The 103,304-nt window shown below is 46.4% G+C and overlaps 3 protein-coding genes and 3 pseudogenes across 9 annotated transcripts; 3 read left to right on the top strand and 3 right to left on the bottom strand.

Annotated features, from left to right (window-relative positions):
- Positions 1-17,653: 17,653 nt before the first annotated feature.
- On the bottom strand, positions 17,654-24,924 carry LOC311594500 (uncharacterized protein). Of its 2 annotated transcripts, none has more exons than XM_084776254.1 (2): positions 18,957-24,924; positions 17,654-18,732 (listed from the first exon to the last, which is right to left on the bottom strand). In XM_084776254.1, exon 1 carries the CDS (start codon positions 24,649-24,651, stop codon positions 23,476-23,478), a length of 1,176 nt encoding a protein of 391 aa, XP_084632380.1. In that variant the 5' UTR covers positions 24,652-24,924; the 3' UTR covers positions 17,654-18,732; positions 18,957-23,475. The 2 variants fall into 2 exon arrangements, with proteins under 2 accessions (XP_084632380.1, XP_084632379.1); XM_084776253.1 differs by having other exon boundaries at positions 17,654-22,544; positions 22,769-24,924.
- Positions 24,925-38,651: 13,727 nt separating this feature from the next.
- Positions 38,652-60,157, bottom strand: RPF2 (ribosome production factor 2 homolog). The gene is made up of 10 exons (XM_084776088.1): positions 60,033-60,157; positions 58,520-58,652; positions 56,967-57,004; positions 56,023-56,062; positions 52,355-52,436; positions 51,967-52,043; positions 50,936-51,035; positions 45,187-45,289; positions 39,836-39,980; positions 38,652-39,067 (listed from the first exon to the last, which is right to left on the bottom strand). Exons 1-10 carry the CDS (start codon positions 60,053-60,055, stop codon positions 38,888-38,890), a joined length of 921 nt encoding a protein of 306 aa, XP_084632214.1. The 5' UTR covers positions 60,056-60,157; the 3' UTR covers positions 38,652-38,887.
- On the top strand, positions 43,952-45,168 carry LOC311594432 (small ribosomal subunit protein eS27-like; annotated as a pseudogene). Its single transcript has one exon. The product of its transcript is annotated as a small ribosomal subunit protein eS27-like (transcript).
- On the top strand, positions 49,569-50,311 carry LOC311594431 (large ribosomal subunit protein eL34-like; annotated as a pseudogene). The gene has a single exon. The product of its transcript is annotated as a large ribosomal subunit protein eL34-like (transcript).
- A 3,551-nt stretch (positions 60,158-63,708) lies between the features above and the next one.
- On the bottom strand, positions 63,709-78,211 carry GTF3C6 (general transcription factor IIIC subunit 6). Of its 3 annotated transcripts, XM_084775118.1 has the most exons (7): positions 78,183-78,211; positions 71,992-72,284; positions 71,635-71,715; positions 69,313-69,376; positions 69,178-69,222; positions 67,808-67,921; positions 63,709-65,155 (listed from the first exon to the last, which is right to left on the bottom strand). In XM_084775118.1, the coding sequence occupies exons 2-7, from the start codon at positions 72,223-72,225 to the stop codon at positions 64,857-64,859; spliced, it is 837 nt and encodes a 278-aa protein (XP_084631244.1). In that variant the 5' UTR covers positions 72,226-72,284; positions 78,183-78,211; the 3' UTR covers positions 63,709-64,856. The 3 variants fall into 3 exon arrangements, with proteins under 3 accessions (XP_084631244.1, XP_084631245.1, XP_084631246.1); XM_084775119.1 differs by lacking the exon at positions 78,183-78,211 and having other exon boundaries at positions 72,030-72,303; XM_084775120.1 differs by lacking the exon at positions 78,183-78,211 and having other exon boundaries at positions 72,033-72,279.
- A 17,026-nt stretch (positions 78,212-95,237) lies between these two features.
- On the top strand, positions 95,238-95,756 carry LOC311593820 (eukaryotic translation initiation factor 1-like; annotated as a pseudogene). Its single transcript has one exon. The product of its transcript is annotated as a eukaryotic translation initiation factor 1-like (transcript).
- The last annotated feature ends 7,548 nt before the right edge of the window (positions 95,757-103,304 follow it).

Raw genomic sequence — 103,304 nt, 5'->3', positions numbered from 1 at the left:
CACACACACACACACACACGCCCGTGCACGTGCCACAGCGCACATGTAGGTGTAGAAAATGCCAGTTCTACTGTGTGGATTCCAGGGATTGAATTTGGCTCATCAATTTGGGTGGCAAGCGCCTTTACCTGCTGAGCCTCGCTCTGGTCCTGTGCCTTCTGTTTGAGACAGGGTCTCCCTAAATTACCCAGCCTGGCTCTTGAGCCCATTTTATAGCCCAGGCATCCTTCAGACTTGTAATTTCACTTTCCCCACATAGCTGGGATTACAAACCTGCACTACCAGGTCCAGTTCATAAATCATCTATCTTGGGTTTTGTTTGGTTTTGGTGTTGGTTTTTTGAGAGCATAACTTATTAGAGCAGGATACAACATGTAAATGATTTTTTTTTAAATCAAAATGCAAAAAAACATGATGAAAAGTCTAAGGGGACACACCTCTGTAGTCCCAGTAACTCTGTAGGCTGAGGCAGAATTGCCCGAGCCCAGAAGCCCCAAGATCAGTTTGAACAATTTAGCAAGATTTCATTTAAAAAAGAAAAACAAAAAAGAAAAAAGAAAGAAAGAAAGAAAGAAACACCACATCCTGGTCCCTGACCTCTAGTTCTCAATCATAGAACTTTGTTTTTTAGTCTGCTGGCCATTAGGTGTTTGTCCAGAGACCATCAGTGTGTCTGAAAAATGTGCATTTACAAGGACACAGTCTTGGTTGTGCACACCTTTAATCCCGTACTCCAGAGGCAGAAGCAGGTCTGTGAGCTGGAGGTCAGCCTGGTCCATATAGCATTGTCCATGTCAGCCATAGTGAGACCCTGCCTGAAAAACAAAAACAAATTACCCCACACACAAATAACTGTTCTTTTTCTTCCCCTATTGGTAGCAAATAATACCACTGTCTGCATCTTGGTTGAGTTTTGTTTATTTTGTTTGTTTGTTTGGTTGGTTGGTTGGTTGGTTGGTTTGGTTTTTTGTTTTTTGAGACAAGGTTTCTCTGTGTGGCCCTGGCTGTCCTGGACTCGATTTGTAGGCCAGGCTGGCCTCGAACTCACAGATTCACCTGCCTCTGCCTCCCTGAGTTCTGGGACTACAAGTGTGCAGTCACCACACCCGGCTTTTTCTTAGGTTTTTAATACAGTCCGAACAAGACGGGTTTGGTTTGTTTGGTGGTTTGTTTGTTTGTTTCAGCTCCATCACTGACAAACAAGGAGGAAGATCCTGCATCGTCTTCTCCTTCCCCTTCCTTTGTGATGACCAGGGTACAAAGGTACCTGCTGCAGAGAACCGTGAACTTTCTTTTACCCCTGTTCTTGATGATCTTGGCAGATGCAGCATCCTTTCCCCTGGCTGTAAGCAGAAAATCCTTGATTTCTTCGGTTTTTCCAACCATCACGGTCCCCAAAGCAGAGAATAGAAAAGAAGCCATAGCTGGATTTTTGTTTTGTTTTGTTTGTTGGTTGGTTTTTCAGGACAGAGTTTCTCTGTGTAGCTTTGACTGTTCTAGACTCACTTTGTAGACCAGGTTGTCCTCAAACTCACAGAGATCTGCCTGTCTCTGCCTCCCAAGAGCTGGGATTAAAGGCATGCGCCACCACGCCCAGCTGTTTTGTATTCTTTTTTCACATACCTGTGTATTAGAACCTATTTCAGACTGCCAAGTTAATGCTGCCGGTTACTTGTTATTTATTATCTACTAATCAGTGCATTGTTAATGAGGGGTGCGCATTGCAAGGCCTCCGTACAGGGGGCAGCTTTATGGAACTGGTTCTCCCTTACACCTTCCCAGGAGTGCCAGGACGTGACCTCAGGTTTGCGCAGCAATCACCTGCAAGCACCGATGCATCTGGCCAACCCTTATTTTATCATTTTATTTTCTCTTTGCGGTGTGAGGAGAATTGTATTGGAGGAAAAGGAGTTACGTCATGTGAGTGAAGCCAACATAGAGATCAGCTACACGGGAGGAAGGGAAGCCTTGAAGTAAGGAAGGAAGCCTAAAGCGAAAAAACAAAACAACCCCACGCACTTAGACTCTCCAGGCATCTTGAAGGAAAGACAAAAACAGAAGGAAAAAGGACATAGTTTGGAATCAGGTAAATGAACCCAGCCCAGCCTCTGGGTGGTGAGAAGGGAGATTCATTCATTCATTCATTCATTCATTCAGACAGGGTCTCACTGTATAGCCTGGATGGTCTGGAATGACGGGCTCTCTACACGCAATACAAACATGACTCAGGCAGATCTTGCCCCATGTCACACGCTCCCCTTAACATTTCCTCTCCTTGTAAACCTTAGATTACATTCCTACTGACAGCCACCAAGGTCTATTCCCGTATTTAGGCACTTCTTACGCCTAACTCATTCCTGAGGCAGATCATTGAGTTCCAACTATCAAAACCCCACAGTCCCTGTGCTGGCTGGTTGGGTGTCAACTTGACGTGAGCAAGAGTTCAGAGAGGAAGGAGCCTCAGTTGAGGAAATACCCCCATGAGATGCACCTGTAAGTCGTTTTCTCAATCAGTAATCAATGAGGGAGGGCCCAGCTAATTGTGAGTGATGCCATCCTGGGCTGGTGGTCCTGGGTTCTATAAGAAAGCAGAGGCCATGCCGGGCAGTGGTGGCGCACGCCTTTAATCCCAACACTCAGGAGGCAGAGGCAGGTGGATTGCTGTGAGTTCGAGGCCAGCCTGGTCTACAAAGTGAGTCTAGGACAGCCAAGGCTACACAGAGAAACACTGTCTCAAACAAAAAAACAAAAAACAAAAAACAAACAAGCAAAAAACAAAGAAAGAAAGCTGAGCTAGGCATGGTGGTGCACACCTGTAATCCCAGCACTCAGGAGGCAGAGGCAGAGGCAGAGGCAGAGGCAGAGGCAGGCGAACCACTATGTTCAAGGCCAGCCTGGTCTACAAAGTGAGTCCAGGATGGCCAGGGTTATCACACCGTCTTGAAAAACATATATATATGAAAAAAAGAGAAAGAAAGAAAGAAAGAGGGAGAAAGCAGGCTGAGCAAGACAGTAAGCAGCACTCCTCCATGGCCTCTGCAACAGCTCCTGCCTCCTGCTTCTGGCCCTGTTTGAGTGCCTGTCCTGACTTTTGGTGATGAACAGCCATGTGGATGTAAGCCGACTAAGCCCTTTCCTTCCAACTTGTTTTTTTGTTTTGTTTTGTTTTGTTTTGTTTTGTTTTGTCTTGGTGTTTTGTTACAGCAATAGAAACCCTAGGGCAGTCCAGCAGTCAAAAGTCACTATTCGGCTAGACTGACTCATCCTATAGCACAGGCACCTTTATAGAACTCACCATGTTTGTAGGTCACAATACACTCAAACTCTCAGAGATCTACCTGCCTCTACCTCCCAAGTGCAGGCACTGAAAGTACACACCACCATGCCTGCCTTACTTTTATTTTTAAGCGAACAGGTAATCAAGGTCTATTTTAGCAAGCAAAGGACTTCTGGCAAGTTTCCTCAGATATGCCACAAAGGCAGAAAGCAAGTGCACCTTGGGGAACATGGAGGTCAGCCGAAACCAGGCAGTAGGGACCCTATTTCTTTATAAGTAAAGCTGTTTTCTTAGCAGGCAACAAATAAAATAATGGCTCTCTCACAAGACACTAGACGCTCCCATGAACAGCAGTGACTGTAGGCAAGAGGCTTGTCCACCAGAGCTGTGTGAGAGGTGGGGATGCCAATGGTGAGAACTCCACTCCCACTATAGGGCGGGGTACTCCACTTTTACCAGACCGAAATGGGAAGCAAGGCTGTTTACTATCTCGTTACTGTCTGGGACGATCCACTCACTCAGAAAACCCACCTAGTCCTGAAGTCTCTCCGGCACTTCTTTTTTTGTTTTTGTTTTTTTGTTTTGTTTTGTTTTTGTTTTTTTTTCGAGACAGGGTCTCTCTGTGTTAGCCTTGGCTGTCCTGGACTCACTTTGTAGACCAGGCTGGCCTCAAACTCACAGAGATCCACCTGCCTCTGTCTCTCGAGTGCTGGGATTAAAAGCGTGTACCACCACGCCTGACTATAATAAAATATTTTTTAAAGAATCTTGGAAAAAAAGTTATGAAGAGAAACGTGAATGGCCTCAAGCAATTGAAGCAAAATGGTCCCATTTGTCTAAAATACTGAGATGCTCCCCAGCTCCAAAGGTCCCACTTGAACCCCAAATTATGGGAAGTACAGGTTTTGTGCGTATAGCATGAGAAGGGCCGAAGAGCCACATTTTTTGGTTTTGGGTGTTAAAATCTCTGTAGTTCCTTGCATGCCAGACACCATGACCGTGAAGATAAACGGGCCTGGAATTCCTGGGTCAGAGGTTTGACAAGGCACTTGCATGAAAAACAACTACTCCAAAAGTTATATGTGGCTGGAGAGATGGCTCAGTGAGTAAAACATTTGTCACCAAGTCTGAAAACCCGAGTTGCATCCCCAGGTGGAAAGGAAGGATTCCTCACAAGTTCTCTTCCGACTGTGCTGCGGCACACAGGCCCTACTAATACCCGCCTGCCCCACCCCCCCAAAAAAGATGATAAATATCACTGGACAGTGAAGAGTGAGTGCTTCGGAGTGGGGGTGTGGCTTGGTTGTAGAGCACTTGCCTGGCGCGTGAGAAGCCTCAGGTTAAATCTTAAACACAGAAGGAAGAAAAAAAAAGGGCTCAGGGGAGCCGGGAATAGTGGCTCACGCCTTTAATCCCAGCACTTGGGAGGCAGAGGCAAGTAGATCTCTGTGAGTTCGAGGCCAGCCTGGTCTACAAAGTAAGTCTAGGACAGCCAAGACTACACAGAGAGACCCTGTCCTAAAAAAGGGGAGGAGGGGGAATTGGGCTGGAGAGCTGCCTTAGAGGTTAAGAGCACTGACTGTTCTTCCAGAGGTCTTGAGTTCAATTCCAAGCAACCACATGGTGGCTCACAATCATCTATAATGTGAACTGATGCCCTCTTCTGGCCTGCAGGTGTACATGCAGGCAGAGCACTGTATGTGTAATAATAAATCTAAAAAAAATTTTTTAAGGAAAAAAATTAAGTGCCAGCAGAATGACTTATTTCATGGTTTTTATGTGCTTCAGACAAGTTACTTAATGTGGGTGAAGTTCTAGGTTTGATCTTGGGGGTGGGGGCGGGGGGGGGGGGGTGGGGGGATTCTACCAGAACTCAGGAGGCTCAGTCAGGACAGAGAGCTCGAGGCCAGTTTGAGCCTTAAAGGAATAAAGGGGGTGAGGGGTAGGGGATGACTGTAGGATGACCTATCAAGTCAATAATGCAAGAAACTTTATTATCATGATTTTTTTTTTTTAATTTTTGTTGCCTAAGCTGGTCTTGAACTACTTCAGCCTCCCAAGTTCTTGGGACCGGAGAGGTGTGCCACCACTTATGTCTTTTTGTGTTGTGTTTTGTTTTGTTTTGTTTTGTTTTTTCCAGCCAGGGTTTTTCTGTGTAGTCTTTTGTTTTGTTTTGTTTTGTTTTGTTTTGTTTTTGTTTTTTGTTTTTTGTTTTTTCTGTGTAGTCTTGACTGTCCTGGACTCACTTTGTAGACCAGGCTGGCCTCGAACTCACAGAGACCCGCCTGCCTCTGCCTCCTGAGTGCTGGCATCAAAGGCATGTGCCACCACCACCCAGCTTTACCATTTATGTCTTGAAAACAACTTAATATATTGCAGATGTAGCAAGTTTGGTTGATTGGTTGGTTGGTTGGTTGGATTGGTTTGTTGAGGTACCAAAGATCATACACAGAGCCTCACGGATTCTCGGCAAGCGATCTACCACTATGCCCACTCCTGAATCTCCTTTAAAATGGAGTGCTGTTGGGCCAGGGGAGATGGCTCAGCAATTAAGAGAGGCTCTCGATTGGGATCCCTGCCCAACCCTGTGCTCACGTGATGGTGATAGTCTTCTGTTAACTCCTGTTCGGGGAATCTGATGCCCTCTCCTGGCTGCCACAGGCACCAGGCATGTACGCAATGCGCAGACATACATGCAGGCAAAACACTCATACACATAAAAATAATAAAATGAGAACCAGCCAGGCGGTGGTGGCGCACGCCTTTAATCCTAGCACTCGGGAGGCAGAAGCAGGCAGATCTCTGTGAGTTCCAGGCCAGCCTGGTCTACAAAGTGAGTCCAGGACAGCCAGGGCTCTGTTACACGAAAAAACCCTTTCTCGAAAAACTTACTAATTAATAACAATGATAGTAACAATACTTTAAGTTTTTAATTGAAATTCTATAGGGTGAAAAATATTAAAGTGAGCAGTATGCATTTTAAATACATTTTGAAGCTTTGTTCTGTTATGTGTAACCCACACATGTTCCGGTCATGCTGCAAAGCAGATTATATCACCACAGATTGCAGACACGACATTGAAAATAGACTGGCATCACACGAACGACTGGCCAGTACTAGTTTTAACAAGCAGGGGAAGTCCCTCACAAGGGAGCTAGCACAGAGTGCTCCAAAGTGTTTAGTGACGATGTGTTGCAGACATGAAAGAAGGTCCATTAGGCCAGATGACCCCAACCTCTTGGAAAGCTGACTCTCAAGTTCAAGGCCAGCACATGTAAAGCAACGACATCTCTGCCTAAAGAGAGGAAGATAAGACAGAGTGAGATTTGAGGTAATGGCAGGTGGCGGGTTCGGGCCCCTGTTCCTGTTATATTAAAGACAAGCAGCTCAGTGGCTGAATAAGTGCAGGGAACACACACATAGATAGTAAACCTTTTTTTGTTTTGTTTTGTTTTTATTTTTTTGAGACAGGGTTTCTCTGTGTAGCTTTGGCTGTCCTGGACTCACTTTGTAAACCAGGCTGGCCTCGAATTCACAGAGATCCACCTGCCTCTGCCTTCCGAGTGCTGGAATTAAAGGCATGCACCACCAGGCCTGGCTTAGATAGTAAATCTTTAAAAAAAAATTTTTTTTTAAAGGCTGGGTGTGGTGGTGCATGCCTTTAATCCCAACACTCGAGGTGGGCAGGCAGAGGCAGGCGGATCGATGTGAATTTGTGTTGGGGACAGTAGGCCATATGGCTAATGTTCAGCCATCTTGTCAGAGCCTGCACCTTTAGGTTTCTATTTCTCCAGCATTCTGTCATTTACCAGAAACCAGCTGACCCTGTTGTGGTTCGGCAGTTAGACTAAAAGTACAATTAAGATGGAGCCACTCTGTTGTGGTTTATCAGTTAGACTAGATAAAGATAGAGCAAACTATTCAGTGTGGCAGAACATTATGACCTGCTTGGAATTCCCCGTATCTTGAGATAGCCTGCAGCTGGGTTGCCATAGCAATATGCTTCTCTGTCTCTTGCCTTATAAAAACTGCTGCTTGAAAAATAAAGTTTGAGAGTTTGATCGATATTCAGACTTGCTCTCCTTCTTTGTGTCTTGTGTTCTGTCCGTCATACAGATGAATCTCCTCCCGAGCTTTAGTCAAACCCCCACTGGTCGGGGTCAAATTTGAGGCCAGCCTGGTCTACAAAGCGAATCCAGGACAGCCAAGGCTACACAGAGAAACCTTGTCTTGAAAAACAAAACAAAACAAAACAAAAACAAAAACAAAAAGTATTACAGAGGGAAAAGTTACACCATATGCCACAAAGGTTCATTAAAAGGTTACCAAGGGCTGGAGAGATGGCTCAGAGGTTAAGAGCACTGACTGCTCTTCCAGAGGTCCTTAGTTCAATTCCCAGAAACCACATGGTGGCTACCACCATCTGTATTGTGTTGTGATGCCCTCTTCTGGCCTGCAGGTGTACATGCAGGCAGAGCACTGTATACATAATAAATAAATAAAGTTTTTTAAAAAGGTTACCAAATAGAAATGGAGTCTGGTCCAACTCACTAGTATCCATCCATGAGGAAGGAGCCTGTCACAGTCCCCACAGGGGAGGAGGTGCCTTCAGCCTTACCTAAAGTGGGCAGATCCAGCTCCTTGTCTGAAAAACCTGCGTGCGTCAGATCGCTGGTGCATGCAATGTTGCTCTTGCACAACAGCAGGGAGGCTGGTTTAAAAACAAATATGGGTATAACAAGGAAACTTTGGAAGGTATTTATAGGGAGCCTGGAGAGAGGGCTCTGCAGTTAAGATCACTGATTGCTCTACCAGAGGACTTGGGTTCGATTCCCAGCACCCTCTGTCTGAAAGGGTCTCCTTTGTCCATCCCACGGATGGCAGTACTCAAGAGCCTGGTAACATGTGGGCCCTGTGGCAGTTCTGGTTTTAGGGTTTTGTTTTTGTTTTTGTTTTTGTTTTTTTAAGGATTATTCATATTGATTTCTATAGTGGTTGCACCAATGTATATTACCAGCTGTGTCTAAGTATTATTATTTTTCTACACATGTAAATTGGTGAGGTTATATATATACTCACCAACACTTATTATCCTTTGTTTTCTTTTCCTTTTGAAAAGAAAAGAGATTTTTTAATTGTGTGTCTGTGTGGCTATCTGTGTTCAGATGTGTGCATGTGAGTGCAGGTGCCCACAGAGACCAGACCCACTGGATCCTTGGAGCTGGAATTCCAGGTGGTTGTGAGGCACCTCCTGTGTGTGCTGGGATTAAATTCAGGTCCTTTGAAGAGCAGTAAATGCTGTAAACTACCGAGCCAGCTCTCTGGCTCTTTGTTTTCTTAATGATAACCAGTCTGACTAGGGTGACATGGAATCTCAAAGTAGTTTTCATTTGCATTTACTTGACAGACACTTTTTAAAAATATTCATTGGCCCTCTGCATTTCTTCTTTTGAGAATTATCCTTAGCCCGTTTATTGATTGAGTGAGTTGGTTTGTTTTTTTTGTTTTGTTTTGTTTTTTTCTTTTGGTTTTGTTTTTTTTGTTTGGGTTTTGTTTTGGTTTGTTTTGTTTTGGTTTGGTTTGGTTTGGTTTGGTTTGGTTTTGGTTTTTCAAGACAGGGTCTCTCTGTGTAGCCTTGGCTGTCCTGGAGTCACTTTGTAGACCAGGTTGGTCTTGAACTCACAGCGATCCGCCTGCCTCTGCTTCCGAGTGCTGGGATTAAAGGTGTGCGCCACCACGCCCAGCTACTGTCTCTTCACTGTGCTGATCATTCCTCTTTCTTTTTAAAGCTAAAAGCAGGCTTTTAGCTTTAGTAATCCCATTTGACAATTCTTGGGATAATTCCCCACTTGAGTCTTTCTCTAAGTCTTTGCCTATGACGAAGTCTCAGGTTGCTTCACCTGTTTTCTTCTGTCGTCTTACATTCAGGTGTTTGATCAAGCGAATCGACCTTCCTGCAGGGCAAGCCCAACAGATCTGGTCTCATTCTCCTAGTGCCATTTTCCCAGATTCATTTTATTGTGGCTGGTTTTAACGTCAGGCTAGCCACAAATTAGAATCACTTGAGAAGGGCGCCTCACTAGGAGAACTTCCCTAATTGCTTTGATGGATGCGGGGAGGCACACCCTGATCTGTGGGAAGCACCTCGTGGGAACGGCACTGATAAAAAGAGCTTGTCAGAAGGAAGACCTTGGAGCCCTGAGCTTGCCTGGCTTTTTCTTTTGTTACCAAATTGATTTGCCCCGTTGCTGTGGCTGTGGCTGCAGCTGTGCTTGCAGCTGCTGCATTTTCTCCCTGCTATCAGAACCAGCATTTCCAGGTTTTTATCACAGACTTGGGACCAATAGCTCTCAAGGAACCTTCCGAGGTTCCAGCACCAGCTTGGGACTCCTGGGGTGCCCTGCCTTGTGAACTCAGCAACTACCTGCTGTCACCCCTCCATGAGAGAGAGCAATTGTGGGACTACTCCAACTGCTCCCAGATTCCTCAGGTCTTGGATGTGAGTCTGTTCTTGTTACTAATTTAAAGATGATTTAATAAATTCTTGCACACACGTGTGCACACACTCACCCCCTTTGGTTCTGCTTCTCGAGAAAAACGTGACTAATACATATTGGTTGAACTTGCTGTTTTATCTTCCCCTCCTGGTTGACATAAATGCTTCCTGCTGTTCTTGCCAAGCTACATCTAAACCCTTCTTCTAGGACCTTCTCCCTTGGGTGAGCTCTCCCTCTACCAGACAGGGTCTCTCTGTGTAGCTCTGACTGTCCTGGACTCGCTTTGTAAATCAGGCTGGCCTTGAACTCACAGAGATCCACTTGCCTCTGCCTCTCTAAGTGAGATGACAGGCTGTTACCGGACTTTTTAAAAGTATAGCCTCATAGTATCTGCAAATAGGAATTGTTTAAAACCGTATATTTTGGACCATAAGGTGCACCTGACCATAAGACGCACCCAGTTTTTAGAGCAGTAAAACAAGAAAAACAGTTAAAAAAAAAAAAAAAGCTGGGCGCACGCCTATAATCTCAGCACTCGGGAGGCAGAGGCAGATGGATCGCTGTGAGTTCAAGGCCAGCCTGGTCTACAAAGCCGGTCCAGGACAGCCAAGGTTACACAGAGAAACCCTGTCTCAAAAAACCAAAGTGTGTCTTATGGTCTGAAAAATACAGTACTTCTTCCTATTTTTGTCCTGATTTCTCCTGACGTAAAGCCCTAGCTAAGAAGTTTACCATTGTTTCTTTGATTTCTATTTGATGGCTGAGCTATAATGTGTCTTGAGAAGCTCTTTTCTTTTTTTTTTTAAGATTTATTTATTTATTATGCAGGTGTATACAGCACCCTGCCTGCAGGCCAGAAGAGACGGTTGTGAGACACCATGTGGTTGCTGGGAATTGAACTCATGACCTTCGGAAGAGCAGTCAGTGCTCTTAACCTCGGAGCCATCTCCCTAGCCCCAAGAAGCTCTTTTCTGATCACATCTATTCGAGGTTCCAAATGTCTCTTGCATTTTGATATCCATATCCCCTTCTTAGATTTGGGAGATTTTCTGCTATAATTTTGCTGAGTAATTCTGTATGCCTTAACTTAATCTCAGTTCTCATCTCAGAATTCTTAGTTGCTGTGGTCATATTTTTTTTCCTTATTGCTGTTTACATATAATAGCTCCCCAATTTTTGTCCTCTATTCCTGATATCTTTTCTTCTGTTTACACAAGTCTATTGATGATGAGTTTGTTTGTATTTTTTATATTTGGTTTATTGATTTTATTCATTTCCAACATTTCTATGTTCTTTTTCAGAAGTAATTTCCTTTTTGTTCTTTTGTTTTGTTTTGTGGGTTTTTTATTTTTTTGAGACAGGGTTTCTCTTGTTTAGCCTGGGCTGTTCTGGACTCGCCTTGTAAATCAGGCTGGCCTCAAACCCAAAGCAATCCACCTGCCTCTGCCTCCCAAGTGCTGGGATTAAAGGTATGCGGCACCTCATCTGGCTCAGAAATCATTTCCTTAATAAAATAAAAAGCTATGGATGGGGGTAAGACTAGAACAAGAGGCTCAAACGGGGGAAGAAAAGAGAAGGGTAGAAAAGTGAATATGAGGAGGGACAGCTAAAACTAAGAGCCGTTTGAGGGGTCATTGGGAAGCCTAGTACAGGAGATGCTTCTTAAAATATATACATATGTGAAAGTGATCTAAGTGGAATTGCCAAAAACCCATGGTAACAGAGCCCCAGCTGGGCATCCCTCATGACCAAATGAAGATTCCAGTTCCAGAAATGAATTACATCTAATCGAGCTATTAGCCAAAGAGGCTCCAAGGAAATCCCCCAAGCCTCAGGCTATTGCTAAAGCCTGGGTTTGCTCTCAACGAGCTCACGGTAAGGCCCTATTGTTGAAGGCAACGCCTACACAACTCATTGAGCATGAAGACGCTGAGCTGGCGTCTACCTAGAGCCTAGTGTTCATGGTTCTAGAAGGTACTTTGTACAGTACCAAAGCAGAAAGGTAAACGCCAGCTCAGCTACAAGCCCTTTGATCTACAATGGTGGCCTGCCTGCAAGATGCACTGCTGCTATAGTGGCACAAAGCTTGAGGGAATAACCAATTCACTCTCTGATTGGATTTAAGGCTCATTCCAAGAGATGGAACCCATGCTTGGATGGCCAGGAGCCTGAAACTAGGTAGGCCAGAAACCTGGGGCAAAACCAAATACTGCTGCCCTGCTAAAGGGATGGAGCAATAAATGACGCCTAATGGCATTCTGCTATAGTCCTAGGTCAGTGAGTTGCTCATCCATCGTCAGAGAAGTTTCCTCCTAGGTGGATGGGAATAAATACAGAAACCCACATCTGAATATGCAAAAAAAAAAAAAAAAAATGAGAGATCTTGGAACACTTGGCCCTAAACAGAATGTTTCTATCAAATCCCTCCCCTCAGAGTTCATGGAATCCTGGGAAAAGGAAACAGAAAGGCTGTAAGAGGGGACGGAGGACACCAAGGAAACAAGGCCTTCTAAACACAGAATGACCGATGGGCTCCCGGCATACTCAGAGCCTGCGCAGGTCCAAGCCAGATGCGGATCCAGCAAGAATGGAAGCGGACAGAAGGCCCCATCTCCAACCCAAATGCTGTCTTGATTGATACCCACTCACAGGTGAAACAGTACTTGACTCCAACAGAGACTCACTGGGTCTGCAAAGCACTCCTCAGGGTAGGCGCCATGCCCGGCAGCAGCTGGCCAGCACAGAAAGAACACAAGGGCATTGTTGAAGGTACTTTGTCTCAAAACACATTGTCTGGGTTTTTGGTTTTGGTTTTGGGTTTTTTTTGGTGGGGGGGTTGGGAGGACCAACGAGAGGGGTGGTTTCAAGATAGGGTTTCTCTGGGTAACCCTGGCTGCCCTCCTGGCCTTGAACTCAAGAATCTGCCTGCCTCTGCCTCCTCAGTGCTGGGATTAAAAGTGTGCACCACCATGAACAACTGAGCTGGGTTGTTTTTTTTTAACCTTACAGGTCTTTTGCATATATGTTATGGTTTCCAGTTTTGTGTTTTTATGGAATTTCTGTGTGTGCAAACATGTGTCTCTGCACCGATATGCTTTGCTTGTGACTTTTCTTTGGCTCTTTTTCCTCTGTTTGTTTTTCCTTATTCTGGCTTGTTTTCATTTTATATTTTATTATTATTTTTGGATGCTTATTTGTATTCTAATGAAATTGAGAGAGAGAAAAAAAGGGTGTGTATTTGAGTGGGTAGGAAAATAGGGAGGATCTGGGAGGAGTTGAAGGAGGAGAAAACTGTAATCAGAATCTACTATATGAAAATTTCACTCCCGAATTTATTTGTTTTTTGTTTTTCTTTTTTTTTTTTTTTTTTTTTTTTTTTGGTTTTTCGAGACAGGGTTTCTCTGTGTAGCCTTGGCTGTCCTAGACTCACTTTGTAGTCCAGGCTGGCCTCGAACTCACAGCGATCCACCTGCCTCTGCCTCCCGAGTGCTGGGCCACCGCGCCCGGCCACTCCCGATTTTAAAGAGTTCTTCACTTCCTTGTTTGTGGCTAGCGTTACCGTCTCGTCAGCAAGAACGACGCTGCACACACAAACAGGATCCTTCTGCAGTAAAGCTTTACTGCCTCTTGAGAGGAAGAGCATAAGCTTACAACACGAAAAACGGAGACAGAGAGAGCAAACAGCAGAAACCCCTCCCTTACATAGGAAACTGTCCTCCGCTTAGGACGTGTCAGTCCCTGATTGGCTGTTGCTCATCGGGCGAGATGATGCCACGGGAGAGGCAGAGCACACCGAGTGGAAAATCCCTTCGCACATGCGCAGATTAGTTGTTTGTCAGCATGGGACACAGGGTGTCAGCGCCATCTTGTAATGGCGAATGTGGGCGCGGCTTCCCACATCTCCCCCTTTTCTTTTTATTAAGAAGCAATAAGACACCCAATAGGGAGAGTGGAGACAGAGGTCAAATCCCCAAACAAAATATCAGGCCTGCATACACAACTCTCCCCTAAGCTCTTCACCCGGAGAGGTCATAGCCTGGCCCTGTGCCGTTTTTTCTGGGGGAAGGACACTGGGACACGCAACCTTCATGCAAGATGACATGCCTCCCTAGAATTAGCTCATATATGCCGCAGAGCCATTCTACTGCAATGCTTCGCTATGCAACTCTCCAGGGCTGCTGAAGCTTACTCACTCTACCTCGTGCAATGAGATGAGACTCTGAGGGTGCAAGAGCTGAGCAGCCAGCGACTTATTGCTTAAGCATGGTTAACCATATATCAGGGGAGGTCCCAGACTCTAAAGCAGCAAGTGCTTGGGTGATAACCACCTTGTCTCCTTTTGTTTGAGCCCTGAGTCTACAGACTAACCATAGGGTCAACACTAATCCACAGCAGATTACAGCTCCAAACAATCCAACCCCAACCCATTCTTTAAAGGAGAAGGCTGAGGATATCCACGACGAGAATCCCTCAGCAAGTGACAGATCCAGCCGTGTGGAATTGACTTGAATGATAGCAGTCCGCAATTTTCTTAAGGTCTGTTCAAACTCCGCTGTCCAATTCTGTAAAATAAACTGAGAGAGACTCTTTGACAGATTAGCTGCTTTAGTGAAATTTTTATATTGAACCGAGGTAACACATAATCCAGGGAATTTCTGTTCACAGCCCAGTTGGGCCAGTTAAAACCACTTGTTGGCGTCGGACCGTCCAGCGGAAATAAGACGCCAACAACCAGACTTCTCCAGATCTTTACTTAGGATTTAGCTCAGTGGGAATGGCCCCGAAGAAGGGAAAGGCCAAGCTTAAGTACAACTCAAGGGCCAATCAGCTCATGCCAGGTGTCACCTCCTCATAGGTCAGCATCAGAGCAGGACTGCTCGTCATCAGATCACCAGTTACCCTTGCACAGCCTTTTGCCACATAAGGACTTGTTTATCTTAGAGAGCGCTCGCCGTCGGGATGGCGGAAGGCGGAAGCCTGCGCCTTGTTAAGGCATGGCACATCACAGCTCTCCACAGTCCCCCCTGTTTTATTTTGTAAGAACAGGACGAAACGGGTGAGAGTAGAGGTCTGATCTCCAGAGGGCACTGATGTATGACCGCCCATAACCCATGTTATTCACTTTGATCATGTGCGGAACCCGCCCTGAAGTTTGGCCACTGATGTACAACAGAACTCAGCTAGGGGCTCGGCCCCAGCCTAGCTCTGGACCTGACCGACACCTTTTTCTGGAGGTGGGATTTTGGGTGTCAGCCCACATGCAATCAGATGTGCTCTCCAGGAAGCCATTAACTGCAAACAATGTACCTCCTGTGCAGTGCTTTGCCTTGCACCCCGAACGTGACGAGGATCAGGACTTAAAGGCCGACAGCCAAGCCTGAGGGGACTGTCCAGCCTCAATAGCATAGAAGGCTTGTGCAATTAGGGCATGGTCTCTGTTTCGGGATATGACCAAGCGCCGAAGGAACACAAGGCAGAGGAAGCTGATAATCAGAAGGGCCATAGCTAAAGCCCCGATACTTGCCCACTCCTTAAGATGATGCATAGCTTGTTGAATCCAGGAGGCAAGGCCTTCAGCGGTGGATACATCCACGCATGTAACAATGGCGGCAGTGCGCAGATCTCTTCAAACTCTGCGGACCAGTTCCCCTGGAGATAAGCTGAAAGACTCTTAGACAAATTAGCAGCACGTGTAAAATTGTTATATGGCACAGATGTAATGCATAACCCTGACATTTCCATTCGCATCTGAGCCGAATCACCTGTTAGAAGTTTCAAAAAGGTCAGATGTATTCCAGCTGAGAGTAGCATTACCAAATGCTCCTCCATTAATCATGGCCATTGGTGTTGGCATCCTCAAACACTGGGAAGGTGGCACGAGCCTGCTTCCAAACCTCTGGGCACAGAGAATGATAGTTCCCCTGTGGTGCTGATAAAGGTGAAGTGTCCGCATAAGGCGGCGGTGCCAGTTCCGAGGCACGCCAAGATGGCGGATTATCTCGTTCGGGCGTGGCCTCTTCCGCCTTCTTCCTCCTCCTACCCTCCTCGTGCTGTTTCTGCACGAGCGACTCCATTTTTAGCATGAGTCTCTCAAGTCTTTAGTTTTCAGCAGCCCTTTCTGAGTCGCCCTGATCAGACATGACGAAGAGTTTCCCACTTTTAAAGGGTCTCTGACCGTCGCCCGCTTTACCGCGGACTGAAAAACTTGTCTCAACAACCTGAGAACCCTCCCCCGCTCTACCGCGGACTGAAAAACTTGTCTAATTGTAGTTTGTGAAATCCGAGCATAAGGTCCCCAATGGTAATTTACCTGATTTGCAGTAAATTGACCTTGACCTGTTAGCAAATCAAAGGTCCAATCCCTCTGTTCAGGGGTAAGTGCAAGGGCATTGGCCCGAGCCTGTGTTTGAGCGGCCTCGAACCACAGGGCTCTCCATTCCATATATTGGCCCATATCTGGAAGTGCGGCCTTGGCCACCATCTGCCAATCAGAAGGAGTTAGGGCACTAGCGCCAATTCTTTCTAACATTACCAGGGTGAAATTTGCATTAACCCCATATTTGTGAACAGATTCAGCCAAGTCCTTTATTAGATTGAACTCCACTGGAGCATGGACTCGACCCCCGTTCTCTGTTTCAAACACAGAAAAAAAATTATGTAATTTTTTACTAATCTTTTCCGGCCAGAAGGAAAATCCAGACTGCAGTTCGTAGGGTGGAGGAGCAGTGGGTGCCACCCTGCGAGATGAATTGAGGGAGGGTTTTTTATTACCCTCTCGTTCGTCTAGGTGGTATCTCTCTTCCTCATACCTGACTGCCTCTTCCTCTAATTCGGCTTCTTCCTCCGAATCAGGAGTCTCATTGTCAGAGGTATTAAAGCTTGTAGAGCTATCAATATTCAATGCCTCAAGAGCCTTTAAAGGATAAAACCTTTGCGATATTTTTCTCGGCGGTGAACTAGGTCCTGAGGGGGGTTGCACTCCTTTTACAGGAGGGTCCTGAGCTTTTTTCTTTTTACGGGCATTCTTCTTCCCACCCGCTTTTTTCTTTTTACGGGCATTCTTCTTCCCGCCCGCTTTTTCCTTTTTATGGGCATTCTTCTTCCCGCCCGCACCCAGCCTCTCACTACGTTCGGTTTCTGACATGCTATCCTGAACTTCTAGGGTGACCTGTCCTTCATCTACTGCCCTCTTAACAATTACGGCAGCAAATATTACAGCTAGAATCAGCCCAAGAATTTCAGAAATATGCATACCTCTCCGAACTTACCAACCCTGCAGTTCTGAATCCTCCCTGTAGTCAGGGGCTCTCTGAAGGTGCTGACGATGGTGTAGTCTTCCCGGGCTTCGGCACCATATGTGGCTAGCGTTACCGTCTCGTCAGCAAGAACGACGCTGCACACACAAACAGGATCCTTCTGCAGTAAAGCTTTACTGCCTCTTGAGAGGAAGAGCATAAGCTTACAACACGAAAAACGGAGACAGAGAGAGCAAACAGCAGAAACCCCTCCCTTACATAGGAAACTGTCCTCCGCTTAGGACGTGTCAGTCCCTGATTGGCTGTTGCTCATCGGGCGAGATGATGCCACGGGAGAGGCAGAGCACACCGAGTGGAAAATCCCTTCGCACATGCGCAGATTAGTTGTTTGTCAGCATGGGACACAGGGTGTCAGCGCCATCTTGTAATGGCGAATGTGGGCGCGGCTTCCCACATCTCCCCCTTTTCTTTTTATTAAGAAGCAATAAGACACCCAATAGGGAGAGTGGAGACAGAGGTCAAATCCCCAAACAAAATATCAGGCCTGCATACACAACTCTCCCCTAAGCTCTTCACCCGGAGAGGTCATAGCCTGGCCCTGTGCCGTTTTTTCTGGGGGAAGGACACTGGGACACGCAACCTTCATGCAAGATGACATGCCTCCCTAGAATTAGCTCATATATGCCGCAGAGCCATTCTACTGCAATGCTTCGCTATGCAACTCTCCAGGGCTGCTGAAGCTTACTCACTCTACCTCGTGCAATGAGATGAGACTCTGAGGGTGCAAGAGCTGAGCAGCCAGCGACTTATTGCTTAAGCATGGTTAACCATATATCAGGGGAGGTCCCAGACTCTAAAGCAGCAAGTGCTTGGGTGATAACCACCTTGTCTCCTTTTGTTTGAGCCCTGAGTCTACAGACTAACCATAGGGTCAACACTAATCCACAGCAGATTACAGCTCCAAACAATCCAACCCCAACCCATTCTTTAAAGGAGAAGGCTGAGGATATCCACGACGAGAATCCCTCAGCAAGTGACAGATCCAGCCGTGTGGAATTGACTTGAATGATAGCAGTCCGCAATTTTCTTAAGGTCTGTTCAAACTCCGCTGTCCAATTCTGTAAAATAAACTGAGAGAGACTCTTTGACAGATTAGCTGCTTTAGTGAAATTTTTATATTGAACCGAGGTAACACATAATCCAGGGAATTTCTGTTCACAGCCCAGTTGGGCCAGTTAAAACCACTTGTTGGCGTCGGACCGTCCAGCGGAAATAAGACGCCAACAACCAGACTTCTCCAGATCTTTACTTAGGATTTAGCTCAGTGGGAATGGCCCCGAAGAAGGGAAAGGCCAAGCTTAAGTACAACTCAAGGGCCAATCAGCTCATGCCAGGTGTCACCTCCTCATAGGTCAGCATCAGAGCAGGACTGCTCGTCATCAGATCACCAGTTACCCTTGCACAGCCTTTTGCCACATAAGGACTTGTTTATCTTAGAGAGCGCTCGCCGTCGGGATGGCGGAAGGCGGAAGCCTGCGCCTTGTTAAGGCATGGCACATCACAGCTCTCCACAGTCCCCCCTGTTTTATTTTGTAAGAACAGGACGAAACGGGTGAGAGTAGAGGTCTGATCTCCAGAGGGCACTGATGTATGACCGCCCATAACCCATGTTATTCACTTTGATCATGTGCGGAACCCGCCCTGAAGTTTGGCCACTGATGTACAACAGAACTCAGCTAGGGGCTCGGCCCCAGCCTAGCTCTGGACCTGACCGACACCTTTTTCTGGAGGTGGGATTTTGGGTGTCAGCCCACATGCAATCAGATGTGCTCTCCAGGAAGCCATTAACTGCAAACAATGTACCTCCTGTGCAGTGCTTTGCCTTGCACCCCGAACGTGACGAGGATCAGGACTTAAAGGCCGACAGCCAAGCCTGAGGGGACTGTCCAGCCTCAATAGCATAGAAGGCTTGTGCAATTAGGGCATGGTCTCTGTTTCGGGATATGACCAAGCGCCGAAGGAACACAAGGCAGAGGAAGCTGATAATCAGAAGGGCCATAGCTAAAGCCCCGATACTTGCCCACTCCTTAAGATGATGCATAGCTTGTTGAATCCAGGAGGCAAGGCCTTCAGCGGTGGATACATCCACGCATGTAACAATGGCGGCAGTGCGCAGATCTCTTCAAACTCTGCGGACCAGTTCCCCTGGAGATAAGCTGAAAGACTCTTAGACAAATTAGCAGCACGTGTAAAATTGTTATATGGCACAGATGTAATGCATAACCCTGACATTTCCATTCGCATCTGAGCCGAATCACCTGTTAGAAGTTTCAAAAAGGTCAGATGTATTCCAGCTGAGAGTAGCATTACCAAATGCTCCTCCATTAATCATGGCCATTGGTGTTGGCATCCTCAAACACTGGGAAGGTGGCACGAGCCTGCTTCCAAACCTCTGGGCACAGAGAATGATAGTTCCCCTGTGGTGCTGATAAAGGTGAAGTGTCCGCATAAGGCGGCGGTGCCAGTTCCGAGGCACGCCAAGATGGCGGATTATCTCGTTCGGGCGTGGCCTCTTCCGCCTTCTTCCTCCTCCTACCCTCCTCGTGCTGTTTCTGCACGAGCGACTCCATTTTTAGCATGAGTCTCTCAAGTCTTTAGTTTTCAGCAGCCCTTTCTGAGTCGCCCTGATCAGACATGACGAAGAGTTTCCCACTTTTAAAGGGTCTCTGACCGTCGCCCGCTTTACCGCGGACTGAAAAACTTGTCTCAACAACCTGAGAACCCTCCCCCGCTCTACCGCGGACTGAAAAACTTGTCTAATTGTAGTTTGTGAAATCCGAGCATAAGGTCCCCAATGGTAATTTACCTGATTTGCAGTAAATTGACCTTGACCTGTTAGCAAATCAAAGGTCCAATCCCTCTGTTCAGGGGTAAGTGCAAGGGCATTGGCCCGAGCCTGTGTTTGAGCGGCCTCGAACCACAGGGCTCTCCATTCCATATATTGGCCCATATCTGGAAGTGCGGCCTTGGCCACCATCTGCCAATCAGAAGGAGTTAGGGCACTAGCGCCAATTCTTTCTAACATTACCAGGGTGAAATTTGCATTAACCCCATATTTGTGAACAGATTCAGCCAAGTCCTTTATTAGATTGAACTCCACTGGAGCATGGACTCGACCCCCGTTCTCTGTTTCAAACACAGAAAAAAAATTATGTAATTTTTTACTAATCTTTTCCGGCCAGAAGGAAAATCCAGACTGCAGTTCGTAGGGTGGAGGAGCAGTGGGTGCCACCCTGCGAGATGAATTGAGGGAGGGTTTTTTATTACCCTCTCGTTCGTCTAGGTGGTATCTCTCTTCCTCATACCTGACTGCCTCTTCCTCTAATTCGGCTTCTTCCTCCGAATCAGGAGTCTCATTGTCAGAGGTATTAAAGCTTGTAGAGCTATCAATATTCAATGCCTCAAGAGCCTTTAAAGGATAAAACCTTTGCGATATTTTTCTCGGCGGTGAACTAGGTCCTGAGGGGGGTTGCACTCCTTTTACAGGAGGGTCCTGAGCTTTTTTCTTTTTACGGGCATTCTTCTTCCCACCCGCTTTTTTCTTTTTACGGGCATTCTTCTTCCCGCCCGCTTTTTCCTTTTTACGGGCATTCTTCTTCCCGCCCGCACCCAGCCTCTCACTACGTTCGGTTTCTGACATGCTATCCTGAACTTCTAGGGTGACCTGTCCTTCATCTACTGCCCTCTTAACAATTACGGCAGCAAATATTACAGCTAGAATCAGCCCAAGAATTTCAGAAATATGCATACCTCTCCGAACTTACCAACCCTGCAGTTCTGAATCCTCCCTGTAGTCAGGGGCTCTCTGAAGGTGCTGACGATGGTGTAGTCTTCCCGGGCTTCGGCACCATATGTGGCTAGCGTTACCGTCTCGTCAGCAAGAACGACGCTGCACACACAAACAGGATCCTTCTGCAGTAAAGCTTTACTGCCTCTTGAGAGGAAGAGCATAAGCTTACAACACGAAAAACGGAGACAGAGAGAGCAAACAGCAGAAACCCCTCCCTTACATAGGAAACTGTCCTCCGCTTAGGACGTGTCAGTCCCTGATTGGCTGTTGCTCATCGGGCGAGATGATGCCACGGGAGAGGCAGAGCACACCGAGTGGAAAATCCCTTCGCACATGCGCAGATTAGTTGTTTGTCAGCATGGGACACAGGGTGTCAGCGCCATCTTGTAATGGCGAATGTGGGCGCGGCTTCCCACATCTCCCCCTTTTCTTTTTATTAAGAAGCAATAAGACACCCAATAGGGAGAGTGGAGACAGAGGTCAAATCCCCAAACAAAATATCAGGCCTGCATACACAACTCTCCCCTAAGCTCTTCACCCGGAGAGGTCATAGCCTGGCCCTGTGCCGTTTTTTCTGGGGGAAGGACACTGGGACACGCAACCTTCATGCAAGATGACATGCCTCCCTAGAATTAGCTCATATATGCCGCAGAGCCATTCTACTGCAATGCTTCGCTATGCAACTCTCCAGGGCTGCTGAAGCTTACTCACTCTACCTCGTGCAATGAGATGAGACTCTGAGGGTGCAAGAGCTGAGCAGCCAGCAACTTATTGCTTAAGCATGGTTAACCATATATCAGGGGAGGTCCCAGACTCTAAAGCAGCAAGTGCTTGGGTGATAACCACCTTGTCTCCTTTTGTTTGAGCCCTGAGTCTACAGACTAACCATAGGGTCAACACTAATCCACAGCAGATTACAGCTCCAAACAATCCAACCCCAACCCATTCTTTAAAGGAGAAGGCTGAGGATATCCACGACGAGAATCCCTCAGCAAGTGACAGATCCAGCCGTGTGGAATTGACTTGAATGATAGCAGTCCGCAATTTTCTTAAGGTCTGTTCAAACTCCGCTGTCCAATTCTGTAAAATAAACTGAGAGAGACTCTTTGACAGATTAGCTGCTTTAGTGAAATTTTTATATTGAACCGAGGTAACACATAATCCAGGGAATTTCTGTTCACAGCCCAGTTGGGCCAGTTAAAACCACTTGTTGGCGTCGGACCGTCCAGCGGAAATAAGACGCCAACAACCAGACTTCTCCAGATCTTTACTTAGGATTTAGCTCAGTGGGAATGGCCCCGAAGAAGGGAAAGGCCAAGCTTAAGTACAACTCAAGGGCCAATCAGCTCATGCCAGGTGTCACCTCCTCATAGGTCAGCATCAGAGCAGGACTGCTCGTCATCAGATCACCAGTTACCCTTGCACAGCCTTTTGCCACATAAGGACTTGTTTATCTTAGAGAGCGCTCGCCGTCGGGATGGCGGAAGGCGGAAGCCTGCGCCTTGTTAAGGCATGGCACATCACAGCTCTCCACAGTCCCCCCTGTTTTATTTTGTAAGAACAGGACGAAACGGGTGAGAGTAGAGGTCTGATCTCCAGAGGGCACTGATGTATGACCGCCCATAACCCATGTTATTCACTTTGATCATGTGCGGAACCCGCCCTGAAGTTTGGCCACTGATGTACAACAGAACTCAGCTAGGGGCTCGGCCCCAGCCTAGCTCTGGACCTGACCGACACCTTTTTCTGGAGGTGGGATTTTGGGTGTCAGCCCACATGCAATCAGATGTGCTCTCCAGGAAGCCATTAACTGCAAACAATGTACCTCCTGTGCAGTGCTTTGCCTTGCACCCCGAACGTGACGAGGATCAGGACTTAAAGGCCGACAGCCAAGCCTGAGGGGACTGTCCAGCCTCAATAGCATAGAAGGCTTGTGCAATTAGGGCATGGTCTCTGTTTCGGGATATGACCAAGCGCCGAAGGAACACAAGGCAGAGGAAGCTGATAATCAGAAGGGCCATAGCTAAAGCCCCGATACTTGCCCACTCCTTAAGATGATGCATAGCTTGTTGAATCCAGGAGGCAAGGCCTTCAGCGGTGGATACATCCACGCATGTAACAATGGCGGCAGTGCGCAGATCTCTTCAAACTCTGCGGACCAGTTCCCCTGGAGATAAGCTGAAAGACTCTTAGACAAATTAGCAGCACGTGTAAAATTGTTATATGGCACAGATGTAATGCATAACCCTGACATTTCCATTCGCATCTGAGCCGAATCACCTGTTAGAAGTTTCAAAAAGGTCAGATGTATTCCAGCTGAGAGTAGCATTACCAAATGCTCCTCCATTAATCATGGCCATTGGTGTTGGCATCCTCAAACACTGGGAAGGTGGCACGAGCCTGCTTCCAAACCTCTGGGCACAGAGAATGATAGTTCCCCTGTGGTGCTGATAAAGGTGAAGTGTCCGCATAAGGCGGCGGTGCCAGTTCCGAGGCACGCCAAGATGGCGGATTATCTCGTTCGGGCGTGGCCTCTTCCGCCTTCTTCCTCCTCCTACCCTCCTCGTGCTGTTTCTGCACGAGCGACTCCATTTTTAGCATGAGTCTCTCAAGTCTTTAGTTTTCAGCAGCCCTTTCTGAGTCGCCCTGATCAGACATGACGAAGAGTTTCCCACTTTTAAAGGGTCTCTGACCGTCGCCCGCTTTACCGCGGACTGAAAAACTTGTCTCAACAACCTGAGAACCCTCCCCCGCTCTACCGCGGACTGAAAAACTTGTCTAATTGTAGTTTGTGAAATCCGAGCATAAGGTCCCCAATGGTAATTTACCTGATTTGCAGTAAATTGACCTTGACCTGTTAGCAAATCAAAGGTCCAATCCCTCTGTTCAGGGGTAAGTGCAAGGGCATTGGCCCGAGCCTGTGTTTGAGCGGCCTCGAACCACAGGGCTCTCCATTCCATATATTGGCCCATATCTGGAAGTGCGGCCTTGGCCACCATCTGCCAATCAGAAGGAGTTAGGGCACTAGCGCCAATTCTTTCTAACATTACCAGGGTGAAATTTGCATTAACCCCATATTTGTGAACAGATTCAGCCAAGTCCTTTATTAGATTGAACTCCACTGGAGCATGGACTCGACCCCCGTTCTCTGTTTCAAACACAGAAAAAAAATTATGTAATTTTTTACTAATCTTTTCCGGCCAGAAGGAAAATCCAGACTGCAGTTCGTAGGGTGGAGGAGCAGTGGGTGCCACCCTGCGAGATGAATTGAGGGAGGGTTTTTTATTACCCTCTCGTTCGTCTAGGTGGTATCTCTCTTCCTCATACCTGACTGCCTCTTCCTCTAATTCGGCTTCTTCCTCCGAATCAGGAGTCTCATTGTCAGAGGTATTAAAGCTTGTAGAGCTATCAATATTCAATGCCTCAAGAGCCTTTAAAGGATAAAACCTTTGCGATATTTTTCTCGGCGGTGAACTAGGTCCTGAGGGGGGTTGCACTCCTTTTACAGGAGGGTCCTGAGCTTTTTTCTTTTTACGGGCATTCTTCTTCCCACCCGCTTTTTTCTTTTTACGGGCATTCTTCTTCCCGCCCGCTTTTTCCTTTTTACGGGCATTCTTCTTCCCGCCCGCACCCAGCCTCTCACTACGTTCGGTTTCTGACATGCTATCCTGAACTTCTAGGGTGACCTGTCCTTCATCTACTGCCCTCTTAACAATTACGGCAGCAAATATTACAGCTAGAATCAGCCCAAGAATTTCAGAAATATGCATACCTCTCCGAACTTACCAACCCTGCAGTTCTGAATCCTCCCTGTAGTCAGGGGCTCTCTGAAGGTGCTGACGATGGTGTAGTCTTCCCGGGCTTCGGCACCATATGTGGCTAGCGTTACCGTCTCGTCAGCAAGAACGACGCTGCACACACAAACAGGATCCTTCTGCAGTAAAGCTTTACTGCCTCTTGAGAGGAAGAGCATAAGCTTACAACACGAAAAACGGAGACAGAGAGAGCAAACAGCAGAAACCCCTCCCTTACATAGGAAACTGTCCTCCGCTTAGGACGTGTCAGTCCCTGATTGGCTGTTGCTCATCGGGCGAGATGATGCCACGGGAGAGGCAGAGCACACCGAGTGGAAAATCCCTTCGCACATGCGCAGATTAGTTGTTTGTCAGCATGGGACACAGGGTGTCAGCGCCATCTTGTAATGGCGAATGTGGGCGCGGCTTCCCACACTTGTTGAAACATTTTTCCATGTTAGTTACATCTTTATTCATATTGCTGATTTTCTCATCCATTTTACTGACTTTCTTTTGTGTTCTGTCTTTCCTCCCTGGCTTCTTGCTATTTATTTGTATTTATTTGTTTATTTGACTCTTCTTTGAAGTCTTTGGTCATTATTCCTCACGAACTTGTGAGGTCCTCATCCGTCGCTTCATCTTGGAGTTGAGATGTTAATCTTTTTGGAGTCATGGCTCCCTTTTTCCTCTTTCCCGTGATTCTGTGAGGCAGTCTATACATCTGTGAGTTTGGAAATCTCTTCGGCTTTATTTTGGAATCTTCCTATTGAGCAACCTCTGCTCTTAAGGACACAACCCCCCAGTGCCACACAGTGAGGAAACAACTGTCATAACAGCAAGCCCATGAAACCACAGACAACGCAGAAATGCAATGAAAATGGACTAACTCCTTATACCACTTACCTTTCTTTTTTTTTTTACTTTATTAATTTATTCTTGTTACATCTCAATGGTTATCCCATCCCTTGTATCCTCCCATTCTTCCCTCCCTCCCATTTTTCCCTTATTCCCCTCCCCTATGACTGTTCCTGAGGGGGATTACCTCCCCCTGTATATGTTCATAGGTTATCAAGTCTCTTCTTGGTAACCTGCTGTCCTTCCTCTGAGTGCCACCAGGTCTCCCCCTCCAGGGGACATGGTCAAAGTTGAGGCACTAGAGTATGTGAGAAAGTAATATCCCACTCTCCACTCTACTGTGGAGAGTGTTCTGTCCATTGTCTAGATCTGGGTAGGGGTTTAAGGTTTACTGCCTGTATTGTCCTTGGCTGGTGCCTTAGTTTGAGCGGGACCCCTGGGACCACTTACCTTTCTATTGCTGTGAAAAAACCCCATGACCGAGGACCCTTACAAGACAAAAGCACTTAACTGGGCTTACGTGGTCCCAGAGGGTTAGAGGTCTGTGACTGCAGAGCAAATCCCACTGGTGGAGCTCAAGCTGTCAGCAGGAGACACACACACACACACACACACACACACACACACACATACACACACACACACACACACGGAATGGCTTGAATCTTTTGAAACCTCAACAACCAGCCCCAGGGACACACCTCCTCCAGCAAGGTCACAGTTCCACATATGAGCCTATGGGGACCATTGTCATTTCAAGGCCACACCCCTGGTTATTCATCATCAGTGGTCAGGAGGTAGAGAATGAGAGTGCTAAGGGAGAGTGCACTATGAAGTAAATGTGGAAATAATGAGATAAACGAATGAGGCAAAGGACACGTGTGGGAAGGATTGTAAGCGTTGTCACAGGTGAAAGCAGTCTTGGTGGGCTTTGCCCTTGGACACACCACAGATGCTCCCTGAGATTAACCTTGAGATAGACTGGGTGGAGCCATCCTGGGCCTGAATTCAGGAAGTGGATTGGGGGATGGAGGGAGGATGAGAGGGGCAGCAGGTTTGGACCGAGCTCGAGAGCACGTGGATCGGGGGAAAAGGATCAGGGACCAGCGTGCAGGCCAGAGACACCTAGGGACCTGTCCCATAGAGCAGATACCAAAAGATTCACTCTTGTTTCCCTTTAACCTTTTTTCCCTCTTGTGTAAGATAGTTGGGTTGTATAATAAAATTTAATTGTTAAGAAACAGAGTCAACAGACACGGAAAAATGGGGAAATAAAAGTTAACTAGAAGCCTGGCATGGTTGCGCACGCCTTAAATCCCAGCACTCGGGAGGCAGAGACAGGTGGATTGCTGTGAGTTCGAGGCTAGCCTGGTCTGCAGAGTGAGTACAGGACAGCCAAGGCTACACAGAGAAACCCTGCCTTGAAAAACCAGGGGAACAAAGTTAAAAAGGAAAAGAGGGGGCTGGACAAATGGCTCAGTGATTAAGAGCACTGGCTGCTTACGGAGAACCTGAGCTCAGTTCTCGGTACACACATAGTGGCTTACAACTGTCTGCAACTCCAATCCCAGGGGGTCTGGTACCTGGGCACCTGGTACATGTGTAATGCACATACATACATACAGACAGACAGACAGACAGACAGACCGACAGACAAAACACTCATACATATAAATAAATAAATCTTTTTAAAAATAGAGTGAAGGGCTGGAGAGATGGCTTAGTGGTTAAGAGCACTGACTGCTCTTCCAGAGGTCCTGAGTTCAATTCCCAGCAACCACATGGTGGCTCCCAACCATCTACAGTGTAATCTGATGCCCTCTTCTGGCCTGTGAGTGTATATGCAGGCAGAGCACTGTATACATAATAAATAAATAAATACATCTTTTTAAAAAATTGTTAAAAAATAAAAATAAAAATAGAGTGAAAAGAATGTTATAAAGGGAAAAGGCTATAACTTCAAAAACTATTTTTTTAATTTTAAGACAATTTCTTTTTGTTAATTTTTATTTTATGTGTACGGGTGCTTTTCCTACATGAATATCTGTACCATGCGCATGTAGGGCCCAAAGGTGCCAGAATAAGGTGTTGGATGGAGTTAGGGACCATTGTGAGATGCTGGGAATTCCCAGTATGTGAGTACAGGGAATTGAATCCCAGTCTTCTGCAAGAGTAAAACAAAAACAAAACAAAACAAAACAAAAATTCTTAACCATTGAACCATCTCTCCAGGCCCAAGGAAAGATTTTTTAAAGCAAACCAAAAATATTTCCCAATAATGCAAAAGCTTAAAAACAAAAATTTAAAAATGTAAGACAGTAAATAAAATATAAAACAAAACAAAGAAACAGAAAGCCAGAGGGGCTGGAGAGATGGGTCAGTGGTTAAGAGCACTGGCTGTTCTTCCAAAGGACCTGGGTTCAAATCCCAGCACCCACATGGCAGTTCACAACTGTCTATATACTTCCAAGTTCCAGGGGATTTGACACTGATCACACAGACTCACATAGAGGCAAAACACCAATAAATAAATAAATAAATAAAACAGAAAACCAGAAACAAACCAGCAGTGGCCCCACACTTGCAAATACTTGCTGGTTTTCTAAAGGACTTGCATTTGGCTCCCAGCATGCACATCAGGTGATGCACAACTGTCTGTAACGCCAGCTCCAGGGCATCTGAGGCCCAGTTCTGGCTTCTGCGGACACCCTCACACATGTGGGGTGCACACACTTACACATAAGTAAAAATACATCTTTAAAATGAGCAGGACTGGGGACAGAGCTCAAGTGGTAGACTCCTCTCTTAGTTTGGGTTTCATTGCTGTGCAGAGGCACACCACCAAGGCAACTCTTTTTTTGTTTGCTTGCCTTTTGTTCTGTTTTTTTGTTGTTGTTGTTGTTTGCTTTTGTTTTTTGAGACAGGGTTTCTCTGTGTAGCCTTGACTGTCCTGGACTCACTTTGTAGACCAGGCTGGCCTCGAACTCAGAGCAATCTGCTTGCCTCTGCCTCCCAACTGCTGGGACTAAAGGCGTGTGCCACCAACACCCGGCCCAACCCAGGCAACTTTTACAAAGGAATACATTTAATTTGGGCTCGCTTACAGTTCAGAGGTTTAGTCCATTATCATCATGGCGGGAAGCATGGCAACGTGCAGGCAGACATGGTGCTGGAGAAGCTAAGAATCCTACAACTTGACCTGCAGGCAGCAGTGTTCCACACTGGGTGGAACTTGAGCACAGGGGACCTCAGAGCCTGCCTCTGCAGTGGCATACCTCCTCCAGCAAGGCCACACCCACCCCAACAAGGCCACACCCATCCGGCAAGGCCACTCCCACTCCAACAAGGTCACACCCACTCCAACAAGGTCACACCCACTCCAAGGCCCCACCTCCTCCAGCAAGGCCACGCCTACACCAGCAAGGCCACACCTTCTACCAGTGCCACTTCCTAGGGCAAAGCATTCAGACACCTGAATCCACAGGGGCCAAACCTCCTCAAACTACCACACCTGCTTACCCATCTAGTGCTTTCAAAGCCCTGCGCCAGGATCGCATAAACAGGGCGTGGGATTACACACCTGCAATGCCAGCTCTTGGGCGATGAGGCCAGGAGATCAGAAGATAAAGGTCATCCTCAGTTACTTAGCGAGTTTGAACCCCACCTGGTCTACATAAGACCCTACCTCCAAAAACAAATGCAAACCCAACAAACAAAAACAAAAAGCAGCTGGAGCGATGGCTCGGGGGTTAAGAGCACTTGCTGTTCCTGCAGAGGACCAGCGTTCTGTTCCCAGCATCCACGTGGCGGTTCACAACCATCTGTAACTCCAGTCCCAAGGGATGTGACACCCTTTTTGGGCACCATGTGCACATGTGGTGCACATACATACGTGCAGGCAAAGCATTCACATACAAAATAAAACAAACAAATCTAATAATTAAAAAAAAAATGCCAGGCATGGTGGTCCACGCCTTTGATCCCAGCACTCGGGAGACAGAGGCAGGCAGATCACTGTGAGTTCGAGGCCAGCCTGGTCTACAAAGTGAGTCCAGGACAGCCAGGGCTACACAGAGAAACCCTGTCTCAAAAAACAACAATAACAACAAAAACAAGATAAAATAAGACACATAGTAGAGGGACAGAAAGGGGATGGTTAAATAGGGTCAAAAAAGGGAAAAAAATTTACAATATTGCCCAACAAAATAGATGAATGTAAGGCCTGGAAAGATGGCTCAGAAGTTAAGAGCACCAGCTGCTGCTGAGCGGTGGTGGCGCACGCCTTTAATCCCAGCACTCGGAAGGCAGAGGCAGGTGGATCGCTGTGAGTTCAAGGCCAACCTGGTTTACAAAGCAAGTCCAGGATAATAAAGGTTACTCAGAGAAGCCCTGTCTTGAGAAAAGAAGAAGAAGAAGAAGAAGAAGAAGAAGAAGAAGAAGAAGAAGAAGAAGAAGAAGAAGAAGAAGAAGAAGAAAACAAAAAAAGGACTGGCTGCTCTTCCAGGACTGGGGTTCAGTTCCCAACACTCACATGGCATTTCACAACTGTCAGTATCTCCAGTTCCAGGGCATCTGACATCCTCACCCCAATGCACATAAAAATAAATTTAAATTTAAAAACTTAAATTAGATTAATGTATAAGAAGAAGTAAAAATTTTAAATATTTTCTTAAATACAACAAAGCAAAAATATTACTAAAACTGCAGGAGGTTTTGTTGTTGTTGGTGGTGGTGTGTTGTTTTGTTTGTTTGTTTGCTTGGTTTTTAAAAAAGATTTATTTATTAGTATGTATACAGCGCTTTGCTTGCACATACACCTGAAAGCCAGAAGAGGGCACCATACCACATTACAGATCGTTATGAGCCACCATGTGGTTGCTGGGAATTGAACTCAGGACCTTTGGAAAAGCAGGCAGTGCTCTTAACCTCTGAGCCATCTCTCCAGCCCCTGCTTGCTTGTTTTTTTTGTTTGTTTGTTTGTTTGTTTGTTATTCTGAGACAGGGTTTCTCTGTGTAGCAGCCCTGGCCTCCAACTCACAGAGATCCACCTGCTTCTGCGGACAGAGTGCTGGGATTAAAAAGTGTGAGCCACCACACTCGGCTAAAATAGCAATAATATTTAAAGGTGGCGCGCACAAGGGGCGTAGACGAGGTGTTGAAACAGCTTCCCCACCACACCCCAGTTCTCAAAAATTAGAGGCTACTTTTTTTTATTAATTTATTCGTATTACATCTAAATTGTTAGCCCTTCCCGTTTCCTCCCATTCTTCCCTCCCTCCCACTTCCCCCCTTCTCCCCTCCCCTATGTCTGTGATTGAGGGAGACCTCCTCCCCTCTTAGGATATCGAGTCTCTTCTTGGTAACTTGCTATCCCTCCTCTGAGTGCCGTCAGGCCTCCCCATCCAGGGGACATGGTCAGAAAAGGGGCACCAGAGTTCGTGTGAGAGTCAGATCTCACTCTCCACTCAACGGTAGAGGCTACTATTTATCCGCTTAAATGGGAAGGTCAGTTATACTTAAAGGTTCTTGGCTTTCCCATGGTTTTGGCTGGTGTTGAGCCTATGTTAAGAGTCTACGGCCACCAGAGCTGTCATTTCTTGGATACAAGGGCCCTCTGCTGGCCGTACTTAGTTTTGCAGTCTGCGGGCAGGGCCAGTTTTTATCACCCTCTTGAAATCCTCCAGCTTTGTTGGCTTCCCTCTTTCAAATCTCCTGTGTGTTCACCACCCTGCTGGAGGGGTGCGGCTGGGGTGGCCGCAGACCTCTGGGCCGTCAGTTTGCAGGCTGTCCCTCAGATGGCGGCTACAGTTATCCACCTGCTGACCGCCGGCTCTCACACCCCAGGCTGGCCTCAGCAGATGAGGCCTGCCGTCACCATTCAGTCACGGAGGTTCCCGATGCCTTCCCTGGAACTCCGCCCACTTTTCAGCGGGTCACTTCACCCGCCCCTCCTACAACTGCTCCCCCAGGACGGTTTCTAGTCCTGTAGCCTCAGCGGAATAAACTCAGGATCGCCGGTTGTTGTTGTTGTTGTTGTTGTTGTTGTTTCCTGTTCTCAGGCCCACAAGGTAGTAGCTCCGATGCAAACAACGATTCATCTCCCCAAGATGGTCCATTTCCCAAACCTTGTAAGCCATACAGAGTGACAACATGGGATGCCTCTCCACCGCTGTCCTGGGCCTCTGAGTCACTGTTTATCCAAATGGATGTAGGGCTTGTGGGGGGCTGTGGCCTGCTAGTCTCTTTTGGCCGGGATCACCTGGTTTAAGTTCTGGAGTGTTTACAAAGTTTGGAAGCCACGCCCACTTAGTACACCCTGCGGGACTTGCCTTCTTTTCCAACTAGCACCCGTCTTTCCCTCCCCCCCCCCCCCCCCCAGATCTTTCAGGTATCCTACCAATACCTTCGTGGATTTCTGAGGCTTGTCCTTTCTTTCTTTTTAGAATTATTTATTTTGAACTCAAGTGAGTGAGTATTCTCCTGAATATAAGTGTCTGTGCCTTGTGAGTGCCCGATTCCTGCGGAGGACGGAAGAGTGTCGGATCGCCTGACATCGTGTGGATGCTGGCAATCAAACCGAAGTCCTCCCGAGGGACAGCAAGTTATCTTAACCACTCAACACCTTCCCAGCTCCCTTTCTTGTTCTTTTATTTTATTGTTATTATTTTGTATGTTTGGCTGTGTGCCGCATGTGGCCAGAGCCCTTGGAAGCCAGAAGATGGCATTTGTGTGCTGGGGACTGGACCCCAGGTCCTCTGGAAGAGCAGCCAGCGCTCTTAACTGAACCATCTCTCCACATCCCCTTTAGTTTTGTTCAGTTTTGGTTTGGTTTGGTTTGGTTTGGTTTTTCCAGTCAGGGTTTCTCTGTGTAGTCCTGTCCTGGTTTTTTGTTTTTCGGGGTTTTTGTTGTTGTTGTTGTTTGTTTGGTTTGGTTTGGTGTTTTTTGTTTTTGTTTTTGATTCTGGTTTTTCTTTTTGTTTTTGAGACAGGGTTTCTCTGTGTAGTCTTAACTATCCTGGACTCGCTTTGCAGACCAGGCTGGCCTCGAACTCACAGCGATCCACCTGCCTCTGCCTCCCGAGTGCTGAGATTAAAGGCATGCTCCACCATGCCTGGCGTAGCCCTGTCCTGGAACTAGCTCTGTAGACTAGGCTGGCCTTGAACTCACAGAGATTCACCTGTCTCTGCCTCCCAAGGGCTCTGATTAAAGACTTGAGCCACCACTGCCCGGCTCATTTTAGCTTTCTTGTTGTGGCTCATCTTCAGAGGGTCTCTCAGAGACAGCTTCCAGCCTGTCACTCTACCTGGAAGTGTTTGTAAATTTAAAACGTTTCTATAGTTTTGGCAACTAGATGGGACAATAAAGTTTAGTGTTCACTTCATTGGCTATGGCTAGGGACCCTGGACCCTGGCTAAACAGGCACGTTTAAGAAACTTTATTTGGCGAACTTTCTATAGCTCATGGAAGCTTGGAAAAGATACAATTAGCAATGGTGACTATGTTACCCAGAACAAACAAGATAAGACCAGACTACCTGAAGGAACTAAGGACTGACTTTATGAAGCTAATAATAGCCCTTGCAGAGGATCTGGCATTAAAGTGATATTGAGTTACCAGAGCCAAAACCCCAGCAGCCTAGTCCAGAAAGCAGCTCAGAACTCCCTGGTACCTCGATGTGTGAGAGCCAATGACCTCGATGGAAACTCTCAGAAGCCATCACCATGGAGACAAAGGAAGCCACCACACTATGTAAGGACTACCCAGCAGGTGCTATTCTCTCAGCAGCTACTGACCCTGCCCTCCCCTGGTTGGGCACATGTAGGACCTGTCTCTAACAGGACAAGTGAAAACAAGCAGCCCAGAGCAGGGCCAGGAATGATCCTCTCTTATTTTTTGGAAAATTTATCTGCTTGGTTAGCAAAATTCTCTACTGCCAGTTTGGGGTGCCACCCTTGGCTACTACAGCACTAGGTCCTTTAAAAGTAGCACTTAAGCCGGGCATGGTGGCACGCACCTCTAATCCCAGCACTCAGGAGGCAGAGGTAGGCAAATCGCTGTGAGTTAGGGCCAGCCTGGTCTACAAAGTGAGTCCAGGACCGCCAAGGCTACACAGAGAAACCCTGTCTCAAAAAAAAATTTTTTAAAAAAGTAAAAAAGAAAAAGAAAACAAAACAAAAGAAAAAAGTAAATGTTTTCTGGAAGGCTCCTTGGGCTCCTTGAAAAGAAACCATCTAACATCTAAAGATGCCAACGATTTGGGGGATTTTTTGTTTGTTTGTTTGTTTGTTTTTTGCTTTGTTTTGGTTTTCAAGACAGGGTTTCTCTGTGTAGCCTTGACTGTCCTGGACTAGCTTTGTAGACCAGGCTGGCCTTGAACTCACAGCGAACCACCTGCCTCTGCCTCCCAAGGGGGATCTTTACACCAAATTTTGTTTCCAATATTCACAAGTGCACATAGTCCTGGTGGCTCACACCTGGCATTCCAGCACTCAGGAGGCCAGGAATGATGCCAACCTGAGGCCAACCTGAGCTAACTATTGAGTTCTAGGCAAGCCTGCTCTACAGAGTGAGAGCCTGACACCCCCCCCCCCCAAAAAGCAGTTCACAATTATGCTTTTAATGTAGTAGACTGGTGGGTGGCTAGGACAAAGAAGCCAGGAGGTGCCAGATAGTGTAAACTGTTACTCAACTTGTTGCTATGACAAACATCAAGGATAAATAACTTTTTTAAAAAATTATTATGTATATAGTGTTGTGTGTGCATGTACACCTGCAGGCCAGAATATGGCATCAGATTACATTATAGATGGTTGTGAGCCACCATGTGGTTGCTGGGAACTGAACTCTGGATCTCTGGAAGAGCAGTCAGTTTGCTTAACCTCTGAGCCATCTCTCCAGCCCGAGGATAAATAACTTACAAGGAAGAATTTATTCACAAGTTTTTGTTCAAGGTCATTAGACTGGCCCCACTTTTATTGGTTTCGGTGGGGGGGGGGGTTGGTTTAGTTTGGTTTGGTTTGGGGGCTTTTTGGTTTTGGCAGTTTCATGATAGCATTTCCCTGTGTAGTCCTGGCTGTCCTAGAACTCACTCTGTAGACCAGCTGGCCTCAAACTCACAGAGAACCACCTGCCTCTGCCTCCTAAGTGCTGGGATTAAAGGTGTGCACCACCACACCAGGCCCCATTTTTTACTTTATTTTATTTACTTATTATCTATATAGTGTTCTTCCTGCATTTACACCTGAGTGCCAGAAGAGGACACCAGATCTCATTATAGATGGTATGAGACACCATATGGTAGCTAGGAATTCAACTCAGGACCTCTGAAAAAGCAGCCAGTGCCACTGAGCCAGCTCTCCAGCCCCCTTTAAATAGGGTCTTAATTCTGTAGCTCAGGCTGGCCTTGAGCTCAGGACAATCCTCATGCCTTAATCCCCCAAACATCTTGAAAAAGGCTGTTGACTATAATGCTGTGGTCTCAACACCAATTGGTGTTGCCAATGGTTTTATCTTTTTATATTTTCCTTTTTGCTTTTTTTGTTTGCTTGTCTTGTTTTTTCCCCCCAAGACAGGATTTCTCTGTGTAGCTTTGGCTATCCTGGACTCGCTTAGTAGACCAGGCTGACCTCAAACTCACAGAGCTCCGCCTGCCTCTGCCTCCCATTGTGTCCTTTTCAACCTTAGCTTTGCTCTCAGAGACTGAAAGGGTATGCTGTGACCATGGGGAAACCAGATAGTGGAATGGGAAAATAAACTCAAGTGGGTGCAGGTGAATCTTCAGACTATTTTGGTTGTAGCAGTAACACAGGATCCTGTTTCTATGTTCATCCTCAGTATTTGGCAGGCAGAGGGACTCTCATGCCTCAGCCTTGGCTTGGCTCTGACTCTGGTGCCCAGGAGAAAGTACACAGCAGGCAACAGTGCCGCCAGCATTTGCTTTGTCAGCACTGCTGCCCTGCTGCTGAGCAAGCACAAACACGCAAGTGTGTGTGTGTGGGGGGGGGGGGAATTGCTTGGCAGTAGAAACAAGCACTTCCGAGTCACATGAACATATAAACGTGTGTGTGTGTGTGTGTGTGTGTGTGTGTGTGTGTGTGTGTACACACTTACACTTTTTTTGCTCGTGTTTTGAAGACAGGTTCTACTTCTGAAACTCCAGCTGACCTGGAACTTGCTGTGTAGACCAGGCTGGCCTCAAACTTGCAGTGGTCAGCGCCTGCTTCTGCAACGCTCCCGGCTCGGCGTACAGCTGTCAGCTCTCACACCTGGCTGCTCTTCTGTTTTTCTTTTGTGGCACTGAAGACCGCTCAGCTTTCTGACTCACAACAGAATCAGCCTGTGCCGCTGAGGACCCTCTTGGGCTGGAGAGGCGGCGGCTTAGAACAAAAACTGCTCTTCCGGAGAAACCGACTTCACTCGGGTACCCACATCCAGCAGCTCACAAACACCCACAAATCTAGGAGACCTGGCATTCCCTTTTGGCCTCCACAGGCACCTGCACTTGTGGGCACACCCTCACAGATACACATAACAATAAAAAAAATACCCAGGTGTGGTGGTGCACACCGGTGATCACAGCACTCCTGAGGCAAACGGATCTCAAACTAAGCAAATCTCTTTTAAAGTCGGAGGGGGCAGGGGAGGGGCAGCCAGTTCCTTTTTGCTGCTTTGGAACCAGGGAGTGGAGTAGCTTCCATCTTCTCAGACAGATGGAGCTGGTGTCCAAGAGATTGATAGACTCTTCTGTCTACAAATACCCAGGCTGTCCAGGCAACCCTTAGCTCACAAGGGCTACCCAGTGCCTGTAGTGCCTTCCTCCTTAGCCCAGCAGTTCTGAGCTCTACCCTTCTAACAGCTACTGTTAAATTGCTTTGTGGGCTAAGTCGGGCGGTGGCGCACACTTTTAATCCCAGCACTCAGGAAGTGGCAGGTGGATCTCTGTGAGATCTGTCCACAGAGGGAGTTCCAGGTCAGCCAGGGATATACAGAAAAACCCTGTCTGGGGCAGGGATTCCTTTGCGGGCTGGGAATATAGCTCAATGGTAAGGCCCTACACACGGCGTACAAAGCCGTTGGTTAAAATAATACACAGCACAGAACTGCATCAATGACCACATAATTACCTTCAAAGAACTGTTTTTTTTTTTAAATTAACTTAATTTTATGTATGAGTGCACTATCTGCATGTACACCTGCAGGCCAGAAGAGGGCATCATATCCCAGTATAGATGGTTGTGAGCCACTGTGTGGTGGTCGGGAAGCAAACTCAGGACCTCGCGAAGAACAGACACTGTTCTTAACTGCTGAGCCATCTCTCCAACCCCTAGAGACCTGTCTTGTAAACCATGAATCTAGTTTGTCTCTTGAGATGAGGTCTCACTGTGTAGCCATAGCTGGCCTCTAGTTCACAGGTATTGACCTGCGTCTGCCTCCCAAGTGCTGCAATCAAATCAGCGTGCAACTGATGCAACTCAAGGAAATCTTGTAATTAATAGGAGTTCTAGTAGATGTGTGCTGGGCTGGGGTACAGCTCGCATTCCCAGGGAGATCATCACATGGCGTGCATAGCTGCTGAGTCACTTTCACTTTCCAGGGCTTTTGCCCAGTTATCTAACACGACACAGGGACCAGCACGTAAGTTAGAGAAAAAGTACACTTGTCTTTCCCTAGCTCCACTCCACAAGGTATGCTACTGTTCCCTACTTTCTTCAACCCCAACCTTCTAAGGACCAGGTCAACCATGAAGACCAGGTGTGTACTGTAAGGACCCCAGTGGCCACTGATGGGCATCTTACCCAAGGCAGTAGCGTACGGCAGAATTAGCAGTCAACACTCCGCAGTTTTCTTCTCTGTTCAGGGCAGCCTGATCACTTATCAGTGTGGTAAGCCCTCTCTCAGGAAGATCCCCTCCCCCAGTAACCATCTGCCCATGTGTTCACACTCCAACTCCATCTTACTTCTCTTATAACCCAAGTTACTGGGTCCAGCACCACCGGATCCACTAGCATGGGGGTCCCCCTCACTCTCAGTCGGAGAGGAAAATTTGGGGAAAGGATATCACACCAGGTATAAAACAGTACATTGGGATCCAATGGCACAGGTTAAAAAAAAGCCTGTTTTAAACTTGTAGTATGTTATTGTTCATAAAAATAAGTAAGAAACTGGGCCGGTGGGATGGCTCAGGGGATAAGGTGCTTACCTAGGGTATGAGTCACAGAAACTGAGGTACAATCCCCGATCCCCATAGATATAACCAGTTCCACAGCTGTCTTCTGACCATACCCACACTATGATACACACACACAAACAAACACACGTGCACACACACTATGATCCAAACACATATAGTAGAAGCATGGATAAAGAAACCGGGGTACATTTACACTATGGAATACTACTCAGCTATTAAAAACAAGGAATTCCCGAAGTTTGTGGACAAATGGATTGATCTAGAAATTATCATAATGAGTGAGTTAATCCAGAAGCAAAAAGAGACAAATGGTATACACTCACTTATATCAAAACACTAGTCCACGGGATACGTCCCATGAAAAACTTTACTTACCAGGAAAGTGGGTCAGAGGAGAGGACATCCTATTGAGACTTTAGGAGAGAGTAGCATGGAAGAATGGGGAAATAGTAGGACCCACAGGGTCCTGGAAACCTACAAGAAGAACTTTATGACAGGCAGATCTGGGTCCTGGGGTCCTCCTCAAACTAAGGCACCAGCCAAGGAGAAATAGGCAGTAAACTTCGAACCCCTACCCAGACCCAGCCGATGAACAGGATATTCTTCACCGTTGAGTGGAGAGTGAGATCTGACTCTCACACGAACTCTGGTGCCCCTTTTCTGACCACATCCCCTGGATGGGGAGGCCTGGTGGCACTCAGAGGAAGGATAGCAAGTTACCAAGAAGAGACTCGATACTCTAAGAGCATATATAGGGGGAGGAGGTCTCCCTCAATCACAGACCTAGGGGAGGGAAGAAGGGGGGAAGTGGGAGGGAGGGAGGAATAGGAGGAAACAAGGGAAGGGCTAACAATCGATATGTAATATGAATAAATTAATAATAAAAACAAATTTAAATGCAAAAAAAAGAAAGAAAGGAGTTTCTCAGTTAAAAAAAATTTTTTTAAGTAATAAATTATGTTACAGAAATATACAATATGCTGGGTATGGTGGTACACGCCTGTAATTGTAACACTTGGGGGGCTAAGGCCAGCCTGGGCTACAGTGTGAAATCTTGTCATCCCTTCCCCCTCCAAATAAACAAATTCCTATGAGAAAACTGAACAGACTCAAGTAGAACTATTCTCTTTAGTAAACAACCACAAATAAAGCGCTTGTTGGTTCCACTAATTTTTCCTAACTCTCTTTGGTTTTTTCCCCTGGTCTTCTGTCCCGTTCTCTGCAGGTCTCTTCTTGAGCGCCTTCATCTTCCTGGTCTGTAGTTTGCTTAGGTCTTGCTTCTGCATGTGAATCCTTCCAAATGTTGTACCAAAAGTGTCCTGAGAGATATTCTTTCTCTTCTTTGGCTATAAAACAAGAGGTCAAAAGTGTAACTTTTCACATAGCTTTTTACTATATAAAGTGGTAAAAATTTAGCCTATAACTAGTTAATAGTTCCCAGAGGCGCCGGGCTCAGAGGAGGCAGGCGGATCGCTGTGAGCCTGATGTATAGTCTAGGCCAGCCAAGGCTGCACAGAGAAAGCCTGTCTCGAAAAACAAAACAAAAAAGTCAAACAAAGCTGTGCCTGGTACAGCATGCCCATAATCCAGCCCTTGAGGGTCTGAGGCAGAAGTTCAAGGCCAGCCTAGGCTACAAGTCAATAAACAATGTGAACTTTTTTTTTTTTTTTTTGTATTTCAAGACAGGGTTTCTCTGTTTAACAGCTCTGGCTGTCCTGGAACTCACTCTGTAGACCAGGCTGGCCTTGACCTCACAGTGATCCGCCTGCCTCTGCCCCCTGAGTGCTGAGATTAAAGGTGTGTGCCACCACCGCCCAGCTTGCATACATGATTCTATAAACAGCTCTTACCCCAGTCTTCATGATGCCTACACTGTCCTGGGTTTGCCTGGAAATGGCAGTCTTGGTTAGGAGAAAAACGTGAGGCAAACTGGACTCCTGGCTTTTACAACTCTCACTACCATCTAGGTAGGTCACTGTCCTTTCCTGGCTCTGAGCCTAACCGTCTAATCTAGTCGTCTCCTCATCTATCTTTCGGATGGAATGTGCCACAGATCCTTCCTGGCAAGAGTGGAATACAGAAATAAGCACAGTCCCACATCACAGCTCATGTACCTTGAGAGCTTTGGGCAGTTTCATGGACAGTTTGTAAAGGTCGTCAGATGCTAAGTGTGTCCTCCTCATGACCAGGTCCAGCGATGGGCCCATCTCTTCCAGTTCAACTCGCGGTGTTCTGCAGCCAGACTTCTTCAACAGCAGCCTTTGTAAATAGGGGGAAATGCTGTTCTGATATACCTTTTTTTTGGGGGGGGGGAGGGGACAGGGTTTTTCTCTTGTAGTCTTTGGCCTCACTTTGTAGACCAGACTGGTCTCAAACTCAGAGATCCATCTGCCTCTGCCTCCTGAGTGTTGGGTTTAAAGGTGCATGCCACCACACCCAGCTGGAGATTATATATATATTTTTTTCTTTTTTTTTAAAGTCCCCTCTGAAATACCATTGTTGAGAGGGTTTTGTAGTCTCAAATAGTGAGCTGCAAAGGCCAAAACTCTTTTTAAACACGCTGGGGCATTCATGCCTAGGGCATCCTTTGGTTAGCTTTTAGAAATCAGAAATGAAATCATGCAATATTGGTGAGAAACAAGTCTACACAGAGAAACCCTGTCTCAAAAAGCAAACAAACAAAAAAATTAAAATAGTTCAGGGGTGCAGCATATGGTGTTTACTCTCAGGCGCACGTCTCATCTCACCTGTTTTGGGAGCGAGGATGAGCGGAGGACCTGAGAATTAGCCAGGTGTGCTGGGAAACGGAAGCCTGAGGACCAGTTAAAGACCAGCCTCTGCTACACAGCGACTTCAAGGCCAGCCTGGGCTATGTGAAACCCTGGCTCAATTAAAACAAAAAACAAAACAAAACAAAAAAACCCAAACAAACAAACAAAACAAAATAAACAAACAAAAGCCCCACAATGAACCAACCCCAATCTGAACATTATATTCAGCAGCCACATCTGACATCTGATAGAGCAGCTGGGTCCCCACAGGTAGAAAGGCAGGGAGTGGGGGACTGGCCAGGACATATCAACAGACAGAATGACAGCAGTCAGGAAAGATTAGCACTGCACAGAGAGCCAGAATGGGTGACGAGAAGGAACAGAACAAGTAAGGAAGGCTCAAGACAGGAATGTGAGTGTGTGAGTGAGTGAGTGTGTGTGTGTGTGTGTGTGTGTGTGTGTGTGGTGAAAATTCTAGAATTTTGGTTTCTTAAAAAAACAAAAACAAAAACAAAAACAAAAACAAAAAAAAAACAGAAATAGGGGCTGGAGAGATGGCTCAGAGGTTAAGGGCACTGCCTGTTCCTCCAGAGGACCTGGGTTCAATCCCAGCAACCATATGATGACCCACAACCATCTATAATGTGATCTGATGCCTTCTTCTGTCTTGCAGGTGTGTGTGCAGGCAGAGCACTATATACATAATAATAAATAAAAATTTAAAAACCACAGAAATATTATAACAATGTGCTTCATCTTAATCTCAGGTGTAGGGATGTGGGGCTGCTTCGGACTGTCTGCCGCAGCTGGCCGTGATTTGCCTTGTGCTCTAGCAGAAGCATAGCTTTGCCAACTGCAGATAGTTTCTGCAATTGTGTGATGTTTGGAATTCTGGGAACCTTTCAGAGGGTATATAAACGCTAACACCCTGAGAGGCAGGGTCTGTGGTGGTTGGTCGTTTGGGGGATTGTTTTCGGTTTGTTAGTAGTCTACTCTACTCAAAGAAGAAACAAGAAGAAAGAAATTAGACTCTATCGCGCTCTCTCTCCCTTTGATCTGGGTGACAGGGGGAGGGGCGATAACGGGTGGGAAAAAGAAGACAGCAGAGTAGCAGACCAGCGACATGAGTGTGCCAGTGCGTCCTAGCAGAGACTCGGGGCATTGGCTCCTGCCAGCAGGGAAGCCTTCCCACCAGACTCCCTTCGCTTACTTTGTATACTTTGTAAACTTTGCAGGAAAGCCTCCCTGGCTGAGGAGCTCAGCAGCCAGGCTGGGCAGCTTCCATCAACCTCTGGGCTCCTCTACATCTTTCCCTGGGCACCTCTTTTCAGCTCTTCAGCTCCCCAGGACGCCACAGCCTGTGCTGTGGTCCCTAAAAGGGGTGTTGGATCTTCGGGCTGTGCAGCTGCTGGCCTCTCTACACTTCCAGACAGCAACACATCAGAACTCCAGAGTCGCTAAGGTTAAATCTCCACAGCCCTGGGACCTGAGGTCAGATACCTGGAAAAACAAACTCAAACCACAGAGAAAGCAGCAGCATCTGAGGCCTCAGTTATGGCTACTGCTGACAGGGAACTCAGGGGAGGGGGCATGACCAACTGGAGCTAGTCTGTGAGCAACTTTGTGACAACTAACTAACCATTCCTCCCAGACAGGGAACTTATGTGGCCTGACACTGCTGCCAGCCAAGGACCAGAACTAGAAATCTGACCCTTTAGTATAATTTAAGTTCATGTCAGTTAAGGAAACCTGTTTTGTTTAGTTTAGAGTTCAAGACTGTGTAAACTCCTTAGGGCATGAGTTAAGAGGCCCCTCCCCCACCTTTCTAACTGTCCAACTGGCAATTCCAGCCTCTGTCACAAGACCATCCCCAGCTCCTCAGTGGGATCCCTCCAGATTTATGCTAAATTTAGGTGGAAAGCCTGAACAAACCCCACCAATCCCTAATCTTCCCCCAAGCTCAGGACTTAAAATTCTACCAGTCTGGAAAGCGCCGCCGTTGAAAGCTCCGCCCCCTAAGAAACCCTATATAAAGGCCGCGTGTCTGCCCAGTTCTCTGCTGTCTCCTCCTAGGAGCAGAAGCAGCTGCTCCTGGATTCGTACTTCTAATAAATCTCTTCCAAGAGATGTACTGCCTGGTGTCTCTTTGGAAGAAGCAATGACGATGAAGAAGAAGAGAATAAAGGAGGAGGAGCAGGAATTAGCCTCCTCAGCTCCTGAGGGGTTTGGGGAAACCCTCCCCTGGGAGCTGCCCTCCTCCCAGAGCTGTGCAGTCCCTACCTTGGACACCTCACTGATCAGGAAGGCAGGCCAACACAGGGCCCTGAGTGCACCTGCAGACAGCCAAGCAAGACAGTATACTTATGAGAGGCACAACTACTGGTTACAGCAAGGCTCACAAGGCCAAAATGCATCAAACAACCACCTACACTCAGTTAGACAAGGCTAGCCAGCCTGTGACACAAAGACCAGAGGGCGGGACAAGAAAGAGCTGTAGGAACACAGAAAGTGGCGCGTGCCTTTAATCCCAGCACTCGGGAGGCAGAGGCAGGCAGTGAGTCCAGGACAGCCAGGGCTACAAAGAGAAACCCTGTCTCGGAAAAAAAAAAACACAACAACAACAAAAAGTCAAAAAACAGACACTCGCCCCCCCCCCCAAAAGAGAAAAGAAATGAAAAGGAAAACCAGGCATACTGACATGTGTCTGTCATCATAGCCCTAGGAAGGTAAGATAAGGCTTAAGTTGGAGGCCAGCCTCAGGTGCAAAGCAAAGATGTCTCAAAATTAAGTCCCAGAGCTACGCCACACAGATGCTCTCTCTTCTTCTGCCTCTCCTCGGCTGACACAGTGCCGTTACCATTACACAATCTCACTCACTGGACGTTCCATCTTTAAGGCAAACTTAACACTTCCTGTTGGCAGATTTCTCCACATACACTCTAACCAATACCCCAGCACAGGTGTGTGCGGCATTTGAGACTATCAGCCTGGTCATGGAAACCCTTGTCTGTAAGTCTAGTTTGGAAAACTGAAACAGGAGGATCACTACAAGTTCAAACACAGTCAGATGGACACTGTATTTTTAAAAAGAAAAACAAGCCGGGCGTGGTGGCGCACGCCTTTAATCCCAGCACTCGGGAGGCAGAGGCAGGCGGATCGCTGTGAGTTCGAGGCCAGCCTGGTCTACAAAGTGAGTCCAGGATGGCCAAGGCTACACAGAGAAACCCTGTCTCGAAAAACCAAAATATATAAATAAATAAATAAATAAATAAAAATAAATAAAAAGAAAAATAAGCTGGGCGTGGTGGCGCACACCTTTAATCCCAGAACTCAGGAAGCAGAGGCAAGCAGATCTCTGAGGTCGAGGCTAGCCTGGTCTACATATAGAAAACCAGGTGGGTTATGTAGAAAGTTCAAGGCCAGCCTAGGCTACATGAAACCTTGTCCCCAAAAATGAAAACCAAAGTTTACAGTAGGAATTCTGATTTTAAAATTAAAACATTGCAATGAATGTGACTTCAACAATCACATTCTATGGTCCACACACCTGCCTCTGCCTGCCACGCTGGGTTACAGGTGTGCTGCCATGGGGGCTGGAGAGGTGGCTCAGAGGTTAAGAGCACTGGCTGCTTTTTCACAGGTCCTGAGTTCAATCCCCAGCAACCACATGGTGGCTCACAACCATCTATAAAGTGATCTGGTGCCTTCTTCTGGCCTGCAGGTGTACATGCAAGCGGAGCAGTGTATACACAATAATAAGTAAATCTTTAAAAAAAAAAGAAAAGAAAGAAAGAAACAAACAAACAAACAAAACCATAATCTGGCTGAAGTAATGGCTTAGACCTGCAATCCCAGCGAGGCGGGAGGACTGCAAGTCAGGCCTACCTGGGCCGCAGACAGTTCATAGCCACTTAAAGCTCCATCAAGAGATACTGCCTCACTTTCCGGCAGTGACGACCTCCCTACGAGAACATGCCTCTCACAAAGGATCTCCTTCATCCCTCTCCAGAAGAGAAGAGGAAACACAAGAAAAAGCGCCTGGTGCAGAGCCCCAACTCCTACTTTATGGATGCTATAAAATCACCACGGTCTTTAGCCATGCACAAACAGTAGTCTTGTGTGTTGGCTGCTCCACTGTTCTCTGTCAGCCTACAGGAGGAAAAGCAAGGCTGACAGAAGGATGCTCCTTCAGGAGGAAGAAGCACTGAAAGTACCTAATTCAAGATGAGGGGGAAACCACCCCAATAAACACATTTTGGATATTAAAAAAAGGGGGGGATATTGCCTCAAAAACTCAAGAGCAAACAACAAAGCAGTGTGCATTTCAGGATTTACACTCACACAGACATTGTGCTGGGGTTACGGTAGAAAGCTAGCTACAGGGAACATTAATGTGGTCAGCCATCGGTACTGTCTGCCTGCTTCAGGGCACAGCTTCAAAGCTGGAACTCTGAGAGTTGCTCTGCCTTGACTGTGGCTTCATGCTCTAAACCCAGGCAAGAAAATAGTGGGACGGCACAGAAACCCAGGAAGGGAGGGCACCAAACACAGTGGGCTCACGACAGGTGATCAGGACTCAGGAAAAGTGAGTTCCCCACACCCAGGCTGGCAGGGAGGACAGATGCAAGGTCGGGGCTTGTCAGAATAAAATGTTAGCCCTGAGGACTTTGAAAATCGTCTGGAGACGCACTTACTTATAGCTTCGAAAGTAAACCTTCCCGTTCAGTGCAGTGAAGTGCAGAACATATTCCAGTCCAGCCAGCCGGACATTTGACACCGTGGGGCCTCGGAAGAAATCTGAAAGCACATGGTCAGGGTTAAGGAAAACGATTTCAAAATTCAGTTACAAAGTGCTATCTTGGGGGCTGGAGAGATGGCTCAGTGGTTAAGAGCACTGCCTGCTCTTCCAAAGGACCTGGGTTCGATTCCTAGCACCCACATGGCAGCTCACAACTGTCTGTAATGCCAAGATCTGACACCCTCACACCAATGCACATAAGTTAAAATTAAATAAAAATTAAAAAAAAAAAACAAACAAAGTGCTATCTTCTTAACAACTGTATATGTGTGTGACAGAGAGACAAGGACAGCATGCAGGATGCATGGGAACATGTGCACATGCTCATCAAGGCTAGAGAGCAATCTCCAATGTTGTTTCCCAGGAGCAGGGTTTCCCTGGAGTAGACCCTGGCAACTAGACTAGGCTAGCCAGCCAGCGAACCCCAAGTGCGCCTGTCTCTACCTCCCCAGCACTGGAGTTGTAACCAGCCCTTGCACCATTTCCCCGGCTCTACTTTAACTTGCTTTGAGCATGTTAACAACTAGTAATGTCAGTCTGGCCTCAAACTCCTCACTCTGAGGATGACTCTGAACTCTCTGAACTCCTGGCTTTCCCTCCACGTGGCAGGATTAAATGCATGCACCAAAAGAAATGTACTTTGTTTACTGTTATCTTTATATACAAGGAACAGTAACATTTTTTTTTAAAGTGCATAATGCCGGGCATAGTGGCACATGCCTTTAATCCCAGCACTTGGGAGACAGAGGCAGGTGGATCGCTGTGAGTTTGAGGCCAGCCTGGACTACAAAGTGAGTTCAGGACAGCTAAGGCTACACAGAGAAACCCTGTCTTGAAACCCCGCCAAAAGGGGGGGCTGGGCGTAACAATTAGAATCTAAACATTCGTATTGTGTTTCCTAGGTTTCCCAAAGAACAGAGCAGGATCAGTTAGGTAAGGCGGCTCAGTGAGTAGATGTGCTTGTTTTACAAGCCCGAAGACCCAAGTTCAATCCCTTGGACCCAGGCAACGGTGGGAGGAGAGAGTAGACACCATGAAGTTGTCCTCTGACCACCACACACATGCACATCCACATCACACACACAGTCATAAATCCGATGGCAGAAGGCTTGCCTGACTCATCCCCGGAACCACGGTAGGAAGAGTAAGACAGGTGTTGCCCAGTTGATTCCCTGCTTAAGAGAGCAAAGAGTCCTGCAGGAGACAGTGCCTAGGAAGCCTTTCCCTACTGTCACACACGGCCTAAGCACACACCGCAAGGCTACATCAGCTAGTGGTGTCACAGCCGTTTTGCTGTGTAAATACAGTGCTCGCACACTACGGAAATGTGCGATGACACTATCCAAAGTATGGGGCTGCTGCTGTGCATTTCACGTGAGCAGGTAAGACAAACCAAGCAGTGGCCTTCCGTGGTCACACTGAAACCTAACTGCCCCTGATGGCCAACAGAACGCTCAACAGCAGCTCACGGTTCCTCTTACCAACTCGGCTTCTCTCCCAAGGGTTCTGTTCCCCTCTCCCTCCCTTCCCCTCCCTCACGCCATCTAGTGGAAGTACAAGATAATGAGAAATTAGGCTTTATAAACTCTAGCCCCAGTACTGAGAAGGTGGAGGTAAAGGGACAGCACCACCTGGTACCAGGCGGGCTAGGGTCCAGGTGGTGGTGGGCGAGCATCCCAGCACGCAGGAGGCACAGGCAAGGCAGGTCTGTCTCAAAGTTCAAGGCCAGCTAGTCTATAGAACAAGTGCCAGGATCAACCACGTGGGAAAATTTTCTCTCTCTCTCCAAAAAGAAGAAGAAGAAGAGAGAGGACAGAGAGAGAGGGGAGGGGGGAGGGAGAGAGGAGGAGATACAAAGTCATGCATGACAGACAGGGCTATAATCCCAAACTCAGAAGACTGGGAGGACAGCACTGCCACTTTGAAGGCAGCCTGAGACACATGCCAAGACCCTCCTCAAGAATTCTCTCCAGCTGTGTGTGGCAGCTCATACCTATAAGCCCAACACTTGGAAGACCGAGACAGGTGTACTGCTGCAGTTCAAGGCCAGCCTGGTTTCACACTGAGTTTTAGATTACTTTGAGGTGCAAAGAGTGAGACCATGTCTCAAATAACCAAAAAGCGCAGGGAAGATGGAGCAGTGGATAAAGGTGCTTGCTGCACGAGCCTGGGGAAATGAGTTTATTTCTGGAACCTATGTAAGAGTGCAAGGAGAGAAGCAACTGCACAAAGCTGTCCTCTGACCTCCTCATGTGCACTGTGGTATGCACACAGACACACAAATAAGCCTTAAGAGCTAGAGGTAGTGCCAGGTAGAGCATCTGCCTAGCTGGCATAAGGCCCTGGGGTTCAGTTCTCAGCCCAGTCAAAATTAATAAAAATAAAAAGTCATAACTGAGAAACATTGAAAAGTATAATCCCAGAAAAAAAGAGTAAAAATAATCACAAGGAAATTTATATGCCATGAACTTTTCAAATATAACCTAGGGCAAAGAACAGAAAAAGTTAAAATATCCCCAGACAATACAGGCTACTGCCACTTCTGTTAATTGCTCACCAGAACTAGATAAAAAATCATTGCTGAAGGCACAAGTCCCGGTTGCAGGACAGAAATCAAGGTGACAATGTGCTCCCTGCTGCCTAGCTATCCAGGCTGCTGGGAGAACTGACATCAGGAGTCTCCTCAGCTGTGGTCCCTGCACGCTACACTACTGACCCGCCAAGCGAGATGGACTCACTGGGGCCACAGTGGAATGACCGCTGCGCATGCAACCAACCTGTTTCCTATTAGATTTTAGGTCCCATTTGCAGGAGAAAGTTCACATTTCATACTGTAAATCTTGTCAAAAGCCTGTGGCAAGGGAGGTCATACGCCCTGGAGAGGATGCGACTGCTGATGCTTAGCTGACTGGAATTGATATTCCTGTCCAACAGCCTTCCAAATCTTTATATTTATATCCACGGGTTAGTGCTGCGGTCATCTATCAGGGAAGCATCCCTTTGCACTGGGCAGAGGTTCTGCAGACTCACAGCTGGTCCAAGTGATGCAAGTAAGTAGCTGTTGAGTGCTAGGCTTTAAATGGGACATCCAAGGTTCAGGGAAGTAAAGATGTGGGCAGGAAGATGGGAAGAGGAGGACGGGGAGGAGCCTAGTGTAACTCTACCTTCTAGGCATGGCATGGCTGCTGTATGTTTGAGCTGTCCTCTGCTATGATTCCTGCACCAGATGCCGCCCCACAGCAGCTCATCCTGAGTTGTACAAGGGAGCAGGCTGCGCAAACAGTGAAGAACAAGAGACAGCCTCCATGCTTCTTCTGTTTCAGCTCCTGCCTACCTTCCCTCAGTGGACTGCGACACAAAACACGGAACCAAACAAACCCTTTCCTTCCCAAGTAGCTTTCGGCTGGTGTCTCATCACAGCAATAACAACATAAGCAAGATGTGGGGGAGCTAGCAAGGTCCCAAACCACTGTAAGGAGCTCTAGTGAATTGTTGCTGGGAAGGGAGAGTCATTTCCTTCAGTCAGGTAGCTGTAGCCACTGCCAACCTGATTGTGTTCCTTCCTGCAAATAACCTCCAGCACCACTACCTAAGCCCATGAACGCAAGCCTCTCAAGCCAAGTGAGATGCACACACACATTTTTTTTTCCTTTTGGTTTTTTTGAGACAGGGTCTCTCTGTGTAGCCTTGGCTGTCCTGGACTCACTTTGTAGACCAGGCTGGCCTCGAACTCACAGCGACCCGCCTGCCTCTGCCTCCCAAGTGCTGGGATTAAAGGCTTGAGCCACCAAGCCCGGCTCACACACACATTTTAAAGGGCAGTTTAACCTTTAATGAAATATAATATTGAACTTTTTTTTCCCCCAAGACAGGGTTTCTCTGTGTAGCCTTGGCTGTCCTGGAACTTGCTTGTAGACCAGGCTGGCCTCTAACTCAGAGTGATCTGCCTGCCTCTGCCCGCTGAGTGCTGGGATTAAAGGAATGTGCAAGCACCCAGCTGTAACATATATTCAATAAACAGCTCCCTCTGGTTCTGCTCTTCCAAAGGACCTGCGTTTATTCCCAGTATCTATATGATACCTTCACACTAATGCACATAAACTAAAAAGGTAAAAAACAAAAAACAAAATAAACCATCAAGGCTGTCAAGATGGTTCAGCAAGTTACAGCACATGCCACCAAGCCAGCTTCAATCCCTGAGACCCATATGGTGAAGGGAACTAAGTTAGACATGAACATGCCCCAGCCCCAACACAAAAAATAAGAATGTACTAAAAGAAAAAAAGAAAACAAAACAAACAAACAAACAAAAAAAAAAACCCCAGCTCTTCCAGGGATGGTGCTTAGAGACACTCAAAATGGCCCAGCATTTGACATACCATCATAGGCTCTCCAACAATAAAGCCTCTAACAAAACTAGGCTGTCTTGAACTCCTGGCAACCTATACCAAGAAGGCTGGGAAAGCACCTAAATCTGCATGCGGTGTGTGCCCAGGCAGACTGCAAGGGGTTCATGCTGTAAGGCCCAAAGTCCTTGTGAGACTGCCTAAGACAGAGAAACAAGTCAACAGGGCCTATGCTGGCTCCATGTGTGCCAAGTGTGTCCATGACAGGATCAAGCAGGCTTTCCTTATTGAGGAGCAGAAATTAGTTATGAAAGTGCTGAAGGCACAAGCACAGAGTCAGAAGAAAGCAAAATAAATATGCTTGATCAATGTGATCTATGAAAACAAAAACAAAAATGAAAAAAACCCTACAAAAGTCTGGCACTCCCATTAACTAGGGTATAACTTTCTTGCCAGAAAAATGGTAGACAGGGCAGGGCATAGTGGTGCACTCCTGTAATCCCAACACTCAGAGGCAGAGAAAATCAGGACCAGAAGTGGAGTTGCAGGAAGAATGTGGAGGCGGCTGGACCTGGCTGGAAGAGCCCTACTCCACTGTCCGCAGAGCTTACGGCCATGCTAGCAGGAGCTGAGAGAAGCATGGGCAAGGGAAGCCCCACTCACGAGCTTTCAGCAGGAACATGGGCTGCACGGGAACTGGGCAGGAGGCCATTGGAGTGCCAGCCTGACAGGTGGTCTGGCCACGCTCTGCCTATCCCCAGAACCCACTGAGGCTGAGGATGGCACACAACTAATTTGCTTGGTAGAAGTAGTTTTAATGCTGGGTGTAGTGGCACACTCTTGTAACCCCAGCACTCAGAAGGCAGAGAAGTTAGTTCTCTGAGCTCAAGGCAACTCTTGTCTACAAAACTGAGTTCCAGGACAGCCAGGGCTACACAGAGAAAGCCCACCTCAAAACAAAAACAAAACAAAACAAATGAACAAACAAGCAAACAAAAAACACAAACCATGCCAGGTGTGGTGGCGGACGCCTTGGGAGGCAGAGGCAGGAGGATCTCTGTGAGTTCGAGGCCAGCCTGGTCTATAAACTGAGTCTAGGACAGCCAGGGCTACACAGAGAAACCTTGTCCCCAAAATCCACAAACCACTCATTCATAGGTCCAAGGAGAGAGGGCAAAGAGAGCAGCACATGAGAATTGCATAGTTTGGTGAGGGAAAGAAGGTGAGCAAGTCTAATCTTCCAGAAAGAGCAGGTCTCAAAAGCAGCTGTAACTGTTAGTAAGTTCCTGTCTCACTTACCAATAAGAAGATTTTTTAATCTTCTGTAGTCTTCTGTTACATCGAAATCATCACCAGCAAATATCAACATTGGTTTTGTTCCCTCAGGGCACTTACTAGTCTATGAGATTGAAAAACAAAACAACGAATTGTATCATCACCAAAATCTAAAGAGCTCGTGACATTTTCCAGATGACCCACACGTAGTAAAACAATCTCAACATTTTCACACACATGATATCCTTTCTTGTCACCGCGTTGAGGACAAGAGAATCACTGATCTGATCAATCACAATGTCACCTGAATACAGGATGTGCCTTGAAGCCATGGGTCTTACTGAGGCCACTGTTCTCCCCTGAACCTCAGGGAGCTGGGGTTACAGAGGAGCTGCTAAATGCTTTTTTCAAACCCACAAGAGAAGGACATCTAGTAATTTTCCCAAACCTTCGAGATCTGTCCGTTTCCATAGTGGACGCGTCTGCCAGTCCAGCACTCAGGGGAAGTGGAAGCAGGAAGATCCAAAGTTCAGCCTCAGTCTTGGCCACACAGCAGGTCCAAGGCCAGCCTGGGTTACTTAAAACCCCACGAGAATCGGCTCAGAGGTAAAGAGCAGCTTCTCCTGGCTGTTCTGCCAGAGGTCCTGAGTTCAATTCCCAGGAACCATGTGGTGGCTCATAACCATCTATGAGATCTAGTGCCCCTTTCTGGCATGCAGGCAGAATACTGTATACAAAATAAATAAAATCTTTTTTTTTTTTTTTTTTTTTTTTTTTGCTTTTTCGAGACAGGGTTTCTCTGTGGTCTTTGCTTTCCTGGACTTGCTTTGCAGACCAGGCAGGCCTCGAACTCACAGTGATCCACCTGCCTCTGCCTCCTAAGTCCTATGATTAAAGGTGTGCACTGCCACCGCCTAGCTTACATTCCTCTTTTTAAAATAAAGGTAAAGTTGTATTTCCGCATGAGGTTCTATCAGTCCTTCTGTATCACACGATGCCAGTACTGGCCAAGAACATTATTAAAACCCTGTTTAGTTTTATGATCAGTACCTTACCTTAATATCTTTTAAGGACACAAACTTCTCAATCCCTAGCTCAATCATATCCAGCACATGGTAGTCATACATACGACCTAAAAGGAAATGCATTTTTGAGCACATGGTCTTACAGGCACCTATGTCTTCTCTGGCTCTCCGACCTCACCCACTCCCTTCTGAGCTTTGACGTCTGCTTAGTTGTGTTAGGATAGCAGCCACAGGTGAGCGCTACACTCTCACAGTGAGCCCAGCTCCTTCATTTTACAGAGTGAGTGGGGAGCCGAGAGTGGCGGTGAGCACCCAATCCCAGCACTGGGGAGGCAGGAGGACCTCGCGGAGTTACAGGCCTGCCAGAGCTACACAGTAAGCCCTTGTCTCAAACAAACAAACAAAACAGGATACTCACCTATTACCAGATTATTTGGCCTCTTCTTATTATGGGAGCCAAATATGAATAAAGAACAGTCTGACTTCTTTGAAAAGAACTCCTATTAAAAAGAAGAAGAAAACCCCTTAATCTCAGCCTGGCCTGCCGTGGTGGCTCGTGCATTTGGAAGGCTGAGGCAGAGGCGTTGCTGCACAGAGGCCAGCCCAACCTACATAGCAAGAGCCTGGCTCCAAACAAACAAACCAATCCTACCTTTAGGCTTAAAGGATATCAGGAGTCTCACTGTCCCTTCCCAGCAGAAGTTAATGCAAATGAAATAAACCAGATAAAAACATAGAAGAGGCTGGAAAGATGGCTCAGAGGTTAAGAGCATGTATTGCTCGTGTAGAGGACCAGGATTCAGTTCTCAGCACCCACATGGTGGCTCACAACCACCCTTACCTTCTTCTGACCTCTAAGGGCACTAGAACATGAGATACACACAACACACACACACACACACACACACACACACACACACACACACACACACACGTGCCGGTAAAATACTCTGAGTTAAAATGATTAAAAATGTTTTCAATCTCATTTTAGCTTTTAATTTTAACATTCCAATTTAGGTTACTTAGTTAAAAGATTCACAGTTCAAGACTAACAGAACAGCCACTACGCTAATATCTGAAAGGCCACTCATCTCAAGCCTGCAGTCATTTTGAGTAGCACACCAGGTGTCTCATTTACCACCTCACTTACCATCGCTGCCACTATCAACAGCACATCTCAGCTGCACAGGGGAGCCAGAGGAATTTGTCAACATGCTGGCTCTGGATGTTTGTAACTGGGCTCCTGAGTTTTTAATGCATGTTACTACTTTTCACAGCAAACTGCAACCAACAAGCAAGTGGCTCTAGGATCTCCATGCCCACCATCTAACTAGTTCCAAGTCATGTGCCTGGCTGGGTCTGGCTGATAGAGCTATGATATTCCAGCCTAAGAGCTGTTTGGGCCGCAGAAGTGTTTACTGTCCTCCATTACAGAGTTAAAATGAATACAAACTGAAGTTTCGCTCCTATGCCTACACTCTATGGTCAACATACTTGGCTCAACTCTCTGAGATCACTATTCCTAACATAAAAAGTAGATTCAAAATCCACGTATGGCAGCACAGATCTGGAACCCTAGCACTGAGATGGTAGAAACATGCAATTCAAAAAAAAAAAAAAAAAAAAAAAAAGAAACATGCAATTCTGGGGGTTCACTAGCTAGCCACTCTTGGCCAAAATTAAGCCTGCCTATCCATTTCCACTGTGACTTCAGGCTGAGCAGGTCATGGTGACGCACACCTTTAATCCCTGAAGGCAGAGGCAGGCAGACCTCTGTGAGTTCCAGACCAGCATGGTCTACACAGCAAGTTCCAGGGCTATATGAAGACTCTAATCTCAAAAAGGAAGGAAGGAAGGAAGGAAGGAAGGAAGGAAGGAAGGAAGGAAGGAAGGTCCCACACCAGGCCCCAAGTAACAACCCATAAGATGTGCTCTGTAGTGGGGCATGGTGGGGCACGCCTTTACTCCCAGCACTTGGGAGGCAGAGGCAGGTGGATCTCTGTGAGTTCGAGGCCAGCATGGTCTACAAAAAGAGTCCAGGACCAGGACAGCCAAGATAACACAGAAAAACCCTGCCTAAAAAAAAAAGAAAAAAAAATGTGCTTTGTAACAGAAACACTCTCAGCTGGCCGAGGTGGTGCTCGCCTTTAATCCCAGCACTCGGGAGGCAAAGGCAGGCGGATCACTGTGAGTTCAAGGCCAGCCTGGTCTACAAAGTGAGTCTAGAACAGCCAAGGCTACACAGAGAAACCCTGTCTCAAAAAACCAAAAACAGAAACACTCTCCCAACATGTGTGCCTTTAAGCTACTGCTTGCAAAGTAAAGGAAAGAGGAGCATACATTCAAGGTCGTTGCCTACAGATGATGTTTGAGAACAGCCTGGATCCCATGAACCCGGCTCAAAAAGAAAGAAAGAAAGACAGACAGACAAGCACATATTAGGTATTCAGGCATTGAATTGACCATGGTGTTTAGTAAGAATATGACGTTAGTAAAATTTTAAAATTTTTTTTAAAAATTTTACTTGGGAGGCAGAGGCAGGAGGATCACTGTGAGTTTCAGGCCAGCCTGGTCTATAAAGTGAGTCCAGGATAGCCAAGGCTACACAGAGAAACCCTGAGTCACACACACTAAGCATGGCGGCACACACCTGCCATTCCAGCTCTTAAAAGAGACAGGACTTTGCTATAACAGCCTAGGAACACGAGACACTGTTTCAAAACACAAAGAAAAAGATTTTTTCAGGGACCAGCATCATTATTATCTTCATCCAATTTATATAGGAAGCCCCTTCTCATCTTCCTCTGATTTTTTTCCCAATTCCCTTAAAATAGAGGAAAGATCAATTGCCTTCCCTCTGTATTATTTTTTCTTTTCTAACCTAAAGTCTTCATAGTTCCCACCAGATTCTCCTCTTTCTAGATTTTTTTTTTCCCATTAAATCTATGAGGCCTGGGGAGATAGCTCAGTTGGTGGCGTCCTTGCCTGGCATGTACCAAGCCCTTGGTTCTATCCCAGCACTGCATACACAGTGGTGGTGGCCCATGCCTGTAATCCTAGCACTGGAGGTGGTGGCAGGGCTATAAGAAGTTCAAAGTCAAGCCAAGCATGGTGGCGCAGGCCTTTAATCCCAGTACTTGGGAGGCAGAGGCAGGCGGATCGCTGTGAGTTCGAGACCAGCCTGGTCTACAAAGTGAGTTCAGGACAGCCAAGGCTACAGAGAGAAACCCTGTCTTAAAAAAACAAAAAACAAAAAAAGAAGAAGAAGTTCAAAGTCATCCTTGGCTACACAGAATTCAAATCACCCTGGAATACATAGGACCCTATCTCAAAAACCAGAAACCTGGCTGGGTGTGGTGGGACAAAGCCTCCCAGGAGAGGCAGGTGGAGCTTTAGGCCAGTTTGGTCTACATAGTTCCAGGACAGCCAGAGAGCACTACCTAATAGAAAGACCCTGTCTCAAAAATAATGGTAAAAAGAGTATCTTTTAAATTCCTCGGTAGGGGCTGGAGAGATGGCTCAGAGCTTAAGAGCACTGTCTGCTCTTCCAGGGGTCCTAAGTTCAATTCCCAGCAACCACATGGTGGTTCGTAGCCATCTAAATGTGATATGGTGCCCTCTTCTGGCAAGCAGGTGTACATGCAGGCAGAGCACTGTATTCATAATAAATAAATCAAATAATCTTTAAATTCTCTAGTAGGAGAGATGGTTTAATGGGCTGGGGTACTTGGTGAAAAGCCTGGTAACCCATGTTTAACTCAAACCCACAGGCTAGAAGGCTAGAATACACTTGCACACACACGTACATATACACAGGCATGCACATATGCAAGTGTACAGGTACAGACACACATGTGCACACACAAACACACAGACACATGCACACATTTTTTAAAAAGTCTTTGTTTCTCAGTCTGACCATCAAAACTCTCACATACAGGATTTCTAATTTTAAAAGAAAAGACAACAAATTAGGAGTACAGCATGAGTCAGTCTGGAGTCATTTTACACAGCAGGAGCCAGCACCACTCGACCCACAGTTTTAGCCATATACCAGTCCTGCCCAAAGAAAATTCTTGTACTTACCAGTGATGTCTGATCCTCAAATGGCCTTGTAATATTTTTCCTAAGAATATTAAAAAAAAAAGAAAAAAAAGAATGACTCCAGTTTTAATTCAGTTAAAGAATATATTGAATAAAAGGTAATTTCTATTCAGATGAGTAAAACTGTGGGGCTGGGGTTAATCCCATCACTTATGAAGCAGAGGTAGGTAAATATCTATGAGTTTCAGGCCAGCCAGGGCTGCAGAGTAAGACCCTGTCCCAAAACATCCACCTAAAAGGGAGGCAGGGGTGGGGGAATGGCTGGAGAGATGGCTCAGTGGTTAAGAGCAGAGAACCAGGGTTCAGTTCTCAACCTGGTGCCTGACAACTCCAGTCCCAGGGCTCTGAGGGCAACACCCAAAAACATAAAATTAAAACAACAACAAAAAAATCTAATCACTTTTAGTTCCAGCACTCAGGAGGCAGAGGCAGGTGGATCTGAGTTCGAGGCCAGCCTGGTCTACAAAGAGAGTTCCAGGACAGCCAGGCTATTATATAGAGAAACTCTGTCTCAAAGAACAAGAACAAAGCCAGGCGTGGTGGCGCACGCCTTTAATCCCAGCACTCGGGAGGCAGAGGCAGGTGGATCGCTGTGAGTTCAAGGCCAGCCTGGTCTACAAAGTGAGCCCAGGACAGCCAAGGATACACAGTGGAACAACAGATTATTCTACGTGTTGTGCTGAGGCAATCAATAGTTCAGTGGTTAAGGGTGCCCAAGGCAAGGGCTGTTCCACTAGGGCAGTCCTCAGACCGCAGCCATCATCTTCCAGTGTTGTTGTGTGTGACGCGCATGTGTGGGTGCTCATGTCCCATGGTGCAGGTGTAGAGGTTGGTGCAAATACTAACACATTTTCTTCCAAGTGTTCTCAATTGTTACTTTTACAACTAAGCAAAATAAGCAATAATAATTTTTTGAAAAAACTTACTTTTTATATAGAACTCCATATGGTTTCTTCAGTGCATACTGTAAAACATAATTTTAAACTTTCTCAACAGAACATCCGAAAAGCAGAGTTGTGGCAATCTTCCTGAAACACCAGTCACTAAAATGCTGGAGTCACAGGTGTGGGCCCTCAGTTGTTTACATTCAGGGGTGGGATGGTCCAGTGATTAAGAGCACTGGCTACTCTCTAGAGGACCCAGGTTCAAGTCCTGACATTCACATGGCAACTCATAGCAGTCTAATTCCAGTTATAAGAGACATAAAACCATGTTTAGGATTCTTAAGGGTACCAGGCACATGGGTGGTGCACAGACATACACCCGTAATTAAAAATAAATACCTTTATAGGCAAACTGTAAACAACCATTAAGGGTAAAGCATGGCAGCATATATGCATAATCCTGGCTCCCAGGAGGCACAAGTCAGCCAGCTTGAATATGCCAGGAAGCCTGACTTTTATCATTATTTTTCCTGTTTCCTTTAACCATGTAAGCTCCCAGAGTTGAACTCAGATCCCTGGGCTTGGAGGCAAGTGTCATATCCACTGGGCCACATCACTTGCCTTGATCTCCACCTCCTGAGCCCTGGATGTGAGCTACCATGTCCGGGGCTTGCTCATCTTTTTCTGAAGTGCTTGTCTGAATGTCCTGATACTGAGGAAACAGCCCTTATCCCTCCCAGTGACCCTGCGCATTTAAGAAAGTCCTAAGAGCAACACAATACTAGCAGAATATTATTAACAATAATTAGCATTCCTGATGGTCACTCTTGGTTGTCAGGAAAGGGTGACGATGTTTATTACATTGAGACAGAGAAACATTTGGCTGAGAATCACCCAATGTTTTACTAAACATAGATTGTTAATGTCTTAAGATCCAGCCTTAGCCGGGCGTGGTGGTGCACACCTGTAATCCCAGCACTGGAGAGGCAGAGGCAGGCAGGTATCTGTGAGTTGAAGCCAGCCTGGTCTACAAAGTGAGTCCATAACAGCCAGGGCTATTACACAAAGAAACTCTGTCTGGGGGTTAGGGAGGGGAGGGAGGAGGATCCAGCCTTAAGAGCTGAGGCGGGGAGGCAGACACAGGAATGGGAAGTTGTTCACCCCATGAGGGTACACGTAGGGGAATTTAAAGTGACTAGTGCTGAGTGAACTTGTATTTATGTGGGTGCCCACCACCACTTTGGATATGGCCCTAGCTGGAACTTCCTGTAGCACATGCCTGTAACCCTAGAACCCAGAAGACAGAGGCAGGAAGATGTATAGTCAAGGCAGTCCAGGCTACACAGCGAGACCCTGCTCCCAACCCTGATAGTTTTGTTTGGTTCTGGTTTTTCAAGACAGGGTTTCTCTGTGTTAGCCTTGGCTGTCCAGGACTTGCTTTGTATATCAGGCTGGCCTCGAACTCACAGAGATCACCTGCCTCTGCCTCCCTGAGTGCTGGGATTAAAGGTGGACCCACCACAATCACCTGGAACTCCAGCCACTGCTGATCCCACCACGGACACCCACAAACTGTAGGAAGTCGATGTACCTACCACATCCCTGAGAACTTGTGTCACGGTTGCATTTGCATTTCCTCCTTTGATCAGCATGGCATTCTTATTGTTTTCACTGACTTTTGGTTCTCTCTTCTCAAGGAATCGCTTAGCCCTTTTTGTTTTAGGCTTTCTGTTTAAAAAAAAAAAGCACAATTCATAACAATTTACACATGTTCCTCATATAGCCCAAGTACAACTTGACTGATGGACCTAAAAATCCAACAGACACTGGGCATGGTGGCACATGCCTTTAATCCCAGCACTCAAGAGGCAGAGGCCGGTAGGTGGATTGCTGTGAATTTGAGGGCAGCCAGGTCTATAAAGCAAGTCCAGGACAGCCAAGGCTGCACAGAGAAACCTTGTCTCAAAAAACAAAACAAAACAAAACCAAAACAAACAGACAGCATACTTATCAAGTAGGGATCCAACATTAAACAATATCAAAACAAAACTTTTACACTTGAGAGGCAGAGGCAGCAGGCAGATCTCTGTGAATTCAAGGCCAACCTGGTCTACAATCCATATCCAGGACAGCCAAGGCTACACAGAGAAACTCTGTCTAGAAAAACAAAAACCTCCTGCAATGAAATGTCATGGTGGCACACGCCTTTAATCCCAGCACTTTGGGAGGCAGAGACAGGTAGATCTCTATGAATTCCAGGCCAGCCTGGTCTACAAAGTGAGGTCAGGACAGCCAAGGCTACCCAGAGAAACCCTGTCTCTAAACAAAAACAAACAACAAGAAAAAAATAAATGTCATGTATAAAACCACTAAGTTAGTCATTTACTGGTCAGTCAAGATCTACATTTTTTAATTCAATTAAATCAATATACAGCACTAACCATAGTTCCCGACTTTTTGCAATCTCATAACCAATAAACAATTACTTATTAGTGAGGCATAGTGAGTACACATAATCTATTAATGACTAAAATGAAACTTTCGTTTACATAACACACTTAATAGCAGAAAACTCTTAAGAGCCAATGCTCTCAATAAATATTTTTGAACAAACGTCGCCATCACTCAGCGATAGCCGGAGTGTACAAAGTTGGAAGGAAAAGAAAAATGAACATAGTGTATCTTTTGTGGCAGACACTGCTCTCTACAGTTCTATGACGCACGCCTAGTATGATAGCTATTTTACAGGGTAAACTGATTTAGGGCGGTCTGAAGGCTCACTGTCACAACACTCGGAGGCCAGTTTGTCGCCTGGCTGTCAGAGTCCGATACCGGGAACTCTTAACCTGGTCCACAGCCATTCTCACATCTCAGAACCGATCAGTGGCGAGGTCATAAACCCATCACTGCTCTGGCCCTCGCTCCATCCCACAGCTCGCGCGGTCAGCCTGCAAGGCTTTCCCAGCAGGGACTCTGGCCGGAGAATCGGCCGGCAGGCTCGTCCCCAGGAACGACCAGCAAAGCGAGTCAGGAAGAGACCGCGGCAGAGGAAACGCCCCAGTCATGGGAGACCTCCCTCCCATGCCATAGCGTCCCACTCACACTTACATGACTTTATCCAAAGCATCCATTGCTACCAGAACCCCTAGAAAACGCACGTGTGCCACTCACTTCCGCTAGCGCCCGAAGACGCAAAAACCGGAAGTGCGAAACACGACTTCCTTAGGTAGTCCCGCCTTCCGAGCTAGCGGCCATTTTGGAAAGGCATAGCGTTCGGTTTCCTTGGTTACGGAATGTTGGTTGTTTCCTGGAACGTAAACACTTTAGGTGACTTAGTGTAGAATCGAGGGTTTGCGAACCAAGGGGTTCTCTTCAGGAAAATAACCAGAATTCTACGAAGATGGAAGCACAGTACTCAGGTAGTTACAAAAAATACTGGTATGCGGCCGAGCGATGGTGGTGCACGCCTTTAATCCCAGCACTCCGGAGGCTGAGGCAAGCGGATCTTTCTGAGCTAAAGCTGCCATAAAGCTGTTGCCCATGGTGGTGTGGAACTTTGTGATGTTGCCTTTCCTTATGGACTACTAGGATTAAATGTAGAGGGATTTTAATCTAGCAACATGGCTACCCTAGCTGGAATACAGACACGCCCTTAGCACACACAGTGAAGGTAAAGTTAGTTTGTAGAAGGAAGCACCAATGTTTAAAAGGCAAAATGATAAATCTAGAGAAATATTTGACAGGAGACACACAAATCTCACTAGAAGAGAGAAAAGGGAGGTGATTTATGAGAACAATTCAGATGGGCATGGTGGTCCACACCTTTAATCGCAACACTCGGGTAGACAGAGGTAGGTGGATCACTGTGAGTTCAAGGCCAGCCTGGTCTACAAAGTAAGTCCAGGACAGCCAAGGCTACACAGAGAAACCTTGACTCAGAAAACAAAAGGAAAAAAATGAGAGGGGGAGGGTGAGAGGGGGGGGAGAGAGAGAGAGAGAGAGAGAGAGAGAGAGAGAGAGAGGGAGGGAGCACGCGGTATTGCTGGGAGAATTTTACGGATACAGATGAAGACAGAACAAGCCAGAGAATGAGAATGGCCAGAAAATTAGAACATATTGCCATCTAGTATGAGGCCAAGCAGAGCAATTCAGAGGCTGAGCAAGAACTCAGATCGAATCAATCAGCCAGGAGAGGAGTTTGAGCCAGAATAGCTGAGTTGAAACAGCCAGCCAGAGTTCAGAAAAAGCTAGAGAGGGTGAGCTTATTAAGCAGTAAGTCTCAGAGACTGAAAACAGTCTAGGCTTACATTAAATTGTACAGGGGCTAGAAGCTACCAGGACGAGGCCTAGGTTAGGAAGATGAATCAATTACTGCAGGGGAATAAAAGTTACTTTTATAACTAGATGCATATCCTGCCAAGGAAAAGGAGATGTCCTGCCATTCCGGGAAAGACATCTTTTTGTATACTGGGATGAATGGTGGGAGGTGGGAGGGCGGCTTCTTAATAGCTTTAGGCTAAGGATTGGCCAGAGCTATCTGGGCTGTCTCAGTGGCATAACACTTACTATATACAAACTCCTGGGCTCAAACTCCTGCACTGAATTAAACAAAAAATATTGGAGCTTTCAGCCTTTGACTTGCCAGCATCCGGAATGGTTAAGGGACTGGAGTTTGACTTTTTTTCGTTGTTTTTTAAGATTTATTTATTATTTATACATATTCTGTCTGCAGGTCAGAAGAGGGCACCAGATCTCATAATAGATATAGTTATAAGCCACCATGTGGTTGCTGGAAATTGAACTCAGGACCTTTGGAAAAACAGCCCTTAACCTCTGAGCCATCTCTCCAGCCCATGTTGTTTGTATTTTGAGACAGGGTTTCTCTGTGTAGGCCCGGCCATCTTGGAACTTGCGCTGTTGACCAGGCTGGCCTTAAGCTCAGATGAGCCTGCCTCTGCCGCCCGAATGCTGGGATCAAGAATGTATGCCACAGCTGGGCTTGGTGGCGCACGCCTTTAGTCCCAGCACTCTGGAGGCAGAGGCAGGTAGATCACTGTGAATTCAAGGCCAGCCTGGTCTACAAAGTGAGTCCAGGACAGCCAAGGCTACACAGAGAGACCCTGTCTCAAAAAACCAAAAAAAAAAAAAAATGTATGCCACACAACTCTCATTAGAAGAGAGAAAAGGGAGGTGACTTATGAGAGCAATGCAGATGGGCGTGCCTTGGAGTTTGCCTTACAATGTGGCCAGTGGCTTAGCTAACCATGCTTAATAATGAAGCCTCCACAAAAGTTCCAACGGGCAGGACTCAGTGAGTTTCTATATCTTGATTATGTAGAAGCGAAGGGAAGGTGGCTTGAATAGGAGCTGGGCCACCACTCTGCTCCGTGCAATCCCTCCATCTGCCTGTTTGCAAACATCATTGGCTAGAGGTCATCCTCCCCACAAGCTCAGTCAGACTAGACTACATAAGACATCGCAAAATGAATAGGCAATGAGTAAACCCTATGTGTGTATGTGTGACCATATAATGCAAAAGAAGTGTCCAAAAGGTGGCTTTGGGTCTCCTGGAGCTGCAATAGGCAGTTGTGAGCTGCCTGATATACGGGCTGGGAACTGGGGTCCTCTGCAATCTTAAGCCCTGAGCCAGCTCTCCAGCACATTTTTTTTTTTCAGGTTTTTTGGTTGGTTGGTTTTGGATGGTGGTTATTTGTCCACGTAGCCCTGGCTGTCCTGGAACTCACTCTGTAGTCCAGGCAGGCCTTAAAACTCAAGAGACTTGCCTGCCTCTGCTTCTGAAATGTTCTGATTTTAAGTGTGTGCAACCTGCACCCACCCCTGGCTAAGCCCGTTTTTGGGGTTTTTTGTTGTTTGCTTTTGTTTTTCAAAACAGGGTTTTTGTGTAGCCTTGGCTGTCTTGGACTTGCTTTGCAGACCAGGCTGGCCTCCAACTCAAGAGACCCACCTGCCTCTGCCTCCTTTGAGTGCTGGGATTACAAATGTATGCCACCACACCTGGCCTTAAACCCATATTTTCTTTTTTTCTTTTTGTTTTTTTAAATGTATATTAGTGCTCTATCTACATGTACTCCTGCATGCCAGAAGAGGACATCAGATCACATTATGGATGGTTGTGAGCCACCATGTAGTTGCTGGGAACTGAATTCAGGACCTCTGGACAGACAGTGCCCTTAACCTGCCCATGTTTTAAAATAGGCATTTTATATTGCTTGCCTACCTTCATGTCCATATATATGGGGTTTGTGTGTGTGATGTTGGCCATCACCCCAGAGACACACCCATACTAAGTTATCACTCCACCACTGAGCTATACCTCCAGTCAAGGAGCCTTTTTGTTTTGTTTTGGTTTGGTTTGGTTTTGGGTTTTTTTGAGACAGGGTTTCTATGTGTAGCCTTGGCTGTCCTGGGCTCATTTTATAGACCAAGCTGGTCTCTAACTCATAGAGAGCTGCCTGCTTCTGCCCCCAGAGTGTTGGGAGTACAAATTTGCCCCAATGCACCTGGCTGCCGGCACACCTGTAATGCTATCCTCAGGAGACAGAAGCAAGCAGATCTGTTTGGTGCCTGCCTGACCTGGCCAGGATTACATAATGAGACCCAATCTCAAACCAAACCCAAAACCACCTTTTTTCCAGGAAGTTTTGTTAACCCTCTAATTTGTAGTACTGCAAGGCAGCATCGGTTTTCAGATTCATCACACTTGTTGCTTCTGCCCTTCACAGCTCCTATGCACAAGATGACTTTAAAACACAACAACACTTGCTACAATCAGAAAGCCGGAGGATTTATGGCTAGTCTGGTTACATAGCAAAACTTTGGCTTAGGAAAAAAGGAGGAAGGGAATGGGGAAGAATGACAAAAGTGATGATTCAGCAATTAAGAAGCCTTACTGCCCTTTGAGAGGACTGGACTTTCTTTTTCTTTCTGTCATTTTTAAAAATATAATTTATTAACTTATTCATATTACATGGGGACTGGACTTTCAAGTCCCAGCACCCACATGGCTCAGGACCATCTCTAATGCAGTTCTAAGAGCTCCAAAATGCTTTTCTGGCCTCCTCAGTTCATGGTGAACACACATACAAAAAATATTGCTTTGGTTCCTTGTTGGTTTATTTTCCTTGAGAGGGTTCTCTGTGTAGACCTGGGCCGTCTAGAATTTACTCTGTAGACCACGTTGGACTTGAAATCAAAAGATCCACTTGCATCTGCCGCCTGAGTGCCGGGATCAAAGCTTGCACTACCACTGCCTGGTATAAATAGGTGTGTTTAAAGGGGAGGGTGCATGTAGAGAGAGGGCTGTGAGAAGCCCAGCTGGTAAAGCATTTGCTGTACAAGCCTGATGACCTCAGCTTGATTCCCAGAACCGGCAAAAAGTATAAGGCGAGAACCCCGGGCCTCCAGAGACCAGGAGCAGGCATCAGAGCTCCTGGAATTGAAGGCACAGAGGGCTCCAAACTGCCGTGTATGCACTGGGAACTGAACCCTGGTCCTCTGGAAGAACAACCAGTGTTCATCACTATGGTGCACACTCGCTCATGTTCTCATGTGCTCTCACTCTCTCTCCCAAGTTATATTTTTATTTATTTATTTATTTATTTTGGGTTTTCTAGACATGGTTTCTCTGTGTAGCCTTGACTGTCCTGGACTCACTTTGTAGACCAGGCTGGCCTCAAACTCACAATGATCCACCTGCCTCTGCCTCCTGAGTGCTGGGATTAAAGGTGTGCGCCACCACTGCCCAACTGTATTTTTAAAAATTGAATTCCTATCTGACCCTGCATGATGCTAGTACACTAATTGTGCTGTAGCTGGAAATATGTGCACTGTCAACAATAACAACAAAATGGCGAGCCAACTGCAAGCTGCACAGTAATTCTATACAAGACCTCTTTTTTTTTTTTTTAAAGTTCATGACTGGTTGTTTTGAGAAACATTTCCATCTTGAGTTCCCAGGAAAACAGAACTTTCCATCACAAAAGGGGTATCCCCAGGGGGTCCAGGGTCCCCTGCTTCCAAGTGCTGTGCTCTCTCCTGCTCCTGTGTCTGCTCTGCACTGCCTTTCGCTGGAATCTCTTGGTCTTCCAAGTCCACAGGTTTATCAGGAGCAGACGCTGCAGCTTCATCTTCATTCTCCTGAAGAAAGCTGCAAATCATGTTGGGTCTATAGGCTAAATTATTATCCTTCATCTGTAGCCATTCTACGCCATCTAATGGGGCAGGAGGCACAGGACCAAAAAGAAACAGAAAGAGAAAGCTCAGTTAAGGGTCGTGTTTTTTTTTTTTTTCTTAACCAACAGCAAATGTGGGACATATGAAGAGCCTTCACAGGACTGGTGAGGATGTAAATTTGTACAACTCAGAGATCAGTATGGAGATATACTTGTGGTACAGTGACACTGGAAGTCATTAAAGTCAGTATGGTACAGTGATACTTGCACATCTATGGTCATGTCTGTACTAGTCACAACAACAAAATACAGAACCATCATAAAGTTCCGCCAACAGACAGACAGATGTAGGGAGGATATAGCTTTGCATACCTCGGGTTCCTATCTTAACCAGACCAAGCACCTTTAAAAAAATTTTTGTTTTGGCTGGGCAGTGGCAGCGCACACCTTTAATCCCAGCACTTGGGAGGTAGAGGCAGATGGATCTCTGTGAGTTCAAGACCAGGTTGGCCTTGAACTCCAGAGATCCACTTGCCTCAGTTGTTGGGATTAAACGCATGCACCACCATGCCCAGCTAAAATGTTTTATGTTTATGTTATGTATAAAATTTTATATTATATTTTTGAGACAGAGTTTCACTATATAGCCCCAGTTGTCTACATCAGACTGGCCTCAAACTCACCAAGATGTATCTGCTTCTGTGTCCCAAGTGCTGGGTTTAAAGGCAAAGGGCCACCTTGCCTGGCCTATTTATTTGTTTGTTCATTTAATATCTGTGGGGCTTTCAAAAAACTCAGTGGGCCAAAGTACTTGCCATGAGTTTGATTCCCAGAACCCATAGTGGGGGACAGAACTGACTCCCCAAAGTTGTCCTCTGACATCCACATTTGTAGAACATGCTGCTGCTAATAATAAAGAATTATAAACTTTAATTTTTTGTATGTATTATGTGTCCGTATATGTCCATAGGTGTATAAAGGCCAATGGTAGACATGGAGTGCCTTCCTTAATCACTCTGCACCTTAGCTGTGAGACAGGGTCTCTCACTGACCCTGGAGTTCATTGGTCCAGCTGGGCTGCCTGAGCAGCACGCTTGCCTCCTGTCTCTACCTCCCCACTGCTGGGATCATAGCCCGGGCCACGGCAAGGGTGCTAAGGGCTGAACATCGGCCACTGAGGCAGTACCCCAGCACCTAGAAAGAGCATCTCTAAAATGGGAGTAGTAGTGCATGCCTGCAACCCCAGTGCTAGGGAGGTGAGGGCAGTAGGAAGATCAGAAGGTATAGAAGGTCTTATCATCCTCCACACCCGAAATGTGGAACATATACAATACACAATGTCATTTTATTTAGCTATAAGTAAGAATTTAAGTCAGGTAGTGGTGATGTACACCTTTAATCTCAGCACTTGAGAGGCAGAGGCAGGGCTAGCCTGGTCTATAGAGCGAGTTCCAGGACAGCCAAGGCTACACAGAGAAACCCTGCCTCGAAAAACAAAACCCAACAAACAAAAAGAATTACACTGACACATGTAGGAAAATGAATGCAACCAGAACTCACTATGCTAAGCAAAAGAAGCTGGATGAGAAAGGCACGCACTGCATGCTTGCCCTCGTGTGTGGGTTCAATGTAAATTTAAGTTAGGCCATGAAAGTAGCAAAGGGACGATAAGGAGTCATAAACAGAGGAGTAAGGAGAGCACCAGAAGACAATGGGAGCCTGTGGCATGAAGGCAAGGGCTCTCAGCCTGCCTCCCCAGTGCTGGCCAACACGCATGAGCCACGGCTCATATACATAAACTTAATATACAGTTTATTAATACGGTATCTCTATAAAATACAAGGAATATCCTGATAGTAAAGCATCACTGCCGAAGTCTACACAACATCAACTACTTTTTTAAAAAAAAGATTTATTTATTATGTATAATATTCTACCTGCATGTACGCATGCATACCAGAAGAGGGCACCAGATCTCATCATAGATGTTGTGAGTCACCATGTGGTTGCTGGGAATTGAACTCAGGACCTCTGGAAGAACAGCCAGTGCTCTTAACCTCTGAGCCATCTCTCCAGCCCATCAACTACTTTCTTTTGTGTGTGTATGTATGAGTCAGGATGTTTTAGTTTTTGAGACAGGATTTGAGCTCAAACCTTCCTTCCACTTGCCAAGTAGCTGAATCTGGCCTTGAACTCTTGATCTTTGGCTGCCTTCCCCTACTCTCCAAAGCACTGAGATCACAAGCTTGTGTCACCAAACCCTGCTAATAATACTAGGCATGCCCAGGCCTCCTCACACATGCTAGAAGAACCCTCTAGAACTAGGCAGGCCCAGGCCTCCTCACACATGCTAGAAGAACCCTCTAGAACTAGGCAGGCCCAGGCCTCCTCACACATGCTAGAAGAACCCTCTAGAACTAGGCAGGCCCAGGCCTCCTCACACATGCTAGAAGAACCCTCTAGAACTAGGCAGGCCCAGGCCTCCTCACACATGCCAGAAGAACCCTCTAGAACTAGGCAGGCCCAGGCCTCCTCACACATGCTAGAAGAACCCTCTAGAACTAGACAGGCCCAGGCCTCCTCACACATGCTAGAAGAACCCTCTAGAACTAGGCAGGCCCAGGCCTCACACATGCTAGGGGAACACTTAGCTGTACTTCCAGCCCAAGAGCTGGAATGGAGAGTACAAACCTATGTTTTCTTCTCCTTCCTTCTTTTCTGTCAGAAGAGTCCTTGTCATGCTGAGCTTCTTCATCGTGTGGCATTTGTATTTCAGCACAGTCTTATCGGTCCCTTCCGGATCCACTAGGACAGAAAGTGATCATGTTACACAGCCTCATGCCACCAAATTAACAACTGACCTTAAGGGACTTAGCCTCCCTGCTTCCTATAGAAACAGCACAGGAAGTTCACACTATAATTCACTCCTGTCCGACACGCAAAGAAATGACAGATAACCCTGTCACCCGAAGGCACAACAGGACTCAGACACAAACAGCTTTAAGGACAGAAATATGAAAACAAAGAGTTTAAAGATCAACAGGCAAGGTAGACTCAGGCCCTAACACAGGAAATGGAGGTCAGGAGTTGGCCTGCAGAGCAAGGTGTCTACATTTCCATCACCCAAATGAAGGACCAAAATCAAATGTCCTACTTGAAGCTCAAGGCTGAGGTGGGGATGATCCCACCTAGAAAAGCCGAGATGCCAGCATGGTAGCACATGCCTGTAATCCCAGTACTCGGGGAGGCAGAGGCAGGAGGATCTCTGAGAGACCGGCCTGGTGTACAAAGTGAGTCTAAGCCAGCCAAGGCTATACAGAGAGACCCTGTCTGGGGGGTGAGGGGTGGGGGAAGGGTGGGGGAGGCAGGAGGACTATTGAGTTCAAAGCCAGCCTGAGCTACAGCTGACCTGCAACAAGAAAACAAAATAAAGCCGGGCGTGGTGGCGCATGCCTTTAATTCCCCCAGCACTCGGGAGGCAGAGGCAGGTGGATTGCTGTGAGTTCGAGGCCAGCCTGGTCTACAAAAGTGAGTCCAGGACAGCCTAGGATACATAGAGAAATCCTGTCTCAAAAAACCAAAAAAAAACAAAAAACAAAAAACAAAAATAAATAAATAAATAAATAAAAAACAAAAAGCAAAACACACAGTCTAAAGCCCAGCATGCCTTTAATCCCTGCATTGGGGAGGCAGAGGCAGGTGAATCGATGTGAGTTCGAGGCCAGCATGGTCTACAAAGTGAGTCCAGGACAGACAGACTACACAGAGAAACCTTGCCTTGAAAAAAAAAAAAACACAGGGCTGGAGAGATGGCTCAGAGGTTAAGAGCACTGTCTGCTCTTCCAGGGGTCCTGAGTTCAATTCCCAGCAACCACATGGTGACTCATGACCATCTATAATGAGATCTGGTGCCCTCTTCTGGCCTGCAGGTGTACATGCAGATAGAGCACTGTATACATAATAATAAATAAATCTTTTTTTAAAAAAACAGAAAGAAAAACAAAAAAACAAACAAAACACACAGTATATTTGAAATAATGTGTAGAAAAAGTGAATCTTACCACGTTCAACACCTTCTTCAAATATAACACAGGTCCCAAGCGTATCTGTGGGACAATGTGAAGACAAATTAGGAAAGCCCACAGAAGCATGTCGCTGAGAGCCATGTGAAAAAGGCATGCCTGGTATCACCCTACCTTCATATTCCCCAGCGAACACGTAGCTGTCCACTTGCAGGATGGGCCTCTCGGTATCAATTCCCTATAACAGATCAAAGGACAAAAATAATATTACCACTAAAAAATGCCCTTGGAAGCCGGGCATGCTGTCGCACGCCTTTAATCCTAGCACTCAGGAGGCAGAGGCAGGGGGATCACTCTTGAGTTCAAGGCCTGCCTGGTCTACAAAATGAGTCTATGACAGGCAAGGTTAACAGAGAAAGACCCTGTCTCGAAAATCCAATAAATAAATAAATAACAAAAAATGCCCTTGGGGCCCGGAGGTGATGAACACACCTATAATCCCAGTGATCAGGAAGGCAGAGGAGGCAGATCTCTGTGAGTTTGAGGCCAGCCTGGTCTACAGAGCTAGTTCCAGGACAGCCAGGGCTATACAGAGAAACCCTATCTAGAAAACTAAAACCAAAGGCTGGAGAGATGGCTCAGAGGTTAAGAGCACTGGCTGCTCTTCCAAAGGTCCCGAGTTCAATTCCCAGCAACCACATGATGGCTCACAACCATCTGGTGCCCTCTTCTGGGCATACATGCAGGCAGAACACTGTATACATAATGAGGAAATAAATCTTAAAAAGGGAAGAAAAAAAAAAGTATCAGAATGGCCTGGCGCAGTAGCACACACCTGTGATCCCAGCACTTGGGAAGACAGAGGCAGGCGATCTCTGTGAGTTCGAGGCCAGCCTGGCCTACCAAGGGAGTCTACGACAGCCAAGGCTAAACAGAGAAACCCCTTCTTGAAAAACCAAAAACCAAATCCTACCACATTGCCCCTTCCCCTTGGATGACGGTGACGACAATTTCTCTAGAACACCTCATAGTACTAGAACCAAAATGGTGACCAGCTGAGCGACAGGTCTGGCCAGGACCTCCTGCTCTCTCTCCTTTCCTTTTCCTTTTCCTTTTCCCCCCGAGACAGGGTCTTTCTGTGTAGCCTTGGCTGTGCTGGACTCGCTTTGTAGACCAGGCTGGCCTCGATCTCACAGTGATCCCCCTGCCTGTGTCTCCCGAGCGCTGGGATTAAAGGAGTGCACCACTGTGCCCAACTTCCTTTTTCTATATAATGTCAAAGTTCTTATCAGCCCCTTGAAGATTACCTGCTCTTTCCAACAAGGCCACATTGATTAAATCTCCCTTATCCCCCTACTCATCTCTCTTGGGTTTTTATTTTACCCGGCTTCTTTTCTTTTTCTTTGGATCTTGAGACAAGGTTTCTGTTTCCTGGCTGTCCTGGAACTCACTCGATAGACCAGATTGGCCTTAAACTCAGAGATCCTCCAGTTTCTGCCTCCTGTGTGCTGGGTGAAATGAAGGGCGTGTGCCACCACGCCCGGGTGGCATGTTCTGTTGTCATTTTAAGACAGGGTTGCCCCGTATGGGTCTGTCTGTCCTAGAACTTGCTATGTAAACCACATTGACCATCTCTGATTGGCATGTTGGGGTAGGTGGAGGAAACTAGCCTGCAGAAGTATTAGGAAGCAGGGAATTTGCCCAGAAATTTTGATAAGTTCTCTTTTGTTTTTGTTATGTTTGAGACAGAGTTTCTCTGTGTAATAGCCCTTACTGTCCTGGAACGGACTCTGTACACCAAGCAGGCCGTTGACTCAGAGATCTGCCTGCCTCTGCCGCCCGAGTGCTGGGATTAAAGAGGTATGCCTCCACCACCACCAGGTAGTAATTTCATCTTTCTTTAGGTGTTGTTGTTGTTTTTTAAGACAGGGCTTTCTGTAACTCAAGATGGTCTAGAATTTACTATGTCATTAAAGATCCGCCTAATTAGGCTCTCCAGTGCTGGCATTACAGTTGTGTACCCAGAACAGGCTGCCCTGATGCTGTTTCTTGTGAGTGGTGTGTGAAGGCTGAGGGACGGGTGTGAGCAAGAAAGACACCCCAAAGGCACTGCACAGCAGGTAACGCGCGTGCTGGGCACCTGGCCTGGCAATGCTGCATACATAGCCACACTCACACAGTCTGGGTCCAGCCTAGGCCTACTAGAAAAAAAGCAGGCTGGGTGAGGCTTTTGTCCAAGAATTCCCCCAAAAGTTTGATACAGGACGTTACCTCTGGCTCTTTAGCTCCTGCCACACAGGCAGGCAGTGAAGCAGTGAGGCATTTTCTCTATTCCCATAGAATCTCCAGTTACCTGTTCTTCTGGAATGGTCCTTAAGTTTTAACTGCTTTGTACAGTGAAAGGAATATATCTGTCTTTGTGGACAAGTGCGTCATCTTTCACCCTGTTTTAACTTAAAGAACATTTACAGCATTCCCCGAACTCTTAAGACTCACCAAAATCTTGCATTTATTTTCACACTTGGAGAGAAAGTCTGAATCAATTATTCCTGACAATTCTACCAGCACAAACTGCTCCTGGTGGAAGAAAGAAAAGTTAAAAACGTGTACTGACAACGAGCAAGAGACTAAACAAGGACCGCTCCAAACCCCAATTCAACGATGCCACGTTTGTGAAAACTGTATCTAGTTTCAGGTGGAAACCGATTGCCTGCAGAACAGCCCAGACCATCTTTCTAGGATGGGTAAGCTATACCTGGAGTTAGACCTTCCCCGCGGGCTTCTCCAGGGATCCCGGCCTCCCTCCCTCCGTCCGCATCTCGGCCTCCCTTCCCCACCCGGGAGTGGCACAACCATAACCGGCGACGCTGCGGGCTTTCGACCCGACTTACAACCTCTTCTATCTCCTCTTCTTCCTCCTCTTCCTCTTCCTCCGCTTCGTCCTCCCAAGTGGGATCCATCGCCGCTGCTACCGCCCGCGAACTCGGAGACTCCATCACTGGCCACGCCCACCCGCGGCCGCCATCTTGCATACGGGCAGCGACTTCCTGCATCCGGCCCTTGCGGCGCACGAAATACACACGCCATGCCAGGAAACAAGATGGCGGCGCGAGGCTTCCGCTGTGGTCCCACGTGGAGACTTCGAGCTTAGAAAATTAAGAATTTTTTTGCCCTCCTTTTGAGAACGTGGCTCTCATAGAGCTCAGGCTACCTTGAAGTCAGTAAGTAGCTAAGGATGAACGGAATAGCTGCCTCCACCTTCCAACCCAGCTGGCTGAAAGTCTGAATCTTAAAAACAAAGCTTAGCATACATTGCCTGCCGCAATTAAGACTAGAGAACCAGGGCTGGAGAGTTGGTTCAGTGGTTAAGAGCACTGTCGGCTCTTCCAAAGATTCCGGGTTCAATTCCCAGCACCCACATGGCAGCTCACAACTGTCTGTAACTCCAAGAGCTGACACCCTCACACCAGTGCACATAAATAAAAATGTTTTTTAAAAAGACTAGAGAACAAATTGGAGCCAACTGCAATGGTGGCATACACCTTTCCTCTGAGCAAATTGAGGAGGTTGAAGCGGGAGGATTAATTCAAGTTCAAGGCCAGGAGAGCTACAGAGCTTCAGGTGCATGATACCTTACCGAGTGTTATTTTGGGGAGACAGGGTAGAATCCAGGATGCGCGGGGGGGGGGGGGGGGGGCGGGGGAGGGGAGGGGCAGTGAGAGCACAGCGAGACAATAGTCTAAAACAACAAAATGCAACCTTGAGAAGCCGCACACACCTTTCTCTTTAAGCTGGTACGGAAGTGGTTTTGTTTGGGATCCGAAGACACTAGCGTCTGATTGGCTGTCCTGTGTAATATGTTAATTAAGAACGTTAAAAAATAAAAAAGTTTCTTTACAATTCATAAGTATTCAGAATGATTCTTTTTTTTTTTTTTCGAAGTACCACGCAAACACCACTTTGAAGGTGCACGCTTGCGGTATTACTTCGGAGAGAACTCTACGGGGGGGCGGGGCGGCGTGTCACCACTAGCTGAGAATGAGCTGCCCGGTGTGACTGCGCAGCGGCAGGCCGTGTCTCGCTAAGACTATACTTTCAGGGATCATTTCTATAGTTCGTGACTAGAGAAGTTCCTCTGACTGTGTAGAGCACCCGAAACCACGAGGAGGAGACGCAGTGCTCTCCCCTGAGCGTGAAGCCGGCTCTCGGTGCTGCTCCCTGCAGCTGCTGTTTGCCATTGATGATCGTTCTTCTCCTCCTCTGGAGGAGCGAGAGGGGGAGAGTGCAGTCTGAGTGGTTTCTTCCTTATTCTTAGTTCAATGTCAGCTCAGCCACTATTTTATACGTTAAGTTTATGATTCCTTTGGTTTCTTTCAACAACGTATCTCTGAGTAAGTTTTGTGTACTAATCTTTTCCTCGAACTCAGAAACCTGCAAGTCACAGCTATAATCGGACAAATGATCGTCTTCACTGGTTCAAGACATTTTTTTAAGCTGTTGTGTCCTATAAAATAGTCATGTGTGAAGTAATATTTTTTTAAAGACTTCAGATTAGACTCAGGAGTTAAAACCACCAAATTCAGGGGCTGGAGAGATGCCTCAGAGGTCTTGAGTTCAACTCCCATCAACCACATGGTGGCTCACAACCATCTATAATGTGATCTGATGCATTCTGGCCAGCATGTATACATGCAGGCAGAGCACTGTATACATGATAATAAGTAAATCTTAAAAAAAAAAAAAAAAAAAAAAACTACCAAGCTCAGTCCCCACCACTCGTATCAGGTGGCAGTTCCAACTCAGTGGATATGACACCTTCTGGCCTCTGAGGACATTTGCATGCACATAAACTCACCCTGGAACACACACAGAAATAAAAATAGATCATTATGATTCTTTTTTTTGAAACAGGATTTCTCTGTGGATTAAAGGCATGGGCCACCAAAGGCTGGCTTACTTTTGGTTTTTCAAGACAGGGTTTTCTGCCGGGTGAGGTGGTGCATGGGTTTAATCCCAGCACTTGGGAGGCAGAGCCAGGTGGATGGATCTCTGTGAGTTCCAGGCCAGCCTGGTCTACAAAGTGAGTTCAGGACAGCCAAGGCTACACAGAGAAACCCTGACTCGGGGGAAAAATGCATTCAAGCTAAGCATGGTGGCACACACTGCCATTCCAGGTCTTAAAAGGGTCAGGACTTTGGGGCCAGGCGTGGTGGCGTACGTCTTGAATCCCAGCACTCGGACGCAGAGGCTGGTGGATTGCTGTGAGTTCGAGGCCAGCCTGGTCTACAAAGTGATTCCAGGACAGCCAAGGCAACACAGAGAAACTCTGTCTTGAAAATCAAAAAAAAAAAAAAAAAAAAAAAAAAAAAAAAGACAGGGTTTTCCTCTGTAACTTTGGCTGGCCTGGACCTTTCTCTGTAGACCAGGCTAGCCTCAAACTCACAGAGATCAGCCTGCCTCTGCCACCCTTAGTGCTGGGATTAAAGGCCTGTTCCACCAATGTCCAGCTTATTTGTTTTTGGAGTTTTGGGTTTGTTTTTTTTTTTAAACAGGGTTTCTCTGTGTAGCCTTGACTATCCTGGACTGGCTGTGTAGACCAGGCTGCATGTAAAGCGTATTTACTCATTTTTATGTGCATTGGTATTTTGTCCGCATGTATGTCTGGGTGAGGGTGTCAGATCTTGGAATTACATACAGTTGTGAATTGTCATGTGGGGGCTGGAATTGAACTCAGGTCCTCTGGAAGAGCAGTCAGTGCTCTTAACCACAGAGCTATCTCTCCAGCCCTTGCTGTCTTAATTTTTAGTAATAAATATACAGAATAGATTCAAATGCAATAGGATGAGAAGGAAGATGAGTCCCCAGTTGTGAGCCTGAGAATCAGCTCAGGTGTGTAGCATTGGCAACATGAGGTAGTTTGCCTCAGTTGTTTGTCCAAACAGATAAAAGGATGATTAACCAGGCCAGTGGTTTTCATGGGTGGTTCCCAGGGCATTGTATTAACATTAGCTGGGATTATGGCAAAAATGCAAACTTTTAGTCCCTACCCAAGAATATTACATTTTAAAAATCCCAAGAAGGCCCATATTGGTGCCTGAAATTCTCCAGGACATGTTGATCCTCCGTTAGGTTTGAAGCCCGCATCAAGTCGACAAGAACCGGGATGTATGAGACCCAGCCTGCTGGCTGTGGGGAAGAAAGGTTGGACATTGGCTACAAAGAGGTTATGAGTAAACTGAAATTATGAACAGGCAGAGGCTGTGACTAAATGGGGTGGTTGGCTCATAGCCACAGAGAGAGAAGGCCGGGACACACACCCTCATGGCAGTCAGGAGAAACCCAGAAACCAAGTCTGGAAATATGTATGAAACCTGCCCATTTCCTCGCATTTCCAGCCATACTGTTGCTGTTAGCTTCCTCTAATAATATTCTCTTTTATTTTGGTATTTCAAGACAAGGGTTTCTCGCCGAGCATGGTGGCACACACCTTTATTCCCAGCACTTGGGAGGCAGAGGTAGGCAGGCATGAGTTCGAGGCCAGCCTGGTCTACAAATCGAGGCTAGGATAGCCAAGGCTACACAGAAAAACCTTGTCTCAAAAAATCAAAAAAAGAAAAAAAGGGGGGAAAAAAAGAGACAGGGTTTCTCTGTGTAGCCTTGGCTTTCCTGGAACTCACTCTGTAGACCAGGCTGGCATTGAACTCCTAGAGATCCACCTGCCTCCACCTCCCAAATGCTGATTTAAAGGCGCGGGCCACTACTGTCCAGCCCCTTCAGTAATCTTAGCTCACAGCCGTGAAAGATACTTTTCATCATTGGAGGTAGCCTAAGGGAATCTATATTCTTAACTTTAAAAATAAAAATCTAATTATGTGTGTATGCGTGTGGTAGGCACATGCATGTGAGTGCAGGTCCTGAGGATGCCAGAAGAGGAGGTCAGATTCCCTGGAGCTGCAGTTACAGGTGCTGTGAGGGGCCTGACATGGTGCTGGGAACTGAGCTTGAGTCCTCTACAGGGCCACACACTCTTAACCACTCTCTCCAGATCCTGAATCTGTCGCCTTTTTTATTGATTATTATTAAAGATTTGCATATAAGTGCTCTATTTGCATGTGTGCCTGCAGGCCAGAAGAGGGCCTTAGATCCCATGACAGATGGTTGTGAGTCAGCATGTGGTTGCTGGGAATTGAACTCAGGACCTCTAGAAGAGCAGGCAGTGCTCTTAGCCACTGAGCCATGTCTCCAGACCAGAATCTATGTTCTTAAAACACAAAAAGATGATATAGCTCCAAAGCAGATGGAGCAGAAGCATAAAGTTAATTAAAAGTATAAATTTTATGTTTTATTTAAGATTTATTTATTGCATATGAGTGCTTTATCTGCCAAAGAGGGTATCAGATTACATTATAGGTGGTTGTAAGCCGCCATGTGGTTGCTGGGAATTGAACTCAGGACCTCTAGAAGAGCAGGCAGTGCTCATAACCAGTGAGCCATCTTTCCAGACTGGAATCTATGTTCTTAAAACAAGAAAATATGATATAGCTCCAAAGCCGATAGAGAAGAAGCATACAGTTAATTAAAAGAATGACTAATTTCCGCCGGGTGTGGTGGCGCATGCCTTTAATCCCAGCACTTGGGAGGCAGAGGCAGGTGGATCGCTGTGAGTTCGAGGCCAGCCTGGTCTACAAAGTGAGTCCAGGATGGCCAAGGCTACATAGAGAAACCCTGTCTCGAAAAACCAAAAAAAAAAAAAAAGAATGACTAATTTCTTAAGTATAAATTTTATGTTTTATTCTTTTGAAACAGGGTCTCATGTAGGTAGGTGGTTTAGGTTGGCCTTGAACTTCTCACCCTTCTGTTTCCAGGTGTTGTGCGATTGTCCCTGTGTGCCAGCACTACAGGCTGATGAGCGATGGGGATTGAACCTAGCGCTTCAGACATCCTGAGCAAGCATCCTACCCACTGAGCCACATCCCCAGCCCTGTGTGTGTCCTTGTGTCTATACAGCATGTGAAGGCAGAGGACAACAGTAAGTGACTTCTCTCAGGAAGCCCACCACCTTGGTTGTTCTTAACTTTCATTCCATTTTATATTATTTGTGTGCACAGGGGGCATACACCACAGCACAGGTGTAGAGGTCAGAGGTCAATTTGCAGGAGTCAGTAGACTATTGCAGGACATGCACCCCAGAAGCAAATTTGTAGGCTCGGCAGCAGGTGTCTTTGCCTGCTGAGCCATCCTAGTAGCTCCACCCACTTTGTCTTTTTTTTTTTAATTTTCTGTGCATTGATATTTTGCCTGCAGGTATGTCTGTGTGAGGGTGTCAAATCTTGGAGTTACAGAGAGTTGTGAGGTGCCATTGTGGGTGCTGGGAATTGAACCCAGGTCCTTTGGAAGAGCAGCCAGTGCTTTTAACCACTGAGCCATCTCTCCAGTCTCCCCCCCACCTCCCCCCACCCCCGCCCTTTGTCTTTTCAGACAGAATCTCTCCTTAGGACCAGGTTGCTTGCCAATTACAGTAGGCTGGTTTGCCAGCGATCCCCGGACATCCTGTATATGCCTCCCCAGCACTGAGATTACAAGGACATTCCAGTATGCACAGCTTTTTGTTTGTTTGTTTTTGTCTTTGAAAACTCTCTATGTGGCTGTCATAGAGCTCAGGCTATCCTGAAGTCAATAAGTAGCTAAGGATGAACGGAAGAGCTGCCTCCACCTTCCAACCCAGCTGGCTGAAAGTCTGAATCTTAAAAACAAAGCTTAGCATACGTTGCCTGCTGCAATTAAGACGAGAGACCCAATGGGAGCCAACGGGAATGGTGGCACACAGACACCTTTCCTCTGAGCAAATTGAGGAGGTTGAGGCGGGAGGATTAATCCAAGTTCAAGGCCAGAGCTTCAGGTGCATGTTACATTACGGAATGTTATTTTGGGGAGACAGGGTAGAATCCGGGATGCGCGGGCGGGGGTGGAGGTGGGGGAGGGGCGGAGCACAGGGAGACAATAGTCTCAAACAACAAAATGCAACCTTGAGAAGCCGCACACACCTTTCTCTTTAAGCTGGTCCGGAAGTGGTTTTGTTTGGTACCTGAAGACAGTAGCGTCTGATTGGCTGTCCTGTGTAATATGTTAATTAAGAACGTTAAAATAATAAAAAAGTTTCCTTACAATTCATAAGTATTCAGAATGAATCTTTTTTTTTTTTTTTTTCGAAGTACCACGCAAACACCACTTTGAAGGTGCACGCTTGCGGTATTACTTCGGAGAGAACTCTACCGGGGGCGGGGCGGCGTGTCACCACTAGCTGAGAATGAGCTGCCCGGTGTGACTGCGCAGCGGCAGGCCGTGTCTCGCTAAGACTATACTTTCAGGGATCATTTCTATAGTTTGTGACTAGAGAAGTTTCTCTGACTGTGTAGAGCACCCGAAACCACGAGGAGGAGACGCAGTGCTCTCCCCTGAGCGTGAAGCCGGCTCTCGGTGCTGCTTCCTGCAGTTGCTGTTTGCCATTGATGATCGTTCTCCTCCTCCTCTGGAGGAGCGAGAGGGGGAGAGTGCAGTCTGAGTGGTTTCTTCCTTATTCTTAGTTCAATATCAGCTCAACTAGCTTTTTCTTTGTTAGATTATGAACTGTTTGATTTCTTTCTCTTTTTTTATTTTTTTTAACAATGTTTCTCTATGAGTTACCTGTGTGTGCTAAGCTTTTCCTGGGACACCGAGATCTGCCAGGCACAGCTAGCTATGATGGGACAAACGTAGGTCTTCACTAGCTAGAAAGACTTTTTAAAAAACCTGTTGTGTCCTACTAAATAGTCATATGTGAAGTAAACTAGGTTTTCTGAAGGCATAGTTGGAGCTGCTTCACAGGGGAAAATCTATGGTGAGGTCTATTAACCTGAAATAGCAAGAACAGGGAAAGGCTTCAGAAACAAGGTTTATGTTTTTGTTTTGTGTTTTCTTTTGTGTTTCGAGACAGGGTTTCTCTGTGTAGCTTAGTTTAGACTTGCTGTCTAAACCAGACTGGGCTCCAACTCGGAGATCCACCTGGCTTTGTCCCCAAGTGCTGGGGTTAAAGAGGCAGCTCCGCCAGGATCCATTTATGTATTTTCAACTGTGGCATTGCTCGCACTATTAAAACTTACCACTAGGGGGCAACAAGGGATTTAACAATCTGCTCCTTAACCTTCTAGGTGAAACTATATGAAAAACCTCTTGAAGGAGCATGCCACAACCAGCAGGATGGTTTTTTTGTTTGTTGTTTTCTTGGGTTAGGTTTAGATTTTTTGAGACAGGCTTTCTCTGTGTAACAGTCTGGCTGTCCTGAAGCTAGTTTTGCATGTGCTGGAATTAAAGAAATGCACCACCAGGGCAGGCTGAGGAGTATGTTTCATAGCAGAATTCTAGTCAAAGAACCTTTAGGGTTAATATCTTGTTTCAGGAATGAACAAGTTTGCACTTAAGTAAGAATTTGTATTCAGAGGTAGTAAGTTTTTGTTATTCTGTTTTAAACTTATACCTTAATTGGATCAAGTGCAAGGCTCAGAGTGTAGGTCGGTGGTAGATCACTTGCCTGGGACCTTCCACACCCTTGGTCCTTGCCTGAGGGTGACAGCTGGCACAGGCTTTTACTCCCAGCACTTGGGGGATCATGCAAGTGTTGAATAAGTAAGAATTCAAATTTCACCACATCACAGTGAGCTGGAAGGCTTCTCCAGATCCCTGAAGCCCAGGGATCTAATTCTGGAAAGTCCAGTGCAGGACAGACAGCAAATTCTACCAAGTTCCCAGGTCATAGTGATGCTCTGGTCCAAGGAACTGAGTTAAAAAACAAAACACAACAAAACTCCACTACAGCTGGGTGTGGTGGCTCACACTTTTAATTCTAGCATTCTCGAGGCAGAGGCAAGGGGATCCCTAGGAGTTCAAGGCCAGCCTGGTCTAGAAAGCGAGTCCAGGACAGCCAAGGCTACACAGAGAAACCTGTTTTAGGAAAACAAAAACTCTACTAGATTATAAAAATAGTAAAGAGCTGTTTGCCAGCTGCCAGGGACAACTAAACACTGAGAACACACTAAACATTCCAGCTTGCTAGAGAGTAATAATTGTTGTGAAAATAAAATTTGAATCTTTATTTTTATGTGGATAGGTGTTTTGGCTGCATTATGGTCTGTACACCACACATTAAAACAAAAATAGGTGAGTGTGGTGGCACAAGACTTTAATCTCAGCATTTGGGACAGAGGAGCAGTGGATGGATGGATCTCCGTGCCTCTGAGACCAGACTGGTTTACATAGTGAACTCCAGACGTGCCAAGGGTGCATAGTGGACAGTTTAAAAAGGTGGAGGAGATCATAGAATTTGCATAACCATTTAAGATGCCAGGGTGTATCTTTAAATTTCTGAGTCCAGCTGCTAAAGGATGTACTTGCCTAACTAATGCAGACAGCCCTGCGTTCATCCCTGGCAGCACATACATAGGGTGTGGCAGGTGCATGCCTGCAGTCTCCGAGCTCTGGAGGAGGCAGGAGGACCAGATGGCCGAGGTCACCTTTGGCCACACAGAACGGGCTACATGAGACCCTCCCTTTCAGAGTGTCCTTATATTCTCTAAGGGTGAAGAGAAAGAATTTAGGCTGCTTACAGGAGACTGAGGCAGGAGGAGCCAAAGTTCAAGGTCAGAAGAAAAGTGAGGCGCCATGGCTCAGAGGACAATATAGCCTTATCCACAACCTGTTGTTGTTGCTGTTTGTTTTGGCTTTGGTTTTTTGTTTTGCAGACAAAGATTCTCCCTGTAGCCTTGGCTGTCCTAGGCTCACTTTGTAGACCAGGCCCGCTTAGGACTCACAGCGATCCACCTGCCTCTGTCTCCCGACTGCTGGGATTAAAGGTGTGCACCCTGTAATCCAGCACACAGGGAGGCAGAGGTGGATCTCTGAGTTTGAGGCCAGCATGGTCTACAAATCAAGTCCAGTTCAGCTGAGGATACACATAGATACCACTGTCTTTTTTGTAAAAAAAAAAAAAATCTAATGTTTATTGAACATGTCATATATTCTCAAGACTACGCTATTTACATATTATTTAAAATACAATACACAGCCAGGTGTTGTAGTGCACACCTTTGATCCCAGCACTCGGGAGAGAGAGGCAGATGGATCGCTGTGAGTTTGAGGCCAGCCTGGTCTCAAAGCAAGACCAGGTCAGCCAAGGCTAACACAGAGAGACCCTGTCTTAGAAAACTAAACAAAAACAAAAACCATAAATAAATAAATAAATAAATAAATAAATAAATGTGTGCACCACCACACTCAGCTCCACAACCTGCCTTTAAAACAAAATACATGTGCTAGGTGTGGTGACCCACGCCTTTAATGGCAGCACTCAGGAATGCAGACAGGTGGATCACTATGAATTGAAGGCCAGGCTCGTCTACAAAATGAGTCTAGGATAACCAAAGGCTACACAGAGAGACCCTGTCTAAAAAACCAAACCAAATCAAAAAACAAACAATCAAACTAACAAAAATATGTATTTAAATGTTTAATTTCAGAGCTGGATAGATGGCTCAGAGGTTAAGAGCACTGGCTGCTCATCCAAGGTCCTGAGTTCAATTCCCAGCAACAGAGGCAGGTGGATCGCTGTGAGTTCCAGGCCATCATGGTCTACAAAGTGTGTCCAGGACAGCCAAGGCTACCCAGAGAAACCCTGTCTCAAAAAAAAAAAAAAATCAATTCCTAGCAACTACAGGGTGGCTCACAATCACCTATATTGAGATCTGGTGCCCTCTCCTGGTGTGCAGGCATACATGTATGCAGAATACTGTATACATAATAAATAAATATTATTTTTTTAAAAAAGTTTAATTTCAGCCAGGCATAGTGGCCCACAGCTGTAATCCCAGCAGCTGGGGAGGCAGAGGCAGGTGGGTCACTGTGAGTTTGAGGCCAGCCTGGTCTACAAAGTGAGTGTAGAGTAGACAGGGCTCTTACACATAGAAACCCTGTCTTGAAAAAACTTTCAAAGAGAAATTTTTTTCCCATTTCATTTATTACCAGTGTGTATGCCTACCCACAGTGTAGCACATGTGTTTGAGTTCTAGCCTGTAACAATTCAGATGTGGATGTCAGAAGACAACTTCAGGGAAAAGTTTCTCTCTTATTTTTACATGGATTCCAGGAATAGACCTCAGGCCATCAGATGTTCACAAATATATTTACACTCTAAGTCTAAGCCTCTTGAGGATTCCTGTCTCAAAATTAAAAAAAAAAAAATTAAAAAGAGGCTTGGCATGTGGCCCACACCTTTAATCCCAGCACGTGGGAGGCAGAGACAGGTGGGTATCATTCCAGGCCAGCCTGGTCTACAGAGCAAGTTCCAGGACAGCCAGAGCTGTTAGACAGAAAGACACTGTCTTGAAACAAACAAAAAAATAAAAATAAAAATAAAAAGAGCTGGTCCAGGGGCAGTTGAAGATGTGATTCTGTTGGTACATGCTTTCTTAGAATTCAAGAAGTCGGGCCGGGCGTGGTGGCGCACGCCTTTAATCCCAGCACTTGGGAGGCAGAGGCAGGCGGATCGCTGTGAGTTCGAGGCCAGCCTGGTCTACAAAGTGAGTCCAGGACAGCCAAGGCTACACAGAGAGACTCTGTCTCGAAAAACCAAAAAAAAAAAAAGAATTCAAGAAGTCATAGGATCAAGCCTCAGCACTGCATATAAACAGGAATGATGGTTTGATCAGAAGTTCAAGGTCAGCTGAGCAGGAGGGAGCTTGCCTTTAGTCCCAAGCACTCGGGAAGCAGAGCCAGGCAGATCTGTGACTTCTAGGTCAGCCTGGTCTATAGAGTAAGTCCTGGATACTCAGGCTACACTGAGAAACTCTGTCTCAAACAAAACAAAACCGACAGACTGTAAAGGAAGAAAACACTCACCACCATGCAAGCCTAGTGAACTGAGTTCAGTCGGGGAAGGAAAGAGCTGACTCCACAAAATTCTCCATGTCCTTTATATATGTGCTGTGGCATTTGTGCCCCTCCACACATGCAGCAAATACACACACAGTATTTTTTTTAAGACCTGAGATTAGACTCAGGGGTTAAAACCACCAAATTCAGAGCCTGGAGAGATGGCTCAGAGGTTGAGGACACTGACTGCTCCTCCAGAGGTCCTGAGTTCAATTCCCAGCAACCACATGGTGGCTCACAACCATCTATAATGTGGTCTGATGCCTTCTGGCCAGCATGTGTACATGCAGGCAGAGCACTGTATACATAATAATAAATAAATCTCAAAAAACAAACAAAGACCAAGCTCAGTCCCCACCATTCCTATCAGGTGGCTTTACAGCCACCTGCAACTTCAGCTCAGTGGATATGACACCTTCTGGCCTCTGAGGACATTTGCGGGCATGAGGTACACATAAAGCTACTAAGGAACACTCACAGAAATATAAATTGCCGGCTGTGATGGCACACGCCTTTAATCCCAGCACTCGGGAGGCAGAGGCAGGCAGATTACTGTGAGTTTGAGGCCAGCCTGGTCTACAAAGTGAGTCCAGGACAGCCAAGGCTACACAGAGAAACCCTGTCTCGAAAAACAAACAAACAAACAAACAAGAAATATAAATAGAAAATTATGATTTTTTAAAAAAGATTTATTTTATTTATTATGTATACAAATCTCATTATAGATGGTTGTGAGCCAACATGTGGTTGCTGGAAGAATTGAATTCAGGACCTTTGGAAGAGCAGTCAGTGCTCTTAACCTCTGAGCCATCTCTCCAGCCCGATTTTTTTTTTTTTTTTTTTTTTTGATACTGGGTTTCTCTGTGTTATTTTGGCTGTGCCGGACTCCCATTGTAGACCAGGCTGGCCTGGAACTCAGTGATCCACCTGCCTCTGCCTTCAAAGTACTGGGATTAAAGGTGGGAGCCACTACAGGCCATCTTATTACTGGCTTTTCAAGACAGGATTTTCCGCCTGGTGAGATGGTGCATGCATTTAATCCCAGCACTTGGGAGGCAGAGGGAGGTGGATCTCTTTAAATTCCAGGCCAGCCTGGTCTACAAAATGAGTCCAGGACAGCCAAGGCTACACAGAGAAACCTTGTCTTGAAAAACCAAAAAAAAAAAAAAAAAAAAAAAAAGACAGGGTTTTCCTCTGTAACCTTGGCTGTACTGGAACTTGCACTGTAGACTAAGCTGGCCCTGAACTCACAGAGCTCAGCCTGCCTCTGCCTCCCTTAGTGCTGGGATCACAGGCCTGCTCCACGAATGCCCAGGTTATTTGGTTTGGTGTAGTTTTTTTTGTTTTTGTTTTTTTTTTTTTAGGTTGTAGACCAGGCTGGATGTCCAGTGTATTTACTTATTTTTACGTGCATTGGTCTTTTGTCTGCATGTATGTCTGGGTGAGGGTGTCAGATCTTGGAATTACATACAGTTGTGAATTGCCATGTGGGTTCTGGAATTGAACTCAGGTCCCCTGGAAGAATACTCAGTGCTCTTAACCACAGCACTATCTCTCCAGCCCTTGCTGTCTTAATTTTTAGTAATAAATATACAGAAAAGATTCAGATGGGGTTGGGGGAAAAGGATATTGAATGCCCAGTTGTGAGCCTGAGAATGAGCTCAGGTGTGTAGCACTGGCAACATGAGGTAGTTTGCCTCAGTTGTTTGTCCAAACAGATAAAAGGATGATTAACCAGGCCAGTGGTTTTCATGGGTGGTTCCCAGGGCATTGTATTCAACATTAGCTGGGACTATGCCAATAATGCAAACTTTTAGTCCCTACCCAAGAATACTACATTAAAAAATCCCAGGGAGGCCCATATTGGTGCCTGAAATTCTCCAGGTCATGTTGATGCTCCGTTAGGTTTGAAACCCGAGTCAGGTCTAGTCATGCCCGTTCATTCCTTTCTCTCACAAGAACCGGGACGTATGAGACCCAGCCTGCTGGCTGTGGGGAAGAAAGATTGGACATTGGCTACAAAGAGGTTATGAGTCAGCTGAAGTTATGAGCAGGCAGAGTCTGTGACTAAATGGGGTGGTTGGCTCATAGCCACAGAGAGAGAAGGTCGGGGACACACACCCTCATGGCAGTCAGGAGAAACCCAGAAACCCAGTGTGGAAACATGCATGAGGCCTGCCCATTTCCTCCCATTCCCAGCCATACTGTTGCTGTTAGCTTCCTCTAATAATATTCTCTTTTTTTTTTTTTTTGGTTTTTCAAGACAAGGGTTTTTATGTTTTATTCTTTTGAAACAGGGTCTCATGTAGGTAGGTGGTTTAGGTTGGCCTTGAACTTCTCATCCTCCTGTTTCCAGGTGTTCTGCAATTGTCCCTGTGTGCCCGCACTACAGGCTGATGCAGCGATGGGGATTGAACCTAGCGCTTCTGACATCCTGAGCAAGCATCCTACCCACTGAGCCACATCCCCAGCCCTGTGTGTGTCCTTGTGTCTATACAGCATGTGAAGGCAGAGGACCACAGTAAGTGACTTCTCTCAGGAAGCCCACCACCTTGGTTGTTCTTAACTTTCATTCCATTTTATATTATTTGTGTGCACAGGGGGCATATACCACAGCACAGGTGTAGAGGTCAGAGGTCAACTTGCAGGAGTCAGTAGACTATTTGCAGGACATGCACCCCAGAAAGCAAACTTGTCAGGCTTGGCATCAGGTGTCTTTGCCTGCTGAGCCATCTTAGTAGCTCCCCCGACTGTTTTCTTTTTAATTTTCTGTGCATTGATATTTTGCCTGCCTGTATGTTTGTGTGAGGGTGTCAAATCTTGGAGTTACAGACAGTTGTGAGGTGCCATGTGGGTGCTGGGAATTGAACCCAGGTCCTTTGGAAGAGCAGCCAGTGCTTTTAACCACTGAGCCATCTCTCCAGCCCCCTCCATTTTGTCTTTTTCAGACAGAATCTGTCCTTAGGACCAGGTTGCTTGCCAATTACAGTAGGCTGGTTTGCCAGTGAGCCCCAGACATCCTGTATATGCCTCCCCAGCACTGAGATTACAAGGACATGCCAGTATGCACAGCTTTTTGTTTGTTTTCGTCTTTGAAAACTCTCTATGGAGCCCTGGCTGCCCTGGAACTTTCTTTTTTTCTTTCTTTCTTTCTTTCTTTCTTTCTTTCTTTCTTTCTTTTTTTAAGATTTATTTATTATGTATACAGTGCACATTAAATCACATTATAGATGGTTGTGAGCCACCATGTGGTTGCTGGGAGTTGAACTCAGGACCTCTGGAAGAGCAATCAGTGCTCTTAACCTCTGAGCCATCTCTCCAGCCCTCTTTCTTTCTTTTTCAAGACAGGGTCTCTCTGTGTAGCCTTGGCTGTCTTGGACTCACTGTGTAGACCAGGGTGACCTTGAACTCACAGTGACCCACCTGCCTCTGCCTCCCGAGCCCTGGGATTAGAGGCGTGCACAACCACACCCAGCTCTGCCTTGGCTGCTCTCATTTGCTCGCCTTTCCTCCATGCTCATTACTGCTCTTGCTCCAGGAGCCTTGTCCTGCTAGCTGACTCCAATCTAGCCCACATCCCCGACCCGCCACATTGCTCACGTTCTGTCTTACGTTAGTTAGTTCTTGTGTGTGTGTGTGTGTTTTCTTGACCTCGTTTTAAATGCCTCAAGTCAGCTTTCTCTCTGTCTGTTTATATTTGTTGCATCTGTGCACGTATTTTGTTCATGTGCATGCTGGAACTGGAGTTAGGGATGGCTGTGAACTGCCTTGTGGGTGCTGGGAACTGAACTCAGGTCCTCTGTAAGAGCAACACGTGCCCTTAACCACTGGGTCATCTCTCCAGCTCTTAGAGTCTGTCTTAAAGCTTTTGTATTGCTGGACGTGGTGGTGCACGCCTTTAATCCCAGCACTTGGGAGGCAGAGGCAGGCGGATCGCTGTGAGTTGGAGGCCAGCCTGGTCTACAAAGTGAGTCCAGGACAGCCAGGGCTACACAGAGAAACCCTGTCTCAGAAAACAAAACAAAACAAAACAAAAAAAAAAAAGCTTTTGTATTTATTCATTTGGCTGTAGGGGGCTCAGCTGAGTAGTGGCTCTGTCTTTTCACCACCCTCCCCCCACTGATGCTGAGGTGACTCATTTTGTCCCTTGCTTAAGCTTATCTTAGTTCTTCCCTAGAGAAGTAAGCTGACTCTGACTGAGACGTATTAATACATGTTTTTGAATTATTAAAGTAAATTAATTATGTGGCAGGGCATGGTGGTACATGCCTTTAATCCCAGGAGTTGGGGGGCAGATGCGGGTGGATAATCACTGTGAATTCAAGGCTAGCCTGGTCTACAAAGTGAGTCTAGGACAGCCAGGGTTGTTACACAGAGAGACCCAACCTTGAGGGGAAATAGTAAATTATATGTATTGTGTTTATCATCTACAGTAGGAGCAGAAATTGTTCAGACCAGGGACCCAGTATTTGGAGTGTGTATGCGTATGTACAAGTGTGTGCATTCGTGCATGTGAGCGTGAATGTGTGTGTGTTGCTGAGACTTGAACACAGAGCCTTGCTGGGCTATTGCTGTATCTCACTGCTTTTGCCAGCTTTTATTTGTTTGTTTTTTCAAGACAGGGTTTCTCAGTGTAGCCTTGGCTGTTCTGGAGTCACTTTGTAGACCAGGCTGGCCTTGAACTCACAGACATCCACCTGCCTCTCTCTCCCAAGTGCTGGGATTACAGGTGTGGGCCATTGTGCCCAGCTAGCTTTTCACTTTCTAACAGAACAGAACACTCCTCCATGAAGCCTGACTTACTGAAGAAGACTCAATCTGCAGTCTCTGCTTACAAAGAGAAACTATAGAAATCGTTATCATCACCTGCTGAGCCAGAGCATTCCTGCTGGTACTCAGCCCTTCCTACAGCTGCCTCATAATTAAAATGCACATAAAAAGGGCAGGGATTCAAAGGAGCCTCGCTTTCCAGACAGTGTTTAGATAGCGACAAAGGATAAGAAAACACAAAATCCATTGTAGTGATGATCCTTGAACTAAACCATCCTCTCCCGCCCCAGTCTCTGTGAAGCTGGAAGCAGCGCCAAGGCTTTCTGTTCCTTCCTACTCCCGAGTCCAGGAGGTTTGCTAGACTCTCATAGATGAAAAACATGGCAAAGAGCAGGCCAGAGGGTTGGAACTCCCTGCCCCATCCTTGACAGTGAGATGAACTTCTTCAAACTGACCACTTGTGACTGTGTCAGTGTCCTTGAAGCAGGTGTACATGGACAATTTGGAACAGAGTGTGATAGCTCAGATTGGATTGGATATAATTCTTTTATTTTTTTTCTAGTTTTTTTTTTTTTAAAGAGGGTTTCAAGCCCGGCATGGTGGTGCACGCCTTTAATCCCAGCACTCGGGAGGCAGAGGCAGGCGGATCGCTGTGAGTTTGAGGCCAGCCTGGTCTACAAAGCGAGTCCAGGACAGCCAAGGTTACACAGAGAAACCCTGTCTCGAAATCTAAAAGAAAGAAAGAAAAAAAAAAAACAACAACAAAGAAAGAGGGTTTCTCTGTGTAACCTTGGCTGTCCTGGGACTCGGATCTATAGACCATGATGTCTTCAAACAAGATCCACCTGCCTTTGCCTCCTGAGTATGGGACTTAAATGTGTGTGCCACCACCACCTGGTGGATATAACTCCTAAAATTAGATTTTCTTCTTCTCCTTCTTTTGAGAAAGGTTTCTCTGTGTAGCCTTGGCAGCCCTGGACTCTGTAGACCAGGCTGGCCTTTAAATCAAAGCAATCCACCTGCCACTGCCTCGCTGAGTGCTGGGCTAATAGATAAGCGCGTCCACCCCTCACCCTCCAGCTCAGGTGTCCTGACTGACCCAGACTGTGAGAACTTCTATTTTCACATTTATGAAAAGGAACTTTTGGGACTGGGCGTGGTGGCGCACACCTTTAATTCCAGCACTCGGGAGGCAGAGGCAGGCAGATCCCCTGTGAGTTTGAGGTCAACCTGGTCTACAAAGTGAGTCTAGGACAGCCAGGGATACATAGAGAGACCCTGTCTCAAAAAAAAAAAAAAAAAAAAAAAAAAAGAAAGAAAGAAAGAAAGAAAGAAAGAAAGAAAGAAAGAAATCTTTGGGGATTGACCCAGATGGTCCGTGTTAGTGGTGGTGGTTGGAGGGTTGAAACAGGGTCTCCTGCACTCCAGGCCATCCTTACCCTCTGCCTTCACCTTTGACCTTTGGGTCATCCTGCCTACACCTCTGCCCTTTGTATCTTCCTGATTCCACCTAAGTGCTGGCATTCCAAGTGTAAACCCGGTGCCCAGCCAGCCCTAACACATCCTGGGCTGGGTGGCTGTAATCTAGTATCGGTCTTTTCAGCAGCACCCACTCAGCAGATACTAATCACTGTGGATAGCATCACTTTCAGACTGCAGTAGGGCCTGACTTGAACAATGGTAGATAAAAATCTAGCAGCAACAACAATTAATATAGTCAATAGGTACTCACCAAAGAGCAGAGTGATGCTCCCATGAATGGAGAAGGACCTCGGAACTTCACTGGGCTCCACAGAGAGACCTTTCCCTTCCTAAGCCCCGCATGGAAGAATTAAACTACAGTTGCTCTACTTGTAGGTGAAGGGTGGAAGGACCAGTGCAGAGTTCTAAAATGACCACTCCGGGGCCAGAGAGAAGGCACTTGCTGTCAAGCCTGAGGACCTGAGTTTGTTTCCTGGGACTGACAATATAGAATTAGACTTCATAAAGTTGTCCTCTGATCTCCAGAGTGCTGTGGAACACACACACACACACACACACACACACACACACACACACACACACACACACACACACACACACATACACGGTGCTTTGCCTGCATATACAACTGCAGGCCAGAAGAGGGCATCAGATCACATTATAGATGGCTATGAGCCACCATTGGTTGCTGGAAATTGAACTCAGAACTTCTGGAAGAGCACTCAGTGTTCTTAACTTCCGAGCCATCTCTCCAGCCCAGTAATCTTTTTTTTTTTTTTTTTTTCAAAATCATCACCTTTGAACTCCTGATGATTCATTTTCATTGTCTGCACTTTCATCACCTTGTGGTTTCCCATTTTGTGGAAGCTGTGATTAAATTGGAGTATTGTGAGGTTGGTGTGTGCATCAGATATGTATGTGCTAAATTTTTTTTTTTTTTTTGGTTTTTTGAGACAAGGTTTCTCTGTATATCCTTGGCTGTCCTGTACTCACTTTGTAGACCAGGCTGACCTCGAGCTCACAGCGATGGAGATGGATGCCTGGCATAAAACAGAGCTTCTTTAGCCACAACTGTTCTGAGAGCTTCTTTTGATCTCTTGTGGTCACCAGGCATACACACACAGTACATATAAATACATGTAAACATTTATACACATATATAATTAAAAACAAAACAAAACACAAGCTTAGCTGGGTTGTGGTAGCACACACCTTTAATCTCAGCACTCAGGAGGCAGAGGCAGGTGGATTGCTGTGAGTTCGAGGCCAGCCTGGTCTACGAAGTGAGTCCAGGACAGCTAAGGCTACACAGAGAAACCCTGTGTTGAAAAACCAAAAAATAAATAAATAGAAAACATAAGCCTTGACAGAACCTATTGGGGTACATGGGGTGATCAGCACAGATGCCCTTATATTAAAACCATCTTAGTCATGAGCTCTGGGTAGCAAGTGTAGGAAGCCAGTCAGGGACAACGCCATACACTTGTTAAGTGCACTGAGTTCCCAGCACAAACTGTGAGCCTAGCACCTGGGTAGGAGGTTCCTTCTGTAACCACACAGATTAGGGTGATGGAACCAGACAGGATGACTAGCTGCAAACCAAGCCCATTTCTATGCGCAAGAGTTTTATAGCAACAATTAAAGCCTCCTGCTTGCTTCTGAGCACAAATCGTTGGAACACACCTCTTTCACTTAGTTAAGAGGGCAGATCTGAGCACACACCTAAACCTTGGTGACAACCTCGGCTGTCTGAGCTTCCCAGTGTGAAAACAGCTTCCCACCAGATGGACTCACTCTCCTCACAGCAGCCCATTGCCAGATTGATGCCACCTTTCTGGTTAAGGTCTGAAAAACAAATAAGTTAAAAGGCCTTGTAGGCTGGGTGTGATGACCACGCTTTTAATCCCGGCACTCCAGAGGCAGAGGCAGCTGGATCTCTGTGAGTTCAAAGCCGGCTTGGTCTATAGAGAGAGTCCAGAACAGTCAGGACAACACAGAGAACCCTGTTTGGGGGCGGGTAAGGCCTTGCAATGAGATCATAAGTAAAACACACTTAATTCAGTTTTTTGAATTTTTTCATTGTGTACATAGCCAGAAGATTAATGGGTTTTTTGTTTGTTTGTTTTGATTTTTGTTTTAGAGACAGGGTTTCTCTGTGTATCCCTGGCTGTCCCGGAACTCACAGAGATCCGCCTGCCTCTGCCTCTGCCTCCCGAATGCTGGGATTAAAGGCATGTGCCATCACTGCCCAGCAATTAATGGTTTGTTTGTGTTTTTTTTTTTAATCTAATTTGAAGCCGAATGTGGTGGTGCACACCTGCAATCCCAACACTAAGGAGGCAGAGGCAGGTGGATTGCTGTGAGTTCGAGACCATGCTGGTTTATAAAGTCAGTCCAGGCCAGCCAAGCCAAGGATACACAGAGAAACTCTGTCTAGAAAAACCAAAATAAACAAGCAAATAAATAAAAGAATAAAAAGCCAAAAACAAACAAACAAACAAAAAACCCTAAAAATCCAACTTGGGCAGGTGGTGGTGGCACCTTTAATCCTAGCATTTAGGAGCCAGAGGCAGCCAGATTTTTGTGAGTTGGAGGCTAGCCTGGTCTACAATAGCTGAGAAAGGTTTCACTGTGTAGCTCTGGCTGTCTTCAAACTCATTTTGTAGACCAAGACCTTTAATCCCAGCACTTGGGACATAGAGGCAGGTGGATCTCCATGAGTTCAAGGCCAGCCTGGTCTACAAAGTGAGTTCCAGGACAGCCAGAGCTGTTACACAGAGAAACCCTGTCTTGAAGAACCAACCTCCATGCCCCCCCCCCAAAAAAGAAGGAACAAAGGAATAAAGGAACAAAGGAGGGAAGGGAAAGAAGAAAAGGAGGAGGAGGAGTAATTGACGTTGTTTAGGGCCAGCAAGATATCTCAGTAGAGACACCTAAATTCAACCCCCAAATCCCTCAAGGTAGAAGTAGAGAAATGACATCTGACAGCTGTCTTCTGACCACAACAGAAACCCCATGGTGCATAAGCACCAACACACCACCACATACACACACACACAGAGGAAACACACACACATACACCACAACATACCACACAGAAAACACACACACCACAGCAAATACACACACAGCACACTTACCCACACAGCAAACACATAACACATACATTACATAACAAACACACAGCACAGAGTGCGCACACACATGCACATACACACACATGCACAGCACACACAAACAAACCACCACACAATGAAGTTTTAACTGATATGTTACATACCTGTAACCCCTATAATGCTGAAGCAGGAGGCTCACAAGGAATGCCAAACCAGCTTGGGCTACATAGTGAATTTCAGGCCAGCCTGAGTAAGAGTGAGATACTGTCTCAACATGTGTGTGTGTGTGTGTGTGTGTGTGTGTGTGTGTGTGTGTGTGTGAGAGAGAGAGAGAGAGAGAGAGAGAGAGAGAGAGGAAGAAAGAGACAGAGAGACAGAGAAAGAGACAGAGACAGAGAGCGCTTAAAGGAAAAGTAAAATATACTAAGAACGTAATTTAAATTTTCTTGTGATTGTGTTTAATAGTGTTGACAGTCTCTTGGAGAATTAGCAAATGTTTAAGTGACATAGAAAGCATAAGTTTGCAGAGCTGGGATGGGCAGAGTCCACAGGACAGGGCTGGCTTTCAGTGCTGAGTCTGCTGCAGATGGCACATTCTGGATTGGAACGCTAGATATGTGCCTATAAACATAAAGCAGAAACACACACACACAGAGATGTCTCTCAATAAAGAAGCAAAAGGGCGGGCATGGTGGTGCACACCTTTAATTCCTGCACTCAGGAGTTAGAGGTAGGCAGATCACTTTGAGTTCCAGAACAGCCTGGGCTACAAAGTGAATCCAGGACAGCCAGGACTAAACAGAGAAATCCTGTCTTGAAAATACAAACCCGCCACCCCCACCCCCACCCCCCTCCAAAAAAAAAGAAAAAAAAAGAAAAAGAAAGAAAAAGGAAAACAAACCCTCAGAACCTCTTCTCTGCCCCACACATGCTAGGCCAATGCCCCCCACTGAGCCATAACCCCCACACCATAAGCCAGCTCTTCAGCTGCTTTAGAAAATGGGAAAATCGGACTGAGTAACACTGAGCGCCCAGTTTGTTTGCTTGATTGGTTTGCTTTTTTTCAAGTCAGGGTTTCTCTGTGTGTTGCCCTAGCTGTCCAAGAACTTCCTTTGTAGACCAGGCTGGCCTTGAAATCACAGAGATCTGCCTGCCTCTGCCATCCGAGTGCTGGAATTAAAGATGTGCGCCACCTCACCCGGCTGCAAAACCATTTTTTTGTTTGGTTTTGTTTTTTGGATTTTTCGAGACAGGGTCTCTCTGTGTTAGCCTAGGCTGTCCTGGACTCGCTTTGTAGACCCACCTGCCTCTGCCTCTGCCTCCCGAGTGCTAGGATTAAAGGCGTGTGCCACCACGCCCGGCTTTGCAAAACCATTTTTTAAATGACAATTCACACAAAATATTTACATTGACCATCTTCAAGGGTCGTATCCAGCTCATCAGGAAGCACTAATGGGCTGCTACTCCTGTTAATTGTAGCATCCTGGTGGCTCAGCGCAGTGACAAGGGTCTATATTGCCAGGTGAACCTTCAACCCAGCCAAGAAGCGCTTAAGGAGCCAGGCTACACGAAGATACCCTGTCTCGAAACAAACAAACAAACAACAAAAACACAAACAAAAACAGAAAGAAGAGTGTGCATTGCTCTTCCAGAGGACCTGAGTTCAGTTCTCATTGTTTTAATTGAAAATCCAAAATCGTTCTAGTTTACGAATAAAGAATCAAAAGCCAGATGCTGGAGTGGAAGGCAGAGAACGCACCCAGTGACCTTCCTACTCAGCTTATGTCCCAGTGGAGAAGGCCCAAAAGTCTCATTAGCTCAGCTGACAGCCCAGGAAGAAAAGGCCAAAAAAATACCCAAGGCCTAAGGCTTACTAGGTCAAAGCCCAAAAAGCCAAAGGCCACAGAACTAACTGAGGAGCTCAAGAGCTAAGAGCTAAAAGCCCGAGAGCTCCTTCTACTTCTCACGCTGTCTTGAACACCCTCCACTCAAGTCCCGCCTACTCTTTAAGCCCTGTCAGCTGGTCTCTTGCTCCACCTCTTGACCTAGAGTTAACTTTATTAACTCCTGTGTACAGAAAACTCTTGGATTAAAGGTGTGTTAGGGCTGGCTGAACCACACCTTAATCACTTGTTTAAAATAAACAGAAAATTCTCGAATTAAAGGTGTGTTAGGGCACAACCACGCCAAACAAAAGACAGGTTTTTACAGTTCCCAATCTCAGAGATCACAATGGAATCAAATATCCTGCAACAAGGTCTCAGCACCAACGCTGGGCATCTGGGAGCTCACAACAGCCTGTAACACCAGCTGGCCTCCAAGTTCACCCACATACACATGACGTAAGCTTGCACAAACACAACCACATAAGTGCAAATAAAATAATCTTTAAAAAAAGATCAGAGGGCCCTAGTCACTGAGCTGCTGCCTCCAGCTGCCTCCCCTCCCTTACTGACGCTCCGCTCGGTCCACCCTGCCTGCCTTCTCCCGCAGCCAACTTCCACAGCCATTTCCACTGAGGAAAAGGCGTCATATTGTACATCCGCAATGTAGAACCTCCGTTCTTTTATTTATTTATTTATTTTTGGTTTTTTCTTTTCTTTCTTTCTTTCTTTTTTTTTTTTTTTTTTTTTTTTTTGGTTTTTCGAGACAGGATCTCTCTGTGTAGCCTTGGCTATCCTGGACTCACTTTGTAGACCAGGCTGGCCTCGAACTCATAGCGATCCACCTGCCTCTGCCTCCCGAGTGCTGGGATTAAAGGCATGCACCACCATGCCCGGCCTGAACCTCCATTCTTTTGACCCCTTTGCTGATGCAAGTAAGGGTGATGACCTGCTTCCTGCTAGCACTGAAGATTATATCCATGTAAGAATTCAACAGAGAAACGGCAGGAAGACCCCGCCTGTCCAAGGGACCGCTGATGATTACAAAAAAAAAAAAAAAACTAGTGAAGGCGGTTAAGAACTTTGTCTGTTGCAATGGTGCTGTAATTGAGCATCCAGAATACGGAGAAGTACCTAAGCTACAGGGTGACCAGTGCGAGAACATAAGCCAGCTCCTGATAGAGACCGGACTGGCTAAGGACGACCAGCTGAAGGGGCATGGGTTTTAAGTGCTTGTGGCTCTGAAGCTTAAGTGAGGTTTTCCTTACAATGAGTAGAATTTCCCTTCTTCCCTTGTCACAAGTTTAAAAACCTCACAGCTTGTATAATGTAATCATTTGGGGTCCACTTTTAACTTGGACTAGTGTAACTCCTTCATGCAATAAACTGAAAAGAGAAAAAAAAAAAAGATCAGAGGAGCCAGGTATGTTAGCACACACCTATAATCCCAGCACTTGGGAGGCAGAGGCAGGTGGATCTCTGTGGGACCAAGGCCAGCCTGGTCTACAAAGTAAGTCCAGGACAGCCGGCTACAGAGAGAAACCTTGTCTCAAAAACGCAATAAATAAATAAATAAATAAATAAATAAATATCGGATGCAGGCTGGAGAGATGGGTCCGTGGTTAAGAGCACTGGCTACTCTTCCAGAGGACCTGGGTCCAATTCCCAGAACCCACAAGCAGCTCACAACTGTCTGTAACTCCAAGGTTTGACACCCACAGACATACATGCAGGCAAAACACCAATTCACATAAAATAAAAAGAAAATAAATTATTTTAAAGAAAGATTGTGGTGGCACATGCTTTTAATCCCAGCACTCAGGAGGCAGAGGCAGGCAGATCTATGTGAGTTCGAGTCCAGCCAGCCTGATCTACAAAGCAAGGCCAGGATAGCCAGGACTACAAGAGAAACCCTGTCTAGAAAAATCAAAATAAATAAATAAATTAGGAAAGAAAGACCTGAAGAGTTGACTTGGTGTTTCAGAGTGCTTACTGCTCTTATAGAGGACTGACATTAAATTCCCAGCACTTGCACAGTAGTTTATAGCCTTGGAGGACACTAGGCACAAAGAGGGTGGCTAGAAATACATGCAAGAAAAATACCTATCAAATAAGATAAACAAATCTTAAAATAAAAAAAAAAAGATCGGAAGCCGGCATGGTGGCACACACTTTAAATCCCAGCACTCCAGAGGCAGAGGCAGGTGAATTGCTGTGAATTTAATGTCACTCTGATCTCCATAGCAAGTTCCAGGACAGCCAGAGTTACATAATAGAGAGCTCCTGTGTGGGAAAAGAAAGAAAGAAAAGAAAAGAAAGAAAGAAAAGAAAGAAAGAAAAAAAGAAAGGAAGGAAGGAAGGAAGGAAGAAAGAAAGAAAGAAAGAAAGAAAGAAAGAAAGAAAAAGAAAGAAAGGGCTTGTGGTCCATCAAAAGGCATTTGAGGAAGACTTCTATCTCTATCATAAAAGGTTAACTGCCAGGTGCGGTGGCTCATGCCTTTAATCCCAGCACTCAGGAGGCAGAGGCAGGAGGATCTCTCAGTTCGAGGACAACCTGGTCTATAAAGTGAGTCCCGTCCCGGACATCTAAGGCTACACAAAGAAACCCTGTCTCGAAAAACCACAAAAAAAAAAAAAGGTTAACTAACATTTAATTGCGTGTCAGGTGTTTACCTGAGGACAGCTTATTTCTTTAAGGCCCATTGTTACTAAATAGGAGGCCTAACCTGTGAATTCAGGCCGTCAACTTCAGCCCAGTGCTCCTCGCTCCCGACAGTGTGGAAGATGCACCGGAGACTGCTGAAGTGTCGTGTAGGGAAACAATGCCCTCCAGGCTTACGCCGCAGTCCAGAGACAGCAGGAAAGGTTGAGGCTGAAAATAGGCTCCAGCAGAGTCAAAAATGGAGATAAGAGAGATTAGAGAGATGAGGACGGAGTCTTTGCGTTATTTCAATTCACAAATACTTGTTGAACATGCACTATCTGCCAAGGCTAAGAAACAAACAGTCAAGCTGGGAGTGGTGGCGCCGCCTTTAATCCCGGCACTCGGGAGGCAGACGCAGATCACTGTGAGTTCCAGGCCAGCCTGGTCTACAGAGTAAATCCAGGCGGCTAGGATAACATAGAGAAACCCTGCTTCAAAAAAGAAAAAACAAAAACAAAAACAAAAACAAAAAACCAAACAAACAGGCAGCCGGGCAGTCGTGGCGCACGCCTTTAATCCCAGCACCGGGGAGGAACAGGCAGGTGGATCCCTGTGAGTTCAAGGTTCAAGGTCTACAAAGTGAGTCCAGGACAGCCAGGGCTATACAGAGGAACCCTGTCTGGAAAAACCAACTTGCCCTCCCAAAAGGAAACAAACAGGCTACTGGTGCACACACTGTGCAGAAGGAATCTGACATCATAGTGTTTGGTGAAGGTGATTGCTAAGAGGCAGAATAATCTAGAAACAGGAATCTGGGCTGTTTCAACTGACTCATTAGAACTTTTTTTTTTTTTTCAGTTTTTTTCCCCCCCAAGAGAGGGTTTCTGTGTACAGACTGATTAAAACTTTAATGCTGGTGGAGTGTTTGGAATGTTACAAATTAAGAAGCAAATTGTCTTCCGTCATCTTTAGACCACCAATACTCATTGCCTCCCTGGGCATATGAGCTAACACATCTCTGTAGTCAGTAAGTACATGTTTTTGTTTTGTTTCCTACGAGACAGGGTTTCTTTGTGTTATCTGGGCAGTTCTAGGTTTGATTTGTAGACCAGGTTGGCCTCGAACTCACATCGAGCAGCCTGCCTCTGCCTCTCAAGTGCTGGGATTAAAGGCCTGTGCCACCACGCCTGGCTTGTTTCTGTTTTGAGACAGAGTCTATGTAACAGTCCTGGCTGTCCTGGAATTTATTATGTAGGCCAGGCTGGCCTCAGACTCAGAGATCGTTCTTTTCCCAAGTACTGGGATTAAAGGCATACAAACCACACTCTGCCTTTATTATTATTAATTATTTGTAGTAAATACATTTGAATGTTCAGACACTGCGTAGCTCCCACCAGCCCAAAGCTTCAGTGTCAGGGACTATTTGAGCCCCATAGCAGAGATCCCCTGGACTTGCTTTAATCCACCTACTTCATGTTCATCAATGTATTTTTTTAAAAAATATCCTGATTCACATCCTCCACAGTTATGTGGAGAGCAGGGAGTGACTCTGACATGAGCTCTGGTGCCCCATATTTGACGACCTCCCCTTGGTGAGGAGCCCTGGTGGCACTCAAAGAAAGAATAGGCAGGCTACCAAGATGAGACTTGATAGCCTGTGACCATAAAGTGGGGGAGGAGGTCCCCCCTCAGGCATGGACCTAAGGGAGGGTAATAGGGTGGGCGTGGGAGGGTAAGAGGAACAGGAGGATACCAGTGATGGGGGAACAATTGAGTTGTAATCTGAATAAATTAATTTTTAAAAATCCTGATTGATGACACTCTTTGTTCTGTCAGTAATCTCAATGAACTGCTTCCACATTGAACAAGGAATTTGGGTAACCTAAATCTGTGTTCCACTCATATTTGGCTGGGCATGGTGGAGCACATCTTTAATCCCAGCACTCGGGAGGCAGATGGATCGCTGTGAGTTCGAGGCCAGCCTGGTCTACAAAAGAGTCCAGGATAACCAGGACTGTTACACAGAGAAACCCTGTCTCGAGAAACCTTAATAATAACAATAACAAGAACAACAATAATAAAGATAACTCTTATTTCCTTTGAGGTGAGAGTTGTGAGCTGGGGATGGGGGTGGGGTAGAGGGTGAGGGGATGGGGTGGAGTGGGGGAAGAGAGGAGTTGAGGTGGGTGTGGATGGGAAGGTGGGGAGTTGGGGTGGCAGTTGGAGGGCTGGTGGAGGCCTTTAAGCCCAGCACTTGGTAGGCAGCGGCAGGCAGGATCTCTGAGTTTGAGGCTAGCCTAATCTACAAAGCAAGTTCCAGGACACCATGGCTACCCAGAGACAGAAGGAAACATAGGAGTTGTGGTTTTGTGTTTACAGGATACAGGAGAACTTGTTTCTGTCTTCTGAAACAAGTCCTTCCTCAGCGGCTGTGGCTCAAGGCATGAGCTCCCGGGACCAGGAAACTTTGCTGAATTTAAAACAGGAGCCTGTTTACTCTTGGCAGATTTCTTTTTAATACACAGACCACAAGCTGGGTGTGGTGACACACACCTGCAATCCCAGTACTCAGAGAGGCAAAGGCAAGCAGATCTCTGTGAGTTCGAGGACAGCCTGGTCTACAAAGCGAGTCCAGGACAGCCAAGGCTACACAGAGAAACCCTGTCTCGAAAAACCAAAAAGAAAAGAAGGGACCGGAATGTTTTGGCCCTCTGGCTAATGTGGGGAAACCGCAGCTATCAAAAATCTTGAGATAAGGTTTCACAGAGTGCCCGGAGGCCGTTTCGCTCCTCACAATTAGACCTGTGTGAAACAGGTTCAGCGTGGCCAACCTCCACCCACGGGCGGCAAGGCTTTTGTACTCTCCGACTGACTAAGTCTGACAAGACAGCTGGTACTACATTTGAAATCTGAATTTCGACATTGGATCCCAAACAGAATTTGAATGGTGAAATGCGTTTCATGAAAATGAGACCAGCCAATTTAATTAGAGATCCTAACAGTCGTGGTGCTGCGCACGTGTAATCTCAGCACTGGAGGGGTGGGGGAGCCTGAGTTCAAGGTCATCCTGGGCTACCTGAAATCTTTCCCCAAAACAAGAGAGAAAGGGAGAGGGAGAGAGGGAGGGAGAGAGAGACAGGGGGTGGGGGTGGGGGTGGGGGTGGGGGGGGCTGGAGAGATGGCTCAGCAGTTAGAGGACTGGCTGAAACTGGATGGTAGTGGCATACCCTTTTAATCCCAGCACTCGTGAGACAGGTGAATCTCTGAGTTCGAGGCCAGCCTGGTCTACAGAGGGAATTCCAGGACAGCCAGGGTTACACAGAGAAACCCTGCCTCAAAACAAAACAAAACACCAAACAAACAAATCAAACCAACCAAACAAAAAAGGCTCTTCCAGAGGTCCTGAGTTCAATTCCCAGCAACCACATGGTATCTCATCGAATCTATAATGAAATTTGGTGCTCTCTTCTGGCACACATGCAGGCAGAATGCTCTGTGTGTGTGTGTGTGTGTGTGTGTGTGTATAATTTTTTAAAAAGAGAAGAGTGAGAGAATTTAAATGTTTGGGATTCATTTTTGAGTAAGAGAGGAAAAAAAGGAGGGAGGGCGGGAGGGAGAGAGAAAAGAGAGAGAATTTAAATTTAAAATGTTCAGATTTAAAATTTGAGTGACCATGGGTTGGGAACAGAGTCAAGATACTTCAAATTCCATGTCCCAACATGGAAGCAGTTTCATAAAGTAATAGACAAGACTGGCCTCAAACTCACAGAGATCCCCCTGCCTCTGCCTCCTTGAAGGCTGGGATTACGGACGTTTCATACACACACACACACACACACACACACACACACACACACTTGAAAAAGGTGGCCTTCCCTTCTTTACCTTTCTTCCTTTCTTTTTCTTTCTTTCTTTGAGACAAGTTCTCACTGTATAGCTCTGGACTGGCTGAAACTCACTGTATAGAACAGGCTGAGCTTGGACTCAGAGATCCATCCCTCTGCCTCTGCCTCCTGAGGGTGCTGGGATCGAAGGAGTATGCCACCATTGTGGCTTTTTTGTTTTTGTTTTTGTTTTTGGTTTTTCGAGACAGGGTTTCTCTGTGTAGCCTTGGCCACCCTGGACTCACTTTGTAGACTAGGCTGGCCTCGAACTCACAGCGATCCGCCTGCCTCTGCCTCCTGAGTGTTGTAGCTTTGTTTTTCTAGACATTAAGAATTTCTTCCAGGGCTGGAGAGATGGCTCAGAGGTTAAGAGCACTGGCTGCTCTTCCAAAGGTCCTGAGTTCAATTCCCACAACCACATGGTGGCTCACAACCATCTATAATGAGATCTGGTGCCCTCTTCTGGTGTACAGGTGCACATACATGCAAGAACACTGTATACATAATCAATAAAGAAATCTTTAATTAAAAAAATTTTTTTTCTTCCAGAGCTGGGCATACCTTTAATCCCAGTACTGGGAGGCAGAGGCAGACGGATCTCTCAGTTTGAGGCCAGCCTGGTCTACAAAGTGAGTCCAGGACAGCCAGGTCTGTTATACTGTCTCAAAAAACCAAAAATTCCTTCCAGGAGTGGGGTAGAACAGTGATGGGGAAATGTGACTCACACCTAGTCTAGAATGCTGTCATATGCCACGCAGCTCTGTCCACTAGACGTGTCAAGAGGACATCCTGTCACCAACTCATCTTCTGGATTATCCATCTTTAGGAGCTAGCTGTCATGTCATGGCCTGATGGCAGCCTGTTCTATCACTGGCACTCACCTAGCTTGACTTTGAGGATCTCCATCTAGGTGGTGATGTGGTTTCCAGGAGCTTCTGGTGACCGGTCCTTCAGCTATTTTTCCATTAACATCCGGCCAAATCAGTGATGTTTCCTTCAAGCATGCTCATGACCTCCTCCAGCTGCTGTGAGCATATTGTGTAGCTCAGTGACGTCCTTGCTGCACTCCACAGTCTTCTCAGTGCTACGTACTTGTCTTCACTTAGATTGCATTTACTACTGATTTTATGTGTATGGCTTTTCCTTTATGTCTGTGTAGATGGATGTCTGGTACCCGAAGAGGCCAAAAGAAGGCATAACATCCCCAGGAACTGCATTACAGATGCTTGTGAGCTGCCACTCAAGTGCTGAGAATCAAACCTGGGGCCTCTGGAAAAGCAGCCAGTGCTCTGAACTGAGCTATCTCTCCAGCTGCTTATATATTTATTATTTATTTTTAAATGCTTTATGTCTATGCACATCTTTATGTGAGCATACACATGTGCATGGGAGGTGGCTACAGAGGCCAGAAGAGTGTGAGTGCTAGGCAATAAACTCTGGTCCCCTGAGAGAACAGCCGCCCTGGCCCTGCCACATGGTGCAGAGGAACCGCCCGTACCGTGGGCGCCTCATCAAGCACAGCACATGATGAGGGAAGTGTGCGGCTTCTCACCCTAATGTGGCGCTCCACGGAGCTGCTCAAGGTGTCCAAGGACAAGTGAGAGCTCAAGTTCATCACAAAGAGGGTGGGCATGCATGCACTTCGCACCAAGAGGACGTGGGAGGAGCTGAACAATACGAGGAAGGCAGTACCCAGGAAGGGCTGATGTCCCCTCCCCCAGTAAACGTTTATGCCGAAAAGGGGAAGGGAGGGGGGAATCAGTACTCTTAACCGTGGGCCTTCCTGCCACCCCCGCCCTTGAATTGCACTTAACCTCAGCAGGTGCAATTCCTCTAACCCGAAAACCGCAGTGTCTCCTGATCCTATACTCTAAAGTTGGAGCAGATGATGAATTTGTTCCTGTAGGCCATGAGAAACTCGTCAGTGTTGGGCAGGGAGGCCAAGCTGGTGACCTCCATGTTCTTGGCACGCATGCTATTAGACAGTCTCACTATGTAGGCCAGGTTGGCCTCAAACTCCCGTCTCTGTCTCCTGGAGCTGGAATTACAGGTGTGTACCACCACAGCTGACAGCTGTGAGCATGACTTGTCTTAGCACTTCTCCAGCACACCTCACCTCTAAGAGCATTCCGACAGCAAAGAACAGGAGGGAGAAACCGGTGCCAGCTTAGTGTAAAAGGTCCCCAAAAGAAGCTGACTAGTTTCTTTCTTGGATAAAAGCCAAAATGCCCTTGAGAAATTCCACAGCCTCATTCTTGCCAACATCCAGAGATGCCAGAAGTGTTAAAGCCAAAAAAAAAAAAAAAAGAAGCAGCAAAACACATGGTCCTAAGCCAGAGTCTGCAGATGCTATAAAGGAGTTTTCCCTTCCCCCACCAAAGGACTGTCCCTTTTTCAAAAGCTATACTAAGAATGTAACCAAAACCAA

This window comes from Acomys minous, assembly GCF_964271855.1.
Source record: "Acomys minous genome assembly, chromosome: 3".
Lineage (NCBI taxonomy): Eukaryota > Metazoa > Chordata > Mammalia > Rodentia > Muridae > Acomys > Acomys minous.
This window is presented reverse-complemented; position numbering and strand designations above follow the sequence as displayed.

What these genes read in the sequence shown, in the direction of transcription:
- GTF3C6 (XM_084775118.1), bottom strand. Translation starts at nt 72,225, where the DNA reads ATGGCGTGTGTATTTCGTGCGCCGCAAGGGCCGGATGCAGGAAGTCGC. An exon ending in AAAATAAATGCAAGATTTTG is followed by an intron (nt 69,377 to 71,634) that starts GTGAGTCTTAAG and finishes GATCTGTTATAG; the next exon opens with GGAATTGATACCGAGAGGCC. An exon ending in GGAAGGAGAAGAAAACATAG is followed by an intron (nt 65,156 to 67,807) that starts GTTTGTACTCTC and finishes CTGCCCCATTAG; the next exon opens with ATGGCGTAGAATGGCTACAG.
- LOC311594500 (XM_084776254.1), bottom strand. Translation starts at nt 24,651, where the DNA reads ATGCATATTTCTGAAATTCTTGGGCTGATTCTAGCTGTAATATTTGCT.
- RPF2 (XM_084776088.1), bottom strand. Translation starts at nt 60,055, where the DNA reads ATGGATGCTTTGGATAAAGTCAT. An exon ending in TATGGAGTTCTATATAAAAA is followed by an intron (nt 56,063 to 56,966) that starts GTAAGTTTTTTC and finishes TAATATTCTTAG; the next exon opens with GAAAAATATTACAAGGCCAT. An exon ending in TGTCCTTAAAAGATATTAAG is followed by an intron (nt 51,036 to 51,966) that starts GTAAGGTACTGA and finishes TCAATCTCATAG; the next exon opens with ACTAGTAAGTGCCCTGAGGG.